The 144,179-nt window shown below is 36.7% G+C and overlaps 1 protein-coding gene and 1 pseudogene across 5 annotated transcripts; one reads left to right on the forward strand and one right to left on the reverse strand.

Moving 5' to 3' along the window:
* Positions 1 to 9,392: 9,392 nt before the first annotated feature.
* On the forward strand, positions 9,393 to 104,650 carry TANK (TRAF family member associated NFKB activator). 5 transcript variants are annotated; one of them, XM_025912452.2, is made up of 8 exons: positions 9,393 to 9,629; positions 44,741 to 44,888; positions 70,595 to 70,703; positions 71,802 to 71,920; positions 94,156 to 94,232; positions 94,673 to 94,788; positions 100,343 to 100,923; positions 104,369 to 104,650. In XM_025912452.2, the coding sequence occupies exons 2-8, from the start codon at positions 44,790 to 44,792 to the stop codon at positions 104,546 to 104,548; spliced, it is 1,281 nt and encodes a 426-aa protein (XP_025768237.1). In that variant the 5' UTR covers positions 9,393 to 9,629; positions 44,741 to 44,789; the 3' UTR covers positions 104,549 to 104,650. The 5 variants fall into 5 exon arrangements, with proteins under 5 accessions (XP_025768237.1, XP_025768236.1, XP_025768235.1 ...); XM_025912451.2 differs by lacking the exon at positions 9,393 to 9,629 and adding an exon at positions 24,763 to 24,917; XM_025912450.2 differs by lacking the exon at positions 9,393 to 9,629 and adding an exon at positions 24,937 to 25,282.
* Positions 83,302 to 83,589, reverse strand: LOC112872271 (large ribosomal subunit protein eL43 pseudogene; annotated as a pseudogene).
* Positions 104,651 to 144,179: the final 39,529 nt, after the last annotated feature.

Raw genomic sequence — 144,179 nt, forward strand, 5'->3', positions numbered from 1 at the left:
CTATTTGTGAGGGTACAAAATACACACAAGTCGTGGCCTCTGCTCTCAAAATACATAGGACAGTTATAACAATGAAGGAATGTATAAAATAAGCTAACCTATATGCCTCAGAATCTCAGTGCTAGAAAAGTTCAGAAGAGAAAGGAAAGTTTTCTGACTAATGGTAGGGGAAAGTTTCACCTTGGGGCAAAAAGGACAGCTAATTCAATTAAATAGAACGTCCCAAATGAATGTGCCATCAAACACTAAATACACTGTATTTGTTTCTGGATAGCTTCATTTTTTTCTTCTTAAAAACCCTACCTCCTCCTTGCATACTGCAAGAATGCAAGGAACCCTCTCTGTGCAGCCATCCTGAACACAGCCATCCTTCTTCACATTCTTCCTTCTCACGCCCTCACCCTCACTCTACCTGCTTTTCTTCTCTATTATCTCCCGTGTCCTATCCCCGAATAAACAAGCTCTGTGTAAGAAACTCAATCCTGCCAGGGGATAGAATCAGGAAGTATTGGTATGTTAGAGTTGATTGACACTTGAGGCACTGGAGAGTTACTCTTCCCTTCATTCACTGTATGCAGCCAAGGACTTTCCATCTTCTGGTATCATTCAGTCATTTATTCTTTCATTTAAGAGGATACAAGCCACCCTATCATATACAAAGTTCCCAGTAACTGTATTTCTGCCAAATTTCCCTTATTCTTAAAAATCATATCCTCTGCCTCATTTCCATGTAATCAGTTTAGACAAAATCGAGAAATGGGTAAAACTGTCTTTTGTACTCATAGACTCCTCATTCTTCGCCATGTTCCTCTTCAGTGACCACCTCCAACCTAGTTTCTCAAATATTTCTCATTGTCCTTACCAATAGCTAGCATTAGAGTCTCAGCCACCTTGAGGTTTAATGGCCCACAACAGTATAATGGTTCTCCTTAATGGATAGATTTAATTGGGTTCAAAGTCTTGTATTGTAAATAAAGGTCAAACCTATTTCAGACATCAGTCAAGGACGATTTGGTGAGCCCCAAGATTTTGGTGGGGACCACGCCTGAAGAGACATTTTGTAGTTAACATTGTTTTACCTACCTTCAAGTAATATAGATAATATGCTTAGTAAAAGCTACTGTTAAATATTGACATAACAGAATATAATGAAAACACATCCCTTACATTCAAAAGTGTGCCAGCTAAAAATATTTTGTCTCCCAGTTCCAAAGCCACGCTTTATTGTCTACTCTGAAAAAATGGAGATAAAATATTGAAACAATTCTCCTTTTCAGTGAAGATGATGGTAACCTTTGTCAGTACAGAGATCTGGAGAGACATTATGAGAGAAATAGGGCTTCACTTTCTGAGTCTGGTGTTTCCTATTTGCTTCTTCTGGTTCCCATCTCACTGCTTCCAGCTTTACGTTTGGGGTTCACCCAGTGGCACACACCCCCACTGAGTTTCAGTGGCAAACATATGGATGGCTTCCCATCAAGTTTCAGTAACATCTCTATTGACAGTTTCCCAATGAGTCTCATTTGTGTCAGAAGTCAGCATCCCAGTCTTGGCCCACCTACATTTAGGAGGAGTGTTTCAACCTCTTTCCTCAGCATCTGTGGATCAGTTCTGGCCGGGCAACCAAGCAAAATTCTCTGTAATCCAGTGATGTGAAGCCACATCCTTTCCAATGTGGCCAGAATTTCAGCCTTGGAGAGGAAGGCTCTTTTCCACGTTGTTCCTTCCTTAGGTACTCTGAGTCCTAGGGTTTTGTTTTGGTTTTAGTTGTCTTTACCTCTTTATAGATCATCAGCTGCTATAGTTAATAATTCTTTATATTAAACTTTTCCTATTCAAACTACTGTATGTTTTCTGTTTCCTGATTGGACCTTAATTGATATAAGAGGGAGGATAAGAGATGTTTGTCCCTAAAAAATAACGGTTCAAAGAATTTGTTTAAGGGTCACCTGGATGGCTCAGTCAACTGAACATCTGACTCTTGTTTTCAGCTCAGATCATGATCTCATGGTTCGGGGGTTTCAAGCCCTTTGTCAGGCTCTGTACCAGTACTGCACTACTGGTGTTTGGGATTCTCTCTCTCTCTCTCCCTCTCTATCTGCCCCACCTCTGCTCACCTGCACTCTCTCTCAAAATAAATAAATAAACAAACAAACATTTTTAAAAATTTATCTATGGGAATAGGGAAGAGGGACCCTGGCCAATTAGGTTTCTAAATTGAGGTATAATTGACATATAACATTATACTAGATTCAGGTGTACAACATAATGATTCAAGATTTGTATATATTGCAAAATGACCACCACAATAAGTTTAGTTAATACCCATCACCATATATAGTTACAGTTTTTTTCAATGATGAGAATTTTTAGGAGCTACTCTCTTAGCAACTTTCAAGTATGCAATACAGTATTAACTATAGTCACCATGTTGTACATTACATCTCCGTGACTGATTGATTTTATAACTAGAAGTTTTTACTTTTTGACTCTATTCACCCACTTCACCCACCCTTGACCCCCCACTTCTGGCAGCCACCAATCTGTTCTCTATATCAATAAGCTCAGTTTTTGTTTGTTTCTTTGTTTGTTTGTTTTTAGGTTCCACATATAAGTGAGATCAGACAGTATTTGCTTTTTTCTGTCTGGCTTATTTTACTTAGCGTAATGCCCTTGAAGTCAATCAATCCATGTTGTTGCAGATGGCAAAATTTCATTCTTTTTGATGGCTCAACTATATTCTGTTGTATATATACACCACATCTTCTTTACCCATTTATCTATTGATGACTACTTAGATCATTTCTATATCTTGGCTATTGTAAATAATGCTGCAATGGATATGGAGGTGCAGGTATCTTTTTGAGTTAGTGCTTTCTCTTTTATCTATAAACACCCAAAAATTGAATTGTTGATCACATGGTAGTTTAACTTTTAACTTTTGGGGGGAAATTTTTTCACCAGTTTAAATCCCCACTAGTTACACAAGGGTTCCCTTTTCCCCACATCCTCACCAACACTTGTTATTTATTGTCTTTTGATAATAGCTTTTCTAACAGGTATGAAGTGATTTTTATTTGCATTTCCCTGATAATTAGTAATGTTGAGCCTCTTTTCATGTGTGTATTGGCCATCTGTATGTTTTCTTTGGAAAAATGACTATTCAGATACTCTGCCCACTTCTTTAATCAGAGTTTTTTGTTTTTTGTTTTGTTTTGTTTTTGTCACTGAATTTTATGAGTGTTTTATATATTTTGGATATTAACCTCTTCCCAGATATATAATGTACAAATATTTCTTCTATTCAGCAAGTTGTCTTTTCATTTTATTGATGGTTTCCTTTGCTGTGCAGAAGCTTTTTAGTATAATGTAGTTCCACTTGTTTATTTTTGCTTTTGTTGCCTTTGCTTTTGGTGTCAAATCTAAAAAATCATCAAGACCTATATCGAGGAACTTGTCACCTATGTTTTCTTCTGGGAGTTTTGTGATTTAATTGGAATTTATACATCTGTTTCTGCAAAAATATTAGCACAAAATACGCCACAAACACGCCATGTTGGAAATATAAGAACTGCAGTCATAATATTTTGCACATGGTATTCAGACTTCCAAACTTTGAGAGACAGAGAAAGAGAATACCTGTCTCAGGGAGTTGTAAAGATCAGTACCTAGGACAGTGCTTGCCAAGTAGCAAATTCTCCAAAAGGCTATTTTTGTGTGTGTGTGGTTATTGCTGTTATTCATGACTTCTTTCTTACTATATGAGTATTATGTCAAGATTTCAATTATGAGTAACAGAAAATCCAACTCAAACTACCTTAAACAATAGAAAAAGACTTTGGGGATTACATAATAACAAAGTCAGGAACTTCAAAGTTGATTGATTCAAAGACTCAGAGATACCATTAAAGATTCATTTTTGTCTATCACTCTTTCTGGACACCCAGTGGTGGCTTATCCTAAGGCTGAAGCTTTTTGTACAGTTAGGATGGCTGTCAGACATAACAAGCTTTGTGCATCCTTGTTTACTCTCAGTGAGAAAGTGACCTCTGTATTCCAAACAAGAGTACTGGGATTCACCAAGATCATTGCTTACCCATGTATCAGGAATGGAATTAGCTTCCCAAACAGTACATAGGCTATAAGGGGGAATAAGAAAAGTCAGTATGGATGCTGCATAGATGAACCAAAATATATTGCTAAATAATTTAATTTCCTCTGTCAGGTTTTCCTGCAGTCCTTGTACATATTCACATTATGATTTTTACAGAGACAGTAAATAAAAATATGACAAGGAATAAAGAACATAACAAAAAACCTTTTATATAGTCTTGCCATGTGCTCAGTGTTTTAAATGTTTTGCATATACTCACCAATTTGATCCTCAAAAGTACCATAAGATTTAGACAAGAAGCTATTCAAGAATGGAATCAGGATCTGGAATATAGGCAATATGGCTCAGGTATCTATGCGCTTAATGCTTCTGCTATAATGCCTCTTAACAAAGAGGTGATTTTCAATTCCTCTGATGTGTTAAACAAAAAGCTTGGTTCTATGGTACCCTCTCCCCAGAGGTGATCAGCATAGAGCAACTGGTGAATGAAGGACTAATGAATAAATGAATGGCATGGAAAAGCAGTGCTTCTAGGATTTTTTTCCCCATCCAAACAATATTTTAAAACTTGAAACCCAATGACAAGAGGCAAAACACAACACCAATAGGGTAATTAGAAAAAGTTCTCTAATCACATCCCACTCAGCTTTCAAACCTTTATAGCATCCTCAAATTATAAAGTCAGAGATGATCAAGTACTTTGGAACTAGGTTGTCTAATGCCAGTGGAAATCTGTCAACACCATCAATCAGCTGCTTGATATTGACAAAATCAACCTCTTGGAGTCTGTTTCTCCTTCTTTGAAGTGAAGGGATTCAACCAGGTTATATGAAAAACATGCACACACACACACACACACACACACACACACACGCACACACACGCATGCACACATACACAATTACTCTTACACTTCCAGCACTACTTCAATCTTTCCTCCTCAAACAATAGCTTGTGATTTTACTTAGAACCATGTTTATTGACTCTTTCATCAAGGCTCTGGCATCCCTCCAAATATGAACAAATTCAAAGGCAACTGGTAAACCAAAGAACAAATAACACACAAAGAGCCCTGAAATCTTTCTGCGAGCTTCAACTAGTTAAGCCTTCCAGTGTCCCCCCCGGAATCAAGCTAAACAGTTTCCAAAGGGCAGATGTCTTTGAAAGTTTGACTTATTTTATTAAAGCCGTAAAAAAACCCAGAGTTTATGGATTATCCTTTTTGTCTCTCCCTCTTTTCTCTTCTCTCTGATTTCTATCTCATTGTCATTGCGTCTTAGAGGTTACAGATGGGTTAACATGGGTTTTTTTTTAATCTCCTCATTTGTAGAAAATTAAAAGTATGAACTATTAATCCTGCTAATATTAGAAACTATATCAGGACTAAATTACCGTACTGTATGTGTTTGCATAGAAAATTATTGACGACCTTAATGACCTTAAGCATCTCGCAGGAATTTCAATTTCATGAATTCATAAATCCAAAAGAAATATGTTTCCAGTAATGCAAATTTGTTTTCTACCATTTATAAATTCTGGATCTCTGTGAAGGAACCAAGTAATTTTTATTTTCTTTGTTCCAATATCTAAACCATTTTTCTGGGTTTCTCAGTTTAGAAAGAAAATGCCTGTGAGACTCATTCTTCTGGTCGGTGGTTCTCATTAACCTTGGACAGGAGAAATCCCAGTATATAGATCAAAATAAAAAGGCTATTTGGCAATAAACTAAATGTATCACTACCTTGGCCACTAAAAGAGAAAGCAGGATGCATAACATCAGACGCAGACATTTCAATAGTGAGGTGCATTTATTCCTTGGTGAAATTTTGTCAACTTATAAGATTTTTAATGGAAAGTTAGATAGTTCACGTTGTACCCTGAAGAAAGTACCATGGGTTTTGCTTTTGTGTGTGACTTACTAAATTATACATAACAGATTAGAAAGGAAAAAATTGAAGGAAAATTAAATCTTCACAATCAAAAGGTGCACTGTCATTTTCCTTAACTAATGACATTGAATCTGCTCCCAGTCTGCCCTATTTTCCTAAATTCATATTTTAGAAAAGGCATGAAGTCTAATTCACTCTTCCACTCTCAGAAAAAAACCCCTTCTTCATCACCCTCCTTTTCCTTTCCCATCTTCTTGTTGTCTCTGATTACACCATTCTTACATGCCCATCCTAAAGCCAAACTAGTGCATATCGAGCAGGGATTGGAGGTGATATACTCTCTGTTCATTAACTTCTTGTCAGTCTGGCAGCTTTCAAAATTAGGCATAAGAAGAAATAAAAATTGGTAGGGAAAACATCTGAACTTCTTTTCACCTCCTCTAAAATTCCATGGTATCAGTGAATGAGAAGATCTGTATTAAATAATGTGCCCTATAATGGACGTCAGCCTGCCAGCAAGTGGAGGCTAGAAAATTCTACTGCTTCTACAAATACCATGCCTGGAACAAGGATCCACCCTGAAGTTTCCCATGTGATCCATCATCTGAACCGTTGCTCAATCAGACACCTATCCCATGCAGCCCAGCTGTTTAACTAGCTTCTTGGCCAGAGTTGCAGGTACTTGGTGTCCCCTCATGGAGGAGAGAACCTATCCCTGAATCCCAGTCAGCAATGAAGGGCACTGGCCTTCCTGCCCTCCACTTTTCCCAGGGAAGACTCTTGCTTTCCTAGAATTCTTCTTAGGAAGACCTTTCACCCAGATCTGCCCTGAGAACCCTGCCACCCCAAGGTGGCATTATTTGTTCATTATATGTTCATTATTTGATTAGAAACTCCTTGGCCACTCTCCTCTGCCTGAATGGTAACCTGACTTTTGCCTCTCATTCTTTAATTTGAGCTTGGAGCACCCTCCCATCTCCTCCTGCCCGGGTCATCGTACCCTAACCTTTGCCATATTGGCTTGGTGCCATTTTGCTCCTTCCTCCCCTGCAGTAATCTCCACATTTCTATCAGCCTGGTCACGGGGTTTATGACTCTGAGAGGAAAAAAGGAGGGGGAGGGAATAGGAAAAGGAACTGATAAAGACAACAGAGTTAAGAACTTACATCTGCCTCACATGTTCTGCCTAGAGCCAAAACCAGTCGGTGGCACAGGTTTTAAATACCATGCACTCAAAAAGATTTTCAAAAATCTCTAACTACAGCTTCTCTGTCTTGCCTCAAGACCCTCTTGCAGCCAGTGCCCCTCCAGGTTGAGGCCAAGTACTCAGGACTAGCCTGCTCTGCAGGCGCTTGTACATCAGCCAAGCTCACATGCCAAAGTAAATAGAAAAGGGAAAGGGCACAGAATAGAGAGATCAAAAGGGCATTTCCCAGTTAAGACATCAGCACCACTTTTTTTTTAAGGTGTATTTTTAAAATTCTGCTTATGGGAAAATATAAATTTTTGAGAAGAAAATTCTCCTTCCACTGTTTTATTTTGTGGTACTTACAGTATTAGATAGGTTTTATTTTTCCGTTGTATACAAGAGAGTTTAATGTTTGATATCAGTAAGATAATTTGTAAAACACAAAGTGCTGAAAGAAATTAATATTTCACTGTATGTTAGATGAGTAAACGGAATGTTTTTCATTACAAGCTAACTCATCATTTTAGACATTTTAAAAAGTATTTCCTTTTCAGGGGCACCTGGATGGCTCAGTCAGTTAAGTGTCCGACTTCAGCTCAGGTCCTGTCTCCCAGTTGGTGGATTTGAGCACTGGGTCGGAGCCATCAGGCTCTGTGTTGACAGCTCAGAGCCTGTAGCCTGTTTCAGATTCTGTGCCTCCCTCTCTCCCTGCCCCTCCCCCCACTCACACTCTCTGTATCTCTCTCTCTCAAAAATAAATAAACGCTTTTAAAATTTTTTAAGTATTTCCTTTTCATAGAATAATGTCATCATGGGTAGATATATCTCAGACTTATTTAACATCTAATTTAAGAGAAGGCACTGTTTTAAAGTAGAAAAGAAACTAGGGGCGCCTGGGTGGCTCAATCAGTTAAGCATCCGACTTTGGTTCAGGTCATAATCTCACAGATTGTGAGTTCAAGCCCCACTTGGGACTTCACGTTGACAGTGCAGAGCCTGCATGGGATTCTCTCTCTCTCTCTCTCTCTCTCTCTTTCTCTCTCCTCTCTCTCCTCATAGGATTCTCTCTCGCCCTCTCTCTCTGTCCCTCGCGCACTCGCACCTTCTCTCTCAAAAAGTAAATAAAATAAAATAATTTAAAAAATAAAAGTCCTTAAAAAAAAGAGAGAGAAGAAAAGAAACTAGACTGACAATCAGGAGTTCTAAATTCTAGTCATTCTTCTGACCGTGGAACTTCTGGTAAAGTCTCAAATTCCTCATCTGCAAAATGCAGAAATTGAACAAAGAGACTCTCCACCTTTTGTTGTTGTTGTGATTATGGTCATTTTCCTGCTCAATAACTTGCTGTGCTGAGAGCATAGTACAGTAAAAAAAAAAAAAAAAAAGTGCACTTGGAGTCAAAGCCTCAGATGCCTCTAACTTTCTTTGTGACTTTGAGGATTTACCCTCTCCTGTTTCCTCATCTGTAATAAAAAGGAAATGGAACATATGGTGTCTCAGGACATTTCCAGCTCTAAAATTTTATAACAAAGAAAAATGTCTGTGGTGCCTATGCTGCCTTCCATTTGCATGTAAAACTCGATGTTTTGCTCCAAGTGGCCTGAGAAGAATACACGCATTTGTGGAGCATTTCCCCAGTGTGCTAGAACATGCCCTCATCCATATGAACAGGGCACCTCAGCTCCCAAGGAGAAAGCTATCTTAAGAGCCTTTTTTGCTTCACCTTTTTCATTAGTCCCTGAGATGATGCTCTGGCATCCAGCATAAACTTTATTATTACCAGGCTTCATCCATGTGACCTCTGTAGGCCTTGAAGCAAAGACAACCACCCTCAAGTCTAGTCATTACCTGCTGTTTATAAATATGCCGCTTAGGTTGAAAAATGCCTTCTTAAAAGCCAAAAAAAAAAAAAAAAAAAAGCGCCATTTATCAAATGAACTTTAAAATTCTCTTGCATGAAAATGTGTTTCATACAAAATATTTTTGTGTTTACAATTTCCGGATTTTTGTTAAAATGCCCTAACTATTCAAGAAAAAGTATCTTTGATTCAGAAGGAAGTCAGGGCTATAGTCATGGGTGGTTTACAGAACATTTTCTGGTAGTCTTTACTTCATTTCAATATCTTGCCACGATTGGCTGTTGAGAGCTACAAATAAGGAAGTCTTCAATTTAGGGGATTTCTCAGTGGAAGTTCCCAGTTCAACACAAGGGAGAGCTCAGGACAGTTTGGGCGGCATTGCTAGAGTCTGCAGATAAAGTTTCCAGACTCTGTAACTGCCTACGTCTTTCAAGAGCACTACTCTGTGAAGGAAGACTTCTAACTTGGAAAAGAGATAAGCCAAACTTGGGTTGTTCCTACCAATTCTCAACTAGCAAGGTGGACTGGATGTCTTAGACTGAAGCGTTGCAGATTTGTTCCGTTCTTGCTTCTGCAAAGTGAGTAATTTATGACATGATTCGATAATGCCTTGTATTCATTGTCATAACTGGAAATTTGGCCTTTAAAAAATAGGGCCCCTAGCCAAGACCAAAGAAAATTTTTGAAAATACTGTGCTCTTTTTACATTCCTCTCAACTTTTAAGAGCAAATGTATGTCTCTACTTGAAATAAATTTTTTAAGTTTATATCTGGAATATAGATCTTCTCCAATGAGTGGTTTTTATAACATAATGTAAGACTTGAAAGATATGTATTTGGCATATGTTAAGGTATAATTAGCTTACTAGATTTAAAAGTAAAATAATACTGTATATATTTGTACTTCTGGGGAGCTAAATTCTTTTTTTTTTTTTTAATTTTTCTTTTCAACATTTATTTATTTTTGGGACAGAGAGAGACAGAGCATGAATGGGGGAGGGGCAGAGAGAGAGGGAGACACAGAATCGGAAACAGGCTCCAGGCTCGAGCCATCAGCCCAGAGCCTGACGCGGGGCTCGAACTCACAGACCGCGAGATCGTGACCTGGATGAAGTCGGACACTTAACCAACTGCGCCACCCAGGCGCCCCATAAATTCTTAAAGATCACTTCTGGCCTGATCCAGTGTGTCCATTCAAAAATTAACTCAAGTTTAGTATTTTTTCATCTCCTAAGAAACATATGTTAATGAATATTTTTTTACAGTAAAATATTAACCTTATAGACAACTTTGCATTTCCTATCTTAAAACATTTAAGAGTTCACCATTATGGTAATCCAGGCTTATTTGATTACCAATTGGCTGTTATATTCACTATCAAAAATGAATATTTAAGGATTGTGTACTATTTCTCTAAGTTTTTTCTTAAGGATAGTCCTAGGAAAAGTTGATAGTTTGGACAGATTAAACATCAGAAATCATTATTAGCATCAATAGCTGCCATTTATTGAATGTCTGCTAGAGAAAAAGTTACAGGATCTTCCAGCTAGTAAGTGGCAGACCCAGGGCTCAAACCTGAGCCCTGAGGTTTAGGGCTGAACCTGACTGAGGTTCCTGCAAGCAGCTAGTAGGGCCCTACGGCCAACATCCAGTTATTTCCTTAAACACTTGTGACAGCAAAAGACATGGCCAAGTGGAAATTTTTAAATATATTCGTTAAATTCTGCCAAGAGAAAACAGTTCTAGCTGGAATTTCACGAAACTTAGGCACTAATTGAAGGAAAAGATCATCCTTAAAATACAGAACCTTCCTGTCTGCACACATTATTTTTCTTTCTGTATATTAAGGCCTTGGGAAACATATAGGTTCTTTGTTTATTATCAAATGTATTCCAATATATTTTATCTTTTTTGTGTGTAGAGTTAGGGACGCTATTGGAGAGGGATGTTCTTTCCTCTGTATTTTCTAACTAATTACTGCTATCATTTAGGAGAGTTCTTTATTTCGTATTTTTATCTTGTATCCAGCTATTATATTGTTCTTCTATTTGTTCTAAATTAGTTAGGTAATTCATATGTGATGCCTGTTTAGGAAAAATATAATTTTTTCTCCTCTTTTTTTTTTTTTTTTTTTTACTTCTCTCCAAAACTTCTAGAACAGTGTTTAATAACAGAGGAGACAGCAGCTAACCATGTCTTGTTCTGATCTCAGTGGGAATTTCCCTAGTGGTTAACATTAAGAATGACGATGGGTGTTGGTTTGAGATAAATACATTTATCATGAAAACCAAGTAACTACCAAATCTACTTCTCATTCTATTTTAGTAAAGGTGTATCAGTACTTCATGTTAAACAAATTCAGTGTAATTTTGGTATTATTATGGACAACTCTATGGTTTGTCTACTTTAAAGTATATAGTGCTCTGCTGTTACACAATACGGTAATTGCATTATTTAAAATTTCTATGTTATCAGAGCACCTGGGTGGCTCAGTCAGTCAAGCTTCTGATTCTTGATTTCAGCTCAGGTTGTGATCTCATGGTTCGTGAGTTCAAGCCCCACATCAGGCTCTGTGCTGACAGTGTGAATCCCTGCTTGAGATTCTCTCTCTCTCTCTCTCTCTCTCCCTCTCTCCCTGCCCCTCCCCTGCTTGCACTCTGTCTCTCAAAATGAATAAATAAACTTAAAAAAAACATGTTATAAAAAATCATGCCTCCATCATAAAGGTAGATTTATAATATAAAGCATATTTAGTTATTGCTTTAGTTAAAATAATAAATTAGTTGATCAAAATGAACCAAGCCAAACCTACACATTTCCTCATTTTCTCTTTATCCACATGCTTAGATGCCTCTCCTCTATTATTTTGGCTTCACAATTTAGTTCGCAGCTCAAATTAACAGAAAAGAATGAAAACAATGTAGCATAGCCAAGGAACCCTATCCAGGCAGAGTAACCAGATACTCAAACAAAGCAGCTGTTCCTACAGTTTTGTGCAAAAAAGCTTTCTCCTTATTATGACTGTGCTAGTTGTAAGCCACAACTCTGTTATAACCAACAGTGGTGTGCAAAGTATGTGTCCAAATTAATTAATTTTATGACTGCTTTGGATTCTGTGTCTCCCTCTCTCTCTGTTTCTCCCCCACTCATGCTCTGTCTCTGTTTGTCAAAATAAATAAATGTTAAAAAAAATCAAACTAATTTTATGCCAATTTATATTAAGAAAATGTATGCCAAAAGAGAATTATCTGGGGGTGCCTGGGTGGCTCAGGTGGTTAAGTGTCTGCTTTGGCTTAGGTCACGATCTCGTGGTTCATGGGCTCGAGCCCCACATAGGGCTCTGTGCTAACAGCTCAGAGCTTGGAGACTGCTTTGAATTCTGTGTCTCCCTCTCTCTGCCCTTCCCCAACTCGTGCTCTGTTTCTCTCTCTTAAAAAATAAGCATAAAAAAATTTTTTAATAGAAATTAAAAAAAAAGAAATATCTGTAATTTACTGAGAACTTTTGCTTTCATTTTCACAAGTGAAATGAATCTGTATTTTTATTTTCTGAAAAAAATACCAAAGTTTTCTATGTTCTAAAAAGGTTTAATGAGAGTTTTCTGTTCCTTGAAATATTTAAAGAGCAAATCTTCACACTGTTTATCTTTGGCACCCACTTTTGGATGTAGTTCTTTAAAAGCTTTCTGATATTTCCTATGGTTATTGATATTGTTGGATTTTATGCTGTTTTTTTTTTCCACACAGTTTAGGTTGCTTATAAATGATCCTTGTCATCAAATTTTTCAAAGGTATTACCATACACAGTATTCTCGTACTTTTTCATAATCTCCACAATCATGTAGACAACCCTTTTTCATTACCAATTTTGTTTATTTATGATTTCAAAGGTTTTTTTTTTTTAATGTTTATTTAAGAGAGAGAATACATGGGCATGAGTGGGAGAGGGACAGAGAGAGAGAGGGAGACAGAGGATCCAAAACAGGCTCCGAGCTGACAGCAGAGAGCCTGATGCATGGCTCAAACTCGTAAACTGTGAGATCATTACTTAAGCCGAAGTCAGATGCTTAAATGACTGAGCCACCCAGGCCCCTCATTATTTTAAGTTTTCAAAATAAGTTTGCAGTTTTGTGTCCTCTTTGATCCAAGAATTATTTAGGACAACGAAGTCTTTTTTTAGTTAATAGATTTTGTTTGTTTAGAACAGTTTTCGATTTAGAGAAATGTTGAGCAAACACAACAGTTTCCATACACCACCCCATCACCCAGTGTCCCCGGTTATTAACATCTTACATTAGTATGGTACATTAAGGAACCAGTATTCGTACATTTTTCTTAACTCAATGCATAGTTTATTCAGATTTTCTTATTTTCTCCCTTTTTGAAAAATTGAGGTAAAAGCCACATAACATAAAATTAAACTTTACAAAGTGAAAAATTAAGTGGCATTGACTACATTCACAAAGTTGTGCAACCAACCACTTCTATCCAGTGTTAAAACATTTTTATTACCCCAAAAGAAAACTCTGTTGTCCATTAAGCAGTGCTCTGCTTTTCTTGCTCCTCTCAACCTCTGGCAATCCATGTTCTGTCTCTATGGATGGACCTGTTCTGGATATTTCGTGTGAGTGAAATCATGTAACATGTGACTTTTTCTGACTGGCTTCTTTCATTTAGCATAATGTTTTCAAGATTCATCCATGCTGTAGCATGTGTCAGTACTTCATTCCTTTTATGGCCAAGCAATATTCTATCATATGTATATACCTCAATTTGTTTATCCATTCGTCTATTGTTGAGTAGGATAGTAGGGCTACTTTCACTTTATGGCTATTGTAAATAGTGCTGCTATGACTATGCATTTACATGTATATGTTTGAGTACCTGTTTTCAATTCTTCCTGGGTATATACCAAGCAGTGAAATTGTGCAGTCATATGGTAATTCTCTTTAACTTTTTAAGGAGCAACCAAACTCACTTATTAGCTCTAGTAGCTTTCTTGTGGATTCCTCAGGATATTTTCTGTATATAAAATAATGCCATCTGTAAATATAAATATTTTTACTTCTTTCTAATTTACATGCCTTTTATTTCTTTTTCTCATTTAATCCCTCTAGCTGAAACTTTCAGGACAATGTTGAATAGTAGTGGTGAAAGAAAACATCTTTGTCTTTTCCTGATCTCAGGGGGAAAACTTCTGGTCTTTCATCATTGAGTATGATGTTAGCTATGGGTTTTCATAAATTCTCTTTTTTGTGTTGTAGAAGTTCCCTTCTATTCCTAGTTTTCTAAGTCTTTTTTTTTACTCATGAAAGGATGTTAGTTTTGTTAAATGCCTTTTCTGCATCAGTAGAGAGCATCATGTAGGGTGTTTTTCCTTTATTTGATAATGTAGTGTATTTCATTGATTTTTTTTTCTTTAACCATCTTTGCATTCCAGGGAAAAATCACATTTTGTCATGATGCATAATCTATTTAATATGCTATAGAATTCAGTTTACTAGCATTTTGTGGAATCTTAAATCTTTATTCATAAATCATGTTGGTTTTTAGTTTTCTCTTTTTCTGGTGTTTTTGTCTGACTTTGATATCACAGTAATGCTGGCTTCATAAAATGAGTTGGGAAGCATTCACTCCTCTTATATTTTTTTAAAGCATTTAAGAAGGATAGATGCTAATTCTTTTTAAAGTGTTTGATAGACTTCTCCAGTGAAGCCATCTGGTTCTGGACTTTTCTTTGTTGGGAAGTTTTTGATTACTGATTCAATCTCTTTGCTATAGGTCTGTTCAGGTTTTCTGTTTCTTGTAGATTTAGTTTTCATTGTTTGTGTGTTTCTAGGAATTTCTACATTTCAGCTAGATCATCTTATTTGTTAACAGATAGTTGTTTATAGTATTGTCTTATAATCCTTGTTATTTCTATTTGGTTGGTAACAACGTCTCCACTTTCATATCTGACTTTAGTTACTTATTATTCTCTGAAAAAGTTTTGTCAATTTTGCGGTCTTTTCAAAGAACTGACTTAGCCTTCATTGATTCTTTTGTTTTTCTATTCTCTATTTCATTTATCTCTGCTCTAATCTTTATTCTTTCCTCCCTTCTGCTAGCTTTGGGTTTAGTTTGCTTCTTTTTCTAGTTCCTTGAAGTGTGAAGTTAGGTTATTGATTACAGATCTTTCTTCTCTTCTATTGTAGATGTTTACTACTATTAATTTCTCTCTGAGCACTGCTTTCACTCATTCCATAAGTTTTGGTATAGTACAATTTTGTTTTCATTAATCTCTAAGTAAATCTCATTTCCCTAGTGATTTCCTCTTTTGATTGGTTGTTTAAGAATGTGCTGCTTACTTTGCACATATTTGAAAATTCCAGTTTTCCTTCTGTTAATTGGCATCTAGCTTCATTTCATTCTGGTTAGAAAAGATACTTTGTATGGCTTCAATCTTTTTAAATATATTGAGGCTTTTGTGTGTGTGTGTGTGGCCTACCATTTGATTTATCCTGAAGAAGTTTCCATTGAGAGTAATGTGTCTTTTGTTGTTGTCCGGTGGAGTGATCTATATATGTCTGTTAAGTCTAGTTGATTAATACTATTTATCAAGTTCTCTCTTTTTTCATCTTCTGTTTTCTACCCATTATTGAAAGTGGTAAAGTAAAAAAAAGCGGTAAGTAGTAAAGTCTCCAACTGTTATTGAGTACTGTCTGTTTCTCCCTTCAATTCTATCAATATTTGCTTCATACATTTGGGGGATATATTGTTTGGTGTGTATATGTGCATAATTGCTGTATCTTTTTGATTAATGGCCCTTTTGTCAGTGTATAATGTCCTTCTTTGTCTCTTGTAACAGTTTTTGATTTGAAAGCTATTTTGTCTGATGTTAATATAACCACCCCCATCTTTCTTTTGGTTACTGTTTGCATGGAAAATCTTTTTTCCATCATTTTACTTTCAACTTATGTCTTTGGATCTAAAGTAAGTCTCTGGTAGGAACCATATCATTTGATCATGTTACATTATCCATTCTGCTAAGTTTTGCCTTTGGATTATAAAGGTTAATTCATTCATATTTAAAGAAATCACTGATAAGGAAGAACTTATTTCTGCCATTTTCCTATTTGATTCCTATATGCTTTATACCATTTTTCTGTTCCTCACTTCTTACATTAATGTCTTCTTTTGTGTTTAATTGGTTCTTGGCTTTGTACCACCTTATTCCTTCTCATTTTATTTTATGTATTTTTTTCAATGTTGTCTTAGCACTTACCATAAGGATTACAATTAGCAACTTAATTTGTAACTATCCAATTTGAATTAATACCAACTTAACTTCAATAATATACAAAACCTTTACTCCTATACAGCTTAGCTTCTCTCTTCTGTTGTTGTAATAACAGATTTTTATCTTTATACACTATGTACACATTAATATAGATTTATGATTTTTAAAAGCATTCATCTTTTTTAAATCATGTAGGAAATAAAAAGAGGAGTTATAATCATGCTGGCTTTCATATTCACCAATGTAATTGCCTCTGTCAAAGTTTATTTTTTGTAATGCTTTGAATTATTGTCTAGTAGCCTTTTATCTGAGCCTTCAAGACTCCCTTTATCTACTAACACTGAACTCCTTCAGTCTACTAGCACTGAACTCCTTCAGAAGAATAGTTTTTCTAGATAGAGAATTCTTGGTTGACATCTATTTTTTTTTTTTAGCACTTTAAATATGTCATCCCACTGCCTTCTGAATTCCATGATTTCAAAGTGAAATTGGTTGTTAATCTTACTGAGGCTCCCTTGTGCATAATGAGTCACTTCTGTCTTACTATTTTCAAGATTCTTTCATCTGTGGCTCTCCATGGTTTGCTTATAATATGCTTTGGTATAGATCTCTTTGAGTTTATCCTTCTGGAGTTCACTGAGTATAACATTCAGAGTTTGACAAGAGAGAAAGGGAGGCGAACCATTAGGAGGCTAGTATGATACATTAGAATTGATGGTGTCTTGAACAAAGAGTGGCAATAGAGACAGAAAATGGCTATGAAGACAGTGTTTAACAATGAGGACAGAAAGTATATGCATGCAAGAAATGTTGCAGAGGAGTACTCATATGAGTTACCTTATTGGGGGACTGATTAAATGTCAGGAAGTAAGAGTTTTATAGCTTTGTTATATGGGCAATGTTTGCTTTTCATTCTTCCTCTCTTAATGTGAAAAAATAACCATAAAAATTTGAATTCTACTTATAGCTACTTACCTTCACATTAAAAAAGAATCTAAAACAATATATGTTCAATTATTATTGTTAAAAGGACATCCTATTTATTATTTCTTATTCCTACATGTAGAAGATAAGAAAATTAGTAAATTAGAACATTTTACTTCCTGCCACTTCTCTTCCACCCACTTGAGTTTTTGTTTCTATAAACAAGAATTTTAGAATACATTCTTATTAAGCTATTTATTTATACTTCCACCTTATGTCTTCAAAGTTACTTTTAATAGCCTCATTATATTTGCTACAGATTTTTACTTAATCCAATAATTAAATTATTTCCAATATTTAGAAATATTTCTTTTACCTCAGAATTTTACCTTTCCTTCTTTTTAAAAGTTTGATTCCCTTCTTGACCAACACAAGTGTATCTTCAACTATTTCAAGAAATGGGTGGTATATTTGTGAGCCTTGAAGTATCAAAGAATATCTTTGTTTTCATTTCCTATGTGAATGACAACTTGGGTGGGTATAGACTTTAAAAGTTAAACCTTTCCCATGCAATTATAGGTGTTATTCTGTTCAGCTTCTGAAGCTTAATGTTGAAGATAGTCTATTTTTTTCTATTTTTCTTTCTTTGCAAGTAATTTATTTTTTTTCTCTCTGTATTCTTGTTGAATTTTTGCCATACTTTAGATATAAGAAAACTTCCCTCATCTCTCAAGCCTGAACTCAAGCCTCTCCAGTGTGTTTTCAAAGTACCCTATACTTAACCCGTATTGTAATATTGTAATACCACATTGTGGAGCAATTGCCTGCTTCTTCTATGTGTGTTACCCACAACAGACAGGAAGTTCTTTTAAAGTAGGACTGTGTCTTAGTCATCTTTGTAGCCCCAACTTTTAGCACATAGCAAGCACTCACAAAATATTTGCTGAATAAATAAATTGATAGATCATTTAATATCAAAATTTTATCAGGATATGTCCAAGTGTTTGTCTCATTCCATTAATTATGTTTCAAAACTTAGAGTCCTTTTCATCTCCAATTGCTTTGGATACATCTTCTGATGTATCTATAGTTGGTATTTCTGTTCCATTTACTCTGATCTTTTCTCCAGGAAGAAGGTAGAGAACTATCTTTCCACTATTCCATTTCATGGTTTTCTTCTGTTTGACCTTTCCATTGACATTTGAGAGAGTTTTTCAAGCTTTTACTCTAATCATTGATTAATATTCTGTAGTATTGATTCCATCCTTGATTATGTTCAAATAATATCTGAATTTTGCCATTGCATGTTTCTATAATCTTAACTTATCCAACTTTGTTGTTATTTCTCCCTGCCTCTTAGCTAGGTCCTTCCTTTTCTTCGTCTAATATCCTGTCTAATATGACATCTCTTTTTTCATAGAAAATGCAAAGCAGATTTTTTCCATTTACTTATGCTTCTGGTAAACCATTTTCCAAAGTGTTCATTTTCTTTGCATTTTGAGAACTCTATTTTCTTCCTTTATACAGCATAATCTTTCAAAATGGATGCTTTGTCTTGTATTTTCTCATTCCCAGCATTCTATAGCCCTTACTAACCAGATGTATGGATTTTTCTTGGTTCTTCTCATTATCTGCTCGATTTCTATTAGTTCCTCAGCACAGATATAGAGATGAGAGACAAGTAGACATGCACAGGTCACAGCTACACTTTTGCCTGAAGCTGACATTTATCAATTTTGTCACTATAGGTATTTACCTAAGCCCAAATCCCTTACCCTTATTGCCTAGTTATTTCACTATGAAGAGGAGAATTCCTGGTTAATCAGCAGCAATCACTGGTCTTTTCCTTGATAGGAACCATAGATTAAAAATCGAAGTCTCAGAGAGAGCCCAACACACAGCTCTGTCTGCTCATCCCTTTTCATTATTGGCTTCACATACCCTTAAATATGGAACATTTGTCCACTCTCATTGGGATCATGTTGGTATGTGGTCCAAACCACAGCTCCAAAATGGACAACAGAGAGAAGTATTATTGGCTGATATTTGGGCAAAGAATTGTCAAATACTATGTGCAGGTCCCACATAGTAGTGGGGTTATTGTTTAATTGACTAGTAGGTGTCATGAGGCAGATAGTTTATTACTATTCTTCAGGCCAATTATAACCATTACTATTCTTTATCTTCAAGCAACAAAGGTTATGTCCATTTCAATCCCACGGGTCTTGCAAATGATTGGAAATCCTGTCACATTTTGTTACTAGGATGCTTGTCAACAGGGTTACAGTTTCTCTTTTGACATCTTTTTCTGACTTAGAAAAAGGCACCCCTTTGGGGTATACTCAAGCCCAAGGGGGCAAGGTTTGGAAAGTGACCACCTCTGTCAGCTGGGTGCTCTGTACAGGGGAGAGCCTGCTCAGCCATCCATACATGCTGGATCTGGCCACCAGTTCTTCCTTTCAAAACTATTATGAGTTTTCGTATTTCTCTAATTTTTCTTTAGTAATTTAATTTAGAGTCTAAGGCACAAACAGCTAGTCCAGATGTCATCCTAAATCAGAAGTCAACCAGATTCTATTAATAGTGATATTTCACATCAAAGATTTGGCTGAGATCATTGATGCATACCTGGCATTCCAAGTTGTAGTAGGTGTTTATACTGGCAGCTTTCCTTTTCCCTAGATTTATATTCAGAACTCTCAATAAAATATTAAGCAGTTTGAAAATAGAACCTAAAATATATTCAATGAGTATGCAGTTCTCATTTTCCTTTTTTTTTTAAATTTTATTTACTTATTTTTGATAGAGAGAGAGAGAGAGAGAGAGAGCAGGAGAGGGGCAGAGAGAGAGGGAGACAGAGGGCACAGAGTGGGACTCAAACTCATGAACCATGACATCATGACCTGAGCTGATATCAAGAGTCAGGTCCTTACCCTGCTGAGCCACCCAGGTGCCCCCCTTTTTTCAGTTCTCATTTTCATCCCACTCCACCTCAAAGTCCTGCTTGCTAACCTAAGGTATATAAACATAATATGAATAAAGGAAAATTGTAGGGAAATTACGTCAACCTTTTAAAGGATTAATCCTCAAATAAATGTCTCAACTCAAGTCTTAACCTCAGTAAAACATACTGTATGTCAATTCTAAAAAATTAATCATCATTATAGAAAAAGGAAAATGTTTGAAACTGTTTTAGCTTGAAATTCCTCTATCTATCCCAGCATGCATGCATGTTTCACACACTGGAGAAATATGTAGCCATTTCTCTTTATGACTACAATATCATGGAATTGAAAAGAGAGGAAAAAGTATATTTAAGAAATGTGTATGTTTAATTTTTTCTTCCTTATTCAAATTTCTTAGCATCTCCATGTTCAAAATGCTTATGCATTCTAGGTGTATTATTACACTCCACCATTTCAATTAGAAGTCACCAAGCAGCTCTTTCAATTTACTAAAAAGTTGGATGAGTTGGACTTCATTAAAATTAAAAATTTCTGCTCTGCAAAAGATAATGTGAAGAGAATAAAAACACAAGCCACAGACTGGGAGAAAATGCTTGCAAAAGATACATCTGATAAAAGACTGTTAGACAAAATACACAAAGAACTCTAAGTTCAACAACAAGAAAACTAAAAACCCAAATTTTATATTATTTTATTTTATTTTATTTTATTTTATTTTTATTTTTTCAATATATGAAATTTATTGTCAAATTGGTTTCCATACAACACCCAGTGCTCATCCCAAAAGGTGCCCTCCTCAATACCCATCACCCACCCTCCCCGCTCTCCCACCCCCCATCAACCCTCAGTTTGTTCTCAGTTTTTAAGAGTCTCTTATGCTTTGGCTCTCTCCCACTCTAACCTCTTTTTTTTTTCCTTCCCCTCCCCCATGGGTTTCTGTTAAGTTTCTCAGGATCCATATAAGAGTGAAACCATATGGTATCTTTCTCTGTATGGCTTATAAAAACCCAAATTTTAAATGGGTCAAAGACCCTAACAGATATCTCACCAGAGAAGATGTATGTATGGATGGCAAATAAGCATATGAAAAGATGCTCCACATCATATGTCATCAAGGAAGTGAAAATTAAAACACAGTGAGATATACTACATGCTTGTTAGAATGGCTGAAATCCAGAACGCTGACAACACGAAATGTTGACAGGGATGTGGAGCAACAGGAACTCTCATTCATTGCTGGTGGGCATACATTGCTGGTGGTCCAGTCACTTTGGAACATAGTTTGATAGCTTCCAACAAAACTAAACATATTAAGGGTGCCTGGGTGGCTCAGTTGGTCAAGCGTCCTACTCTTGGTTTCAGCTGAGGTCATGATCTCATGGTTCTTGAGACCGAGCCACTGGTTGGGCTCTGTGCTGACAGCATGGAGCCTGCTTGGGATTCTCTCTCTCCCTCTCTCTCTCTGCCCCCCCCCATAAGTAAGTAAACATTTTAAAAAAACATACTAAAAATATATATGATCCAGCAATTCCACTCCTTTGTATTTACCTAAAGGCGTTGAAAACTTATGTCCACACAAAAACCTGCATACTATGTTATAGCAGCTTTATTTGTAATCACCAAAAATTGAAAGCAACCAAGATGTCCTTCAGTAGGTTATTGGATAAATAAACTGGCACGCCCAAGCAATGTAATACTATTCAGTGCTAAAAAGAAATAAACTGCCAAGCCATGAAAAGACATGGAAGAAACTGAAATGTTTATTACTAAATGAAAGGAGTCCATCTGAAAAGGCTACATACCTTTTTATTCCAACCATATGACATTATAGAAAAGGCAAAACTATGGAGACAGTAAAAAGATTAGTGGTTGCCTGGGACTGGGGGTGGAATGGATGAATAGGTGGAGCACAGAGGATTTTTAGGGCAGTGAAACTACTCTACTATAGTATGATACTATAATGATGGATACATGTCATTATCTATCTGTCCAAACTCATAGAATGTACAACATGAAGACTGACCCCTAAAATAAACTATGGACTTTGGATGATAATATTACGTTGATGTAGACTCATCAGTTGTGACAAATGTACCACTTGGTGGGAGATGTTGATAATGGAAGAGGCTTATGCATATATTGTACTTTCCACTCAATTTTGCTATAAACCCAAAACTGCCATAAAAAATAAATTCTTTTAAAAAAGTGTTTTACTGTCATGTTTAACTCAATTACTACTTACTACAGAAACTTTTCAACTGATCACAATGTTATATACAAGATGTTTCTGTTTGTTTAAATGTTTTTTGCAATATATTTTGGCTTTAACTTTTAAAAGTAAGCTCAATATTTAAAAATGCACTGCAACTTGGCAGGCTTTTAAAAGGCTTAAGGAAAGTAATGCAAATAACCATGGCTCAGAAGTGTAAGAAGAAAGTGAGGCAACCAGAACCTGATCCTCCTGCTCTAACAAAGAAAAACTACAATCCCAGGGAGCAAGATGCTGAGTTCCCATGAGAAGATACCACCTTCTAAGTTATATGGGACCATGTGACCAGAAAAAAGGGAGCTCAAGAATTCCAGGGCTGGGCTTGAATCTTCAGAATGAAGAAAGAATCACTGACTGAAGACCTGTTCAGGCATGGCTTGGCCAAGATCCCTAGGACAAGAAAATTCTCAATTGCAGAAGATTTTGCCAAGTCTATGGATAGAGAACCTATGTTCTAGAGCAGGCTGTACCTGATAACAGCCTATAGTATTCACAGTCATTTTATTTATTTATTTATTTGTTTTTAATTTTTATTTATTTATTTTGAGAGAGAGAGAAAGAGTGTGAGCAGGGGAGGGGAGTAGAGAGAGAGAGAGAGAGAATCTCAAGCAGGCTTGACATTGTCAGCACAGAGCCCAAGGCAGGGCCCTATCCCATGACCCTGGGATCATGACCTGAGCTGAAATCTAGAGTAAGATGCTCATCCCACTGAGCCACAACTGCTCATTTTAATCCTATCAAACTGTTACTTCAATGTCCTTAGTATGCTTGTGCTTGGTGATGACATCTTTTTCAAACAGCATCAACCCATGTAAGATATGTACAAAAGCAGTGAGAGTTCTAAAAATATTTTTAGGGGCACCTGGATGGCTCAATCGATTAAGCACCCAACTTTGGCTCAGGTCATGATCTTTCAGTTCGTGGGTTCGAGCCCTGTGTCGGGCTGTGTGCTGATAGGAGCCTGGAGCCTGCTTCAGATTCTGTTGTCTCCCTCTCTCTCTGCCCCTCCCCCGCTCATGCTCTGCCTCTCTCTCTCTCTCTCTCTCTCTCAAAAATAAATATTTATATAATAAAAATATTTTTTAAATTAAATAAATAAATAGGTAATTAATATGGAAGCTTCTGAGAGTGCTATATGCATTCAGTCAGATGCAATTATGCTCCAGTCAATGTGGAAAGTCCTAGACTTCAATGCTGTCAGGAAGCTTCCACATGTGCAGTAGTTTCATGCAAAGAATCCCAGGGAAAACCTTGATGGTGGCAAGAAGCCAGCCTGACATGAGGCTGTCAGGACAATATCTTTCATTTGCAGAACATTCTAAAATTTACCATGTGCTTTTGCTTACATTATTGGATTGACCATCCAGCGAAGGAGGTTATCACTGTCTCCATTTGTCAGATAAGATATTAAGGTTCATTAGGTTAAGCAACTTGCCTGAACCAGTAGGTATCAGAGCTAAAACTGGGAGTTCCAACATTTCTAGATGTAATGTCTAAAATTTCTATCTTGGGGGGCGCCTGGGTGGCGCAGTCAGTTAAGCGTCCGACTTCAGCCAGGTCACGATCTCGGTCCGTGAGTTCGAGCCCCGCGTCGGGCTCTGGGCTGATGGCTCGGAGCCTGGAGCCTGTTTCCGATTCTGTGTCTCCCTCTCTCTCTGCCCCTCCCCCGTTCATGCTCTGTCTCTCTCTGTCCCAAAAATAAATAAAAAACGTTGAAAAAAAAATTTTTTTAAATTTCTATCTTGGAGAATATTCAGGCATGCCGAGGAAATGGAATAATGGGGAAGTCTTAATTCATGAGAATTTTCTATGAAGTTCTGCTTGTATTTACCAACTATCCAACTTTAACAAGTATATTTAGTGAAAGGTGTTACAGTTAGGAAAAAGCCAAATGGGTGTGTGTGTGTGTGTAGTGCTTCTCAGTGTGGACCCTAACCACCTTAATCACATTCACATGAGGATTCGATAAAAATGCAAGTTCCAGGCTTCCGCCCACAACCCAGTTTGCTCTGAACTTTAAGATCTCTAGGGGTGAATTGGTAAATCTACGTCTTTAACAAGTCTGTCAGATGATCACGTGTATGCTAACCCACTTACAGGGTGATGTTAAACCTGGTTATTTTCTCTTTAGGAAAAATTCTAACCAAGGCCGGCAGGTGACCTTTAACCTTGACATTGATGGTTTTTGGATGCCGTCCTTTTTCCTTTCCCCGAGAGACGGGACGGGGCGGGGCTTGGACGGGCGGGGCTTGGACGGGCGGGGCGAGTGTGGGTGGGGCGAGAGGGGTCTGGTTCGGCCTGGCAGGGTGGAGGGTGAAGGGTTAAAAGCTCCGCGCGCAGGCGCTGCCCTCTGAACAGGAACGGAAAGCAACTTCCGGTCGGTTCACTCGGCCGGGCGCCGCGGATCCCGGGCGCGGAATCCCTGAACTGTGAGTAAGAAACTTCGCGAGCGAGTTCGTCTTTCGGAACCCGTCGAACACAATGGCGGGGAACTTGTGTGTGTGAGCGAGGGCGGTGCGCTGGTAGTACTGGTGCCGCAGGGAAAGAAGCCGAAGAGCTGCGGAGACAACCAGCTCTCAAGAGTGGAGAGGGACGTTGTGCGAGAGAAACCACCCGGGTGTACGTCCCAGAGCGGACCCGGGAGGGGTTTTCCGGGCCCGCGACGTCAGCACTGCAACGCTGTCCCCGCCGTGACGCTCCGTGGGGAGGGATCCTGCCCAGCTCCGCGTCCAGCGCTCGCGCCGACTTGACCTATTCGCCGGGAGACAGGGGAGGCAGGGCTTGCGATGTCTGGGTGAGCAGTGGGTCCCGGCACGAGTGTCCCAGACTCCCTTCGGGGCAAGGGTTGTCTTCCGGAAGCTAGTATTATCGTGGTTATTCTTTCGAAAACTTTTAAATAGGTCTTTCTGTTCTTCCCAAGGTTGTTGCATAATTCCGCTCTCTGCTTTCCTGTGGGGTGTCATCATAGCCGTGTCAATGAGAAGTGGGGTAACTTCCCCGAGGGTGACGGAGAGAATGGGTGGGCGAGGCGGAAAAAGCAAAAGCATACCCTACCCGCAGTGGGAACCAGGCGTTACTTAGGGTCTCCACTCTCGTGTGAACAGAAACAACGAGTTACAGGTGTAAACAGCTGTGCTTGTCAAGCGAAGAACGTAGGGAGAAGATACTCAAACCAAGGAGTGGGTGTGTCCCTTGTTACACTGTAACAAGCAAAAGTAGAGCAGCCTTGCTATGTAAAGTGTCATTTATCTCACCGATGCTTTTGACAAGTTATCCTAAGGGAAAAAGGGTAGTAACAGAAGTGAAGTGATATGAAAATGTAGGAAAATAAAATGATCTTCCTGCTTACCATGGTTGGAATACACATTTCAAATGTAGCAGAGAAGCAAGTACTGTATTCTGTTGAAAAATTATTTTCTCATCATTTGGAAGGGGTGGAAAACCCCAAAATGATACAACCATGTATAAAGCCATCAATTTCTAAAGAAAATGAAACGTTCTCAGGTCTTTCTCCAGTCGTAGGTACTCCAAGACCGTCTACATCTCTCTTACATGCACAAAACATGTTATTTCGTTCTCTTGTGAAAGTGAGATTGTATATACATACTATTCTGTTTTCTGAGTTTTCAGACCAAAAACTATATGGTGCAAGTCTTGCCATGCATAGCTCTATTTTATCTTAATGTCAGCATGGTATTCCTCTAAGAGCATATACCATAACATAGTTAACCATCTCTTAATGTGGCTTGTCCCTATATTTTGCCCATTATTATTCAAAATTATTTATCTGTATTTGATTAGAGTACAGATATATTAATCCTTAATGAAATATATGGCAGATATTTTCAAGAACTGTCAGTCTTTTGGTTTAAAATGCCCAGGTTTTGTTTTTGTTTTTTATCACTTAAGGCAGTTCCTACTCAAAAATTATTAAAATATTTTCCTATATTGCCTGTTAATTATTTTATAGTTTTTTATGCTCTACTCTTTAAAACATCTGAAAATTATTTTTGTACATTATATAAGATAGGGATTTAGCCTTTTTTTTCTGAACTCATTTGTTAAGATCAATTTTTCCTGACTAGAAATACTACCTTAGTATAATAAATTTACATGGGTCTTTTATTATTATTATTATTATTATTATTATTATTCTGTTGCTTTGTTCTATTTGTCTCTCCCTATGCAAATACCAATCTCTTTGATTCTGGCATTTTTTAAGTAATTCCTACAGCAAGTCCTTCTTCATTTATCTTTTTCAAATTTTCTTGAATATTATTGCACTCATTTTGACATAAAATTTAAAGTAAACTGTTTATGTTTCATTAAAATAATCCTTTGGTCTGTTTTAGCTAAAATATTCACTAATACTTTGTGGCTGGTATGTAGGTGAGTGATTATACATCTGGCCGATTTTCTAAATTTATTAGTTTTAATAAATTGTCCCCCTTGAATTTTCTAGGAAAACAATCATTTAAACATAGTCTTATCTTTCTTTATACTTTTTTTCTTTCTTTGGTTTAATGAATTGCTAGTTTCTTCAGCCTAGTGCTATGTAATCCAGCCTAGTTATATGTAATAACAGTGATTCTGGCCGTCCTTTTCTTATTTCTTAGTTTTTGGATACTTTTACCATGTCATCATTAAATATGGCATTTACTATTAATTTCCAATAAGTTCTGTTTATCAAGGAAGTGTCTTTATATTTCTAGCTTACTAGGATTTTTCGAAAGAGTGGATTTTGGATCAAGGTGTGTGTGTGTGTGTGTGTGTGTGTGTGTGTGTGTGTGTGTGTGTTTACATTGGCTAGCATATTGCGAGCAATTTTGAATAATGTTGAGTGTTCATTTGGTCTGTATATTTCTTGTTGTTAAGATGATGTCTTCTCATTACTACTTAACTAAACATTTTTATGAAGAGTGAAAGTTGAGTTTTGTCATATGGCTTTTAGGCATCTGTCGTGACCTATTGTGTGCTTTTCTTTGACCTATTAGGATGATGGGTTATTTTAGTTGATTTCCAGTTTGTGAACCAACCTTACAGTTGATCATGGTGTAATATTTAAGCATATAGGTTCCTTTTTGGTAACATTTTTACTTAAAATCAGTAATTGGGTGTCATCTATAGTCCTCTTCTTCTGTATTATCTTTGCTAGAGTTTGATATCAGGGTTATGATGGTTTCCTAAAAAGAACTGAGAAGAGTTCCTTCTTTCTCTGCTCTGAAGTAGTTTAAAGAGCATAAGAGCTCTCTATTCTTTGAAGGTTCCTTTTTGGTAACATTTTTACTTAAAATCAGTAATTGGGTGTCATCTATAGTCCTCTTCTTCTGTATTATCTTTGCTAGAGTTTGATATCAGGGTTATGATGGTTTCCTAAAAAGAACTGAGAAGAGTTCCTTCTTTCTCTGCTCTGAAGTAGTTTAAAGAGCATAAGAGCTCTCTATTCTTTGAAGATCTGAAAGAATTAACTCATGAAACCATCTTGGCCTGAAAGTACTATTGTTCTTAAAATAGCAACATCCACAGAAAAAGGCTCAGAACTTTAAAAAGCTAACAATCAGAAACTCCTCAGAGTAAATCCAAATAAATGAAAGAGTCTAAAATACCCGTATGTTGAGAACAAAGAAGAATTCTGTGTTTATCCTAGTCCTTTCTCTCCCCCACCTCTTTTTTTTTTTTTTTTCATGGTCAGAGAAAATGCTATAGGTAGGCTGAGGCTGATAATAAAAGGTATTGCTGTCCTTTCCTCTATTTCAGTTATACTATAAAGAAAGTAAAGGGTGTTGCTTCTACATGGGCAAGTTCTTCTATGCCTTGAAGGAAACCAGGAATGACACTCAACTGGGAAAGCATCAGTTTCACTTTGTTGTCATTAGCTTCCCAATTTTGTTGGGAAATTTCTTTCTTTAGAGGTAATAACCAAGCTTACATGCTACTGTAGCCAAATCCCATAAGAGGGTTTCAAAATGAGTTGGTGAAAAAAACATACAAGCTCAGCATGCCTGTACTTATTTAATATGAAGTGAAAATTATTAACACAGTCCAGATATGTGTGTGACACGTGCACACACATAGAACAGGGATGGCTTTTAACAAGTACAAACCACCAAAGGCCACCTTTTTTCTAGACTAATAGTTTACTGTTTATATGTGGATAATAGTGTATTTTGTACTCTTTGGTAGAGTTATTACCTTTTTTTTTTTTTTAAATAGGCTTCACGCCCAGTGCAGAATCCAACGCGAGGCTTGAACTCCTGCCCCTACAATTAAGACCTGAGCTCAGATCAAGAGTCTGACACTCAACCGACTGAGCCACCAGGTGCCCCGAGTTATTACCTTTTATAAATGATTGCTCCAGACACTTTTTGATCACTGTCAAGAATATGACCTTAGGCGGGTAATGTCATATAACAGTATACATCTGTAAACTATGGAGGACTTTAAGACACTCGTAAGTGCTGTTTACAGAGAGATGCAGTCATTATCTGAATGCTTGCATATTTGAGTATTTTAACTGACTTTGTATCAATCTAGAAAAAAATAATTATTGACATGATTTGGGAGTGTGCCTTATAACAACGAAAGACTTTGCATGCTTTTTAAAATTGTGCTCATTATCTAAAAGTAAATGGTAAATAAAAATAGATAGCCTGTGATATAAAACTTCACTATTCTAACTGTTCTGATGTGATGCATTAACTGATTAGCTGTTAACTACTGTTTGGTTTTTTGTTTTCTAACACCTTATAAACATCTGTATTACTGTTTAATTTCACCTAGTTTGTGTTTCATTATATCAAGACAAGTTTGGGTTTCTGGTTCCTGTAGGATTTATGTTGTGGCTGCCATTCCCTTTTACTTGTGTCCCCACCCCCCCCACCCCCCAATCTTCTATGCTTGCTGCTGTGGTTTTCAGTCATGGGTAGAGGGAAAGAGGAGGCTATTATCTAGAATAGGTAACAAAAATCTCTTTATAGTCTGGGACCAAGATTCTGAGTCGTCTTCAAAAAAGGCTAGCAGAGAATATAAAATGAACTGCCTTGTGGGTGGATGGCTAATTAGTGTACAGTCTTTTGAACTAGGTGCAATATTTGACACTGTTCAAAAAAATTGAGAAGGACTGGAACTAGGTTCTTTGAAACTGAAAACAAGCCTTTGAGACCTGTATAATACATATGTCATAGTTTTTCAATCCCCAGTCTATAAAAACATTTTTTTAAATTATGGCAAGATACATATTACATGAAATTACCATCATAACTATTTCTAAGTACAGTTTGGTAGGGTTTAATGCATTTGCATTGTTGTGCAACCAAGAAAAACATTTAAGGGACTTACTCTTTTAAGAAAAAGAGTCTGGGAAGTAAATAATGATAATCATTTATCTCACAAGGGAGATGTCCTGTATAGTAACTTGATAGTAACCTGAGTTTTCTTTCTTTTACGCAGGGATACTCTCTTTGATAGTAATTATCAATACTAAATTATGAGAATAAACTGAGCAGTGGTAATCTGAAGTTGCTTTCACTTACTACCAACAGTTTTGCTTTGCAAAGAAAAAAAAAGTGTTGAAAGTAGATTGTGAACACAAGGTCTATCTTTTCAAGTCATTTCAGTAAGGCACTAACTGGGAATTGAGTGGACTAAGAAAAATAATGTAAGTTCCATTTTGATTGTTACTCAAGAAGTTGAAGTTATAAGAATCTTTGAAACATTTGCGTAGAATGAGTTATAGAAAATTATTCTCTGGAACAGCAGAACAAACACAACTAGGTAATTTGCTAGGGAGAGTGACTTGTTAAAAGGACAGAAATCAGGGACTCAGATCTGTTTAAGAAAATATTTCAGATTGCTTGAATAAAATGAACTATTGTGGGATATTTAAATGCATTTACTGTTCATGGCCATTTGTTATGTAGCATTTACTATAATATAATTTCATGATTTCATATATTTGCTGTCTCTAAACTAGAAATATCTTTCCATTGATATTGATGTTTCTTGGTTTTTTAGAATCCTTATCTCCTTTTTGATTAACGTTTAAATCTCACAGATCCTAGGACATTTCATATTTGCTCCTCTTTCCCACACAGTCTTCTTTCTCTTGTAGTTCCCCCATCCAAGAATATTCTGCAGAGCACTGCTTTATATGACTTAAGAAAACAGATTTTTAATATTAAACAGTCATTTTAAACTGCATAAACCTCACCCCCACCCACCATTTCCAGATTTTAACATGGCCCTAATGCAGGAGAGGATACCCCTTAGGAAGCTGAGCAAGCTAACTGAGCAGTGCCATGTTTCTGTTCACATCGGGGTGGAATACCACATGTCATGTCCCGTTTTCTTTTGGTGTTACACTGATTGTACACTTCAACTCACAAAATTTGATAAACAGCCTGAGAGAAAGAAGTACTACTGGAGAAAAAAAGGAAGTAAAGCAAAGCTGAAATACATGGGTGTGGTCTTTGGCTGTGAAATCTTTCAACTCTTAAAAGATAGCACAAAAAGTTTCACGAAGTTTTAACATCCAGCAAAATGGAAACCTGGTCTGGGGAGCTTTTGGTTTGATGAGTAGGGAGTTGTCTTACCTTGTTTATCGTGATGCATTTAGCTAACTACCAGCTTATGGAAAAAATACAAAATCTAACTTCTAACACTGCTGGCTCAATGATATTTAAGTTTCTATTATTTCAGCTGCCTGACTGTAACACACTAACACTTGAGGTACAGCGTGCTATGGGTATATTGGAAAGTGAGACTACAAATGCAAACTGTCATTTTGGGAAATTGGCTGCTTATGTTAGGGAACTCTTAAAAGTGGGAAATGATTATAACTAAATGTTAGGAGTGACAGTTCTTATCCATTTCCCTTCTTCAAGTAGGGAAAACACACATACTTTTGCGTGTCTTTAAAATTTTACCCTAACTATGTAAGACAGAGGATGTCCTTTTGTTTAAGGGTACGTACTCCCGTTATTGACTCGTACTTTTGTTTCTGATACTAATTGTGGGTAAGGAGGCTAATACAGAACTAAAATACAGAAAAGACAGGGTGTATCTCTCACGAATTTATTTATCTCTTTTGCTAAGGTGGCAACTTTTCTGAAATAGAATGTGAATGCTTATTACTATTCGTACCTCAGAGGGTTGGAAAAGCAGGCGACTTTCTTTTCTAGGACAGAGTGGAAGAGGTAACTCAAGGTGATTTCCTCCCCCTGTCCCGAAACTGCAATGGATTTGAAGTGCCTTCTTACCACAAGTGTGAACCCTGGCAGAACACTTACATAGAAGTAGAATAGTCTCAGCAGTGGGGGAAACCCAGCAGAGGGGCCTTTCCCACCTTCCAAATCACCCATATTGTCTCTACTACTCCACAAAAAATAGACCTTATTAAAGCATTATAAATCATTCTGGGTGGAGGCGGTGGGAATCTGATACCTATAAGCCGGTGATTCTTTTCAAACTTGAAATCCCAAAATATATAACTAATCAAAGTTAAGTTATTCTGGTTGAGCTGGGCAGTTGGTGGTGGAATGTTGTTTGGTTCACATACGCCCAGCCTCAGTAGAGCTCTGGAAGCACTACCACTTTGATTACTATTTTATTTTCTTCAGGATTGGTTAACTGTCACTTAGAGAATAATATTGGTTACCAAAGACAGCAAGCTTAAGATATTTTATCTATGAAGTAAGAGAAGTTCATTTAAAAAGAAGGTGGGTGGGAGGAATTAGAGTAACACTTAAGAAGAATCAACATCCTGATAGAGGAGTCCCACAAGGGAATACAGAAAGAATGAAATTGGCCAAAAAATATTTTAAGAAAATTTCCCAGAACTGAAGGATGAACTTCCAGGTGAGTTAAGTATAAGATCAGGAATCAAAATGGCTCTAGACTTCAACAAAAACAAATCGAAGCTAGAAGAGAGCATAGCAAAGCTTTCAAAATTCTGTGGAAAAATTGCTTCCAACTTAGAATTTTTAACCTGGCAAACTATCAGTTAAATCTGAGGGTAGAGTAAAGGTAATTTCAGTGATGCAAGGTCTCAAAAAATTTTCTTTGCAAACACTTTCTCAGGAAGCTGTTGGAGGGTTTAGTCCACCAAATGGGATGAGTAAAACAAGAAAGATGAAAATTTGGGATACTGAAAATGAGGGATTCAGCTAGAGAGAGAGAGATGAACAAAGGGAATCCTCAAAATCAAGGTGAAAGAAGGTCTTGAGATGAAGGTTTACCTTCAGGCATAGAGATCAACAAATCTAGACTGAAGTCACAAAATTCACGGGGAGTTCCTCTAAGAAGATGAAAATGGTAGGGTAACTGAAGTGTCTGAATGGATTGTATTAGTATGATGGGAAATAAAGCAAATAAAGTTTTTTCAGGGAAAGGTGTTTCAGGGAAGGGAAAGGAGTCATAGTATGGCTTACCAGTGAATAACATTGCATAGTTATAAGAAAGTAAAGCTGAATGTTTATCTAACTATCCTCTTTTTAGAAGATATAACTATTTTGGGAGAATGGGGGGAGTATAAAGTTGCAGGTCAGGGCCAGGGAGTGGGGGGTTAAAAAGAGCTGAATCCTTACTTTGCATAGTGGGAAGAAAAGTAAAACTGAAAAATCAATAGTAGCAACATTAGCATGTTTGGAGATACAGAGATAAATACCAAAAAGAACCAAAAGAACTGAAAATTGTTGCCAAGGTGAAGCAGGAAATGGGGAGGGGAAAGAAGAGAGCAAGGGACTTAATGTTTTTCTTAAGCCTTGTGAAGCTCTTTGACTCATTAAAATATAGATATGTATCTCTGTGGTTAAAAATAAAGACTAAATTAGAATAAAATGAGCTAGAGATTGGACTTTCATATTGGAGAGACCTGGAGTTATCTGGGTCTTCCATTTTCTAATTCTTTGACCTTAGTCAACTTACATAAATTTGAGGCTCAGTATCCTTATGTAGAAAGGGAAGGCAATTTGTGATCCTGCAATAGAAAAATTAAAATAAGGTACTTTATATAAAGCACCTTATATAAATTTAATTAAATTAAATTTAAATTAAATTTAAATTAAAATAAGGTACTTTATATAAAGCACTTTATATAAAGCAAGTAATATTACCTCAGTAGGTATCGATCCTTACCCCCATCCCTGATGTTCTCTGTGAGGAAATACCTCCTTCATTGTTGGAATTGTTGTCATTCAAACAGAAATCTAAAATTGTCTTTTTGGTCCATGGCTGTGTGCCTTTTTGGAATGAAGTCATGTCATTGAGATCTATGTCCTTTCTCAACTATCTGTAGATAGTTTGAGAATTTAGATAGAATTGAAATGATTAGGGTATTGGTAGGGGGAGCATCGAGTGGAAAGGGCCATTGCTGCTTGGTGGGAGAAGACTTGGTCCCACTCAAATTTCTCTCTCAACATGAACCTCAGTGCAAATGCTATCAATGGAGTCTCTTCCATTAATAGTGTTTCCAAGAGGAAACACTTGTCATATAAACTGATGAGTTGTGGAATTTTCACAGAACCAAGATTATCATTAGAGTGCTATTGCTGTGGGCCATCTGCCAAAGTATCAAAATACCTTTTTTCTTTCTTTCTTTCTTTTTCTTTCTTTTAAAGAACATCTTCTACCTTAGCAACTGCTATTTTTGTTTCCAAATTCTATATGCTTCTTCTGAAACAGTTCAAAAAGCAGATCATTGTGGAACACAAAGACACTTTATCAATAGTCTGTTTCCCTGCCATGGTGCGTATTTGTACAGTGTTATACAGAATACAGGGCTTTCCTAGTTATGAATTGACCCCCTGTGGCAGTGATCCTAAATTTGTCTTACATCCGCTTTTCCCCCTCTCCCCCGCCCCCCAAATTATCCAAGAGGTCTTGGACAGTGTTTACTGGTCTGTTTTGTTTTGTTTTTTTAATCACCCTGGATGATTCTGTTAACCCATGTCCTACAGTATGTTCTACCCCAGACATCCTAAACTGGGGCAGATGAGGGAACTGAGGTCCACAGAAAGGTTAAATGACTTATTTACTCTTACCTGTCAACAAGTTTGTACTCTGTACTCCTAAATCTGATTTTATCTGTGGTTGACTAGGCTTTTTAATTTTGATCTATAATGTTCAAATTGTCTCAATAAAGAAATTAATATATTTTACACAAGATGTTGTCTCAGTTAAAAATTAACTTTGGAATCTGCATTTTATAGCATCTTTTTTTTTCCAGATACAAAAAGAAGTGAAAGTGAAAAAAGTGAAAATTTTTTTTTTTAATTTTTTTTTTCAACGTTTTTATTTGTGGGACAGAGAGAGACAGAGCATGAACGGGGGAGGGGCAGAGAGAGAGGGAGACACAGAATCGGAAACAGGCTCCAGGCTCTGAGCCATCAGCCCAGAGCCTGACGCGGGGCTCGAACCCACGGACCGCGAGATCGTGCCCTGGATGAAGTCGGACGCTTAACCGACTGCGCCACCCAGGCGCCCCAAAAGTGAAAATTTTTAATAAGCTCTTGTTTCCTCACAGTAGGATAGCACAGCAAGTGTTACTTGGTCTGAATATTCACTTGAGAAAAACTGGCCTTGAGGAGAGTGGAGACTTGGGTAATTTGGGCACAAATGCCGGTTTGAGAGGTTGGTTTGTCAGGATATCCAGGGATTTGGGGGTTTTGTCTTCAGGAGTATCCAACAGTTGGAGTGAGAGAGTGTGTTGCATGGTATTGTATCTGATTTTAAACTTTTATCATATTATACATTTAAAGTCACACCCTAAACGTCTTGGGAATGACTGGAAATAGAGATCTGGAAATCTCTGAAACCTTATTTATTTTCCCATTGGAGTTCTCACAATTACTTCTAATAAAACAAGTTGTGACTTGCAAACATTTGCCCAGCAGCCTTTAGGTGTTCCTCAGGGAAATTAAAAACAAGGTTATGAAGAGCTGAGCAGTCCTGTGCCCGTGGTTAAGAGCACAGAGTACAGCTTTATAATTATGTAAGCTTTTGCCTTTTTCCATTTATCATTGGTAATATTCTCAACACTAAATGACTGCTCAGCAATTTAAACTGTGATTTAAGAGAAAACAGGCCTTTTTGTGAAAAGGTCCCCTGTCTCCTGAAGTTTCACTATCTTCATAGAAGAGCTCTTTCCTTTCATAGTGGTTTTATTTTGTTCTGATACAGTAAATGACTCAGAGATGCTGGAGGGGTCCCTAATCTGTTAACTCATGAGATTTTAGCTACTTCTTTTTCAAAAACAACTTTGCCTTTTATGAATCTTGTGCAGCCTGTGACATCTCTTATATTATTGTGGTCTGTGTAGGGGGACTTTTTTAAGATTACTGAAAATATTTTTTTTCCCCGACTCTTCTAGTTAGCACCAGAAGATAGGTACAAACCATCCTACTCTTGTGAAAGATCATTAGTAATGTTACTTTATTGTCACAGATTTGGCAGAGTAGAAGGGAGGAGACTTAAAAAAAGATCACACAATCAGACAGAATTATTTTTCCTGTTACTCAGCAGCATGTAAGGGTTAACAGACCCTTTGGATAACATTCCTACCTATTTGCCTTTGTATAAGATAACAGACTTCTGCTAAAATGCCTTACTATTTTATGCATTCCCTAGTTTATTTACCTTCTGACATGACCTTGTCCAGATTATAAGTGGTCCTATCTTTTTTGCTTTATATTTGGAAGGAAAAGAGTGTGCATTTTGTGACATGAAATGATACGATAATGGGTATTGCTTCTTTCTCTTTCCATTATTTTCTTTACAAAAATGTAGGGTTTTGTTTGTTGGTTTGTTTGTTTTTGGTAAAAAGATTTGGGCTTGGTTGCCTGTCAAAGGACTTACCAGTATCAGAGGACTTTCAAAAGTCCTGGTGTTTTGAGAAATATCGCTGGTGAACCATCTTCAACAAAGTCACCTGGGTTGCTTTGCTTATCAAAATGCATATTCCCATCCCAGGCCAGCTGATTTAGAATTGCAGGGACCTGAATGCTGCATTCCTGTGTATTGTGGACATCCATTTGGCCAACAAATCCTGTTGATTGTGACTTTGAAATGTCTCTTGAATCCATTCATCTTTCATTTCCCCTGCTCTAGTTCAAGCCCATCTTTCACCCAGAATACGCAGTAGCTTCCTATAGATATCCTCACTTTGTCTCCAGGTTTGTATTCCACGGTGTATCCAGTTTACCTTTCTAAAATGTGTTCGTCTCCTGCTTGAAAATCCTCCATTACTTCTTTTTTTTATAAAATTTTTTTCTAATGTTTATTTATTTTTGAGAGAGAGAGCATGACCAGGGGAAGGGCAGAGAGAGAGGGAGACAGAGAATCCACAGCAGGCTCCGTGCTGTCAGTAGAGAGCTGAATGCAGGGCTTGAACTCATGAACTGTGAGATCATGACCGGAGTCAAAGTTGGACACTCGATCAACTGAGCCACCCAGGCACTCTAGTCCTCCATTACTTCTTAATGTCAGCAGGTTAAAACCTAAATTTCTTATAGTAACATTCAGGGTCCACTGCAATCCGGCCATAACTGAGTCTGCTGCATATAGTTAATGCAGTTAGCACACTCTATAACTCTAGGGGGTTCCAATTATGGTCTGCATGAATCCCCTAGGGCTTTTACAGTGCAGCACAATCATACCTGGTAGCCTTGACTTCTGTCTTAACACCCTCACCTCTCCTTCCTCTCTGTACACATCCTAGACTTCATAAATAAAATACCTACAGTCCCTAAATGCACTGTACTAGTGGCTTCTCAATTCCTCTGCTCTTTCAGAGTGAATATTCTTTCCTCCCTCTCAATTCTCCACTAGTTGAAATCCTCATGTGTCAGATCCTGTGTGAAGCTTTCCACAATCCCTCTCATTTTAATTGTTCTTCCTGTTGAGCTGTTATCCTGCTTACACCTTTTATTTAGCAGTTCTTTTTTCTTCTTTTGAGGTAAAACTTACATGCAATAAATCTTCAGTGAACTGTTGGGTGAATTCCCACAAATGTTTCCACCTGTGCTTCCCAGACCCCTATCAAGATACGATATGATCATACCTTTTTACACATTTATAATTGGCCTGCTAGTGTGGTTAATCATTTTCATGCATGCCTGCCTTACTAAATTACAAGCTCTAATTAGAGAAAAAGGCAAAGACGATGACTTTGTCTCTTTCCCATGGAAAAAAGGAACATCTACGATGCATTCAGCACTGAACTAGTGTTGACTGTTGTACCAGTTAACATACAGCTCACCTCCTCTCTTAAGGGACCCTCAAAGACAGTGGCTTAAATAAGACAGAAATTTTATTTCTTCCACATACTACAATTTAAAGTATAAGATGTCCAGGGCTGATCTGGCAGCTCCACGGTATCAAGGACATAGACATCTTCATTCTTGTTGTTCCAGCCTTATGAAGTGTTGTCCTCACCATGGTGTTCTAGGTGACTAACCACAACATCCTGTCCAGTTGGGGAAGGGAAAAAAAAGTGAGGAGAAGAGCTCCTTTTGGAAGTTGCACTTACTTGCCAATGACCATAACATAGTCACATGACCATACCAGCTATAAGTCAGGAATACTAGAGAAGAGAACAGATGTTGAGGAACAGATAATATACATACTTCATATTTAATCTGCACAATAACACTACAAACTGTGTATCATAAAACTAATACACAAAGAAGCTAAGTAAATGGCTAGAAAATTGCAGATCTGGGATCTGAATCCAGAACCTTTACTTTTCTTCCTTCTATCCGGTACAATGTTAGGAGGGCATACTTAAATGTTATTAAGTAAATAAAAGTAGTCTTTACAGTGTTATTTCACATTTTTTATATCACATACTTTCACAGTATCATATCATTTCTTTACTTCCAGGACACCCTATGTAACTTGACTCCATGCTTCTTGCCATCCTAAAATTAAATGCCATATCAGCTGGTTTGTAACCAAGGCCTAGTTTATAATAAAAATTAAAACAAAATGAATACTTCTTTTAAATCTATATCATATGAGGAAAAATATATCACTGTACTTGCCAAGCAATCGCTTCTGTACTCTTTTTGCTTGGAAATGCTATATAATCATAAAGTTGAAGGAGATTAAATCGTTTAGCTCCTTCATTTTAAAAGCAAGGAAAATTGAGGTCCAGTGAAAGTACAAGACTTGCCTTTTATTTCGTTCCCACTGTTACTTCTTTTCAAGTATCATGGGAAGAGCACTAGCCTAATCAACCCTTTCTGTAAGTAACCATCATTGTTATACTGAAGAATTATCTCAGGTTTGCAGAGTTGTATGATCAGAAAAATCAAGCTGAACAATGCACAAAGAAATGCTTGTTATCCTAGCCTTTTTTAGTGAAGAATAAATATTACCTAACACTAAAAACCTCTTTATAGCCCTTGGGAACCCACTTTAGAAAGGATGACTGCTGTTTGATAATCAAATAAAAGGAATGGGTGAGGTCATTCCTATCCATAATTCAAAACCCTGTGCGAATGTTACCTACCTCTCAAAGCCTTTCCTAAACCTCAAAAATAGATGTGACCACTTTCCTCTCCAAATTTTGTGGCCTTTAGATACCTCAGGGAGTGTGTGTGTGTGCACGCGTGCATCCGTGTGCACACGCACTTTAAGCTACAGCTAATGATGTCGTCGTGAGGATAGGTTTTGTGTATGTTTTGTTCTCACTGTGTCAGTGGTGCCCAGTACAGGCTTTGCTCCTCCTTGGCAATGTTTATCAAATGAACATATCCACCATGGCACCCTGGGAGAATACTTTGCAGTTGCCTTTAATAAACAGTTCTTGAACTAAGAGTTTCAAATCTTTATTCCCAGTTCGCACACTTACAGCTTTGTAGCTCTAGGCAAGTCATTTAATGTCTCTGAGCTCTTAATCAGTCAAATGGCAATGTGAATAATAAGAAATAAAGAATTGGTGGAAAAACTTTGTAAAAGGAGCACAACTCTAATGTGGTACTCTCTGAAGCCCCTTGCTAATAAGTAAACTTTTTTTTTAATTGAATTGAATAGTAATGGGATATATTTTATTAAAATCTAAGTTTGACCCTAGCAGTTGGCAAACTTTTGTTGGAGCTTGGAAACTTTTCCAAGGAAAGATAAAATTATCTCCCTTACGTAGGCTACCTCTTTATTATTGAACAGTTTCATTATTGAACCAAGGGATTCATGAAAGAGGAAGCAGCCTGCTGCCCAGGGATTTTCTTGGTGCCTCCTCCTAGTGGGCACACAATGGACCCAGGAGGCAGAACAGGAACTTGCTGTCCTTCATTTTCCTTCTCACACGAACCACCCAGGGGAAAAAAGGAACTACTGCCAGAGGGGCAGATGTGGGTGGGTAGGGACTATCCTAGCTTCAGGGGATTGCCCTGAGTGAGTAGGGGTGCTTTGCCTTCTCCTTGCCCAGATGCATTCTAGGGCATCAGTGACTTAATCTTTTCCTCATAGAATGGAGGGGAGCCAGCAAACCAGACCATGGATGGCTTTCCTAAAAATACACTTAAGAGAGAAAAACCAGGGGCGCCTGGATGGCTCAGTTGGTTGAGCGTCCGACTTCAGCTCAGGTCATGATCTCATGGTTTGTGAGTACGAGCCCCGCATCGGACTCTGTGCTGACAGCTCGGAGCCTGGAGCCTGCTTCGGCTTCTGTGTCTCCTCCTCTCTCTGCCCCTCCCCCACTTGTGCTCTGTCTCTCTCTGTCTCTCAAAAATAAATAAATGTAAAAAAAAATTAAAAAAAAAAAAAAGAGAGAAAAACCATAACTGTAAGAATGTTTCCAAGGTAGAGGTTGCTCTAGCTTGGATCTCCTGGGTTTAGGTGATGAGATTTGCGTTTGAGCATGTTTACTATAAATAAAACCATTTCCCTGGAGCCCGGCAAGTTTTGCAGAAGGCATACCAAAATGTAATTGAAATGTGACTGCCTCTTAAATTGTGAAATTAATTTTACACTTAACAAATGCTTTAAAAAAATTGAGGAACAAGTGGCTTTAAAGTTCAGGGTGTTAATATTTGAAATCTGTCCAATTTAATTAGTTGGGTCCCGGCGACTTTTTCTGTGGTCAGTGTCACTGATCTAACACCCAATTCTCTTCTTGGTTGTGAGATAGAAATTAAATGTATCATTTATTTAGTTGTATTGACCTGAATTGTATCTCTCCACCACACATTCTTATTTCAGGAAATAGGATGCATCCATGTGGAATTTACTCAGTAACTCTTCTTAGTGACATTTGTGTGATCTAATTCAAGGACCTGAAGTAAAGCCTCCACACTATTTACTTGCATATGATGCAGCTATTTCTAGTACTGCATTTACATTTTTAAAAACAAGAATGCACCTTCTTGATGGAGCAGACCTGCATTTTTAGACTCACAGACTCAAGAACTGTAGAACAAATAAGTTTCTTAGACATCAAGTCCAAACATCTTTTTTTGTATTGGAGAGAAATAAACTTGGGTTGAGAAAGATTTAAGGGCTCCTGGGTGGCTCAGTCGGTTAAGCAACCAACTCTTGATTTCAGCTCAGGTCATGATCTCGCTCACAGTTTGTGAGTTCAAGCCCTATAAATTTTAGAGCTATGTGCTGACAGCATAGGACCTGCTTAAGATTCTCTCCCTCTCTCTGCCCCTCCTCCATTTGTGTGCATGCTCTCTCTCTCTCTCTCACTCTCTCTCGCTCTCAAAATAAATAAAACCTAAAAAAAAATAAAAGATTTAGTTGCCCTGAACTCAGGTCACAGACTTATTCAATGATAGAACAAAATAAGAAACTAGATGGATTCCCAATTCAAGGCTCCTGTTTGTCTCAGATTTTAAAATATAAATGTGTTGTATGTTGACAATTTGTTATGATATGCAAATTTTTAAGACAGTGATAGGTAACTTAGTCACTTAGTTACTTAAAACCTCTAATTTCTGCATTAGCATATTACAGTATATTATAGTCTCTATAGCTGCCTATCCTTGTTTTCTTTTGCTTCTTGTATACTTATTTTTATCTTGCTTGTATTTTTATAAGCTGCCTTAAATCCTTCTTTGAATGATATGGTGTCCAAAGTACTCAAAGTGATACTTTGTGTGTTAATATTATTTATTTTTCTGTAGTGTCTATGGCATGTCAGAGATCCTGGCAGTGTTAGTTATCCTAACGGTATTTTGTCCTTTATATCTATCAGAGGTGGCAGTAGAAACAAACTTCCTGAGTGGAATGCCAAAAAAAATTACCATTCTTTTATTTATTCAGAAAACAGTAACATTCTGATTCCCATAACAAAACCCTCAAAATTGTTTTTATTAAACCTGAAAATGACTTAGTGTATTTAGTATCTTAAAATGAAAAGACTGTCTGATAGGATTGAAATATTACCTAGGTATTTAAAAAAGCATTGTGATTTACGGTCAACTAATTTTGATAAGAATGCCAAGGCCATTCATTAGGAAAAGGCGGGGCAGCTGGATAGCCACATGCCAAAGAAAGAGTTTGGACCCCTACCTCATGCCATATACAGATAAACTCTGTGTGGATCAAAGATCCAAATATAAGGCTAAAAGTATAAAATTCTTGTAGGGAAACATAGATGAAAATCTGCATGGCCTTGTATTAGGCAACAGTTTTTTAGATATGACATGAAAAAAAGCAAGCAACAAAATGAAAAATAGATAAATCAGACATCATCAAAATTAAAATCAAGGAGTAGAAAGACAATCTACAGAATGGGAGAACAATTTGTAAATTACATATATCTGATAAATCTCTAGTTTCCAGAATATATAAAGAATGCTTACAACTCAGCAATGTGAAGGGCCACCCGGGTGACTCAGTCATTTTGAGCATCTGACTCTTGATTTCGGCTTGGGTCTTGGACCTGGGGTCATGGGATCAAGCCCTATGTTGGGCTCCGTGCTGAGTGTGGAGCCTGCTGGAGATTCTCTCCCTTCTCCCTCATCCCCTTCCCCCCACTTGCACGCTCTCAACAATATGAAGACAAATAACCGAATTAAAAAGTGGACAAAGGATTTGATAGATAGGCATTTCTCTAAAGAAGATACACAAATGACCAGTATGCACTGGAAAGATGTTCAACATCATCAGGGAAATGCAAATCAAAATTGTTGAGGTACCACTTCACACCCACTAGGATGGGTGTCCATTTAAAAAATGAACAATAAACGTTGGTGAAGATGTAGAGAAATTAGGGCTCTTATATATTACTAGTAGAAATAGAAATTTGTACACATTCTGTGGAAACAGCTTTGGCAGTTCCTTAAAAAGTTAAAGAGGATTATCATCTAACCTAGCAATTCTGCTCCTAGGTATGTAACCAAGAGAATTGAAAACATATATTCACACAAGTATGCATTCACAAATAGTAACTTCCTTCAGGATAATCAAGAAATGGAAAGAACTCAAATGTCCATTAACCGAGGAACATATAAACAAATGTGGTAAATTCATACAACGGAATATTAGACATCAAAAGCAGTGAAGTACTATTACGTGCTACAACATGGGTAAACCTCAGAAATTGTATGCCATGTGAAAAAAGCCAGACACAAAAGGCATATATTGCATGTTTCCATTTATATGAAATGTCCAAAATAGGCAAATCCATAGAGTCAGAAAGAAGATTAGTGATTGCTAGGGGATTGATGGGAGGGGGGAGTTGGGATTAACTGCTAACATTACCTTCTTTGTGTAGTGATAAAAATATTCTGCAACTAGGGGCTCCTGAGTGGCTCAGGTCGTCTAGTGTCTGACTTCAGCTCTGGTCGTGATCTTGTGGTTCGTGAGTTCGAGCCCTGCATCATGCTCACTGCTGTCAGCGTGAAGCCTGCTTCAGATCCTCTGTCCCCCTCTCTCTGCCCCTTCCCCGCTTGCACGCTTTCTCTCTCTCTCAAAAATAAACATTGTAAAAAAATGTTCTGGAATTAGGTAATGGTGATGATTGTACAACAAAAAGCCACAGAAGTGTATGCTTTAATGTGGTGGATTTTATGTTATATAAATTGTATTTTTAATTTAATTTTTTTATGTTTATTTATTGAGAGAGAAAGAGCGGGCAGGCATGAGCAGGGGGGTGGGCTGCAGAGAGAGAGGAAGAGAGAGAATCCCAAGCAGGCTCCACACTGTCAGCACCAAGCTCGAAACAAGATTTGATCCCCCAAACCATGAGATCATGAACTGAGCCGAAATCAAGAGTCGGAATCTTAACTGACTGAGCCACCCAGACTCCCCTATGTGATTGTGTTTTAATGTAAAATACTGAAAAAAAAAATTTTTTTTAAGCATTGTGTACCCAAAATAAAATGAAAGATGTTATGAAAGCTTAAAGTGTAAGATTAAGAAGGATTTCCAATCATTAAGAAGTGAAATAATTTAATACCCTCAAGCCCCCTAGGACTGATAGAGAATTTTATCTATTCTCTGGCTTTCAGAGGATTAAGAGAAAAGTCCTGTGGTGTTGTTTTTTACAGCTGGACAGGAGGAATCAGAAGCATTATATGGTCCTCTGCTCAGAGCCAAGGAATGTGGTTAGAGATGTTATGCAAATTGAGATGATAAAACCAAATTATCTCCACTCAGTAGATCACCTGTAGTTCAAAAACAGCAGGGAGTTTGGAAAACTAATAGAGAGTGTGGGTAGGACTGAAGGGATGTGATTTTTTCTTTTTTAATGTACAATCCAACAGCAACTCTCCCTAGATTTTGTGCTAAAATAAGAGCATTTTCACACATTTTAATTGCTCTGCGATAACAGCAGTGTGAACTCCATCCACAAACATTTATTATCTATTTAACTTTGCTCTAATTTCAGTGTAGCAAGAATTCACCTTGTAAGTGGGAATAACTGTCCGTTTAGTAAAAAGAAATCCCTTCCCACGTTGTTAATCCTGTTGTGCATTTCTATGATAAAGTATTAATAACAAATGGCCTTTTATATTTCTCCATTTTAAGGTTGCATTTATAGATTACTGTTTTCAAAGTAGCATCTTTGTGAATGGGAACCCCACTTGCTCCTTGAACATTAGTAAAGAATATTAAAAATTGTAGAAGTTAAGGTTTCTTAACATTTCTAATCAGGATTTTAGATGAGACCCATATGCCTTTATAAACCTTTATAGTACTTGGTGCTATAATGTTCATGATAAACTGTATGGAACTGTTTTTAAGATGTGTGTTAAAAATGAGATTTGTGTAACTTCATAGCTATCTAAATTGTTTTATTTTCCAGACCTGTCATTTACTCCATCCTTTATAGTGATGCTACAGAACAGAAAGGAATGGATAAAAATATTGGCGAGCAACTCAATAAAGCTTATGAAGCCTTTCGACAGGCATGTATGGATAGAGATTCTGCAGTAAAAGAGCTACAGCAAAAGGTATATGGTTTTGGTTTTGAAAGTTATTTCTTCTGGTAAATGGAATTTGAGAGTCTTTTGCAACTAAAAAATATTGTACTGTTTGAAACTTTCTTGAAGAACTATAAATAACTAAAACACGGAGATTTATATTAATGGATGGAATTTAAGATTGTTATTGTTTTTTTTAAAAAAAACATTGTGACCAGAGGGAAGAATTCACAAAGAGTATTATCTTCCATGAATAATTTTTAATTTTCAGTTGCAAAAGAGGGTAAGTTGGAGGATAAATTTACCTTAGTAGTTCCTAGGCACATGTCTGCTATTGGCCCATAATTAGGTCTTCACTGATCTGTAGCAAAATGAGAAAAATAAGAATGTAATGAACTTCTTGTAATGCTAAATTTATCCAATTCAAAAGTCTGTCCTTTATTCTTATATTATGTTTCCATGTTTCCACACTATCAGAGTATAGGGCAGAATTGTATTAACACACACTTTTGTGGGGCACCTGGATGGTTCAGTCGGTTGAGCATCCATCTCTTGACTTCAGCTCAGGTCATGATCCCTTCCCAGAAGATCAAGCCCTGCATTGGGCTCCATGCTGAGGATGGAGCCTCCTTAAGATTCTCTCTCTTTCCCTCTGCCACTCCCCCCTGCTTGTGGGTTCTCTTCTCTTTTTCTATCTAAAAAAAAACAAACAAACCAAAAACAACAAAAAAATCCGCCCCCCACTTTTGTGAGATGATAATGATAGAGTTTTTGTTTATTTATTTAATATCACTATTTAGTAGTGTCTTGGGGGTCCCCAATAGCATATATACATTCTGTGTTTCTAAAGGGACTCACAGGACTACTTAGCATACAGTAATGCTCACAGCCAAGATTTATTACAGTGTCATGATAAAGATACACAGCCAGATCATTAATATAAAAAAACCATCAGGCAGATTCTAGAAGGATCCACATGCAGGCCTCCTATGCTCTTTCCCACCTGTGAGGAGTCACACAGAGTGCACCCTGCCTCCAGTCAAAAATTTAGTCACACATGTGCAGTGCTTCTACATAGGGAACTCCACTTGAGACGCAAGAGTTAAGGGTTTTTATTAAGAACTAGTCCCATAGAACATCTACAAAGGCAAGGTAATTAAAAGCAAAAATGAACTATTGGGACCTCATGAAGATAAAAAGCTTCTGCACTGCAAAGGAAACAGTCAACAAAACTAAAAGGCAACCAATGGAATGGGAAAAGATATTTGCAAATGACATATCGGACAAAGGGCTAGTATTCAAAATCTGTAAAGAGCTCACCAAACTGCCCACCTGAAAAACAAATAATCCAGTGAACAAATGGGCAGAAAACATGAATAGACACTTCTCTAAAGAAGACATCCAGATGGTCAAGAGGCACATGAAAAGATGCTCCACGTCACTCCTCATCAGGGAAATACTAATCAAAACCACACTGAGATACCACCTCATGCTAGTCAGAGTGGCTAAAATGAACAAATCAGGAGACTATAGATGCTGGAGAGGATGTGGAGAAACGAGAACCCTCTTGCACTGTTGGTGGGAATGCAAACTGGTGCAGCCACTCTGGAAAACTGTGGAGGTTCCTCAAAAAATTATAAATAGATCTACCCTATGACCCAGCAATAGCACTGCTAGGAATTTACCCAAGGGATACAGGAGTACTGATGCATAGGGGCACTTGTACCCCAATGTTTATAGCAGCACTCTCAACAATAGCCAAATTATGGAAAGAGCCTAAATGTCCACCAACTGATGAATGGATAAAGAAATTGTGGTTTATATACACAATGGAATACTACTTGGCAATGACAAAGAATGAAATATGGCCTTTTGTAGCAACGTGGATGGAACTGGAGAGTGTGATGCTAAGTGAAAGAAGTCATACAGAGAAAGACAGATAAACCATATGTTTTCACTCTTATGCGGATCCTGAGAACTTTAACAGAAGACCGTGGGGGAGGGGAAGGGACAAAAAAAAGTTAGAGTGGGAGGGAGCCAAAACATAAGAGACTCTTAAAAACTGAGAACAAACTGAGGGTTGATGGGGGGTGCGAGGGAGGGGAAGGTGGGTGATGGGCATTGAGGAGGGCACCTGTTGAGATGAGCACTGGGTGTTGTATGGAAACCAATTTGACAATAAGTTTCATATTAAAAAAATAATAAAGGTAAAGACAAAAAAAAAAAAAAGAACTAGTCCCATAGATACCCTATGTCAACCAAAATTTCAGACTCTCAGAAGGAAAGTAGGTCTTCATCATAAATCTCATAGTCTCTTGGTATAGTCTAAGTAAGCTGTCATAGCAGTCAACTTTATCACTTAGGAAATGTTCCCAAAGTTAGGCTCCCAGATGCCAGACAAGGGCTAACCTTCATTAGTTTCAACAGGCAGTTGAAAGTGGGAGATCTAGGGGCGCCTGGGTGGCGCAGTCGGTTAAGCGTCCGACTTCAGCCAGGTCACGATCTCGCGGTCCAGGAGTTCGAGCCCCGCGTCAGGCTCTGGGCTGATGGCTCAGAGCCTGGAGCCTGTTTCCGATTCTGTGTCTCCCTCTCTCTCTGCCCCTCCCTCGTTCATGCTCTGTCTCTCTCTGTCCCAAAAATAAATAAACGTTGAAAAAAAAAAGAAAGTGGGAGATCTTACATTGGTTTCCTCATTTAAGAAAAAAAATATATTAGCCTTGAAATTCTGAAGTCTAAGAAATATGCTAGCCATGCAGTTCTTAGTTTCTTCCATAACTTTAGGAACTACACAATTCTCTTCATCCTACTTTAAACATCTATAAAACTAGCTGTTTTACATATTTCCCTGCATTCCTCAGAAATCATTTGTGATTCTCCTGTTGGTTTATAAAAGAATACTTCCATTTGTATAGGCAGACTTATGGACTAAGTTCTTCCTTGGGGTGCGCAGAGGAGAAACAGACACATAACAATGACAGGGAGTTTTCTAAAATTATTGAAGTTTAGAATTTGGATTTTTCCTTTCTAGTTCAGGTATAAGGCATAATCACTTTTTAAAAAACAAAACAGAAAAAAGAAAAACAAAACCAAAATTCCCAACTTTTATTCTTCTTATTTTCCTATTAGGTTCATTAAGAAATTTCAACAATCCTATACTTGTTCTAGGAAAGTTAGGAAACACAGAATTAGGGAAGAGCAGTATTGACATATTCTTAGGTTAAGGCAGAGACAGAAATTTCTCTAACTGCTCCTCTGCCTGCACTAGCCAATGGTAAGCAACTCTTATATTTACTCTTGTAATGGTAAGAAACTCTTGTAATTTAACCTTTTAACTGTCATGGAAGAAGCCTTTGTTCACGTCAGCAATTATTTCAAGGAGGGTAAAGGGAATTTTTTTTTTTAATATTTGTCAAGTATTCAAGAATAAAAGAAAACATGTATACTATATATTCTTATGTACTAAACTCAAAATATCCTGATCTATTTTAAAATATTATTGTATGCCTGCCATATACTAGGCTCTTGATGAGGTTCTGAGAATGCTGAAACAAAACATAGTTTATACCTTTAAGGAACTTTCCAATTAGAAGCTAAAAAGGAAGAGTAATAGTTCTTATCATAGGATGCTAAGTGCTAAAGTGGAAATCTGTGGAGGATAACATAGGAGCACAGAGAAGAGGCACCTCAATCAGTCTGGGAGGATCAGGTGATAAGCCAGCTCTCACACCCCTCACTTAGGCTAAGATTAGGAGTTGGGTAAATTAAGGAAGAAGAGTCCTACAAGCAGGGGGAGCAGTGTATGTAATAAAAACACAAAAGGAAGGGAATATATGGTACGTTCCACATACAATAAGGTGATTCTATGGCTCCAACAAGAACAATAGAGCAGTACAGGAAAAGAAGCTGTGAAGGTAGATTAGGGGCCTATCATGAGGAATAGGACTAAGTAGTTCATACTACATTCTTAATCAAAATGTACTGAAGGATTAATATACATGCTTCAGAAAAGGCTTCCTGATATTAGGATATAGGATAGAGGACAATGTAGAATTCAGCTCAACAAACATATTGATGATAAACAGTGTTCTAAGAGCTAGGAATATAAAAATAAGTGGTAATCATCAAGGCACTTTATCAACTTTAATATATATATATATGCATATATGTTTCATGTATTATGTGTATGTAAAGGCATACATATATAAATGGTATGATTATATATAAGTATCCATTAATATGCATATGTTTTATATATATACAGTTGACCTTGAATAACGCAGGGGGTTAGGGGTGCTGACCACCATCCCCGCCTGCCCCGCCCCCCCCCCCCCCCCCCGCGCTGTCAGAAATCTGCATGTAACTTTTGATTCTCCAAAAACATAACTACTGTTAGTCTACTGTTGACTGGAAACCTTACCAATAACATAAAACAATCGATTAACACATATTTTGTATGTTATATGTATTATATACTGTATTCTTTCAATAAAGTGAGCTAGAGAAAAAATGTTATTAAGAAAATTATAAGGAAGAGAAAATACATTTATATATAGTACTGTACTGTATTTATTGGGGGGAAAAATCCACATATAAGTGGACCTGTGCTGTTCAGGGGTCAACTGTGCATATATTATACTTCAATGTAAAAAAGAAAAAATGAATCATTTTAAGCAGTCAACATGCAGACTTAAGCATTAGGGATGAATTAGGGAAGCAGTCTAATGTTTATTTAGAAAACAGAATGGAAAGTAGGTGGCACCTGAATGCAGGCCACTTCTGAGTGTGATAACATAGATTCTAGATGATAACTAAGTATCTGGAATAGAAGACTGGATTGATGGTGGTACTGATGACTGAAAGGAACAGTAGAGAAGATGCAGATTTACAGATGGGGAAATAAGATGCGTAATTAGGTTTTAGCTATCGAGTTTAGTTACCTGTGGGACATGCAGGTGAAATTGTATAATGGATGGTTACAAATATGGATTTAGAAGCCTAGGTAGAATGTGAAGAAGAGATTATAGTTATAGATTATAGAATAACAAATTTTATTATAGCGTTGTATAAAATAGCATTTCCAAATTAGAGTGTATAGAGCAAAGGAGTATTTGAAGGATAAGAGGGTGAGAGGATGGAAATAAGACCAACCAGTTGGTCATTGGAGATTTAAAACTAAAGAATTGACTATGAAACAGGAGAAACACCTATTCCTCAGAACTGGAAGGGATGAGAAAAAAAAAAAAAAACAGGTTCACACGAAGATAAGTTTGCAGATAGGAGTTGGTGGTGGCAGGAAGTTAGCAGGGTTATCATGTATCACTTATATGTGGAATCTAAAAAAGTCAAACCTATTGAAAACAGTAAAATGGTGGTTACCAGGGATTAGGAGGTGGACATAATATTGATGGTGTTTAAGGGTTTAAACTTGTAATGAGGTAATGATTAGTGAATAAGCCAAAGAGATCTAATGCACAGTATAATGAATATAGAAAATAATATCATACTATAATTATATAATGTGTAAATACTGCTACAGGGGCAGTCATATTACAATATATAAATGTATCAAAGTAACACACTGTACACCTCAAACTTACACAATGTTACATGTCAAATTTATTCAATAAAAGAAAAATAGGGTTATAATGTAAGAGTCTATTTTTTTCTGTGAAATACATGGTGAGGTCATCTGAGTGAAGTGATTTTAGGATATTCTGAGAGTGGTAGTAAAGAATTGAAATAGCTTCAGTTAAAAAATGGGAGAAGAAATATGTTGCATCCAGCATTTACCATGAATTTTTGGTGGTATCAATCCATGTTTGTTGGTCATTTTTTTCAGCAGCTTTCTTCGTATAGAAGTGGAATGAGCAGATGGCCAAATCCAGGATTAGGAGATTGCAGAGTTAAGAGTAGAAGAATGTGGATAGTGGTGGCCAGAAAGTGGGTACAAAAGCAATTGAAATTGTGTGCTTTGAGATACAAACTAACATCAAGAAGAAGTTAATCTAGCAGTCTAATAGACTAAAACAAAAAAAGAGGGTTTATGTCCGAAGTTTCCATGAAGTGAAAGAACAGATCCAGAAGGAGTAAAAGAATGTGAGAGGTGAAAGGATTGACTGTTCGCAATGAGTTTGAATTGATGTTTAGGATTTTCTGTTTTCATAATGAGTCATGAAAGTGGGTAGCCGGAGTGGGATTGAGAAATTTTAAGAAACTCAGATTAGAGCACTTCTCCTTAAAGTGGTGACAAGATTAGGAGCATTTAGAAAGACTGTGTGAGAGGAAGAGCTGAAATTCTTGAATGTGAGAGAATGACTAGTATGTTGTAAGATAAACAGTTTTGAGGAGAGACTGGTATTAATTGCATGCCTTGTGGATGGCCTTTTGCTTAAGTTTAAAGGAATATGGCTCAAAAGTGGCAATGATGAGGCGAGATAGTGTTTATCTTCTTGTTCTCCCGCTTCCTATTTCATTGCCCAACCCCTGTGGTTTGATAGGACATTAGACAGCTTCATATGAGGGGACTGCAGAGGTATTTGTATCCTCCAGAGACAACATAATAATTCCCATTTTAAAGTGAGGTGTGCCTAGGTTACTCAGTCGGTTAAGTGTCCAACTTTGACTCAGGTCATGATCTTTCAAGTTCATGAGTTTGAGCCCCACATCGGGCTCTGTGCTGACAGCCCAGAGCCTGGAGCCTGCTTCAGATTCTGTGTCTCCCTCTCTGTCTCTCTACCCCTCCCCTGCTCACACTCTGTCTCTCTCTGCTCAAAAAAAATAAATAAATAAACTTCAAAAAAAATAAATAAATAAATAATTAAGTGAGATACAGTCTTTTTGAAATTCAATTGTTTTTAGCCATTACACTTCCCTGTAGTATAACGAAATAGTTCTGACATTAGGTTTTATGCTTCAATCTCATTTGTTATGCTTTTTTAAGTTAACAATTTTCTAAAATATTTTTGTGGGAAGACCTGTATACTTCTCTTGACATTTCTTGGGATTTTATTTTATGGAATATTTATTGTTTTTTGAATTACAGACTCAAACATACCAAGTGTAAATCACTAATTTGTTCTCATCTAACTACTCCCAGAAGTGAAATTGAACTTTGAAGTAAAACCAGCTAAATATTCCTCATTTAGAATCTTTAGTAATAAGATGATACATACAAGTTCTCAAACTTATAGTATGAAGATAAGAGCAAAGGTTCTGAATGCTGATTTTAGTAAAGGAAATTATTACTTGATTTGATCTGGATATTTTGAGTTCAAGTGTTAGAAGATTAGGCGAAGATGATCAGCAGGCAATTGAAGTGTGCATCTTTGAAGTAAAGCATCAGTTGAAAACACACATTTGGAAATCATCTTCACAGAGATATTTGGAGCAATAGGAGAAGGAGCTACAAATGGGGAAGAGAATCAGGTGAGAGAAGAGAAGCAAGAGGACAGCCTTGCAGAAGTTGCCTGGCATCCTGATGTCAGAAGGGCCGCAAGGGATGTGCTGTCAGTAAGCCTAGCGCCCTTCCTAACACTGTGCTTGAAGAATTGGTCTATTGAGTGACATCAGCAAGATGGCAAACTAGGAAGTTCCAGGCCTTGTTCTTCCATGAAAACGTCAAATAAACAACTACAGATTGATTGAAATAATTTTATAGGAGTTCTGGAAATCAGTGATTATCAGCAACCAAGCAAACGCCTAGTCAAGGAAAAGCCATATTCAAAACTGTAGGAAATTTCATGGCATTTCTACTTGCCCTTGACCCACTACCTGCCCAGTGTGGTATGGTGCATTTGGGAGGAAATAGCCCAATTCCTGGTTCCCTTCCTCAGGAAGGAAGGAGAAGAGTGAAACTTGTTTGAAACATCCTGACCTGTCTGTGGACTATCCAAGGGAGTGTGTTCTGTCTCATCTGACTTGGAGCTCAGAGTTGGGAATGGTAGCATAAGTTTGGGTCTCAGGCTAAAAGTCATGGAAGGCAGTGGTGGGCAATTTAGCCTGTGGAAACTGCAGGGGGACTGCAATGGACAGCTGAGTGCAAGAGATTGAAGGAAGAAGACTATAATAGAACATCTAAGATCCTAAGAAGCTGGGGTAAGACCTTTTGAGAAGCTAAGATACTTCCAGCCAGCCAGGGAAAATCAGAAACAAACAGAAACCTACACCCACTGGCCCAAACAGGATACACACTCGGCAAATACCGAGGAAGACCTTAAGGCTTTACCCTGAGCCAGTCTCAAGGCTAAGGGGCCTGCTAATTAGTTTTTGTTAGTTTTCTTTTCTTTTCCTCTGACTTCTTCTTTATTATTATTACTAAATATAATTTACTGTCAAATTGGTTTCCATATAACACCCAGTGCTCATCCCAACAGGTGCCCTCCTCAATGCCCATCACCCACTGTCCCCTCTCCTCCAACCCCCATCAGCCCTCAGTTTGTTCTCAGTATTTAAGAGTCTCTTATGGTTTGCCTCCTTCCCTCTCTGTAACTTATTCCCCCCCTCCCTCCCCCACAGTCTTCTGTTAAGTTTCACAGGATCCACATATGAATGAAAACATATGGTATCTGTCTTTCTCTGCCTGATTTATTTCACTTAGCATAATACTCTCCAGTTCCATCCACATTGCTACAAATGGCCAGATTTCATTCTTTCTCATTAGGGGCCTGCTAATTAGTGAAGATCTTCCACACCAGGCTTTAGAGACTGGAAGAGTTTATTCACATGCCCCAGTTTTCAATAAATTACAAGGTCTATGAAGAAACAGGGAAATGTGGCCCTTTCAAAGAATAAAATAAATTTCCAGAAACAGTTGCTGATAAACATGCATCAGACTTACTAGACAAGGACTTTATTTTTTTTTTTTTAATTTTTTTTTCAACGTTTATTTATTTTTGGGACAGAGAGAGACAGAGCATGAATGGGGGAGGGGCAGAGAGAGAGGGAGACACAGAATCGGAAACAGGCTCCAGGCTCTGAGCCATCAGCCCAGAGCCCGACGCGGGGCTCGAACTCATGGACCGCGAGATCGTGACCTGGCTGAAGTCGGACGCTTAACCGACTGCGCCACCCAGGCGCCCCATAGACAAGGACTTTAAAACACTGTCATAAGTATGCTCAGAGAGCATACAAAATAAACAAAGGAGGGATGCCTGTGTGACTCAGTTGTTAAATGTCTGACTTCAGCTCAGGTCATGATCTCATGGTTCGTGAGCTCAGGCCCTGCATCAGGCTCTTTGCTGACAGTTTGGAAACTGCTTGGGATTCTCTCTCTCCCCATCTCTCTGCCCCTCCCCCACTCGTGCTCTGTCTCACTCTGTCTCTAAAAAATAAATAAATGTTTAAAAAAAAAAAATCAGTGAACTCCAAGACAGGCCATTTGAAATAATGGAGTCTGAAGAGCAAAAAGAAAAAAGTAAGAAAAGTGAGCAGAGCCTAAGAGACTTAGGGGACACTATCAAGTGGGGCAATATACACATTATAGAAGAAGGTGAAGAGAGACAAATTATTTTTTAAAAATAGAAAAAAAGAAATAGGTGATTTAAAGAAATATTAAATGATGACTTCCCAAATTTGGGGAACAACATAGATATACATATCCAAGAAGCTCAACAAATTCTATGTAGGATAAATTCAGAGAGTCCCATGTCAAACTCCATTATAACCAACTGTCAACAAAAACAATCTAGAAAGCAGCAAGAGAAAAGGAACTAACTCATTATATTCAAGGGAGTCCAAATAAGACTGTCAGTGGATTTCTCAGCAGAAGTCTTACAGGCTAGAAGGCAAGGGAGTCCAAATAAGACTGTCAGTGGATTTCTCAGCAGAAGTCTTACAGGCTAGAAGGCAATGGGATGACATATTTAAAGTGCTGTAAGGGGCGCCTGGGTGGCTCAGTTGGTTGAGCATCCGACTTCAGCTCAGGTCATGATCTCACGGTTTGTGAGTTCGAGCCCTGCATCGGGCTCTGTGCTGACGGCTTAGAGCCTGGAGCCTGCTTTGGATTCTGTGTCTCCTCCTGTCTCTGCCTTTCACCTGCTCATGCTCTGTCTCTCTCTGTCTCTCAATAATAAATAAACGTTAAAAAAAAATAAAAAAAAAAAAATAAAGTGCTGTAAGAAGAAAACCTGTTAACAAGAATTCTGTATATCTGGTAAAACTACCTGACCTAGAAGACCTGACCACTAGACCTGACATAGAAGAAATGCTGAAGAATTGAAATGCCTTCAAGTTGAAATGAAAGGATGCTGCATAGTAAATTGAAGCCATATGAAAATGGGTTTTCTGTAAAAGTAAATATACAAATATAAAAGCTAGCATTATTGTAATTTTAGATTGTAACTCCCCTTTTTATTTTCTACAGGATTTAAAAGACAAATGTATAAAAATTACTTTAAATCTTTATTAATGGGTGAACAATATATAAAGATGTAATTTGTGATATCAGTAACAAAGTAGGGAGGTGGAGCTATAGTGTTGGAGGGTTTGTTGTATGCAGTTGAAGTTAGTTTGGTATCAACTTAAGATACTGTCATAACTTCAGGATGTTGTATGTAGTCTCAGTGGTAACCACAAAGAAGATATCTACAGAATATGCACAAATGGAAAGGAGAAGACATCAAAATGTGTCACTACAAAAAACCAGCTAAACACAGAATAATGGAGCAAATGAAGAACAGAAAGCTGTAACATATACAGAAAACAAATAACAAAATGGCAAAAGTAAGTACTTCCCTATTGGTAATTACTTTAAGTGTAAATGAATAAAACACCCTAATCAAAAAACATCGATTTCCAAAAACCATAAAATACCTAGGAATAAACATAACCAAAGAGGTGAAAAATCTCTACACTGAAAACTATAGAAAGCTTACGAAAGAAATTGAAGAAGATGCACAAAAATGGAAAAATATTCCATGCTCCTGGAAGAACAAACATTGTTAAAATGTTGATACTACCCAAAGCAATCTGCATATTCAATACAACCCCTATCAAAATAACACCAGCATTCTTCACAGAACTAGAACAAACAATCCTATAATTTGTATGGAACCAGAAAAGACCCCGAATAGCTAAAGCCATCGTGAAAAAGAAAACTGAAGCTGGAGGCATCACACTCCCGGACTTCAAGACATATTACAAAGCTGTAATCATCAAGACAGTATGGTACTGGCACAAGAACAGACACTCAGATCAGTGGAACAGAGTAGAGAACATAAATGGACCCATAAAGGTATGGCCAACTAATCTTTGACAAAGCAGGAAAGAGTATCCAATGGAATAAAGACAGTCTCTTCAGCAAATGGTGCTGGGAAAACCGGACAGCAACATGCAGAAGAATGAACCTGGACCACTTTCTTGCACCATACACCAAAAAACCCCCTCAAAATGGAAGAAGGACTTAAATGTAAGACAGGAAGCCATCAAACTCCTCAAGGAGAAAGCAGTTAAAAACCTCTTTGACCTCAGCTGCAGCAGCTTCTTACTCAACACCTCTCCAGAGGCAAGGGAAACAAAAGCAAAAATGAACTATTGAGACCTCATCAGGGTAAAAAGCTTCTGCACCGCAAAGGAAACAATCAGCAAAACTAAAAGGCAACCAACAGAATGGGACAAGATATTTGCTAAATGACATAGATAAAGGGTTAGTATCCAAAATCTATAAAGAACTTATCAAACTCAGCACCCCAAAAAAACAATCCAGTGAAGAAATGGGCAAAAGACATGAATAGACACTTCTCCAAAGAAGACATCCAGATGGCAAACAGACTCATGAAGAGATGCTCAACATCACTCATCATCAGGGAAATACAAATCAAAACTATAAGGAGGTACCATCTCACACCTGTCAGAATGGCTAACATTGACAACTCAGGCAGCAACAGATGTTGGCAAGGATGCAGAGAAAGAAGATCTCTTTTGCACTGCTGGTGGGAATGCAAACTGGTATAGCCCCTCTGGAAAACAGTATGGAGGTTCCTCAAAAAATTAAAAATAGAACTACCCTGCAACCCAGCAATTGTACTACTAGGTATTTATCCAAGGGACACAGGTATGCTGTTTCGAAGGGGCACATGCACCCCAATGTTTATAGCAGTGCTATCGACAATAACCAAAGTATGGAAAGAGCCCAAATGTCCATTGATGGATGAATGGATAAAGAAGATGCGGTATATGTGTACACACACACACACACACACACACACACACAATGGAGTATTATGCCGCAGTCAAAAAGAATGAAATCTTGCCATTTGCAACTATATGGTTGGAACTGGAGGGTATTATGCTAAGTGAAATTAGTCAGAGAAAGACAAATATATGACCTTATATGAGGAATTTAAGATACAAAACAGATGAACATAAGGGAAGGGAAGCAAAAATAATACAAAAACAGGGAGGGGGACAAAACATAAAAGATTCTTAAATATAGAGAACAAACAGGGTTGCTGGAGGGGATGTGGGAGGGGGGATGGTCTAAATGGGTAAGGGGCATTAAGGAATCTACTCCTAATATCATTGTTGCACCATATGCTAACTAACTTGGATGTAAATTAAATAATACATGAATTTTTTTAAAAATGGGTTAGCAGAATGGATTAAGAAATGGAATCCCACTGTGTTATCCTACACAGATAACACTGTGTGTTATCTACAAGCCTCACTTTAGATTTAAGTACATACATAATAGGTTGAAAATGAAAGGATGAGAGAAGATTCTATGCAAGTAGTTACCAAAATAGAACAAGGGTGTCTGTATTGACATCAGACAAAACAGACTTTACATCAGAGATTTTTATAGAAGATAAAGAGGGGCATTTCATAATGGCAAAGTTATTAATTTGTCAAGAAAATACAGTAATTATGCACTAATCATCAGAGCTCTAAAACATATGATACAAACATTGACAGTATTAAAAGAAGAAATTATAGCTCTACAGCAGCCATCAGAGACTTTAGTACTCTATTTTCAACACTTTCAGTAATGGATAGAACAACCAGATTAGAAGATTAATAAGGAAAATGAGGTCTTGAACAGCATTGTAGGCCAGTTGGAACATACACAGAATACCCTACTCAACAATAGTAGAATTCGTATTTTTTCTCAAGTTCATATGGAACAGTATCCAGGATAGCCCATATGTTGGGCCATTAAAAAAGACTCAATAAATACTAAAAGATTGGAATCATACAAAGCATCTTTTCTAATCACAATAGAATGAAACTAGAAGTCAACGACAGAAGGAAAACTGGGAAACTAAAAATATGTAGAAATTAAATAGCACAGTCTTAAACAGCTAGTGGGTCAAAGAAGAAATCACAAGGGAAATTAGAAAATATCTTGAGACCAATGAAAATGAAAACAAAATACCAAAATTTATGGGATGCAGTGAAAGCTCTGCCAAGAGGAAGGTTTTTAACTGTAAATACTTACCTTAGAAGAGAGATCTCAAATCAATAACCTAACTTTACACCATAGGAAACTAGACAAGAAAGCACAAACTAAATCAAAAGCTAGCAGAAAGAAGTGATTAATAGTAGTGATTAATAGTAATTAAAAAGCTCCCAAGAATGCCTAGTACCCAGTGGCTTCATAGTGAATTCCGCCAAACATTCAAAGAGGAATTAACACCAGTCCTTCTCATATTCTTCCAAAAATTGAACAGGATGGAACATTTCCTGATGCACTCTATGAGGCCAGCATTACCCTCATACCAAAGCTATATACACAGACACTGCAAGAAGACTGCAGACAAATTTTCTTAAGAACATTGATATAAAAATCCTCAACAAAATACTAGGAAACCAACTTCAACAGCATTATTAAAATGATTTTACACCTTGACCAAGTGAGATTTATTCTTGCAATGCAAGAAAGGTGCAGCATACAAAATCAGCATAGTACATCACTTTAACAGAATGAAGGGGGGTTACCACATGATCATTTCAATTGATGCAGAAGAAGCAGTTGACAAAATTCAGCATCCTTTTATGATAAAAACACTCAATAAACCAAGAATAGAAGGAAGTATTTCAACATAATAAAGGCTATTTATGAAAATCCCACAACTAACATAATAATCCATAGTAAAAGACTGAAGGCTTTTAAGATCAGGAATAAGACAAGGATATCCACTTTTGCCACTTTTGTTCAACATAGTACTGTTTCCAGTACTACCCAGAGCTATTAGACAAGAAAAACAATATCCAAATTGGAAAGGAAGAAGTAAAATTATTTGTTTGCAGACAACTTAATCTTATATGTAGAAAACTCTAAAGATTTCACCAAAACTGTTAGAACTAATGAATTCAGCAAAATTGTAGGATACAAAATCACACAAAAATTAATAACATTTCTATACATTGACATTAAACAGTGTGAAAAAAATTAAGAAAGCTTCATTTGCAATATCATCAAAGTAAATAATATACTTTGGAATAAACTTAACCAAGTAGGTGACGGACTTTTACAAAACATTACTGGGAAAAATAAGACATCAGCATATGGTGGAAAATTCCATGCTCATGGATTGGATTTACCTTTACCATATACAAAAATGATCTCAAACCAGGACCTAAGTGCAAGAGCTAATACTATAAAACTCTTAGAAGAAATCATAGGGGGAAAGCTTCATAACATTGAATTTGGCAGTGATTTCTTAGATATGACCCCAAAAGATCAGGCAACAGAAGGAAATTAGGTAACTTGAACTTCATCAAAATTGAAACTTTTGTGTATCAAAGGATACTATCAACAGAGTGAAAAGGCAACCCAAGGAAGGTGAGAGAACAGGCGTGCTTGGATGGCTCAGTCAGTTAAGCATCCAACTTTGGCTCTGGTCAAGATCCCACAGTTCATGGGTTCAGGCCCTGCATCAGGCTGTGTGCTGACAGCACAGAGCCTGGAGCCTGCTTCAGATTCTGTGTCTCCCTCGCTCTCTGCGCCTCCCCCACTAGCACTTGCTCGCTCGCTCTCAAAAAAAAAAAAAAAAAAATGAATAAACATTAAAAAAATAAAGTATTTGCAAATTGTATATCTGATAAGGAGTCGATATCTAGAATATATAAAGAACTCCTACAACTGAACAACAACAATAACAAAATAATCTGAATAAAAAGTAAGCAAGGATATGAATAGACATTCTCCAAAGAAATTATAAAATGACCTATAAGCACATGAAGTGATCCTCAACATCATTAGCAGTTAGGGAAATGCAAATCAAAACCACAATGAGATACAACTTCATACCCAACTTCCTTCAAAGATGTGGAGAAGTTAGAATTCTTATACATTGCTGATGGGAATGTAAAATGGTGTAACCACTGTGGGAAATGTATAGTATTTCCTCAAAAAAATAAACATAGGATTACCATATGACCTAGTAGTTCCACTTCTGGCTATGTACCCCAAAGAATTGAAAACAGGGACTCAAAGGGATATTTGTACATCCTAAGATCCATGTTCATAGCAATCTTTGTAAGCCAGAAGGTGGAAGCAACCCAGATGTCCATGGATGGATGAATGGATAAACAAAATGCAGTATATACATATAATGGAATTTATTCAGCCTTTAAAAAGAAGGAAATTCTGACACATAGTATAACATGAGTTAACCTTGAAGATATGCTAAGTGAAATAAGCTAGTCACAAAAGGACATGTTTATGTATGATTCTACTTACATGAGTTACCTAGTCAGATTATAGAGATAGAAAGTAGTAGGGTGGTTCCTAGAAGCTGAGGGAAGGGAATGGGGAATTAGTGTTTAAAAGGTACAGAGTTTCAGTTGAGGAAGATGAAAAAGTTCTGGAAATAGTTTGTGGTGATGATTACACCACATTGTGAGTGTTACTTAATGTCACAGAACTGTACACTGAAAAATAGTTAAAATGGCAAATTGTACATATATATTTTACCACAACTTTAAAAAATCTGTTGCAAAAAAAGAAAAGAATTGGTGTGGCCTAGATTCTCTTACTAGATATGTTTTATTGCTATGCTATTCATCTATACAAACTCACCAGCCTTTTACCACTTAGTTGTCCATACTCCAAGCCAGTTTTTCTCATAGTGTTTCTGTGAAGAAGTACACTTTAGGGCTCTTCTCGGGGCCTAGGTGGCTCCATTGGTTGAGCATCTGACTCTTGAGTTTGGCCCAGATCATGATCGCAAAGTCGTGGGATCAAACCCCACATCAGGCTCCATGCTGAGTGTGGACCCTGCTTAAGATTCTCTCTCTCCCTCTCCCCTGCTCATGCATGTGCGCTCTCTCTCCCTCTCTGTCTCTTACATTAAAAAATAATAAAATTTTAAAGACTCCTCTTTAAGAAGTCAGTGTGCTACATCCATTTAAGAGCATTCGGTCAAAAAAAAAAAAAAGTATTCGGTCAAGCAAAGACATCCAACTATTACAAATTAATGAAGGAAACAAAGACAAATAAGGGCAAGTCAGTGATTTTTAAAATATTGCTGGCTGAAATTACAAAAGCAGCACATGCTTATTGAAAAAAATGCAAGTAATTCAGGATATACAGAACGTAAAGTGATTGTCTTTTCCCTTACTCTCCAAGGGTAAGCATTGTTAGTAATGTGATATATATTCTTCCAGAACATGTGAATCATATTTTTTTAAATGGAATGGTGCTGATCTGAAAAAGGTTAAAATTTTTCAAAAATGTCTTTATCTTCACCATCATCATCACTAAGATTTATCAAAGCTATGTTTACCAGAGTGCTTTATACAGTCATCTAATTTAATCATTATACAAATCTGGTGAGGAAGTATTATTTTCATTTTTTCAGATGAGGAAAAGAAAGTGCAGAGAGGTGAAGTAGCTTGCCCACAACCACACATCTAATGAGTAATAAAGGTGGTAGAACTGTGATTTGACCATAAATTTTACAAGTATCAAATAACTTTGTATGTAAATCCCCCTAGCTCTGCAAAATTAAGCATTGTTAGCCCATTTTCAAATGAAGAAATTGAGACTCAGAAATAAGTTAATTTTTTTATGCAAAGTGGCAGAATGTGTACTGAAACTAGGTTTATCTGAATCCAGAGGCCACATTTATTTTACTAACCTAGCAAATCACAGCCCATTCCAGGTACTCAAAGTGTTCTTCCCATTACTGTGAATAATCTAATTTGGCTTCCTATTTTCTTGGATAAATCCTTACTTTGTGTTTTATACATCTCTTACGAAAAGAAGCTGGGGAGTATAAGGCTTACTGTTCGTATTTCTTTCATTCATTCTACAATTTATGATGTGTCAGGTACATAATAAATGCTAGGGATTACAAGATAAGTAAAACAGATCATACACTTAAAGGGTTCACAATCTGATATTGCTTCTTCTGTTTGTTGCCTGTATAAGCATTCATATGTACCCATGCTAAGAGGTCTTCTGATTTTTTCCAAAGTAGAGTGATGTTTTAATCATAGTAGCCCCTAACATGGGCAACTTTTAATATGCTTACAGAATAAGAGAAGAAACTATTAAATAGAACAGTGGTAGAGTTGGCTTGGTCCTTGAATCAGTTACTGTACAGGGTAACTAATTCAAGAGACCAGGAAGTACTGTGTTTAAATAAGATAAAAGTTTGTCCTCTCGTGCAACAGTCCAGCGTAGCCAGGGATAGTGGGGCAGCTCTACCATCCTTAAAATACGGTTTCCCCCTCTGGAATCACAGCGGCCATTCTACTTGTTAACATTTCCCTGCCAGTGAGAACAGAAAGAAGCAGTGAAAAGCAGACAGCTGTCTTTTAATAATGTGGTCCAAAATTTGTACAGGTCACTTCTGTTCACATCCTGTTAGCCAGAACTTAGTCATATGGTCATATGGCTAGTAAATGTATTCTCTAGCTGGATGACCATGTGCACAGGTAAAAGTCTATATTACTAAAAGAAAAACCGAGAATGTATATGGGGGAATAACTAGCAGTCTTTGCCACACATTTTGACTAACTAGGCAAGGTTTCAAATATCACAAGAGTCTATAATGTGGACTTAAATATTTAATCAGCTGTATTACTTATACCAAGTTGCTTCTGATCCATTTCTGCCACTGTTCTGTGGAAGAAACCAAATATATTTAATAAAGACTTAAGTACCCTCTATTGCTTATTTGACCATCTTTCCAAGAGAAGTATCAGTAATAAGTAATTTAAAAATCTGAAAATTTTAAAACTGATTGCCATTTAAAAATCAGATTACAGTATTCATAAATGATTAAGTTTCAGAAAACTTCCTAGAGCAGGTCTCCTGCTTTTCCCAAGATCTTTGCATTATGTAAAAAGAAAATATAAATCTCCTTTGTTGAAAGAGAAATGTGGAAAAAAATGTATTTGTCTTTTCTTGCAAGTTCTTGGTTAAAAGTGAAAAATCAACAATGTCTTATGTGGGAAGGTAAAAATCTCCTTAATTATAAGATAGTTCAGGTGCTTACAAACAAAATTTCCTTTCTTTGTACTGCTAAGAAAGGTGAAGGTTACAGAATACTCAAAACCATACTGTTTGCTAAGTAAAGATCCTCACTAACTAACCAGTGAGTCTATGATGAAGACCTCAAATAAGACTAAATATGACTTTTTGTCATAAATTATAGAGCCAAACATTTTTCCAACAATGTTAAACCATTAAGGACTGTGTTGTCAGATTGCTTTATTCTAGAGCTAGTCTTGACCCATCTGAAATGTAAAGTGTCAGACTTATGTTACCTGTAAAAGCTGGTAGACTATGTTTACTAAAGCATAATGTGCCTTTATTATAGGTAGTACTTTATTTAAAAATCCTTTATTTTCACTTAAGATGTGAATGGCCTCATTGTTTACCACCCTTCTTTTTTTCCTTTCTTTGTTCCCCAAAATCTCTGTGTAAAGTGTCAGTGGAAATGGAGCAATTTACTCTTCTTTCTTTCTACAGAAGCTACTGGTATTAGAATAAAGGTGCTTCTGCTGTTTCTGACTGAAGTTTTATTTCTTCTATTGTACATCGTCAGTACGTTGCCATAGACTCATTTTCTACCTATCAAAATTTAAAATATTTGTATCCTTTGTTCCAGGTTTTTATTTCCAGAAATACGTTCTGTCAAAACTTCTAGACAGGCATGCTAAGGTAGAAGTTCAAGAAGTTATGTTAATAATTAGGAATGTTTAAATTATGATATCCATTCAAAGATACTGTGAGCACCTACTCAGTATATTGTGTCAGGAACTGTTCTAAGTACTGGGCCCACCATGATAAGCATACATGCTGTCTGCTTCGTGGAATGGTGGCACATCTAGTAAAGAATAGACTAGTCAAATAATCTCATAAATGTGAATTTTCGTGGTGCCTGGGTGGCTCAGTTGGCTAAGCAGCCGACTTCAGTCAGGTCATAATACTGCAGTTTGTGGGTTCGAGCCCTGCCTCGGGGTCTGTGCCAACAGCTCAGAGCCTGGAGCCTGCATCACATTCTGTGTCTCCCTCTCTCTCTCTCTGCCCTCCCCCTTCTCTCTCTCTCTCTCTCTCTCTCTCTCTCTCTCTCTCTCAAAAATAACTAAACATTTTAAAAATTATTTTTAAATAAATGTGAAATTTCAAACTCTGGTAAGTATTAGGAAGAAAAGTAAACTGTTGAAAGAACATCTGTTAGGGAGTTGACCTAATCTAGGAGATCAGAGAAGATAATATTTATGAAGTGATTTTTGAAAGGACAGGTTTGAGGTACTTTCCAAGTAAACAAACTGTGTTACAATGACTCATTGGCCTGAAGAATTGAAAGTATAAGAGAAAAGTGCAATAAGAATCAGGGGCAAAACTATGTAGGCTCTTTAGAGGCCATGTTGAGGATTTTTGATTCTTTATTTTGAAAACAGTAGGAAACCATTTAAGACATTTATGAGGGAAGGGTGAGAGAACCCAGTGGGTGTTATGATTATATTTGCATTTTGCAAAATACATAATGGCTACAGTTTAGACAGTGGATTGGCTGCTACACTTAGGGAGAGCAGTAAGTCTATTGCAGTAGTCTATTAAAGATGTGATGGCTTGAATGGTGATGGCTACATTGAAGATAAAAAAGTGGACAAATTTGAGAGATATTCAGTATTAAAATTGACACTTGGTAATGGATTGGCTATAGAACAAGTAGATGTCAAGGATGGTTATAGCTTTCCAGATGGATAGTGGTGCCCTGTACTGAAAGAAGGAATGCAAAGGACCTGATTTTCGCAGGGGCTGGGGTGGTAGGAGGGAGAAGGAGATGTTGGAGGGAAAAGATCGTCAGTTTTGAATATGTAAAATTTAAAATGCTTTCCCGGCAGCACTTGGCCACATAGATCTAGAAGAGAGACCTAGAAGTCCCAGAGAAGTCTGGGCTAGAAGGAGATATTTGAGAGTCTGGAGTATAACCTGCCACTTGGAATGATATTGCTTAAGGGGAGCCTATATAGCAAAAAGAGGACCTTGCTAGAATATACTAGCACAATATACTAGAATATACCTTGCTAAATATACTCACGTGATCTGCCATGGTGGTTATTTAGGGTCTTGGGCTTTGGTGGTCAGGCAAAACAAAACCTGGATTAAAATCCCAGCTCCACTGCCTACTAAGAAACTTTGGCCAGGTTTTTTTGTACCTCTTTGTGCTTCAGTTTTCTCACCTGTAAAATGTAGGAAATAACTGCCTCAGAAGATTAGTCAGTTTAACAGCTAAAATGAAATAAAGGTCTCTGATTTTGGTGCATAGTAAGTATTCGGTGAAATGATCATATGATGATCGTGTATTGTTGAAAATTTTGATTGCGGAACAGTTCACAGTTTTTAAGAAGTAGAATACATATACATGTGCACAGAAGTTCCCAAAGGATATAGACCAAAGTATCAGTAGTTACCTCTGAGGAGGAATGAAAGGCATAGTAAAGGGAAAGACTTACTCTTTACCTTGTACATGTGGGGTTTTGTGGTGGTAGTGATAGTAGACATTTTGTTGTTTTGTGCATTTTCTCAACAAATGTGCCACTTTTGTAATTTTTACAGCCATTAATGGTTCCGTAATCATTTTTGACTATTTTTTCTCTTTGTAAACTTTGAACAACCAGGGCTCTTAGTTTTTTTGCTTGACAGAATGTTTTTGATTCAATGGAGGTACCATACTGCTTTCTCAAAAAGAAACTTCTGAATCCTGGGTTACAATGAACTAGAAGAAAGACTGAGAAAACTGGCTTAGAGCATGGGGAAGTTGTGTGGTAAGTCTGGTGACAAATTGTCCATGTTCAGGGGTAATAGAGCTACATGCTATGGTAACAGGTATTATGTAGATACCTTGCTCATTATTAAAAGAAAGAACTAACATTTGCAAAGAGCTTAGTATGTACCACATAATTTATACATGTCATTTTCTTCAGTCCTTCAAGTAAATACCATTTTCATTTCAGGAAGAGAGAAACCAAACCTCAAAAAGGCTAATAAGTAATCAGAACCAAAACACAAGATTGCAAAATAAAAATAGCTTGTCATAGTTTACCATTTGGCATGCTGAGAAATTGGTGGCAGCACTGAGTAGTAGATAATTCACATTGATAATTTGGTCTGTCAGATTGCAGGTCTAGGTAAGACTTGATGCCAGGAGGATGGGGGAGGGCAGGGTTTATAACCTAGTTATAATAAGAAAATATAGCAGAGAATGGTTGAAGAATAGGCTGTATAAATAGGATCTCTGAGTTGCTAATCTTATACAATCTTTTTTTTTTTTTAACTTGAAGTTGATGTTTAGTTTACCAGAGTTTCAAGATAGAACAGTTTGTGATCAAAGTGCTGTGTATTGAGACAGTTATTATTTAATTGTCTTCCTTCAAGAACTGTGGAGCTTCCGTATTGAGAACATTTGTGGTAGCGTTCTACAAAGCTTTTGTTCTCTCTGTTAATCTTGGAACAGTCTGAAAGATTTTTACATTGAGATTCTTTTTCTTTTTTAATCCATTCAATTTATTAAATTCCTATTCTTCTTATACCTGGAGGAAAACAGTGGTATTTTTCAGAATATTGAGATTAGTTTTTAAGGATGAAAAGAGATAATGTTTGACCCTTAGCAAGTATCATCAATGACGTAAGGGTACTTGAACTTTTTTTCCCTCATCTAGGAAATAAGTGCTTTGAAAGATATTTAAAAAATGAGAATTTTCAGTGTCAGCAATAGGGAAAAAAACAATTTATAGAACTCTTTTAATATTTATAAAACACATGAAAACTTGAGCAGCTGTATATCCAAAATTATAGAGAATATGCTGCCTTAGCTTTAAAGGTGGATTGAAATTTCCCGGGATAAAGGGACAGTTCTAAAGATAATCTTTTTGCTTTGTTTATGATAATCAAGGAAGGCATGTATGGACAACCATTTTTAATAAATTTAAAATGTATACCATACTTGATCAGCATTGTTTTCAGCTTTGCTTTTGAACACTAAGAAAGAATACAAGTGCATTATGGCACAAATACCTAAGTACCTGTTTACCTCTTTCAGATACTGGTAGACCACTTGTTTTGCTAGTCTTTGGAATTGGAAGGAGTGTCAAATACACAGAAGCCAGAGTCATCTTGGCCAGATGGTGTTTGATACAGATGGATGGTTAGTTGTCATGCAGATCTCCTAGTTGGTAACTTGTTGCTGCCATCTGACTCAAAGAATCATTCACACACACTGGCTGTCAAAAGCATCTTCTCTTCTGTCTGTTTTAGCTGTCATGTCTGTGCTCTGTACAGACGTGTTGACAAGACATTGCTGTTGTACATTTTCAATGTGGTTGTTAGTGATTTTTCTGTTTTGTGGGATCTTTGATTGGGCTGGAATGTACTTGGTTTGTAATTGTGTTGTTTTTTAAAAAATACTGTGACAGTGCAACAATTATCTGACCTTTTAAAAGGACTTTTCAGGTTATAAGTTTATTCAGATCTGTTCAGTGAACAAAAAGCATTTAATAAAAAGGAAAGAAACCTTCTTGTTTCAGTTTCCAAATATAACAAATAAACTGAATTCTACTGGTTATTTCTGAATTTGAATCAATATCTTCTTGTGGACTCTCCATCTTATAGCCTTGTGGTCAAAATCTTTATACTATTTTCTGAGTATGTATTTTCTTTTCTTGAAATGGTACCTTTTTTTCTGACGGTAAAAGCTTCCCTTTTTCTTCCCCCCGCCCCCCCCCCCCCAAAAAAAGAGAAAGAAAAGATCTTCAGACATTGCCTATCTTTTGCACCCATTTTCTCAAACTTAATTTCCTTTTCTCTTACTCACCTAGTGACCTGTCTCCTATTTTTCCTGTTTCCCTTATAAAATATAAGCAAAGCCTTTCTCCATTCTTTCAGGTAGCTTCTTAAGTTATTTCTGAAGTCTATTTCTCTGATAATTAACAACTTAATTAACAACTTAAAGTCTATTTATTCAACTAATACTTAGCATCTCAAAATGTGCCACTCTGCTATACTCTAGAGATACCAGAAGAAAATAGTCTCTGCTCTTGAAGAGATCATAGTCTAAAGTGAAATCAGAAGTATAGATAATGAGACTAGAATACTACAATTGCTTTAAGTATGTGGAAAAAGCAGTAAGAGAACAAGGGCCATTGCTCTTCTTTTCCCCCGCTGTATTTCCAGAATATCAGTTTTTAATTTATTACAGAATTTGCTTGAGTTTACAAAGTACTTTATTAAGTGGTTTAAGAAATAGTTCAAAACTTTAACTTGAAAGAGTTGTTGATTTTTCCCATCCAGTGACTACATTTTCAGCATTATTCGTTTATTATAATATTTTATATGCAGGTATGCTAAAGTATGTTTTTAAGCCAGAGATAAAAGATGAATATTACCTGGCAGAACCTTCTGACTTGGTTCCAAAAGAAAATACGAGTCCTTTGGTTTTCCATGCAGGTGGGGAAAAAATATATAGTAGAAAAAGAATAGGCTGAAGTTTGAATCACTTACACACTCATTCTGGGCCTATCTCTAACTTGCTAAGTTTTTTATACTGGTTACTTAGTGTCTGGATAATAGAATATTTTTACCTATCAAAACATAGTGATGAAAGAATGGGCAATTATTGGTTAGTATTTATGAAGAGATTTGAGTTCTTTGGAAAAAGCCGTAAATACACAGAAGTAGATAGTGAGGAAGTAACATCAGCATGTTTGCTGATTCCTCATCCTGGTAGCTCTGTGCAGCCCAGGTAAATTTAGGTATTACAGAATTTGCTATAGACATTTAAATCCTCCTTTCAGTCAGCCAACTCACTCTTTCTAGGGACTTGGGTATAAATTTATCTAGGAAAGAGATGTCTTGTCCTGAGAGGCATGGCCCTAGACTGGATTTTGGTATTTAAGGTTTAGTTCTGAGACTCATAATCGTAGGATATGTGACCCATATGGATTAACAAGATACGTTCTTCTATTTGCAATAATAAAGTTTGGATTCCTTTTTTTTTTTAACTTGGATTCTTTATTTCCATTATTTTTTTTTCAACAAGCATGTACTAAATATCTCCTATGTAAAAGTTACTTTGCAAAGTTTAATGGGAGTATCAAGTCCTGTAACACTACCCTCAGGCAACATGCAAAGAAAATGAACCACTTAAGTTACTTATCAGCTCTGTCAGTTACTCTTCTTTGAAGTGTATTACTTATAGAATTTCACCTTTTGTTTGGCAAAATGTGGTATTTTGCTGTAATTTCCTAAGCTAATGTATTTTGGGAATCTAGGAACCGCTATATAATTTATAAAGAACTTTAAGCTTACTGGTCTCTGAAAAGAATAATTTCATTAATTTTGAACTCTGAATTAAAAAAAAATTCCAAATCAAATACTTAGTATGTACTGAAGGACATTCCAAGATTATTAGGACCTTCTTTTATATTCAGCGAATTTACAATTTAGTCATTTATTGTTGCACCAGTGATAAAAATTGATAAAGAATTCTCTGTTATTTGTTGGTGATATTTTTTAAGACTTTGTACTAATTTGGTAATTGTAGCATTTTCAAATTTGCTTGAAGGTTTGTTAACATCTGTATTCTCTAATGCAAACTGCTGTCTTTTTTCATTGCGTAATTTTCACAGCCACTGCAATAAAATAGCAAGATGAATGGATTAAAAATATAAGGGAGATTATGATATTTAAGATATCCAGTAAGGATTAAGCACATATTCTCTTGACTTCTTAAAACTTAATCTGAGAAAATAAGTTTTTGGTCAGTATAATTTTGTAATTTGTACTCATCCCTTTAATTTTCATAGAGTTTTAGTCAGAGCTACTTTCTTTGTGATTTTATACCCTAAGTATAAATTCAAAAGTGTTTTTACTTAAGAGACGTGACATGTTAACATTTTTTAAGTTACAGGTATTTTTATACAGTAGCATAGAATGATAGAATGAATCCATTTTGTCATTCATGCTTTTTTTGTTGCTGCCATTAAGAACTGAATTCTAAATTACAATTTTTATCCTAACTGAAAGACCAAGAGTTTAACTATTAACTGAAATTTCTCTAATTAAAGTGACTTTTTAAATTTTACAGTGTTTTATGTCAGTGATGTTTATAATGATTATTACTGTATTGTTGGATCTGGTTTTTGGCTCACAAATAACGTGCTCACTACCTGAGAAATGGCAATAGGGCAAACCATATCTATATGTAATTCTTAATGGACAGTAGATGTATGTACACACATCTGTCAGTAAATATAAGGCTGAATGGTTTTTATGTCCACAGACTGAAAACTATGAGCAGAGAATACGTGAGCAACAGGAACAGCTGTCACTTCAACAAACTATTATTGACAAGCTGAAATCACAGTTACTTCTTATGAATTCCAGTCAAGGTATCTTCATATTTATTTTTTACGCATTTCTTAAACCTCTTGAAGAACAGAAAGATGGAAATCAAGTTTTTCTATTTTATTTCTCCATTGTTTCTCAGTAGTTCTGATATTTTAATGATTGCGGTGCAGTTACATGTTTTCATTTACGAAATGAGTACTTGCCAGGGTGTGGGAAAATGAACATTCTTGTAGAACTCTGTGTTGATAAAACTTCTTAGAGGGCAATTTGCCACTAAGTAGTGAAAGCTTTCTTAAATGTCTGTGCCTTTTAAACAAAAAATTCAAGTCCTAACCATATGCCATAAGAAAATGTTTATTCAAATACTCAAAGATACGTATGTAAGGATGCTTATCACAGTATAACTTCTAATAATGAAAAATCAGATACAATGAAATGTTCAACAGTTAAATTATAGTCTTTCATATAATCATCAGCTGTGTAGAAAAAGCGATGATAATAGATGTTAACTTACTAACATGAGACATGTTCATTATATATAGGAAAGAACAAAACAAGATTTTATATATATATATATATATATATACACACATATATATATATAATTTTATTTTTTGTGTGCAACAAAAAAGATTCTTGTATGAATTTATATGTATTGGAAAAGAAAAACTGTGATAAAATATAAACTAAAATTTTGACAGGAATAATTCACAGGTCATAAAGGTTGTGAGCAGCTTTTATTTATTTATTTATTTTTGGTATGTCTGCATTTTCTAATTTTCCTATAATAAGTATGGAGTAGTTATGCAAATGATTGTCTTAAACAAGAAGTGCACACCTGAAAATACTGCTTATTACAAGTTTCACTGCTATTGTTGATGGTAGGCCTCAAAGAGCTTCTAGTTTTCTAAATTCTACATAGTTTTTATACCACTGATTTGGGGAGTGTAGTTTTGTGGGAATGGAAAAAAATCTAAATGGGCAAATTTAAGTTGTCAAGGTAAGTTTTATCTTAAGAATTTCTGAAACTCATAGTTTAAAATTTCTTTAAAATTAGGTTTCTGATTTGTTTTTATTTTTTCAGCTGGTACCAAAAACAGGGATATCCTACTTATATCCAAGAGGTTTTTGTCTTGCAGATAACAGTTTTGGCTATGTTCCTCTGCTTGAAGACAGTGAAGCAAGAAAGAATAATTTGCCTCTTGATCAGCCACATGATAAAGTAAAATCAGGAATACCAAGAGAAAAAGAGTTAAAGGTAGACTGCACTGCTGGTTTATTCCCTAAAGGAAATAAGAAGTGATGGGATGCCTGGGTGGCTCAGTCTGTTGAGCGCCCAACTTTTGCGCGGGTCATGATCTCGCGGTTCGTGGGTTCAGACCCCGCATCGGGCTCTGTGCTGACAGCTCAGAGCTGGGAGCCTGCTTTCATTATTAGATTTTATGTCTCCTTCTCTCTCTGCCCCTCTCCCACTTGTGCTTGGTCTCTCTCTTTCTCTCTCTCTCTGTCAAAAATAAACATTGAAAAAAAAATTTTTTTAAGAAAATAAGAGATGAGAAATTGGGTTCCACAGACTTACTGAATTATTCAGTCAGTATTCTATCGAATTTGGGTGGGCGAGAGCAAGGGAGAAGGTGGAGGAGATTTTTTTCACTCCTACCATTGCTTCAAAAAGCAACATTCAAATGCTGACACATAACACATGTGCTTCTTTGTTTTGTTCTCCTGCGGTAGATCCACCACTGGAATTCTAAACAAATTGTAGATGTACACAAACAAATGACTTACATATTTCAAATAGAAGCACTATTTCCAGGTAAAATAAAGGCTTAGGGTTCATGTTTCCTAGTATTTTTTTTTTTTTTTTTTAATTTTTTTTTTTCAACGTTTATTTATTTTTGGGACAGAGAGAGACAGAGCATGAACGGGGGAGGGGCAGAGAGAGAGGGAGACACAGAATCGGAAACAGGCTCCAGGCTCCGAGCCATCAGCCCAGAGCCTGACGCGGGGCTCGAACTCACGGACCGCGAGATCGTGACCTGGCTGAAGTCGGACGCTTAACCGACTGCGCCACCCAGGTGCCCCCATGTTTCCTAGTATTCTCTTTTCTATATCACAAAGAAATAAAACATTTAACTAAGGTAGGTAGTAAGGCACAGATGATTCTGGATTAGAAAATAACATTCTAGTTTGTTCTTAAATTTCCTGTGCTTAATTTTTTTAAAAATCCACCTAACCAGTTCGGCAAAAGTCTTCACTGAAACAATATAAGAAGGAATGTTCCATATCTCTGCAAGGAGACATGTATAAGGATGTTGGTTAGAAACAAATTAAACATCCATCAGTGGCAGAACAGTACACCTTTACAGGAAACACTTTAGAAAAATTAAAATTAACCAAACATTTATATATTAGTATGCCTAGATTTCAGAAACAGTATTGAACAAAAAGTGGAAATTACAAAATGATAAAATGGGAATGACTTATGTAAATTTTTTCAGATATAAAATATTATGTTTCTAAACACACAAGTATGTAGTAAAAGTATAAAAACATGGACAAGAACGTTCCACAACTTTCTTAGAAAAATGATCACCTCCATAGGTGGGGAGAGAAGAGTCTCTGATTCTGGGAAGGGAATAAAATAAAAGATCAGTTGTATCTATAACTTTTCTTTTTTTAAAGAAAACTACTGAAGTGAAATGTTAACACTTGTTAAATCAGGGTACTAGATACATAGATGTATATTATTTTCCATGTTTTTATGAATCCTTGAAATGTGTGTTTAAAAAGGAATTTTTTAATGAGTTAGGTTTTAGAAGGATGAAATAGCTTTTCAATAAAATAAGATTTCCTAACTAATGAGGACTCTTAACATCCACAAGACCAATTAAGTCAAGAATGCTATATTTATTTCTTTTCTTCTAAATATGGTAGAAGATTTTAGCTTTGTGTGCCAAGGTTATTCATTTATCGATCCCATAACTAAGACTGTTGTAATTTGTTTTTATTTAACATGAAATATGAGAAACCCAGTTTAAATACTTTCCTATATATAAAATTATATAAAATATATATATATAAATATATATAAAAAATAGAATGAGAAGTTCTCTAATGTATCTCCCCTTTCATTTTTTAAAAATCAATCTTGTTTTTTTATTTGAATCATTCAGCTCTCTTCACCCTCACTCCAATTTCCATTTATCTAAAAATGCTGATAGGGGCGCCTGGGTGGCGCAGTCGGTTGGGCGTCCGACTTCAGCCAGGTCACGATCTCGCGGTCCGTGAGTTCGAGCCCCGCGTCAGGCTCTGGGCTGATGGCTCAGAGCCTGGAGCCTGTTTCCGATTCTGTGTCTCCCTCTCTCTCTGCCTCTCCCCCGTTCATGCTCTGTCTCTCTCTGTCCCAAAAATAAATAAAAACGTTGAAAAAAAAAAAATTAAAAATGCTGATAAACACAAGACACTCTTGCACTGGAATATGTTTCAGTTTATTTTGCAAAAGACAAAATTCAGAAACAGTGATTCTGACTTCTGAAATAGAATTTTATGATTGGGTCTATTATAGTGCATTATAAAATAATTGAATTACTGTGAAATGGCAGCACATAAACTTAGTGCTGAAGTAAACAATATTTACATTCCATTTTCATGTTTTGGGGACTTCTTTTTTTTACTTAAAAATTTTTTTTTTAGTATTTATTTTTGAGAGAGATACAGTGTGAGCAGGGAAGGGGCAGAGAGAAAGGGAGACACAGCATCTAAAGCAGGCTCCGGGCTCTGAGCTGCCAGCACAGAGCCTGGTGCAGGGCTTGAACTCAGGAACTACAAGATCATGACCTGAGCCAAAGTTGGTTGCTTAACCAACTGAGCCACCCAGGTGCCCCTTGTTTTGAAGACTTTGAAATGTGATTATTTACCATCAATTTTTAATCAAAATTCCTACATATATTCCAGTTATAACATTTCTTTGAAGGTAATAAAATATCTCTAGTTCAAAATATACAGAAGGCATTTTTGAAAATATTAATCTTGGTTAGAACAAACAGGATGGTGTAAAAGGCTCTTAGATATGTTAGTAATTTAATTTATTTTATATTTGGGTAATTTGTCATTGTTTATGGAAGGTTTAGGGTTTATTTTTCAGTCAGTAAGTGTTCAGTGGGAACCTTCCTCTGAATTATTTTTTAAATTACATTCGTTTTATTTTTATAAGATGTCTTTTGTCTATAAAATATATACTATCTGGATATCTGGCTTACATTAAGTGTAAGTAATAGAAATTATGTCAGAGATGGCTTATTTCCAAAGAATTAATAATGTTGCACAATTGTAACTTTATTTGTAAACAGACAATAGAGGAAAAAATAAAGTGAGAAATATAAATCTAGTGAGTTCTCTTAATGATCTTTACTAATAGGGGAAACATTTATGTGACAGCCACATATTTAATACTTGGAATAGCTCATCAACTCAGTCTTCTTATACTGTAACTATTTAATAAAAATAAAATTAACTCTTATATTTCCAGTTTCTCATCTTTATCTAGAGTCAAAGTGCTAATGCGCACTAAATATGCAACAGATTAAAAGGAAGAACTATATTCCAAAAGAAGGAAGGAATTGGATTTATTGAATATTTGAGAGCTGGCTGTATATTGTAAAAAAATAGGCCTCATTTAGAAAAATACTGGCCAATTAAGCAGTTGGAACTCAATTCAGTTTTAGTTAATACAAGTGAAATCCTTTCCTAAAGAATTTTGTTTGATTTTGGATGTATCAGGGTTTTTCCAAAATGAAAAATTGCATATTGGTTGTCAGTTGCAGCTTTGTAAAAGTGTGCATGTACGTGTAGAAACTGAAAGGCAGCATGTACAAATGGCTAAGAGAATGGTACAGTTCACTTTTTTTCTGTTTCCAATATAATTTTATGTAATTAGTCTTTTTAAAAACTAAACAATTTCTAGAAATCACGTTCCCAATCAGTTGGCCTAGCCTCTGTAAAGAATAAGTTAATAGAAATGCTTTGAACCAATAACACAAGGAAGCTACTGCTAACCGCTCACAGTCCTTTCCTCCTTCTGTTTGGTGAGTTGTTTGAGGATTTGTTTTCTTTTGACTATTTATTTTGTTCAGGATTTGGTTAGGATATTTGACAGCAACAAATGACATTATGGCATTATGGCAAATGATGTGGCTTTCTTGTTGCTCTCTTCTCTTGGATCTCTTACTTTCTTACTTTGAGGAAATAATGCCATAATGCCAGGCTGCCCTGGAAAATGAGACAAAAAGCAGAGGAAAAGGGTATTTGAGGGGAAAAAAGCCCTTTTAGAAAATTTTATTTGAGAAACATGAAATTTGTAGATCGGCCTCTGTTCATGGTACTCCTCCACAAAGAACATGCAAGAATTCTTCGACTTCTAAAAGGACTTTCTATAAGGAAGTCACGACAGCAGAGCTTGTATAATTGGGTGGCCCTTAATACTCTGCTTTAGTTTAGAGACATTAGAGAAAAAGTACTCAGTTTAGTGGAAAACCTGAATTTCACTTCTCATATACCACCATAGTTTGCACAGTCTTTCTTGAGGAGATACGGTTTTGGCAAAGGGGTCATTGCGTTATCTATCATACAACAAAGTACCCCGAATTTTATGCCCAAACTTAACAACTTAAAACAACAAATATTTATTATTTCAGTTTCTGTGGGTCAGAAATTTGGAAGTGACTTAGCTGGGTAGTTCTGGTTCAAGATCTCATTTGACTGAAGTTAGGATGTGGGCAAGGGCTTCAGTCATCTGAAGGCTTGGCATGGTTGGAGGATCCACGTCCAAGATGGCTCACTCAAATGACTGTTGGCAGGCGACATCTCCATGGCCTTTTCTCACAACCTGGCCAATAATTTCCTCAAAGTAAGAGAGTAAGAGATCCAAGAGAAGAGAGCAACAAGAAAGCCACAGTGCTTTACATGACCTAGTTTCTAAAAATCACATACCTTTACTTCCACTTTATTCTGCTCATTAGAAATAAGTCACAAAGTGCTTCAGAGGCAAGGAAATACGCTCCCCTTCTTGAAAGGAGGAGTACCAGAGATTTTGTACATGTATTTTAAAAGCATCACAGGATGGTAGATTGTGGCATACAGAGAGGGTACCATAGATCAGGGTGTGGTGTGTAGTATTTGATTTATATGATAAATACTAATGAAAAGTCAAGGACCTTGGCAGAATTTAATAGTAAATTCAGCTTCCTGAATCCTATCAGTGTTAATCTCAGAAGAAACAAATATCATAGCTTCTCATCTTAACAATTTGAAAAATTCTGGGGCGCCTGAGTGGCTCAGTTGGTTAAGCATCCGACTTTGGCTCAGGTCATGATCTCGCGGTTTGTGGATTTGAGCCCCACGTCGGGCTCTGTGCTGACAGCTCAGAGCCTGGAGCCTGCTTCAGATTCAGTGTCTCATCCTCTCTCTGCCCCTCCCATGCCCGTGCTCTGTCTCTCTTTGTCTCTCAATAATAAATAAATGTTAAAAAAAAATTAAAAAAAAAAACAATTTCAAAAATTCTGACGTGAATGTAGACTTTCCAGAGAACAGCTGAACAGTGTTTTAGAGAACCAAGAAACTATTGCCTGTTGTTACGTTTTCTTTTTTTATAACCAGTTTTGAAAATTGAAAATATTTATATGTAGAAAATCAACAAAAAAATGCACACACTTATTCTTGACAAAACTATCTCTTGTTTATAGAACACCATTGTCAGACACAGTAGCATATGTCATGAGAGCAGTTATTTAAATAACAAATTGTGTTTCTTAATGTAGATATAAATTGGCATTGTTTAATTCACTTTTTTAAAAACTAGGATTGTAATATACTGGATCATTTTTAAGATCTTGGAAATAAGAGATTTTTATAATACTGCTTCTGAGAGGCACTTCAGTTGCCAAACTGAATACTATTCTAGGTGTCCAGGGTTTGACAAAAATTGTTTGCCCTCATCTTTCTATCCTACAGTATTTTTTTTGGAAGTTACACAAGAGTCTAGATAGAATGTTGGGATGCAAGAAAATGTATAGGGAGTGATGATATTGAATACATAGAAGAATTTGGTGATACTGGTAAATTTTCTTCGCTCACTCGTCCAGTGACTGAACTGCTATGTACCTGACACTGCCAGCCACTGGAAGAACAAAGAAATATTGTCGATGCTGGCTTAAAGTTTTGATTTAATAACCAAAATCAACGTTACTGAATATTGTAAGGTCATTTCAGAGTCTAGGATCTAGGATACAAAGTGTAATATGAGTTTATTTGAACTTCTGTTTTTTAACATAGAGATCATGTGTCCAAAGAGCTGATTTTCTGCTTTGTTTCTGATTTTATGTATGTATTTCTCATTTGTTCTTTATACATGTCTTTTTTCATCTGAGTTACATGCTTTAAGCAAAAGTGTAAAAATACAAAGAATGCAGTTATTACGGAAAGATGCCAGTTAGACAGTTGGCCCATCCCTCATGTCGCCATTCTTGTGATTAGATCGGTAGATAGACCGTAGCATAAAGGAGCAGCAAAGATTTTGTGGGTTTTGAAGAGTAAAACAATGATGTAGCCGTGGAGCTGCCATCAGTGCTAACATTAAGGAAATAAGATGTGCTGTACCTGGTAATTCTAGTGAATATAAAGGCTCTGACATGTTTGAAGAGAGCTGATGTCTAAAAATTCACTTGTCAATCACTTAGACAAGAAGTATTTGTTGAACTCCTTCTATTTGCCTAGTCTTGCTAATCATTGACAGGAGTACAAAAAAAGAATGAGACATGATCCGTCTCTAACTTTAAGGAGCCATGTAGTCTGATTGGAGAAACAAAGATTTGGACCCCAAAGCAATTAGCAAACATTGTAAGTCAATGTGAAGTCTTAATTATATGATAAAATGAAATGCTAATTATAATTTTATGGTACAGATAAAACATATAGGACCTTAATTTAAAAATAAAATTCCCAGTGAGCTAAAAGGTAGGCTTGAGCAGGGGATCAACATTTAGTTCAAGGAGAGAAAAGAAAACATATTCTTATGTGCCTATGTTTTGGTACTGTGTGCATAGAATATGAAAACCTAATTTTCTGCAAGATTTTAATGGGAAAAGAATAATTTCTAGATACGAGCTCAGATTATTCAAGACCACTTTGGAGAACATTATGTAAACTGAATCTGGGTGCCTGGGTGGCTTAGTCAGTAAAGTGTGTAACTTTTGATCTTAGGGTCATGAGTTCATGCCCCACACTGGGTGCAGGATTACATACATACATACATAATACATACATAACTGAAAGGTAAAACTGATGATTTTGAAAGATCAATTTCATTTACTATAAGCTTTTTTTTTTAAGTTTATTTATTTATTTTGAGAGAGAGCACACACAAAGAGAGGAGGGACAGAGAGACAGGGAGACAGAGAATCCCAAGCAGGTCCCATGCTGTCAGCGCAGAGTCCAACACGGGGCTCGAATTCACAAACTGTGAGATCATGACCTGAGCCCAAATCAAGAGTCAGACACTTACCTGACTATAGTAGGTGCCCCTACTATAACCTTTTTAAAATGACATAATCATGGCTTCAGAAGACAGAATGCTCCCTACTATTTTGTTACCTTATTCTATAGATGGTCCTTGAGAGGCATTGGTGTGTTCCTCCAGTTGTTATGCATGACAGTTTCAACAGACAGTGTATGAACTTTAATGCTGCTTTACTTTCTGAACTTTTGTAACTTATAAAACTGGCCTCACAAGTCTAGGTCTTAGATGATATCCCCATCCTTGCAGTGTTCATTTGTCATATACTATGGATTTCAGATGCAGCTCCCACTTAGGGATCTGTATCTGAGTTTAGGCCCCCTATAGTTTCTCCCTTTTTTTTTTAATGTTTATTTATTTTGAGAGAGAGTGCACACACAAGCTTGCACAAGTGCGGGGGAGGGACAAAAGAGGGAGAGAATCCCAAGCAGGCTCCATGCTGTCAGCGCAGAGATGCAAGGCTTGATCTCACAAACCCGTGAGATCATGACCTGAGCTGAGATCAGGAGTCAGATGCTGAATCAACTGAGCCACCCAGGTGCCCCAGCTTCTCCTTTTTTCTATTGCAGGTCTTTTCAACTAAGTTTGTTGGCCAACTTGCCATATATTGTCCAAGTACCTGGTTTTATAAGCATTATAAAAGCTTTATAATAGACTGTCATATTATGAATAATACCTTGCCACACGTTTCTTTCAATGCATATAGCAGTTTTTGTGAAAGTGTAGCTGATAAAGCCTCTCATCTATAATTTTGAATACTGCTCTAACAACAAAACCATAATATGAAACCAGTTAAGTTTTGCACGAAGAGCTCTTACAATAGAACTTGCATACTGTTTCCCCCTTCCTTTAGCAGTTTACTATCTTCAGCCATTAATAATTTGTGTTTTTTTAATCCAGAAGGTATATAGGAACCTTTTCAGCTTTTTCTTCTCTTATTTGCTCATGTGGATGTAGTTCTATTCAAATACCTTATTTTACCTTACAGATATTTGTTACATAAGCAGACACTACTATATTTAGAAATGTTTATTTTAGTCCATTAAAAACTGTAAAACCAATCTGTATCATGTACCAAACTGATTTAAAATATACATATTTATTGGAAAAAAATAGACTGTGATATACAGGTATATGATAAATATTTTTTCATCATTTGAATGAAAGTTAGAAATTAGACCATTTGTCAAGCTATGTAACCATCAAGTGATTTCTGTGGGAAAAGTCAAATTTGGTTACATTGTCTAAACACTACCTTTTCTAAGAGAGGAACTTGAAATAAATTCACTTAATGTTCATTACTCAACTTTGTTAAAAAAATGACTATATTTTAATGCTCAAGCTTCTCTTTTTATCATCTTTTATTAGATAAAAATAGGGATGTACCCTCTATACAATGGCACGTGCCAGCCTAAGCTGAGGCTTATGTAGTATTGGAGAAATGTATGTGAGCACCCTGTCTTCTCAGTCACAGCAAATGTCCTATTCCCTCTAAGTTGTTTCTAGAGACTGGATTGAATATACCTTCTTTCAAAGTATTACATTTCTGTATTACTCCTCTTTGGAGACCAGCTTTTGTTTACAGATTATCTGGTAGAATAATAATTAGAAGGCAGAAAAATCCTCTTGAGTCAGCTCATTCATCAAAGTTCAGAGTTTTTTCCCAAAGTGTTATAATAAATGTATCACAGATTTTAAGAAACAAAAAAATATATATTAATATCCAAAACATTTCAATATTTTGAATATTTCAATATATTGAAACTTCTGTTGCAGTTTTGATTGTTTCCAAATCTGAGTTATTAATCCATCCTAACCCTTTCCTGTTCTGGGTCTCTTTTTTAATTCAATACATCATTTTAGAGTTTTTGTTTTTATAATACTGGAAATAATTTTTAAGGGGAGAAAAAAATGAGAAGTGGCATATCACTTCTTAAATTCTCTTCCCAGGCTTCTAAGCAGATTTGATTATTTCTGGTATGGTTTTTCTCCCCTCATTTCCCCCTATTAAGCTCTTCCTCGCATTTCCCATTTTTCTTTTCTCTACTCTTCTCCAGAGGCCACAAACCAAGAGTTAGTATATTCTGTTCAGCCCTGATTTCTCTTGACCCAAGCATGAAAGTCTATTCTCTCAGCCTCAGTAGGTTAGGACTAGCCCCCCAAAACAATCTAGTTTCTCTCATATTATTATCTGTCATCCTAATTTCAAAATCTGTTTTGAAGACATTTGTTTTTCAACATTATAAAATGCTTCTGCATTGGACCTGGTGTGATTTGTTGTGTTTTTTTATTGTTTTGGTTTTTTTGGTTGAATTATCTGAAGAAAATCTTGTTTCATATAGTAGTTCACGTAGTTAGGAAAGAGAATAATATTTTAATAACCTTTTTAGAAATTGTGGCTGTTCTCCTTTGATACTATACCAAAATTCAGTAAGTAGTAGTTTGTCAATTGCAATATAAAAGCTGAAACCAATGAACTTTTCTACTGCATTAAAAGCCAGAGGTCTATCTTGTCTATCTTTAGATCTATCTTTTACCTATATGATTTTGTAGCATTATAAATCGGTCATTTGAAAAATACTGGTTCACTGTGCTATTGCAGATCTTGCAAATGTTGACTTATGATATTTAAAAATCACATTTAACATCATCACTGATCTCATCATAAAAGTCTTTTTAAGTATTGGGCAATTGTCAAGCTTACTATAAGGGGTACACAGTTCCCAAGATTTTAATTTTCACTTTCTAAAATTTTTTTCATGGACAACAAATCTTGTCAGTTTTCTATAAAGTGAGAGGCTAACTTCATTTGCTTTTGAGAATGTCTGAATAACCATAGCATGCATGTCAGTCATTCTTTCAAGTGAAAATGGTGTTCCATTAAAAAAGTGACTAGTTCAGCTTGCAACTCTCAAACAGTTGAACCAGTGCTTTTCCCCAAGACAACCCTTGTAGTTTGGTATGAGATAGAAGTCCTTTGTGTGTATTTCCTATTTTGTCTCACACAGTATTTAAAAACTATTAACTTGGGATCAAAATTTAATAAAATTAATAATTTTTACTATCTCATCAAGGAGACATTTCAGGACCCCAAGGATTTTTTTTTTTTTTTTTTTTTTTTTACTGAGTATGTGGCATTAAAGAGAACGGTAACTCCAGTTTTGTGTCATGGCCTTGATATGTTCAGGCACTAGCAGTTTTACTCACCATTGCTTTTGCATCATCAATATAAATATCAAAAGAGTAAAAAAAACAAATAACATCTAATAGTATGGTGATAATAGTTGACGCCATATATGTCAGGGTCAGGGATTTGATTTTACACTACCCACGAGCTAGTAAGTTAGCCAGTTACTGCCTCAGAGATGCTGTAATAAGACACAAGGCTCTTGAATCAGAAAAAAATCTTTGTTATACACAGCACATAAGCAGCAAGAGCATCATTATTTGTGTTGGTCCCTCCAGGGAAGAGGGAAGGGTAACGTGGTAAGACCCAGATGGATGCCTACGTATGTAATGGGTTGCATTAAAAGTGAGGAACACTGAGCTTGGGAGATGGGTCATTTTACAGCAAGCAGTAAGTAGCATGCTCATTGTCCAAGAGAGACATTAGCTTTCATGTTTGCCCTCTGCAAACACAGTCCTCAGAAATATCCCAGGTAAAGAACAATCAGAGCCTTATATTCTTGGCATACACAGCAAAAATGTAGGGACACTCAGGGCCCAGGCAGATTTCTTTCCCAAAGGTAGATCCCTTGAAAGAATCTCAGGACTTCCAGGGATCCTAGACCTTATTTTGAGAACCACTGTTTTACTAGATTATAATTTTCTGTTAGAAAAATATTGCCTTTTTCTCAGTAAGTTACTTACTTTTCCTTCTATTGAAAAAACGTCATACTTTAAGAATACTCTTAACATCCCCTCAGGAACCCTTATTTATGTATGGAAGTCATACTGCTTGTTCATCATTTTCACATTTATTAGATAACTAATTGTTTTACATCTTTATACTTTATTTTGTTGTTGTTGTTACATACATTACCCATTTATTATAGGCTAACAATGTTTCAAATGGTGGAGCTTCTACCGGTCTTCCAACTCCGTAGTCTTTTGATGGCTGACTTTCCTGTAATGGCAGAAGTGATGTTGGTCCAAACACCACCAGCTACTGTTTTTATGTAAGAACCACAATGCCAGATCCCCACAGCTCATCTTTTCATCTTGGTTTTGCCACAGAAGGAGCACGTGTATTTGGCATGCTGGTTTATTTCAGTCTTCTTCACCATTTTCCCAAGGGAGGCACCATAATGGGTCCCATATTTACCGGTGATTCCGACCTTGGTGTGTTTAGCCATGTCACTGCAAACTAGGTCTGAGCCCAGAGAGCTACATCTTTATACACTAAGTCATGATATCTGTAAACTGCTCCCAGTTACTTAGCTATACCTAATATATTAAGTCTGGAGCAAACTGAATTTTGACTCTCATCTGTTAAAAGATAGTGTGGTACCTGATACATTTCCTGAAGTGTTCCACAGAACCCCAGACCTGTAAAGTGCTGCATACTGTGTACTCTTTCTGATGAATTTTAAAGGCATAAGAATGTATTAAAGGATCTGAAATCAGCAGTAAGAAAACCACTTCGCTTCATTTAACCGCAGAATCTCTAGCTAGCATTTTCCCCAATATTGTATTTTAACAACTTCTTACCAGATTTGTAGTCCCCTTTAAGATATTTCTAGGGGCGCCTGGGTGGCGCAGTCGGTTAAGCGTCCGACTTCAGCCAGGTCACGATCTCGCGGTCCGTGAGTTCGAGCCCCGCGTCGGGCTCTGGGCTGATGGCTCAGAGCCTGGAGCCTGTTTCCGATTCTGTGTCTCCCTCTCTCTCTGCCCCTCCCCCGTTCATGCTCTGTCTCTCTCTGTCCCAAAAATAAATAAACGTTGAAAAAAAAAAAAAAATTAAAAAAAAAAAAAAAAAAAAAAGATATTTCTAGAATTTGGTGGGGGAGAGGCAGGGAAGGCTCACCCAATTTTTCATTTGTACCTAATATGTTATACTCTCTGAACTCTGCTGCTTACTTGCTATGTTATGAAACCTGACGTTTTCTCTGAAAAATTTTTCTATCAAAGATGGGTGTCTTTTATTTTCTCTCTCCCATTTTGTCAGCAGTGGTGTGATTTTTGTATTCCAACTCAGTTTTCCTCTGAGTAATTCCATAACGGCCATATTGGATGGGTTTACTCAGTACTTCTATCCCTAATTGCTCTTCACTATTTAACATTAAGGACAGTGTGTTTCCCTATACGTTGCATCCACATAATGTTGCTCACTGACTTGTCCATATTCCCCAGAAGTGTCATTTGAAATTAATTTATGCTGGATGGCCAAATAGCCATGATAACTCTTGCTTTCCTTCTTGCTGTAGCTGTTTAAACATTCTCTCCTCTCTTTTTCCATGCTGCAGCCTTGGAGTCCCAAGTCCTACCCCTAGCTCTTGCTTCGCCTCTTGTCCTAAGGACAAAGTGGTAATAACTTTTTTTCTAAAGCTGAATCTAAAACTCTCTCCTTCCTACTTTTTTGATAAATGTCTATTCTTTTTTGACATAAGAAAGATAATAGATCTTGGCATTTTATTGCTCTTTGTCAGACCTACAGTTTTGTTTTGGATTTTGCTATGTCAGGAAAGCCTTACCTCACTTTCTTTAAGATTTTATCTTGCCCTAAGATTTTTGATGCTAAGGAGAACAGCCTTATATTAAAAAAAAAAGGGGGGGGGAATGAAGATTAGAAATAGGAACTATATTTGAGGAAAAGGTAATTAGGTTAGGTTTTAAAACTCGGTCTACAGTAGATAACAGAACAAGTGAAAATCCATTGGCTCAAAAGAGATGAGAGTGGTTATCAAGAGAGAGGATAGGCCTGAAAATACAGACTGTAGGAAATGAATACTCAATAGAATTGACATGAGAATGAATGATAAGAAAAGTATATAATGAGAGAAGAACAGTGTACCCATGTCTGAACCTTAGAGAATGTCCACATTTATGGCCTAGGAAGAGAAGCCAATGAAAATATCAAACTTTAAGTAGAAAACCTAAATAGCATGTTATACTGGTAGCCAAAAAATGTTTCAAGGAGGAGGATATGGTCAGTAGTGTGAAATACTGTCAAATGAGCAGTGAACAAAATGAGAGTTTTAAGAGAAGCCTTTGGATTAGTGATGAAGACATCTCTGGAAAACCATGGTAAATCTCAGAAGAATGAAGGGATTAAAAAAAAACAAACCCTGAGTTTGCTAGTTGGAGCTTCTGTTACAGAAGAATGAGTACTTAACCATCCCTCTACAAATAACAGTATTAACTCTAGCAACATATACAAGAACAACTCCCTGAGAAACTGGACACTGAACTTTGCATATTTTAGAGAGGAGTCAAAATGTGGAGCAAGTAATCAGTTCAGAGTAAATTCCCAGTTTTCTATAGTTTTGTCCTGAGAATGGCCATAGTTGCAGTGGCTGAAATTCCAATAGAAAGCCCACCATCCTTCAGGCTGGAAGAATCAGGAAAGAGAATGAGTTCAGAAGAAGCATAGCCACCAGGGAGAGGGAAGGACCCCCAAAGAGGAGAGAGCCAGAGAAGGAAGGAGAACCATAAGCTCTGTGTTTAGATTCAGCTCAAGTTTCTGGCTGTTCCCAGAGCCCATGGATGTGCTGAGCAAATAAAGCAGTTTGCAGCTAAAGCTTAAAAAGGACTGATCTGAAATCTGAACTACCCTTCTTGAAAGGAGTGACAGTTTGGAATCTAAGCCTAACCAAGTGCCTGCAAAAACAAAATCATCACCACTTTTGGCACCATGTAGCATAACGTCTCCACAACGTATTCAGTGTTCAGGGTACAGTCCAAAATTACTCAACATGTGGAGAGTCAGTAAAACGTGACCCACTTTCTTTTTTTTTTAAATTTTTTTTTTTCAACGTTTATTTATTTTTGGGACAGAGAGAGACAGAGCATGAACAGGGGAGGGGCAGAGAGAGGGAGACATAGAATCGGAAACAGGCTCCAGGCTCTGAGCCATCAGCCCAGAGCCTGACGCGGGGCTCGAACTCACGGAGCGCGAGATCGTGACCTGGCTGAAGCCGGACGCTTAACCGACTGCGCCACCCAGGCGCCCCACGTGACCCACTTTCAAGGGAACACACCAACTCTGAGTAGATCTAGATAGTGAAATTATCAGGCAAGGGTTTTAAATCAGCTACTAAAACTATGCCTAGTCCTCTACTGGGAGATGAGAAGTCAGGAAGAGAGTTCAGGTTTTGAGAGGATAGAATTAACAAGAAGATACCTCATTGTCATTCTTTGTCAAATGGCTAACTTCTAATAGTAAGTTTGAGAAATATTTGAACTGTGAAGTTTTGGTTAAGAAAAACTATTGCCAGATTACTTCTGTCAGCAAGTGAACTGGTTTGACAGAATTTGGGTAAATCTATCTGGGTTATTTTTAAATGTAAATTTCTACTTGGACATTCTTGAGCGCACACACACACACACACACACACACAGCCATACCAAAGGTTTTTTCCCAGGCAAAATTTAAACATCAAAACTTGGCTTATCACTAGTCAGTGAAAAATGTATTTGTTGTATGACAAGTTTTAGAAGCTTAAAATTAGTTTGCATTGGTACAGTGTGTAAATGTCACCATTCTATATCTACCTCACCATGCTAGATACCCACTACTGAACTTCTCTGGCAGCCAAGCCCTCTCTCAACTGGAGAAGTTAAGATCATACAGTGATAAGGGTTCCAACTGCAGCTACCCCACGTACCGAACTGTAGGCAAATCATTTACCTCTCCAAAGCCTTATTTGCTACAGCAAACTTTAAAATTAAAGTACCTAATTTACAAGATTATGTGGATTAAGTTAAATAATTAATATATACAAGTTGCTTAAGTAACAGCTACTTTCATGAAGGTATTTTCTGTTTACCATGACAATGCTGTAACATTAAATTTGTGGCTAATGAAGAGGGTTTTCCCACATCAGTTTGTTTTAAATGTAGTGTTTGGAGAAGGGGTGAGGGGAATGGGTTATCTTATTTTTTTTTTAAGTGGTCGTTTAAGGTATTCATTTTCTATTTTTCATAAAAAGGCATCCCCACAATTCAATATTTCTTCCTGTTAAGAAAATAAATTCAGGGGTGCCTGGGTGACTCAGTTAGTTAAACATCTGACTCTTGATTTCAGCTCAGGTCGAGATCTCACAGTTCGTGGGATCGAGCCCTGCGTCGGGCTCTCCAAGAAATTCAGAAAGATGTGTGCAGAAGGAACCTAATACACAGTGAAGACTCCAAAGGCAGATGATAGGAAAGTATTAATCTCACTCTGCTTCAAATTAACATAATAGAATTGAAACCATAGTCGTTGTGTTACTACTAGTAAAGGATTTTAACTTTTTTAAAAGAATACTGTAGAATTGATAGTGATTTGGGGGTATTTATATTAAACCAGAATCCTGTAAAGATCTTGGAAGTAATTGGGGTATTTAACTTCATGCTTATATTGTTTATTTTATTGCTGCTTCCTTCAGAACTCTGGAATGGATCCCATTTTGCCTTGAAATTGTTCCTGCACTGGCAGTGGGTTTACCTGGCATACTCTGCCATGCCAAGCAGATGAGACTCATAGGATTTGTGTTCCTCTTGCTTTGCTAGATTTTCAATAATATTAATGAGGGTGAGAGAACCATAGATTTCACACGGCCGCAAATACTCATAAATACAATTTTCTTGTATTTTTTGTTTACCTTTTACTATGCTTTTGTACTTTCATCAGATCTCTTTTTTTGTAATTTTTTGTTCGCGTTTCCACCTTAATCTCTTTTGTCATAGCCCTATTCTCACTTTCTCCCTATTTAGATCATATTCAGTGCTTGACTTTACCATATCTTTGTCTAAATATATCTAAAACTGGTAAGAAAATACTCAACCTTAGTTTCTCCTTTCATTTCATTCTTACTTTCAGTAACCTAAGTGATAAGTAAATTATTTTCAGTTTCTTTTTACGCTGCTCATTTATTTCTCCTTTTTCTGTAGAAAACTTTATCAAGCTAGTATTTATAACTATTCCACAGTTTATATTTCCTTTACTAATCCATCCTATCTCACCTTGGCTCATTTCTTGAATTATATTGTTCCAAGTAAGAGCGTAGTTCTCTTTTCTGTTTTAAAAGCATAATTCTATTGGGGCACCTGGGTGGCTCAGTAGGTTAAGCATCCGACTTCAGCTCAGGTCATGATCTCACAGTTCGTGATTTCGAGCCTGGCGTGGGGCTCTGTGCTGAGAGCTTGGAGCCTGCTTTAAATTTTGTGTCTCCCTCTCTTTGCCACCCCCCTGCTCACACTCTGTCTCTCCCTCTCAAAAAAAAAAAAAAAAAAGTGTGTGTGTGTATGTATATATATCTATAACATTTTTAAGTTAAAAAAATAAAGTAAAATAAAAGAATAATTCTATTAGGCCTCATCCAGAAACAAAATCCAATAGTGGCTACATACAGTTGCTTGAGCCACCTAAAAATAAATATTCCTTCTGCATCTTAACTAAATTTTAGAGGACATCTTTGATAGGAACACTGGAATAGAATGATAGTCATTGCTGTAGTTCAAATATGTATCATTGCAAACTTACCACCTTTATTCAATATTAGCCTTTTAAAGTTTAAATTTCATATGAGAAAGTATACATTGTATTAATGAATTTAGTATTATCTTTAAAAGTTGCATAACAATTTAATTCTGCTGACTTCAGTTGCTTAAAATTTTTAAGAAAAAAAAATGATTTTGAGTCTAAATTTTATTGCATTTCCCCCCCAGCTTTATAGAGGTATAATTGACAAATAAAAGTTGCATAGGGGCGCCTGGGTGGCTCAGTCAGTTAAGCATGCAATTTCAGTTCAGGTCATGATCTCACAGTTCATGGGTCCGAGCCCACATCGGACTCTGTGCTGACAGCTTGGAGCCTAGAGCCTGGTTCAGATTCTGTGTCTACCTCTCTCTCTGCCCCTCCCTCGCTCACACTCTATCTCTCTCTCTGTCTCTCTCTCTCTCAAAAATAAGTAAACATTTAAAAAATTTTCATTGTATATGTTTTTAGTATATATGGTGCTTTGATACATATATACATTATGAAATGATTACCATAGTCAAGCCAACATATCCATCATTTTACGTGGTTATCTTTTTTTCCATTGTGATGAATACATATAAGATTTATTTTATTAGCAAGTTTCAAGTGTACAGTGTAATAGTATTAACTATAATCATCATGCTCTATATTAGATCTTCAGAACTTATCCTGCATAACTGAAACTTTCTACTCTTTGACCAACATCCCCCCCCATTTCCCCCACCCCGAAACCCTGGCAACCACCATTCTACTCCCCACTTCCATGATTTTGGCTTCTTTGGATTCCATATATAAGTGAGATCATGCAAATTTGTCTTTCTGTGCCTGCCTTATGTCATGCAGCATGATGTCCTCCAGGTTCATCCATGTTTTCTCAAATGACCTGATTTCCTTCCTTTTTTAAGGTTGATCTATTTATTATGTATGTGTGTGGATATAGATATATATAGATATATAGTTAGGGACACTGACTCCCCACATAGTTGAAAATCCACATCTAACTTTTGGCTTCCCCAAATCATAGCTACTAATAGCCTACTATTGACCAGAAGCCTTACTGTTATCAGTTGACTAACACATATTTTGCATATGTATTATATATTGTATTCTTATAATAAAATAAGCTAGACAAAAGAAAATATTAAGAAAATCGTAAGGAAAATACATTTACAGTACTGCCCTGTATTTGTTGAAAAAATCTGCATAGAAGTGGGCCTGCACAGTTCAAACTGATATGGTTCAAGACTCAACTGTACTATATATATATGTATGTATACACACACACTACATTTTCTTTAGCATTCATCCATTTACAGACACTTAAGTTAAATCCATATTTTGGTTATTGTGAGTCATTTCTTTATTTTTCAAATCAGTTTATAAAAGGAATAAAATACTTTCACTTTTGTGCTAAATATTTTATAAAGGCAAGAATTAGGGAAAGTGTACATTTCTTTCTTTAAGATGCTGATATCTGCCAGATCCCAGACCAACACAAAAATGTTTTCCATTATCTGTGCATTAAGAATAAACCTGGTTTTCGACTAACAAAAATATTAGCCGCTTTTTCTTTTTCCTTCTTAAGTATCATTGCATATTCAGCTGGCCCTGGAGCATATATTTTTAATATGATACCCATCTATGAGAAACTTAAATTGATTTACACTAAAACAAAATTCTCCCAATTCACATAAGAGGCAATTTAAGGAATCATTTCACAACATCTTTCAACTGTTTCAAATGGGTTTATCGTAATGATTTAGTTGAATGACTTCTCCAGCGCCATAGTGGAAGTGTAAATGAAAAGTACGACGTGTAAAGCTCTTATTTCAGTATTCATTCCACAACTTCGGCATTTCCAAACTAGTACTTGGAACAGTTTATAATGTTAAGTATTTTAAGTTTTAGTACCTCAAAATAAACTCATTTGTTGAATGATTTAACGTTTAAAATCTCCTAAAATATAATGTTCAAAGTTCCCTTGCTTTCTTATTTGAAGTCGCAGTAACTTCAGCTTCCTGCAGTGCAGGGTCCGCCTGGATAATATTTGAGAATAGAACGAAAACTACAAGTTACCTCCTTTAATGTTTATTTACTCTCTGGGATGTTCAACAAACTGCATAGTCTTTATTAAGTAAATTAACTTGGCATTGAAAAGCAAGTCTTGAGTTTCTGGGAGAAATGTTGGAGCTGCCATTGACTACACTAATTCTACATCCTTTGAGGTATAAATGATTGTTTTCAGAAAGTTGTGTCAGATAGCTACAATGGAAAATAGCATTGACATGCTACACCCATTCTAGATAAAACCCTGCTTCACAGTGTCGGAGAACTGTTTGCCAATTTTGTTGTTTGTTTGCAGAGCTAACATGTTAAAAGGCCCCTTTTAAAATTTTTTCTTAGGATGCTGGAAACCTAAAATTTTCATTTGAACTATATCAAGAGATGTATTTGGTGTGAATGATAGAAGATGCAGTGTATTGTGTAGTACAATCGTAGTATTTTTCTTCAATAACAGTAACAAAGATAACAGTAAGCAGGGCTGTATTCCTAATCCCAAAGAAGCTGAAGACCTTAAATTTACATACTTTGTGGAAATTTCTTAATAAGAGAGTCCTCCCTTTACCCCCTACCAATACACCTGAGGAGTCTTTTCTGGATAAATTAATTCACCCACACCAGTTATCAAATCTAAACGACAAACAAGTAGGTTGTCACAGGTTATTTACCAAACCATACACAAGTTTATCATTCTTTTCCTGTCTTTTCCTTCACCTTCTTCTCATCGCCACCCCCACCCCCTCAATTTTTAAGGTTTCTTTTTAACATAAGAAGCAATCATTCCAAGTACTGATTCCAAAATCAGTACTTTGGAACTGGAATAGTCTTCACTACTTTATGTAAATATCTTCATTTTTAGGTTTAAAATTAGAGTACAGTTAATCCTTGAACAACACAAGTTTGAACTGATTGGGTCCACTTATATGTGGATTTTTCCCCATAAACACACTACACTACTGTAAATGTAATTTTCTCTTCTTCGTGATTCTTGTAATAACATTTTCTTTTCTCTAGCTAACTTTATTGTAAGAATACAGTATGTAATATATATAACATACAAAATATGTGTTAACTATTTATGTTATTGTAAGGCTTCTGGTCAATAGTAGGCTATTAGTAATTAAGTTTTGGGGGAGTCAGAAGTTATACATGGGTTTTATACATGGGGGTTGGCACTTCTAACCCCATAGTTCAAGGGTCAACTGTGCTTCTTTTTGGTTCTTTCTGGCTTGTGATAAAATAATTTTGTTTCATATTCAGGATTTCTAGTAGTAAATTTTAAAAGAAGATTAGTCATTTTATTTAATCACATATTATGATTTGTTTAACATTAAATTGCCAAGTGTTTCTATTCTCTTAATATTACCTCTTCTCTGATTTTGTTGATACAGATTTAATATAATATCTTTTATTTTATTTATTTTTTTTTTTATTTTTTTTTCAACATTTTTATTTATTTTTTTTGGGACAGAGAGAGACAGAGCATGAACGGGGGAGGGGCAGAGAGAGAGGGAGACACAGAATCGGAAACAGGCTCCAGGCTCCGAGCCATCAGCCCAGAGCCTGACGCGGGGCTCGAACTCACGGACTGCGAGATCGTGACCTGGCTGAAGTCGGACGCTTAACCGACTGCGCCACCCAGGCACCCCTTATTTTATTTTTTTTAAGTAAACTCTACACCCAACATGGGGCTTGAACTCATGATCCCCACGATCAAGAGTCTACATGCTCTACTGACTGAGCCAGCCAGGCACCCCTTAATATAGTATCTTTTCAAAGTTTGCTTTCCTACTTATAGCATCCTGAATGATTGGCTATCTTTAAAATGTCGCCTCTCTTCCTAGTACACACTAAAATCCACTGAGTGTTTTTTAATTGCACATAACACTAAAGAAAAACCTTGTCTACTGCTTTTAAAAACAAACTGTGAATGTGAAAATGTCTTCTGATGTGACTGCTTTGTAAGCTCAGTAAAACACTTTTCATCCAGAAGAAGACCTGGCCTAAGTGTTTGCCAGACAAAAAGTATGCAGCAGCAAATGATCTTTTTGTTACCTCAGTCTGACAACATAATATATAAAATCACAAATTGTTTGGGTTGCTGAGATTTCATTTTACTAATTAAAGGAATACTCTATTTTAGAAATGTTAAGCCAACACTGGTATTTAGAAAAAGCTGGAGAAGTAGAGCAATAAACTGAAATAAATTGGAGAAGATACTAATTTAAAAAAACAAACTGGAATCAAGTCTTTTTCTTAAAGAACAAATGAGACTCCTAAGAAACTGAAGGAACTTTTCGAAAAGCAAGATTAAAAGAGTTATACTCAGATGACAAGAAACAATGAAGTAAAATCATCCACTTTAATAATGGCTACAATGATCTTAAATCTTAAAAAGTCACTAAATATAAATGACCACTGGTTTCATTTGAACTTAAACAAGACCTATGCAGGTTTGGTAGAATTATAATTTATGATTGTATAATATTAAGACTTCTTCAAATCTTTGTATTTGTCAATTTGTGACTTTAGAACATACACAGAGTTTTCTAAGTATGATTAAAGATTTTTTAAAAATCTAAACCATACAGTGGATGTATTACATGTTTTTTAATGTTGACTTTTAAATGTCAGAATGAATGTAATACCAGAATAAGCCACAGGGTGGGAGTGAAAGGCAAGAACTTAGCTTCAGAAAGTAGCTTAAATACATCATGGCACTATCTGTAAAATGCTTGTTAAATGCTAAGGTGCTGTAGCCTGGTTTTCTTTCTTCCTCTCTACATAGCTGCATTCCTCAGCAAAGAATCTATAACAAAATACAAAGACATTAATTTAAACCTATAGACCAATAATGGAAAAGAAGTAAATACACACACATACACAGATTTTTTTTTTCCTGGTTTCTGGTCATGTCAGGTGCTTCTTAAATTGTCAGTACTGGAAATAGTAATTACAGAAGTTGCCTGAAATACTTCTTGTCTCCATCCTATTTTTCTGCCTCAGTTTTCCTTTTTCCCTGATGATTCTTATTTAAAGAAAAGAAAGATATGTATCTGTAAGCTACCTACATATATGTTTCAATGACGGAGGTGAATTTTCCATTGTATTTTCTGTTAACCTATTCTCATTTGAGTTTAGAAGCAATTTAAATTGGTGATTATTTTGTATCTTTAAGGTAAGAAGACAAGAGGTTTCTTCTCCTAGAAAAGAAACTTCACCAAGGAGTCTTGGCATTCCTTTATTCCATGAAAGGTATTAATATTTCAATAGACCAAGTGTTATGGCCATATTATGTTATATGGACAGATCTTAACGTAAACATTATCGAAATGAGGAACATTTCATTTTCTTCTATTTAAGATGTTTACTGAGAACAAAAATCCATGTATTAAAATTTCTAATGTGAGAATGAGACAGCCAGCAAAAGTGTGATTTATAAATAAGTAGATATGCTAGTCTGTGCTACATCTATGTATTAGAACTTTTAACTTACTGCTTACTTTGTGCCTTTGTGCCTGGCTCTCCAAACATTAGAGTAGTTCTCTGGGACATTTTCTAGGATTTTAAAATAATTTTTTGACTTTAACCTTTCAGTAATTATTTTGTGGTACATAAAATGGTGCTATGTAAATTTAATGACAATAGAAAATATTTAAACATAAAGCTTCATATTTTAAAATATTCATTTCTAGGGCTTATATAGAGAAGACTTTCCAGGATCTAAAAGAAGAATTTCACAGAATATGCATGCTAGCAAAAGCACAAAAAGACCACTTAAGCAAACTTAATGTACCAGCCACTGCAACTGGTAAGGTTTGATTTAACACACAGTACTATTAACTTGATTGATTTAAATGTATTTCTTTTTGATCGTAAAAATATTTCGAAATGCTTGTTAAGTGCTAAGGATCTGCAATTTGCGCCTCCTACCACTTATAATGGGTAAGTGCTGTTAAAGTTCTGTACTGTATTACATTATCTAATGATTGGCTTTTTTCTCTCTTTATTGTGTGTGGGGCTATGTAGAGTGACTTGAGTGATGTAATTACTAATCATCTTAATGAGAAGTCCCACCTTGCAAAGGGTACAAAATAAATATGGGAAATATGTCTCAAAGTTTTCAGTTGCTATGTGGGGGGGTTAATTAAACATTAACTCATGTATTAGTAAGCAGCCTTGAAGCTGCACTACCATATATATATAAGCTAAGTAAAATTAGAACATCAGGTTTGTTTTTAACTTCTGCTTGAAAGTTCGTTGGACACTATGGATTTTTATAATTTGGTTCAAGAAATAAACATTTCACATTTCGTGAGGCTAGCCTGTTGGAGATACAAAGTACAAATTTAGTATAAAATATAACTTAAAAGGAACATCTGTTTTTACACATGTGTTGCCGTGTGTTTTTTAAAGCCTATACCCTTTCCTAAAACCCCAGACCAGGGTTTGCTTCAGCCGTGCCATATGAATAGCAAAACACCAGAGATTGAATCTGGCTACCAAGCACTTCCATAACAAAAGGAAGGTAAACTGATCATTTAAAATGATAAATTCTCCTTTACCCTTGTGATTTGAGATATTCTGCATATGGTTCCCTAGAGATGTGATTTACAGTTTTCACTCTGAAAGATGTTGCGGCAGTGCTAATGCCCCTTTAATTAAAGATCACTTTCCATCTCTTCCATCTCTTATATCTAGACTATTTAAAAATCATTTTATAGTGTAAATTCACTTTTTGCATACTACTCCTGTTTTATCTTCAGAAAAGGTACACAATATGGTGGGGAAACAAAACAGTCTTTGTAGACAGACATAATTTATTTCTTCCCCTTTTCCCCCTCCAGCTACCCAGAAAGAATGCTGATTCTTTCACCTGAATTTTTGTCTTTTTCATGAGAAATTGATCTTTTGTGTAGGCTAAAGACACTAAGTACCTCTGGAGTAAAAGAATTATTTTTATTTAAAATCTACTAGCTAAAGAGATGTAGTACATAGAACTCATAAACATGATTTTTTTTAACATCAGCATCTTATCAAAACATTGTAATGGTGATATATTCATCGTTATACAGAGAACCTACCCCATTATCAGTGGCTTAATACTTTGACCGTTTTTAAATTGTGCAGGTCTAAATCTGAGTATGTATCTGTCAACTAGGACACTGAGTGTTTAGCTTCATTTTCTTCCCCACTAAAACCGCTTCCTAATGTTATTCTTATGTTTTATAGTAAATGTGTCACAAATAATAAGTACAGCATATTCTTGAAATGTTTTAGATCTGTTGTGCCATAGACTGCAGTGAAGTTTTGCTGGGTCTAGACAAAACTCAAAATATTAAATATTATTCTGGTAGTAGTAGATCAAAAAGGGAAAGAAAGAAAAATGTTTTGGGAAAAGATGCCTATTCAGGCCTTTTAAGGATGAACATTACATTGAATAAAAATATAAGGAAAATATTTTAAATGTGGTTTGCATAATACATCTGGAAAGAACGTATTTAGCAGTATTGTCCCCATGTTATTTTTTTTGTTAAAATTTGACTTTTACCTTTAGATAAACATATAATTCATGAAAAATTGCTGAGTTAGTAGAATTGTACATTTCCTTTTTCTTTTTTCTTCTCATCCACTTATGGCAGTAGCCTTGAGAAGGGATAAAGATAAAATGTATGTTTAAGCAAATGTGGCTTCATAAAAAGTGCCATTTGGTCCATAAAGGAGAGTCCTATTTCAGGGAAGATGAAGAGAGTAGAATATAGGATCGCAACTTACAAACAACCATCAGATCTTTTTCTTTTGTCAATATACGAGGTAATTAGACTAAGAAGTAATCTAAATGGACAGCCTGTACTTAAAATTTAGAAACCTAAAAATGTTTCTCATTGTGTTTTTTGTGTCCTTGCGAAAAGAAGTGTTCTGAAAATAAACAAAATAGAAAGGCAATTTGCTCCACCTGATCATGTTTCTCAGTATAGTGTCAGGATCACAAGTGCTTTTATGCACCTCATTTAAATTTTTTTTTTTTAATGTTTATTTATTTGTGGGAGACAGACAGGGTTGGGGGAGGGGCAGAGAGAAAGGGAGACACAGAATCTGAAGCAGGCTCCAGGCTCTGAGCTGTCCGCACAGAGCCTGATGCAGGGCTCAAACCCACGAAGCACAGGATCATGACCTGGGCTGAAGTTGGACGCTCAATTGATTGAGTCACCCAGGCACCCCAAATCTTTTTTTTTTTATACTAACTCATCGCTTGAACAGATTAATTCCAAAAATTATTTTAATGTGGCTGAGGTATGCCTGCTAGCTATAAAAAAGAAAATATCTGCTTTATTATAGGTGTTTTGAGTTTCCCAGGTTTTGTTCACAAGGGAGATAGGTCATCTATTGGAAAAGAAAATCATTTCAGGGACTCTGTGTGTGTGTGTGTGTGTGTGTACATGTGTGTACATACATATACACACACATACAGTATGTTTGTCTTCTGTGTCTTCTACGTGTATGTGTGTATATGTACAGCATACAGTATGTTTGATTTAACATAATGGTTCAGAGCACAGGATCTAGATTAGGTTGCCTGGGTTCCAATGCCAGATGTACCACTCATTCATTAGCTGTGTAGCCTTGGAAGTAACTGCTCCATGTCTCAGTTTCTTCGCATGTAAAGTGGGGATAATCTAATGCCTACCACATGATTATTTTGAGTATGAAATGAATTAAGACACATAAAATGATTATAGTAGTGCATGACACATAGAAGTGCTATTGATGTTAATAGTTGTCATTAGCAGCAGCAGCAGCAGCAGATTCTTCATCGTTCTCCCTGTTCTCCTTGTGAAGATCATTTTGATAAGCATTTCCTCCTCAGGTGTTACAAAATGTAGTTACCTCAGCAGTTGATTTTCCTGATTTGTTACCTGCAGTTAGCAAATGTAATCTGCAAAGAAAGTACCGTTGCCTAGAATTCCTGCTACTGTTAAGTCTACTATCAGGAAAAACGACTACTTGAGAGTTAAAGGACTTTGAGAAACCTGCAAGGACAAAGAAATCCTACCAGACAATTGAGCTCGGTCTTTGTTACTGTACTACTTCTAGTCACAGACAGATTATCTAGTGAATGTAGATTATTACACTGGGCTGTCTTGGGAACAGAATACAAATGCATTCAGAATACATTTATTGAGGGCATACTATGTGTCAGGCACTGGGCAGGGTACTGGGGTTAAGTGGGAAACAAAGCATGGTTTAAGACCTTAAAAAATGTACTTCAGTGGGAGAAAGAACAAATACAGTACAACGTGTGTAAGCCTCGGGACACCTGTGAGTCATGCCTAACCCGGTCTTGGGGAGCTAGAGAGAACTATCCAGAGAAATTAAGTCTACATTAAGGAATGAAGGACAAGTAAGACTTTGGTAAAGAGTACTTGGAGAGGACATTCAGGCAGCCTGCACAGCTTGTGCAAAGGCCCAAAGACAGGAGAGCCTGGCTGTTTTGGAGAACTGTGCAAAGTCCATTATAGCTGGAATAAGAAGTGCAACAGTTGGGAAAGATGAGAGTATGGACAGGTAACCAGGGACCAGTCATGAACAGTTTTATATGACTTTTCTGAGGGATGAGGCTTTGGAGAGCCACGAAAAGGTTCTATGAGGAAGGTAACATGATCAGATTTGTGCTTTAGAAAAGAAATAAGGAGCAATGTAGAGAATGGATTGGCTATGAGCTAAGTTTAAAGGGCAGAGCAGCAGTTCAAAGGCTATTGTAGTAATCCAACAAGATAAGGTGGTGTGTACTAAAGAGAGGCAGTAGATATGTAAGAAGGTAAACTTGAGGATTTGGTTGCAATATACTGCAGTTGTGTCCAAACAGAAAATACCTTGTGTTGGAATGTGCTGTGGCAAAAGATAGGAAGGTGTCATGAGACTACAAGGACCAGAAGGAAAGGAACTGACGTTTGTTAAGTGCTTACTAACTTTGACAGACACTACACAAGGTGTTCTGTGTACCCCGTCTGCTTAAATCGGCCTCCTTGGGCAAGTCTCCTTTTGTGAAGATAAAACTTCTCTGATGACTACCTTTTTAAAGTGCTGATTTCTTTTTTAATCTCTACCTTCTGTCCGCTTAATGAAAATCACACATTACCAATCTCCAAACTACTGTCTTCTTAGGTAAGATTGTGGAGCACAATTTAGTGTTTTCTAATGTCTCAGGATTATCAGCATAGAGAATGCTTTGATCATTGTGTTTTTGCATTGAGAAATGTAGCCCTTATTGGCCCTACACCAGACTGTAGTGTTTTGTGAGTTCTTATATCTGCTATTTTGTTTTTCTCGTCTCCTCTCATGCTTTCAGCTCTTGTTGATATCTATATCTGTCTTCAGCAACTCCTATCCCTACCTTTTAATTTGCTGCTTCTAACCAGCTCTGAGCTAAGGGAAATATCATCAAGCTTGTTAGAATAAATCTAAAATGAGAGTAAGAGCAAAATACATATATCTGTGGGCCTTTTGGCTCTAATTCTGACTCCTCAGAAGCTCTGTTTACTTACTTTCTAGCTTTTGCCTGTGTCCTAGAGAGCTGAATTTGTTCTGGAGCTGAATTTGTTGGATGAGCAGCTTCCAGATAAATGAGCTGCAGGGGCCATGGTATCTACCTGATATCCACCTGCTATCTTCATAGGCCTTTTATATATAGATATATGTGTGTGTGTCTGTGTGTGTGTGTGTGTGTGTGTGTGTGTGTGTGTGTGTGTGTAACGGGAGAATTATATATTCATATACAGTTTTCTGTATATGCATCCCAAAATTTCATCCTTCTTTTGCCTTTACTGTCTTCTTTCTCTCCAACCCCCACCACTACCACTCCCTCACATGAATTATTGAGAATACCCAAGGGCTAGACTGATTGCTGATGTATTTTGTGACACAGTGATATTAGGGCTAATAAATGGCCGAATTCATGTCGATTCTTAACCTGTATAGTGTTATATATGCCTAGTAAGGAATTTTCTTTTTAACAACTTATTTGTCTAAGCAAGCTCACAGTTGTAGCTTCCATTACTGACAAAATGTTTAAGTGTATACACTACAAGCAAATGTTTTTTAAGCATAGAGCAGTATAACTGTGAACAAGATGCAAAGCTTACAGCAAAAGACCTAGGAAAAGACAAAGTACTTTCACTGCAACTAATAAGCTACGTTCCAGTTCACCCACTGGAGACTGCTAATAGTCCGTGGAAGGTGGTAGCAAAGGTAAAAAGTACCAGTTGTCTTCAGTTGCTATAAAAAGGAATTGTAAAAATAATATTCATCATTTTTAAGAATGATTGGAATGCAACCATTTTCCTTTTGTGTTCTTTTCCCTGCAGAAACACAGTGCTCTCTTCCTGTACAGTGTACGGATACAACAGATAAACAAGAAGAGCTGTTTAAGCCTCAGGCTAAAGATGATATAAATAGAGGTGCACCATGCATCACATCTGTCACACCGAGAGGACTGGCCCGAGATGAGGAAGATACCTCTTTCGAATCACTTTCTAAATTCAATGTCAAGTTTCCACCTATGGACAATGACTCTACTTTCTTACATAGCACTCCAGAAAGACCCAACATCCTTGGTCCTGCCACATCTGAGGCAGTGTGCCAGGATAAATTTAATATGGAGTTCAGAGACAACCCGGGAAACTTTGTTAAAACAGAAGAAACTTTATTTGAAATTCAGGGAATTGACCCCATAGCATCAGCTATACAAAACCTTAAAACAACTGACAAAACAAAACCCTCCAATCTTGTAAACACTTGTATCAGGACAACTCTGGATAGAGCTACGTGTTTGCCACCTGGAAACCATAACACATTATATGTAAATACATTACCACTTCAGGACCCACCCGATGCACCTTTTCCTTCACTTGATTCCCCAGGAAAAGCTATCCGAGGACCACAGCAGGTAACTGTTTTGCATTAAAAATATATTATGCATGAACATATATTTTACCATACATGCACAGACATGCATCTTTTTTAGGTTATCAGATATTCCTTTTGAACTAATGACTGGTTAAAGTTAAGACTTAAAAAAAAAATCCAAGTCCTATAATAAATGACATGAAATTATAGAAGATACTCGTCTTCTATAGTACAGCTCTATTATAAAGTACCTTAAAATTTAGGGAACATTTTTAAAAAATACATGTCAGCCTAATCCATAGCTAGTATGTGTCACTTTCTTAGTCCCTTATTCAAAGCTTTTTACTCAGCACCAGTGTTACAATAGGATTCTTTGTTAAATTTCATACTGGGAAACAAATGGCATTTTTTAAATTAAAAAGTTTGTGTATATCATACTCATCTTTAAAAGAATGCTTTTCATAAGTAAATAATTGCATTGCATATTTTTATATATGAAAATAAGTGAACTGTCTTTCGTCTAATACTCTGTTACATTGTCAGTTATACAGTACGCAGATCTGTAGGGTTTGGTTTCTAATCTGGCAATGAATATGCAGCCTAATACATTTTTTAAATGGCCTCTGCATATGTATGATTTTAATCAAACACTTCGATGTTTTTAAAGCTTGCAGCCCCCCAGTCCACTACTACCCTCCCATTTATTCAGGTTCTATCAGACAATGGTGCTTTTATTTAAAAAAAATAATAATAATAATGCCTGAAGGCAAATGAAAAATATATCATTGTTACAATAAGCAAAAGCCTGTGAAAATACTGACTGGTGTAAATATCTATATAATTTGCAAACATTTGTTTAATTTCTTTTTGCCTTGAGATACTTATTTTAAAAAAATCCAACACCTTGATGGATACCTTTTGGCTTTATAAGTGCTGTATAGGTTACAGACTTACATCAGCATACAAAGGAGGCAGTAGTCAAGCTGTGGCATATTTTAGTAGTGGGGAAAAACTAGGCATCTCTGACAATCAGCTTTAATTATAAACTCACTTATGTTCTACATTGTGCCTTATTTCACATCATAGTCTCAGTTATAGTTACTACTAAATGAAACAAATTAAACAATTTCATTTATTACAAGTAGAATTCCTGTGGAGCTGTGAAGTGCATCAGTTCTAATGCTTGTTACTTTTTTCTCCATTATATCTCCTGCTTGTTCTTTTACTAGTTAGTCTGTGTGCATTCATGTTTCAGTAGATGGCACCCTGCATTGTGCATTTGCTTTCTATGCTACAGCAAGGGAAACAGCTGGTATGTGATTACAACTTGATGGAAAAGTATTCAGCTTAAAAAATGCAGGAGAATTGGTGTTGAGCTGTCACAAGACATGGGGCATAAGGTTAGATAATTGATATTTTGGCAGAAAAGGCAAAGAAATTAGTTTGTTTGAAGGCCATGTTGCAGTTTAGGATTGAAAGAATATTTCTTAATTTTTAAAAACATTTTGCTGTTTGATTTGTATCAATAAAGCTAGTATGATAAACACAAAATTCTTGAATTGTTGGTAATGACAAAGAGAAGTGAAAATTTGGGGTTTCATGTTTCCGATTTTTATGCTATATCGATTACCACTACTTAACACCTTTTTAAACATTCAGCTATCATAACAAAGCCTAAAATTAAAATATACCTGCTTATTTTTGCTCTGTGTGATTTTATTTTCTTCATAGTTTTGCTGAGTCAGTGAGTGGGGTCCCAACTGAATTCTCTGAAAAGATCCAATCTGAACTAATAACTCCTAATAGAGAAGGATAAGGATGGACTTTGAAGATAAACTGGCAGTGGAAGATTGGCTCACCAAACTTAGAAGCTAAATTGCTTCTAAATCTATTTCTTACTGTTTTATAGATCTTAATAAGAATCATCTTTATTTATAAATAATCTTTTATTTATATCCATATCAGTTTCCCATTAAAGAGATGCATATTAATCGCTTGTACTTTTTGTTTAAACTGCAAACAGTAAAATTTAGATCTGGCTGACTCTAACTTATTTTGGCTTATATACTCACATTTATTACCACTGCTTTTTAATCATACCTTTTCTGAAGAAAATTATCTTACCCCAGATTTTAAAATACACATGTTAAATATTACTATTTTTTGTGATAAAATTGTCACTTCTCTAAAAAGCAATTGAGTCAATGTTATCATAAACCCTCTGTTCTGATATTTGAACGTATCTCGGTCTAGACAGACTTTGTATATTTACACCAACTGTACGCAGCTGTCCAGTAAAATGTTTGTAAGACAGTGATGTCGTGAAACTTAAATGCTTCAATTAGTAATACACTGTTTATTGTAAATGATTGGTTAACTAGAATGAAAGAGATTGGTTAAGGGAATGAAAACTTAACACTGTTATCAGGTGTTGGACTAATAAAAACATATTAGTAATAAGAGCCCAAAAGGTCTCTTTAAATTGACTTTTTAAGTGATTTTCCTCAAAGTATCAGAAATTAACTGTGTCAAGGTAATTTACCTATGTCAAGGTATACCAGAAAGCAAATTTTAAAAATAATTTGGTATGCAGTTCAGGAAAATAAGATATTCCAATCAAAAAATATTTATTGAGCACCTACTATTGAACTAAATGCTTTTTCTGCCCTGTTAGATATTTTTTTAGAAAGAATAAATGCAGTATTTTCACGTATTTATGTGCTGCTTATAATGGAGGTAGTTCTGTTGAATTGTGATTTTCCATAATTATTTAATTGGGCAACTGTTGACACTATTCAGTCACAAGAAAGGGGAAAGAAGGCAAAACTATGCGCTATATAGCAGGAGCAAAATAAGCCAAAAGAATGCATCCCATGTTAGATTTTGTTGAATGATTAAATATTTGAGGTTTCAAAGAAACAACTGATCAGTGGAATTTGTTTAGTACTTAAAAAATTTCGTTTCGAAAACCAAAACAACTTATTCCTATGTGTTTTATTCATTGTATATTTCCTTATAAATAGTGAAATTTAAATTGCTCTTGATCAAACTGCATGTGTACACACATCATGTCTAGTGCACTTTGTATTAATCAGAGCCCTATAACTTAAGGTTTCTGTTGTAAGACAGAAAAGATAGAATTCGATTTTTAAAAAGTCTTAATGATTGACTGTTGTGCCAAAACTACTGCTGTTATGATAACGAGTATTAAAATTTGCTGGTGGTAAAACTGGAAAAATTTTAAATATGTGAAGATAAAGTGCATGTATGTATTTTAAGTGACTTAATCAAAGTTTAGCTGGGCCCTTAATGAAAGGAAAATTGAGTTAGGTCTTCATGCTAACTCTGTAGAAAGGTAATTTGCTTTCATAGAAAGGAGTTTTGTACTTATGCACAAAACCCACTCAAAAAATTTGAATTTGAAATTTATTCTAAGTTGATTTTACCTACAAATAACAGAAGATATTTTTGTTTGTTTCCCATAGCCCGTTTGGAAGCCCTTTCCTAATCAAGACAGTGATATATCATCGGTACTAAGTGGCACAGGCTCAGAACTGCATATACCTCGAGTATGTGAATTCTGTCAAGCAGTTTTCCCACCATCCATTACATCCAGGGGGGATTTCCTCCGGCATCTTAATTCACACTTTAATGGGGAGACTTAAGATGCATTTGAAAACAGCTCCGTGTAATGATTCTATGTGATCATCAGGTTCTATGTGATGATCTTGGGTTTGTAATACTATAAATACTTGATTGAAAACTTAGTTCAAGATCGTTCATTGAAAAATAGCTATGTCACAGCTATTTGAATTTTTTCCTAAACTTATATTGTAACTTTCTTTTATTAACTTTTATGGATCATTCTGTATAAAACTGTAATTCATTGCATTCATGTTTACAGTGTTTATTACCTTAATTTATGTTTGTTTCAAATGTCTAAGCTTATTGCTTGGATTTCTAGTTAAATTTATTAAATTTGGTGATGTCAAATGTTTATAGGGTGTTTCACTTAAAAACTAGATTATTTATGCTATCGGTGATTTTTTTTTTTTAATAAACCTGTAATACAGAACAGCAGACAACATAAATGTCTAAGTAAATACCAAAACCTAAGATTTGTTACCCAGTGATAAAATCACTGGTAGGATTATTCAAACACTTCGGATTGTTTTTTCTTTTAATAATATACATGGTTTTAAATTTTACTATGTGTATAGCTACATGATGAAATGAGTTAAATATTTAAAAAGTTACTTATGTCATGATCATTAAATATGTTCTCTGTTCCTGAGTTAAAAAAAAAAAAGGAATAAATCACATTTGGGGGAAGTTTAAAACATTCATGTTTTCTAATGATAGAAGGGTGATATCAGATCTGGTGACATTTAATTACAAGTAGTCGATCACTTTGAATTTAAAAATTATTTTCAAAGTAAACTTGCTAAAGAAACGTATTTGTATTTATTGGGAGCAAACCTAAAACCCTGTAGGAACTATCCACATTTATTGATTTGTATTAGAAATGTTTACATTGTTGTTGAGAAATTTGTTATTCATTGTCAACAGCCTGACTGATGGCCACTGGAAGACATTTGCGAGAAAGGCTACCAAATAAGAATGCTGCAAAATTTTGTTTAAAATGAAACTTCCCTTTCATTTTTCTTCCCTATGCTGCTTGTTTTTTAGGTTTCCCTTTGCCCTCCAATTTTTAAAATGAGGCATGGCTTCCGTTTTATAAAGTGAACACTGATTTGCAACTCTCAAAACAGAAATTTAAGCCTTCTTTGGAGGAAGTGTTTTTAAAAATTGGAAGGTTTTAGGATGGGGGAATTTGAGAGGCCTCTGTGCTGCAGTGAGGAGCCTTAACTGGTGGAAGCATGAGAATGGTGCCTCGACTGCTCAGGGTGCCAAGCACGTCAGGTTGACATCTTCCTCACCAAGGTGACATAGCGATTATTAGGTATTCACTGTGAAGGTTTCTAAGACGTGTACATCTTTCCTCCACTGCCACTGGGGCTGAATGGAAATACCTAGACAATTACCCATGTCTCCTCCCTACCTCCCACCCACCCAGCCTCCCCTCTCACTCACTTCTCTCTCTCTCTCTCTCTCTCTCTCTCTCTCCCTCTCTCTCTCTCTCTCTCTCTCTCTCTCACACACACACACACACACACACGCACACACACAATTAAAAATAAAAACTTCTCAGCCTGTACCAGCCAGAATATACCACTGTACCTATCTCGTAAACGGGGTTTTTTTTTCCTTCTCCTTTTCTAGAAGAGAAAGAGCCCCTCTCACACAGTTGACATCTACTAGCCTGCTGACAGCCAAAGGAAATTATAGCCCACAAAGTGACTCGAATTAAAGTGTTATCACAGACTCTTCCCCAGTCCTCCCTTTTCCCACCTCCACCACCGTTAGTAAGAGCGGGAAACTCTCCTTTGCTTTTGGGTTCCAGGGCTCCAACTTCCGAGGGACAAAGGCCCTCTTGGGCCACAGGAAATGCAGCCTGGGGAGCAAGCTCCAGCCCCGCGCCGCAGGGGTGGCGCTGACTGCAGCTTTCAAGGTGGAATGGGCACCCGCCAGGTCTCTCCCTCTGTCTCTTATTACGGAGTCGTGCAGGGGCCGCATCTTGGCATCTGCTAAGCGTGGCCGGGTAAGAACAGCTCCCAGGTAAAAAAGCTGCACACGCGAAACGCTGAGTCTGAAAAAACCACCCCCGCCGAGACGAGGCAGTTGTGAGCGGGATGCCTGAGAAGTGGGAGGTGAATGTCCTCGGGAGGGCCCCCCCGGTGCAGCTTTCCCCGGAGGCTGAGGCTGCTGCCAGCGGGGACATCTGCTTTCTTACACTCCAGCCTGGCTCACCCCGCCCCCTCAGCCCGGGTTGCGTGGTTATTTTACCAACACGGAGGGAGGGAGAGCTCGAGGAGGTAGAAAAGGGGTGGATGGGAGCTCAGGAGATGTTCTTCCCACTCCCCCACGTCCCCTCCTTTTTTTTCACATCTTTTAACCTTCAAGGTAAAGACTTTATAAATATGAAACGGATAAACGCGTCCGCTGGCTCCCAGGCCCGCCTTCTGCTCGCGGGGCTCTCGGGTGCGGGGCCTTGTCCTCTCCATCCGGCATCCTCCCCGGAGCCGGGCCGGTTTGGGCGGTTGGGCCGGGCGCAGGGGCCGGCCTGGTGCGCTCCGCCTGTGGCGCCTTCTCTCCCGGGCTGCTGCCTCGACAGCTGCTTGTAGCTACAGTAATTAGACTGTCAGTGCTTGTTAGAGGAGAGCGGGGAGAACACGCTTCTGACAGCAGATTCCGAGACTCCCCAGTTTGTTAATTTCTGAGAGATCTTTAAAGCATTAATTGAGGTCTCCCCAAGTCTCCCCTCCGGTCCCTCTCCCCAACTCCTCCCTTCCCCAAAATATCTTCAGGAGAAGAGAATTCTCTCCCCGTGGAAGCAGTGATTCCCGCAAAGCTGCAGGGCCGCCCGCGACACTCGCACAGACACCCTGTTTTACATATACGCATATATGCGCACACGTATACGCGTGAGGTGAACTCCACGGGGGCCGGGTCCAAATAGGAACCAGGATTGCATTTAAAATAATAATAAATAAATAAATAAATAAATAAATAAATAAATAAATAAATGGGGGTGGGGAGGGAAGCAGAAGTCGGGAAGAAAAGAGAAAAGCAGCAGGCTGATTACGAGGTGTCAAAACTGCCAGGAGCAAGAAGGTGATAGCAATCAGGGGTGAGAAGAGTGCGGCATTCGTGCGGGGCAACTAATTATCCGTCTCATTTGAGAAGAGCAGCATTTGAGGCAGCAGCGTTCGCCTGCTGAACGGTGACAGATTGGCGCGGAGGAGAGGGGAGGTGTTAAAACAATGGAGCCGGGCGCGCGAGCGCTGCTGCATGCTAATCAGCCCTCCCTCCGCCTGCCTGCCGCGCTCCCTCCTTCCTCCCAGCCTCCCTCCTCCGCGCTCCCTCCTCCCGCCTGCGGCGCTCCCTCCTTTCCAGCGGGCCCGCCGCCGCCGCCGCCGCCGCCACCCGCTTCCTGCTCCCTCGCTTTCCCGCGCGTCCTTCCCGCCGCTGGCAAGTGGAACTCAGCCACAGCTATCGCGTCCCTCGCGGGCCGGGAGCCCCCTCGCAGCCCGCCGCGGGCATCCTCCGCTGGGCCCGGCCGCAAGCTCGCCGAGGGCCAGAGCCACCCGGCGCCAGAGAGCCCAGGACCGGCCCGCGCCCAGCGCCCACCCCTGGGCGCCTCCTGGGGGTGGGGCAAGCGCCCGCGCTCTCGCACCCACCTCTTGGAGAAGAGGCCGAGGAGCCTGCACTCTCCTGCCCGCCTTGCTTTCGGCTGGTGGACTGAACGCGTTGGGCAGCGAGTGGGAACCCAAGCGAATTCATGAAGGGCAAGGGCCAGGAGGGGCAGACAGGAGTGGGAAGAGAGTTGAGATCAGAAAGGCAAAGACGGCCCCGGGACAACCTGCAGATCTGATAACCGGCCCTAGGGCAGCCGCCACCCCCAAAGGCCTCCGGCGGCCCGCAGCCTGCCCCGGGGCAGCCGCGCAGCGAGCGAGGTCACACCCTAGCGAAGGCTCCCTCATTGTGCCCCGCAGACCGCCCTCCCCCCCCCCTCCCCAGCACCTTCCACACCCCACCAAGCCAGAGCAGCGCTCACGACTTAATAATCAGAGTGAGAAGGACAAATAAAGGACCTTGGCATTAGTTGCGTTTCCAAGGCCTGACCTCCTGACCCCAAGGCTAGACCGGATCCCCAGAGACACACCATTACACTGTTGCTGGTGAGAGAAAGCCATTAAAAAAACGGCCACCCCACCCTCTGCCGCATAGCCTGGGAGGCAAGAGGGGGCCGGGCATTTCCGGAAGGACAGGTCTCTGCTTGGTTGCTCCTCTCAGTACTCTGACCTGAGTGAATTTGGTCTTTCGACAGAGAATCCACCAGAACCAGAGTCCGCTGGAAAAGGTCTATACCTGTTGAGGCAGGCAGGCCTGGGACCTGGGGTTTTGCATCAATTTCCTCCTACTTTTTGAGTTTAAAAGCTGATTGTTGAGCTTGAAGCTTTTGCTTAAAATACACTTTTACCCATACCCAACACTTTTATATTTGCATATGTATTAAAACATTGAAACACTGACTGACGTACTTGTACCTTGAGAGGGTTAACCGAAACATAGCTTCAGAGAACTGGTAGGAATTTGGACTGAATGAAAATGCAATTCCTTCCAACGAGTTCCGTGCTATTTAGCTAAGCAGGTGTCTAAATTAACATCATAAAACTTCCTTCCCCCAAAACATAGATGGAAAAGGAAAGCCCCTGAAAGATAATCCAGCCATTATAATTTTTTTTCTGCTGACCTTTACCATTGCATTAATTTACACACACAACTGTTCATTTAAAAAAGATCAATTTAAAACGTGAAGGCTTGATAAAGCTGTCATTTATACATAAGAGTTTCATTTATATTAACCTCTCTACCTTTATCTGTTTGTAATGTTTCATAACAAAAGTACAATATGAAAAAATAAAATAAAAATGACTTGAGTAAATTTTGTGATTTTATACCATCATTGATCTAGTCATATGAAAACCTACACAAACACAGAGTGAATCATTTTTCCTTTTAGAAGATGCCCAGGCATACCAATACAATAGGTGAGTGCAAAATTGTTGGGATCTACTAAAATAATAGAGAATGTTTAAAAGTTTTAAAATTGAGAATTTTTTAAAGGCGTTACATCAATAATTTTGTATATAAATAATGGGGTTTTTTGTTGTTTTTTGTTTGGTTTGGGGGTTTTGGGGTTTTTTGTTTTTTGGTTTGGTTGTGTGTGTGTGTGTGTGTGTGTGTGTGTGTGTGTGGTTTCTACTCCTTGGAAAACCACTAAGCAGCACTCTCTGCACTTAATGCGACACAGACTTTTCAGTGCTAAAGTACTATCTGGTATTTGGAAACTCCCTAGCATCTGAATCTAGTAAAATATCTCATAGAAAAAAAATTAACCTTACGTTTATTAATGTAAATTTGGAGGTTTAGATGCTTCATCAGCATCAAAATTAATCAATTCATTATCTATTCATCAGTCTTTTCTTCATTAACCAATTCTATAGAACCAAAACCTCTCTCCCTGAAGTGGTAAACCAATAGAGTTCAAACATACTTTTAGTTCAGTTCCGTGTTGCATTATTTATTTCTAGTATCTAATATCTAATCAAATTCTTTACCTTCCAATATCTTCGTTGGGATGACTTTAATGCAATTTCTTCTCAGTCTACAGACTTCACAAATTTGCATGGTTGTTCTAATGGTGTATTTACAGATAAGTTTTTATTTGCACATAAGGACAAAAAGGTGAAGTGAAATTTGGTCCCAACGGAAACCTGTTAGGTTCCCTGAACATATGGCTCATTGGGCTGTTACTTCCTTTTTGAGATCATTTCCAAGATTTTTTAATATATACATCAATTTGACACCAGTTATAAAGAAAATATATTGGCTTTGGAGATGCCTCCACCTGGGGCATATCTCTCCTTAACAAACCATCTAGTCAAGTGGGCCTCTGAATGTACAGGTTTCCAGTGTCCAAGAACAGGGTACAATTTGAAACCAGTCAGAACTGATAGTTAATTTACACTGTCTTTGAAATTAGGTAGTTCTTTGGATTCTTAGAATGCCACAATGATTTGATTAATACAGTTTAGGGGAGACTGCTTAAAACCCTTTTTACAGAGGCTGCGCATTTGGAATCTACAGTATCACAATGATTCCTCTCAGTAGATACAAGTGATGTAAGTCTCATTTATTGAAAGTGTGTGGTGCCAGCTTAAGACTTAAGGGGAAAATCACAGCACTTTGAAAAAGATGTAAATGTTCAATTGGTAAAAAAAAAAAAAAAAAAAAAAAGGGTGGGGGGGGACCGTGCTAAAACATGTGCCTATTTCCATTATGCTTAATTTACTATTCAAAACAAGTTTTTCCTAATAAGCTCTATTGTTTCTTTCTGTTTTGTAAAATTTAATATGTGTGAGACAAAAACCAGATTCAGAATGTGAATGAAGTCTGTTTAGCGAAAGCGTGTTGGAGCTTACGGTACCAGGAGGGCCTCAAATTAAAAGACCTATCACTTTATAACCCTGATACGATGTAAGGAGGTGAGTTCCTTGGGTCTTTTCAAGAATCAGTTACAACTAGATTGCTAACTTCCTCCAGCCTCAGAGCTCTTCATGGGTGAAGAGCACTTCATACTTAAAATGCAGCAAGTGCTAGAATATTCACGATAGTGATACCATGTATATTTAGTAAATAATTTTAGCTTTCTCTTTACTGCAGTCTTCTTTTTGAGGTCTCAATCCCCAAATAGGACTCAACCATAAGTTCTAGAACATGTTATACCCTTGTCCTGGGTATATAGGGTTAAGTGGCTCACACGTCTCCAGACTTTTTGCACCTGTTTCTGGTATATCTTGATGTTGAACTGGTCTCCCTTGTTTGAAGATCCCCTGGGAATCTGGAATGCCTGGATAACCTGAAGTGTGCCCATGCTTCCTTTGTTGTTTAGAGCTATAGCATGAATAAATTCTTTAAATATCTTACTTATATCTTTTGGAAGCAGTGTACCAAAGATAAGTTACCACTTACTAATTAATTCAAGGAATAATTGTTTTCGAAATAACAAAATCTTAAAGATTGCCTAATCCAACTTTCTTTTTGTTTGGATGAAAAACAAAAATAAAAAACAAACCAAAAAGAAAAATGCAGCTAAAGAGAATGAATGAGTTCTTCAAACCCACTCAAATAGTTAGAACCTAACTCAAGCTCTCCTGTCTTTCAATCCACTATTTTTTCCATTATAATCCTTTACCTCAAAACAGGTATACTTTTTCACTGGCTTTGTACTTGGCTTCGTAGAAAGCTTTAATCATTCTATCAGAAGTCTTTTATACACAGAGACTAACCATTATATTAAACCACAGGGACAATGGGGAGCCTGACATTAACCTGACCAGGGGTGGGATGTATTATTTAGGGATTATCCATTAATCACCCCCCTAACACAGGCCTCAAAACATTTCTACTGGGAGGAAGAAGCACCTCCATGCACTGAGTGTCAAGAATTTCTCTTGCCTTGCTCCAGGCAGCAAGTGTTGGGATGTATTTTTATAGCTTGAGACACAAACTAAGGTAGGAGAAAAGGTTAAAAAGATTTGTACCTCTAAAGCTTAGAGTTAAACCTCACTGTAACACCCACACCACTACACTACCTTTAATCATCTAAATTCTAAACCAAAGGCTATAGTTTGTATGGTAAAGGGAAAAAAGTGAACCAGAGGCACCTGGGTAGTTCAGTGGGTTAAGTGTCTGACTTCGGCTCAGGTCATGATCTCATGGTTTATGGGTTCAAGCCCTGCATCAGGTTCTGCACCGACAGTGCAGAGCCTGTCTGAGATTCTCTCTCTCTCCCTCTCTCTGCCCCTTCCTGACTTGCATGCCTGCTCTCTCTCTCTCTTTCTCTCTCTCAAAATAAATAAACTTAAAAAAAAAAGTAAACCAGTATGAACTGGAAGTGAGCATATATATTTTCTAAAACTATCAAACTGGAACTAAAACATTCTCTAAACCAAACAAATGTTCCATTGGTTCAAGAGTTTGCCTTCACTTGTCTCAAGATGGCCCTGAGGCTCGTGAGGAGGTCTTGGCATTATATTCTTCCCTTACATGTTGGTGAATCAGCTCTGAAAACAGCTCTCATTAGACAAATAGTTTCTCCCTTCGCAGTTGTTAAAGGGGCATCCTGTGTGGGTGTATTCAGACAACTTCAAGCAATTGGCTTAAAAGGAAGGCACGCTCCCTGGGAATCCAAAGTATCAGTGAGGGTGATAAAGCTCCCTTGAAAAAGCTCTCACTAACCAGAACTGATGGAGAAACTCAACCAGCAGGCTTCTACCGTTCAGCTTTTGGTTTCTCTCTGTCTCTCTCTCTCAGACACACACACACACACACAGACACACACAGACACACACACACACACACACACACACACACACACACACACACACTCCAATATGCAAAGACTCACTGTTTAGTTTCTCCTGAGGTTTTACCACTGGCATTCTGAAAGTCTTTTCTTTCAGCATCTGTATGGCCTGGATGAGATCTGTTTTATTGGTTTAGACCACTTGATAAATTTCAAAGCAGATTTTGCTCTTCCCTTCCACCTTTAACGTTTTCAAGTCCCAACTTTGTCTCTTTCAAAGTAAAATAAATATCAAAGAGTAGTGTGGCTCTATAGTAAGAGATTAGAAAACGTATATAATCCTGACATGGGAACACCACTGTAACTGACACTCTACCTTCAGACATGCTATGGTTACCCTGTACTGGCCTGGAAAGGACCCAATCTCAGTGAAGGAACCCTGGCCCATTTTCTGTTCAAGTCAATGACACTGCCACTTCCTCTAAAATATAAGAACATTTCCAAGTGTTTTCATCATTTCTTCTTCCTCCACCCTACAATGTGCTTGGAAAAGTATCCTGTGAAAGTAACTCATTTCCTCTGAAAGGCAAAGTCCTATTGAAAAGTCTGAAATATTCTGATTAATATATACATCAGAGAATGAGCCTTGCTTCTTGTATGGTTTCTTCCAAAAAAAGGTGGGGGGGGGGGTTCAGTTAGTATTGCCAGACTTGGCAAACAAAAATACAGGATGCCCAATTAAATTTCAGATAAACAACAAATAATTTTTTACTGTAAGTATGCCCTATGCAATATCTGGGAATCCTATTTTTAATATTTCATTGAATATAAAAATGTGAAATCGGGTCTTAACAGATTTTCCTCTTGGTTTTTTTTTTGTTGTTGTTGTTTTTTTGGTTTTGGTTTGTTTTGGTTTGGTTTTTTTTTTTTTTTGCTTTTTGCGGATTTGGAGGTGGGTGATTAGGTTTGAGGCAATTACCCCTTTTTTGTGATTGGAAAGGTCTTCCTTTCTCCCTCCTCAAGGAAAATCTCAGTGCCTCTTAAATCTCTCTCAGCATTTGTTGTACATACTGCTCCCCTCGTTTTCGATTATACAGTGTTTTGTGTTGTGTTTAAATGTGTTTATAAAGCCTCCCCCATGATACTGTGAGCTTCTCCAAGAGAGAGAATCCGTGTCAGGTAGCTTCCTCCCTCCCAGAGGCCGCAGGCGCCTTTCTAGCCTCTCCCTCCAGGTGGGTCAGGTGGGTCCGGAGGCACAGTGGAGGGCTCCACTTTCGCCGCCGACCCAGAGCCGGAAGCTCTAGGCCAGGGCCCTCGTCGGAGCGGACCGAAAGGGAAAGGAGAGAGCCAGGAGGGCTTTTCGATCCCTGCAGCCCAGCACTGCGAAGGGTGGAGGGCCTAGGCAGGCCCTTCCCCGAGGCCTGCACTGGAGGCCTGCATAGCCGCGAGGGCCCGCGAGGCCTGGAGGCCCGTCGCTGGGCCCGGGGTCAGGGAGGCCGGGGAGCGGCGCGGGGGGCCGGCCGCTGCGGGCCCGGGGTCGGGGCGGCCGGGGAGCCCGGCTCCGGGGCGGGACGCGCCCAGGCCCTTCCCCGCCCGGCCGCGCCGCTCGGCTCCTCGCTCCAGCCGGGCGGTTCTTCCCCTCATTTGTTGCATTGTTTGCATTAATATGAATATCTTGTTCTGTTTGTTTTGTCTCCTGGGAGCCAATAAAGCTGTGAGTTTTTTCTTTACACCAAATGCAGCTCTACGGGCGATCAATCAATGGGTAGTCTTCGGATAATCTGTGAGAGTGAGAAATCTAATAAAGCTAGCGACTAAAAAAGGAAAACAATCTATTTTCCTCTTAGGTGAACTACGTCAGGATGGGTGTGTTCCACTTCTGCTGCTTGAGGTGGGTTTACCTCTTGTTCTTGTTTTGTTTTGTTGCTGTTTTTTAAGCAAATGGATAAAAATGTCAAGGCGGGAGGGGAGCGTGTGGAGAAGAGGGGTGTTTAGGGGCCTCATAACGTTTTTCTCATGATTGGTGGGTTCTTGCAAGAAGAGGAAGGAAGGGACTTTCTAATGTCCCAGAAAAGCTGCGAGAGGTGTAGGATTCTATGAAGACGCACTTTGGCGACGAGGGCCTTCCTCAGTGTTCCAAGCAGACAGGAAGTGTAAATCAATAACGAAGTAAACCAAGGACTCATAATAAAACAAGGCATGATTAGTGGCCCTCGCCCCCGTCACGTGTTCCCTCCTGCTAGACCCGAAGCTTCCCAAATGCATTTTGGGAAGTGCCCTCAGCCGTCCTGCGCACCGCAGTAAAGACGAGGAAGATCTTCTGCCTCGGCGGCTGCAGTTCGCCTCCCAGCACAATGCAACCTAAATCATTTATAAACAGATCAAAATAACAATCTGAATTATCTAACATTAACAGCTAAACTGAAGAGCCCAAGATTACGTGATGAATTGTTAAATTGCAGTAGCATTGTTTTGGATTGCTAATTAAAAAAAATAAGCAAACCCCATGACTCTAGATATGACAACTGAAAATACCCACAAATTATTTAATAAATGAAGCGTCTAACAACTTTAACACTTCCTGGTCGCCTTGTTAATAAATGTAATTTGAGGTAGATTTTAAAAATCTTCAATCTAAACAGTGAATTCATTACGCGCCATTCAGATCTCTGGATGCCTATGGACTTCTTGGAATTAGGTGTTAAATAGACAAAAGTGAACCAAACTGCCTTTAAAAGCACAGCATGACCATGTAATTCTTTTTCCAGTTTGTGGTAAAAAATGATGAAACTTCTTTCCAAGTAGCTATCACCCAGATTTAGTGTGAAAAGTAGTGTAATTGTAATTCACGCCATCAGGGTCTATGGCTGATAGACGATCAGCTGTTCTGTAGTGGGGAGAGGCTTTCTTTTCAAATAGGAAAGCTGCCAAGTGCTCTGCGATACCTCCAGCAAGCTTATCGGATTGAGTTCAGAGCCAAAACAGCAGCTGCACACATATGCAAATTGGCAATTAATAGTATAACATTCTGTAAAAAAAAAAAAAAATGTTTAAAAAAATTTTAAAGAAAATAGAAAGAAGCTACCTGAACATTAACCTCCACTGTAACTGGGACTTCTAGGATGAATGACTAAGGATTAATTACCCTCTGGAGAGGACTTGCTCTTTATTACCTTCTCTCCTGCAGATCAAGTCTTTGTTGTCTTGCTGAGTTTTGTCTGTTTCATGGAACACAGCAATGGACTCTACAGGAAGAAGTTTAAAAATAACTAAAAAGCCCTTATAGTTTGATTCCAGAAAAGGGAGAAAATTAAGTCCTCTCCATTGATCATTCTTTCTTATACACAGAGATCACAAAGCAAGAGCTCTAGCATGCTCGGGGCAAAAACACATTTTGTTCTGGATGTCATCATCTCCTTCCACTACAGCCTGCAGTAGGAACAAGCTTCACATCCTGGGGGTGCTGCCTGTCTCTGTCTTGATTTCTGTTTGTCTCTTCCTCCCATTGACAGGAATGCCGTTTGTAGGCTTCAAGCAGCAGTAGCAGAAATCTAGCAAGATTTATGATTTACGTTGCCCAGCGTGTATAAACACAACGCGCTCAAATGATGAAAGAAAAAAAATCATATGAATTTGTTAAATGTCTTGACATCCTGGCCCCACCCCAGTTCTCACACACACGAGTACACTGTTTTCTCTGATAAGGTCATGTAATAGCTATGGCTGGACTTAGGTGGACAACCTGAGGCCCTAAGAAGGGCCTGGCATTTTCACAGCAGGCCTTCACCAATGCTTGGAGTCTTCCTCTCCCTCTAGCCTAGGGGGGTGGGGTGATTAGCAAATGTTTCAGATAATCTGTGAATTCTTAATAGTCATATCTCCATGGTTGAAGAGCTGCCTACTTCTGGGATGTGGCAGGTTTCAGAAACCTTGGTGTTGGGGTTTTTACAGATATTTCCAAATTCCAGGAGTTTGAAATTTGGGTGAGGATCCTGATTGCCTTCAATGTGTGAAAGTGAAAGAGGTTTTATTTTGCTTTATTTTTCTGGATGTTTTGGGGTGAGATTGTATTGGTCCTGGCTGTAACATAGACCATCGATACAGAGTTGTGACCGTTACCTCTGCCTTTTTCTCCTTTTATCACCAACACTTCTGACGTTATTACTTTCAGTTTTATTGCAAATCAAGTGTGCCTTTATTTTAAAAATATTCGTTTTCCTACACCCATAGGGAAACCGCTGTTATAATCTGAGATAAATTTGGGATTAACATCCCACTTGAAAGCAGTACTTTCATTGCCAACATGGGCTTTGAAGCTTGAAGATCAAAATTTTAATAGAAAATTCACCCACATACAATTTAAATGTATTTGTTCATATTTCTTGGAAAAGAAAATTTTTGATAGCTATCTATTAAGCATCCAATCCCATGTTAAATTCAAAAAATTTTGAGCTCCTAATAAGGACAAAATTTTTTTCCATTAGTGATTGACTCTGGACCAGTAGGTTGTATTTTCTAAATATTTATGATTAACTGAACTTTTTTTTGTCTGATTCCAGTAGGGGTATCCTATGTGTTGAAGATTTGAGGTACAGGAGAAAAACTGTCAAGCCTGTATTCTGTTCATAAGCAAGGTATTATTTTTCTTGACTTGTGATCCAATTTGAATGCATTGTTAGGCTTTTCTGTTTTCTTATGACTGAATGAAAAGTGATTTAAAATGACATAGTGAGTCAACTGAAAAGTTGCTTTTGAATAAAACAGAAAAATGGGAACGCCAACTTTCCTTCTCTATAACTTCATTAACATGGTTGTATAGACATTTGCATGCAAAATGTAGTTAACAAAAATTACACAGAAGTAAATTTAGTCCTTTAGTGCCTACCTCTATGGTAAAATCAGACCATTTGGCATAGTTTGAAGTCTTCCAAGAAGCCTGGTTTCCACCTGGAAAATAAATTACTAAATTTGAATGTGTTACTTATACTATGGTGAGTTGTCTATCTGTTAACATTTTATTTTAGTGCATATACTAGAAGTTCTATTTAGGTTTTTTTCTAAAATTGTCATCTGTCAAGGTAGAGAATTATAATAATATAATTATATCCAAGGAAGGTGTTCTGACTTTAGATTATTTTGATGCTGTTATAAATATGATGCATTTTTCAAAATTCAGAAAGTCACAAGTTTATATGTTTCATTGTCAGATTTTGAGATTAACTTAGATTAGCTATAACACTTATAACATAGTTTATTTTCTTGGCATTTATTGATGCATAGATAATGTTTACATAGGGGTTCATTGTAACATATATACACTATTGGAATATTTAGCTGTACTTACTTTGCTCCATCTTTAAATGGAAGTTCATTTAAAAAATTCGTCTCAAAAATTTCTAATATAGCATATTTATCAAATCATTGTTTTAGTCTCAATTCAGGATATCCTACTGTTTTAAGTCATAAACAGTTTGTGGTGTTATAAGAACCGTTTTGATTCATTAAAGATTCTGTGTCATATGACACAAAGTATCATAATGAGGTGATTGGTGAGATGTCATGGACAGTGAAGACAACACTGGATTAATATATCTAGAGAGAAACTATGTTTTGGAATGCTGTCGGCTTCCACAGTGGGAGCAGGTGAAGATGTGGGACCATGGCTCAGTAAAAACTCATTACCACAGATAGCGATCAGGGGAAACAATGTGTCTTATTAAAATGTGTTTGTAGGGTTTTCTTCATCTGAAAGGGGAGCACATTAATCTCCTAAAGGAGGCAATATTTCTTTCTGAAGTGTATATTTTCTGAGTTGAGTAAATAGCCAGAACACGGGTATACTCTCAAGACCAAAGACTTCACGATTCAGGCCAGTGTAACCAACTATGTCTAAATCCTCTACCACTTTCATCATAATTATAATTCTTATGTTTGTCAATTTTAAAATTCTGAAGTTCTTTGTGAATCCAGGTGAAAATATAATAGATACCATCTTCTGTGGGATTGAAACGAAGAAAAACTTTATTCATATAAAGATGCTATATTTGAGCCGTATGACATTAATATATTTTATCTTAGCGCAGGGCATTTGTTTTGGAGAAGTTTTTGGGAGGACTCAGGACAGCTTCTATATATTAAACTGAATGAGGGGACTTTACTTAAAATGGTACAAGAGTAATAATTTTAGAAAATCATGCCTCTAGGACATTTACTTGCCCATTGGTTTAATAGTCTAAGCAGTGATGGTGATTGTGACGGTCATTATTAACTTTATCCACTGATGAGGAAAATGAGGCTAAGTTTAAGTCACAGAGCTGGTAACGGATGAGCCCCTAGGGCTGTGGGACTCTAGCCCTTGCTCTTATGCAAGGTACTAACATTCTGGTGTCTGAAGGATAGACACATGGGAGGTTAGGATACCACCTCTCTCCTCTTAAAATTCCATTTTTGCTTTTCTAAATCCAAAAGACTCAATGAAGTAGTCCAAAAATTTAGCAGTGTAATTGAGGTCCATTTGATTAGGAAGACTCTATATGACTAGAAACAGGATTGCTTTGGCACAGGCATAAAGACTCAGGCGATCTACACATCCATCTTCAAATTTAGCAATTCGAAGCAGTTAGCTACACGGACAGTTTTGTATGCATTGCTAAATGCAGACACAAAAACTGCATTTGCAAAAAGAGGAAACCCAGTTAAACTAGGTTGCAAATTTGGCCCTAATTTAGCGTAGCATTTGTGATACATATAGGTTAGAGTGACATTTATATAATGGTGTGAAATATGAGAAACTTCCAATGCTAGACACAAAGACTTTTTAAAATTGCTTTTGCCTACTTTGGTTAGTTTAAGAAACAGGAGGAAGAATTTGGTTTTTCAAGTGATGGGAAGCCTTTAAGGATGTTGGAACACTGTTCAGTCCCCTGGGGTTCTGCCTGCTGTACAATTTTAAATGTCTTTTAGCTAAAAAATTGGCCAACAAGGGAAACATAGAGATGAAATCTCTTTTTCCTTATCTGGGAAGTGAGAAGCATAGGTGGCTAACATAATCCAATTGTGACTGTCAAATGAATGGTCAGCTTTGGGGGTCAGACAGCCATAATCATTCCCCCTATCTAATAGGACTATTTAACTGGAGTTGCTACTTGTAAACTAGAATTTACTTCAGAGGTTTTGTCCTTATGCTCAGTTGTAGACATGGGCTTCAGCTTAAGAAATATAGCCAGAAATGAGACTAGATATATACACAATGTTTTATAGAAGTGCTGCAGTCATGGTACCTGAAACTATTTCCATTTCTCCAGGGAAGACCACTGGAGGGCAGTATTTTCTCCTTTGGGAATAGCACCTGGTTTCAGATGGAAACTGCACAGATAAATTAAAAAGGCATCTGGCTCATGGAAAAAGAGTTGCACTTCTCATTCAGGCTGTGCTTGGAGCTTACCCCTCTATGCCATTCAGGTTGCTGCTTATCATACTGCTGGCTGAATTAGTCAGACCTAAAATCAGATCCTAAAATAATACTATGTGTAATATTTGCTACTTGGGAGTCTTTTAAAGGTTTGTATTAATTAACCATTTGAGGAATGTGCAAAGTGTGTTCTATGAATTTAAATAGCAAATGAAAGGATACATGAGCAAGAATGGGTAGTTTTAACTAGCTGCTTTGTGCTTCACAATTTTAATATTAAGTTTACATTAATTTTTTTTCTTTTCAAATGTTATTTTTGAGAGAGAGAGTGTGGATGCACGCAGGGGAGGGGCAGAGAGAATGGAAGACAGAGAACCCCAAGCCTGCTCTGTGCTCTGAGCACAGAACCCCAGCGCAGAGCTCAGTGCAGGGCTCCAACTCATAAACCATGAGATCATGACTTGAGGTGAAATCCAGCAGGGCCCCTAATTTTATTTTTAATACAATATGTATACATATATTTATCACCAAATCAACAAATTAGCATATTCCAGAAAGAAGAAATGAAGAATTTTCCCTAGAGTTTATTTTGCCATATTCTGTGGTATGATTTGTTCCCTAGGGAAAGTATATGGAAAAATATTTACAAATTTTTTATTAAAAAAATGATCTGGGGGCCCCTGGGTGGCTCCGTCGGTTAAGGCTTTGACTTTGGCTCAGGTCATGATCTCATGGTTTGTGAGTTTAAGCCCTGCTTGGGGCTCTGTGCTGACAGCTCAGAGCCTACAGCCTGCTTCAGATTCTGTGTCTCCCTCTCTCTCTCTCTCTCTCTCTCTCTCTCTCTGCCCCTCCCCCACTTGTGCACATGCTCTCTCTCTCTCTCTGTCTCTCAAAAATAAATTTTTAAAAAATGTAAAAAAAAAATCTGTTGCTGAGTATCAAATTTTAAAATTATGCTTTTTTGTGTTCCCATTAATTAAAAAATGAGGTTAGATTACATAACAAAATTTAGGGAGAAGCCATTTAATCTTTATTTAAAGGCATATAATGCTAATTGAATTCTTTTAATTATGATAGTTGTTTGTTTCACTTAAAAATAAAAATATAACGTATATAAACTGTGATTTTGTCTAACAAAGATCACGATTTTTTGCAAAATCAACCTCTAATGTTATTCTCATGATTTACTTGATATATTTTTTCAATAAAATGCCAACAAGCTGACCTGGGCTTATGCTTAAACAAAGTGACCCAAAGCAACAAGTCACTTGAGAAAAAACATAAATTTCAATGTCTGCATCATAAACATTTGTTTAAAGTATTTTATTTTTATAACATTATTGCTGATTATAAAGCTAATAAATGTTCTTTAAAATTATGGAAATAATATATAATAATATATTATATATATTATATATAATACATAATAATTAAATAAATAATAATATAATAAACATCACCCATAGTCCAACCAGTTAGAGATAGTCACTGTTAATATTTTTTTTGTATTTTTTTTTAATATTTATTTATTTTCAGAGGGAGAGAGCACGTGCAGGGGAGTAGCAGAAGGAGAGGGAGAGAGAAAACCCCAAGCAGTCTCTGTGCTATTAGCACAGATCCCCACATGGGGCTGGATTCCACAACCATGAGATCATGACCTGAGTTGAAATCAAGAGTTGGGCACTTAACCAACTGAGCCACCCAGGCACCCAGTCACTGTTAATGTTTTAATGTATATTGTTACAGCACATTTTTCTGTGTACTAATACATATTAAAAATAATTAGAAGGGTGCCTGGGTGGGTCAGTTGGTTGAGCATCTGACTTCAGCTCAGTCATGATCTCACAGTTTGTGAGTTCGAGCCCCACATAGGGCTCTTTGCTGTCGGTTCGGAACCCTCTTTGGATCCTTGGTCTCCCTCTCTCTGCCCCTCCCCTGCTCACACTCTCTCTCTCTCTCTCAAAAATAAAAAAACACTTAAAAAATAATTAGAATACATGGCATCTTATTTGTGAGCTACCCTTTTCATTTAGAATATATCACAAATATTTCCTCATGTCATTAAATGTTTGTCATCAACATTATTTTGGATGACTATATAGTACACCATAGTTTAACAAATCCTTTAACACTATCTGGTGGTTTCTAATTTTCCTACATTATAAACAACACTAAGATGAACATCTCTGTAGACAAAATTTGCATACATCTATAATGATATCCTCCATACAAATTCCCAAAAGGGGAATTTCAGCTCAGAAAATTTCTTTATGAGCTTTAATACATAAGGACAAAGTGTCTTTCAAAATGGAAGGATATGAAGGTGTTCATTTGTCCATTCTACACCAACACTAAATGTTGCCAGGTTTTAATCTACTCTGATGTTTAAAAAACAATTCTGTTCTTCTAGTTGTTATTTTGGCTTAAAATTTTTAATGTATTTCATATGTTTATTTGCCACTTATGTTGTTTCAGAGTGGCTTCCTTTTTTCTCTACATCATCCATTTTTTCTATTGAGATGTTTTTATTTTTTAATTAATTTATGACATTTTTTATATAATAGTGATAGTAACACTGTGCCATACATTATAGAGTATTTTTCCAAGGTAATATGATATTTTATCTTGACTTTCTCATTTTTAAAAATTTTTTTAAGTGAACTCTACACGTAACATGGGGCTCAAACTCATGACCCAGAGATCGAGAGTCACATGCTCCACCGACTGAGCCAGCCAGGCACGCCAACATTTTCATTTTTAAATGACCAGTTTCTCAAATGTTTTCATTAAAACTTCTACCCCTGCTTATACATTTAAAAAATACTTTTTATGAAGATCAGATATTCACTTATATTTCCTCCTACATATTTGACAACTTTGGTTTATTTTTATTTTTTGTTTTCATTTCATGCATTTAATGTTTTAAGCAATCTGCAGTTTATTTCAGCTTATCATGTGAGGCGAGGATTTGATCTTTTCTTTCCAGTTGTTCAGCAATTGTCCCTGAATATTTATTGAATGCTATACTTCTTTCCTATTGATGTAAAAAGACTTTTGAATCAAGCCAAAAGACTTTACATTCCAGAGTTCACTCCTGTGATTAACTTCTGCCCCTCTGATTTCTCTATTCTTCCACCTTAATCACGATATATTAATTATACATTCTTACATCCGATGTTGCAAATCTCTCTTTAGTAGTTTTTTCCCCCCAAGGTCATCTTTGTCATTCTTGAGTACTTATTCTTTGTATGTTTCAGAATTACTTTATCAAGTTAAAAAATTCACTTGAGAACATATGTTTTGCTATGGAAAAATGCCCAAGATATATTAAGTGGAAAAATCAAGTCGTAGAACAGTAAGTATGATATTATCTCTCCTATAATTAAAAAAGTCAGAAAAAAAGCTAGAAATGTGTGTGCATGCCCCTGTATATGTGAGCATGTGCCTTATAGATACATGAAAACTTACTGAAGGAATAAAGAGGAAAAATTGTTAACAACGGTTACCTTTGGAGAGTGGGAATGGACATTGTGGGGAAGAGGGACTTCTCCTTTTTACTATAAAGTAGCCTTTTAGGCAGATTGGATTTAAAAACTCACCTGAAATTCTAAACAGAATTGGATTCAATTTATAAATGAATTGGGACACCTTTTTATAATACTGTAATTTTCCCGTATGGGAACAGTTTATAAAAATTTTTGTGTTCCTAATAAAGATTTTTAATTGTTCTCAGATGGGTCTTACACAAGCTGTGCAGTTTTTTATACCTAGATTTTAACTATCTATAAATATGTGAATTATATATCTATATCTATATATGGATATACAGAAATATAAAGACATACAACATCATAAATATATATATTGTATAACTGCTATTGTTTGTAAAGTTAATTTGTCTCATTGAAGACTATTTCCTAGTTGTTTTTTTTTCCTTTAAAAAATTGATTTTTTAGTTTTCTTGACTTTAACTTCAACAATAATCCTAAAATAATTGGTCAGCTCAAGTTGGTCAATTTAAGTTCAGGCTAAAATTATTGGCTTATGTAGAAAAATACTCTAATTTTACCCAATGTAATTGTTTTTATTTATATGCTTCTTTTTGGAATCATGTAAATATGCCTTAAGAAAGTAGCAATTATGAGGAATATTCTGAAATATAAATGACTGTAGAAGACAATACCTGTCATTTTTTGAAAAGAAATGCAAAGGAGTAATGAACAAAAATAATTATTAGTATAGACAGGATTTCCATGAATAATTTATGAGGACCTAGACAAGGAAGAAATAATAGATATGACCTATTTTGAATCCTGTGGACTTGTTTCCATATTTGTAGTAGAAGATACTGCTATTTTAAATGTTCTTTTCAAAAAGGAAAGTGTTTTATTGCTCTTATTCCTGACTATAAATATGTAATATTCTCATTGTAAAAAGCATTCAAATATTATAGAAAAAAAGGACTTCCTTATATGAGGTTCAACCACAACCCTATCATTCAGAAAAAAAAAAATACTGTTAATAGTATCTTGCCTATTCTTCAAGAATTAATTCTTTTGTTATTTATTTATTTATTTATTTATTTATTTATTTATTTATTTTATTTATTTTGAGAGAGAGTATGAGCAGGGGAGAGGTAGAGAGAGGGGGAGGGACAGAATCTCAAGGAGGCCCAATGCGGGGCTTGATCTCATAACTGTGAGATGATGACGTGAGCCGAAATCCAACTGAACTACCCAAATGCCTCTGTATTTCACATATTTATAAAATGAGACCATACTATGCATACTGTTTAATGGCTTTCTTTTTCTTTTAGTGGGTAATCGGTACTGTCTTTTAATTTTCATAAATGCAGATCTTCATACTTCTTAATGGCTACCATTAAAATGTTTATTTTTATGATGTTTCACAATTTGATCAGTCTTCCAAGTTCTTTTAGGTACTTTCCAGTATTTTACAATGAATATTCTAAAACATCTTTTCACATTTGACACATACTTTCCTTAAGAAATGCAAATGCTGGAGCAACAAATTTGAATAATTTTAAGACTTTGTATACATACAACCAAACTGGCCCCCCAAAACTCCATAGTGACTTTTCTCTCAAACCTTTCCAGTATTGAGCATTGACATTATTTCTTAAATCTGTAATCTGACAGGTGACAAATGGTATTTCACTGTTTTTTTAATTTCCAGAACTTGATTACCAAGGTTTTTTGTGTTTTTGCATGTTTATGGTCTATTGTTATTTCCATATTTGTGAGTTAGCTATTCTAGCCTTTCCAGTTTTTCTTCTAGATTATATATCTTGTTGTTATTGACCTGAAAATGGCTCTTTAAGGATTAAGAATGTTAATCCTTTGTTTGTTATATCCATATATTGCAGTGTATCTTTGGTCTTCTTACCTTGTTTGTGTCATTTACCATACAAATTTTTATGTGATCAGATTTGCAAATTATCACTTAATTTAATATCTTTGGCATCATTCTTAGACATTCTCTATGACAAGATTACTAAGAAAAGATCCTCATATGTTTTATGCTAACTATATTTATGTTTTCTTATTTTGCATTTATATCTTTAACTTATCTAGATTTTCTTTTCTAACACAAAATAGAGATCTAACCATATTTCTTCCACACCATTAATGTTACCACACCATTTTTTTTTTAATTTTTTTTTCAACGTTTTTATTTATTTTGGGGACAGAGAGAGACAGAGCATGAACGGGGAAGGGGCAGAGAGAGAGGGAGACACAGAATCGGAAACAGGCTCCAGGCTCTGAGCCATCAGCCCAGAGCCTGACGCGGGGCTCGAACTCACGGACCGCGAGATCGTGACCTGGCTGAAGTCGGACGCTTAACCGACTGCGCCACCCAGGCGCCCCACCACACCATTTTTGAGCAATCCATAATTTTACCTAAGTTCTTAGATATGTTGTAATCTAGTTCCAGACTTTATTTTTATCTTCTATTTCATTTATCCGTATTAGCATGATCTGTATTAGTGAGATTCTGAGAATATTGTTCAGGGTTTACAGCAATAGTGCTGTGTAACAAAGACTCCCCCAAATCTCAATGGATTACAGCAACAAACCTTTTTTATTCTTTTTCTTTCTCATGGGTTTCTGGGTCAACTGTGACATTGCTGGGTTCTGCTAGATATAAATGGACTTAACTCCAGGCTCCAGGTCAGGCTTATGAATGTTCCACGGGCCTCTTTTGTTTTCAGTAACAATAGCTCCTTAAAACATACTCTTCTTACAATAAGTGGCAGGAATTCAAGAGGGCTGGCAACATTTTGGCCATACTTCCTAAATCTCAACTCAGCACATTCTCTTTTCCATCCACATTCCGTTGCTCTGGCCATGCCCTAGGTGAATGGCAAAGGAAAGTATATCGCCTTGCCAGGAAAAGCATGTTAAAACGATGAAAACTTATAAACAAATAATACGATCTACCTCACTGAACCAGTTATTTTTTTAAAGCCTCAGGTTTTTAATGATTAAATATAATTGTAAAGATTCAATAATATAAATAATAAATGTAAAACACCTGGCATCTAGTAATTCAATAAATGTGTATTTGCTTCCTTACCATATACGACAGATTTACAACCTACTTTAATATGTGAAAGGACAGATTAGCTCCTACCCCATCACTCTCTCTTCACATCATTTTTCTAACTATACTGTTTTTTTCCAGGTAAATAAACAAACTTTTGATTCCATCACATATGTTCATCTCATTAATAGCTGAAAAAAAAATCTTCTCAGTCATGCTACTTTTAGAATGATGAGCAAGTTGTTTCAAGGCCTTACCAAAAAGGGATTGAGGGATTACTTGTAAGACCCATAATAATCAATGTTTTTTTCTGTGTATTCAAAAAAGTCAAAACAATACTGCACTAGTTTTCAAATGATATTAAATCAACTGAGGTGCTTGGTATCTTGAAAAAAATAAACTATAATTCAATTTAGGATAATAATCATATTTTTTAAAACTATGCTCAAAAGAAATAAATACAAGGCACATTCATAATTATTCAGTGCAATATAGGATCATAATTAGTGTCAGGGCAAAAGGACAGAAGAAAAAGACTTTAAGATCTACAAAGTACAATCTACAAAGTACAAATAGTCAATGATATGGGGGAACACAAACATAATTTTTATGATTTCCTAAATATTCTTAAACAGACAAGGGACAATTTCTCCTCTGTATCATACATATGTTAATTTGCTTGAAAGTCACTCCCAGTTTAGGATCACATTTTTAAAGGATGTGAAGAAATTGATGCGAGTTCAAAGAACAGGAAAATAGCTAAAAAGATCTAATTTAGGTCCTCAATTGGGGGAAAGCTAAAGGAATTTGTATTATTTAGTTGTAAAAGGATAAAGTGTGACTTGACTAGTATTCAAATGTAGAATTTATTTTCAGAGAAAAGATACTGAGCAAGAGACCTCTTTGTCTAAATAAGAACAGAAATTTTCATTAAAACAGTTTGATGTGACTTTTTTTGTTTTTTTAAAGATTTTATTTCTAAGTAACCTCTAAACCCAACATGGGGCTTGAACTTGAGATCAAGAGTCTCATGCTCCACTGACTGAGCCAGCCAGGCACCCCTTATGTGACGTTTATAAGGAAGCATTGATTGTTAGGTCACGGAAACACTAGAGATAAGTAAATATAGAAATCAAATTTCTATATGTAGAAAGAGAATTTTTTTTTAACTAAGAGAATAGACAATTATCAGTTGGCTAAAACTGTCATTTGAAGGTCAGTGACAGACCAGATGAACCCTTCCAACAGTGTTAGCCTATGAGTTTGTCTCAAGATGTGTAACACATTAATCTGTATTATTCATTAATAAATTAACTCAAATATTTATTGTGTAGTTTAATCATAGAAATATATTGACATATTTATATGCATTTTGAACATGAAACAAAATAGCATAGTTGCCTAATTGACTCTTATTTCTTCCTAATAAATAGCAATAGATATGTTAGAAATGCATTTGGTTAGTTATGCTCTGTGGATCATTTTAGGCTATTATTCACATGCATCCAACAAAATGTTGCCAAAACTATACCCATTTATTCTTGATTATAACAGAAGTTCAGAGTTTAAACTGTATTTTTAAGTGCTACTTTAAGGCTTAATTTTAGAGTCGGATATTTCAGGTTGTCCTCCAAAGACCCAGGTTTTAGAACTAAAATGCCCTTTTAAATGTTATTTGTTAGTGCTGTAAACTGATTTCTCAAAGAGGGCATCTTTAATGCATTTAAAAAGGGGTCTGTAACATAAAAACCAAGAAATTCTCAGTAAAAGGGCAATTGGGAGGAGCTGAGACATCCTTTGCTTTCAGTCTTATGAGGCACTGGCTGTTTCTTTGTGTGTGTGTGTGTGTGTGTGTGTGTGTGTGTGTGTGTGTGTGTGTGTGTGTGAGATGAGAATTTTTAAGAAAGAGTAAATGTCAGCTTTCAAAAATATAATGCAAACCTGTCAATTAATTTAGATCTAGTCACAAGAAATGTGTTTTGGTAGAAAGCAAGAATGAGGTACGGTGATTTTGTTTTTATGTAATCACCTGCCAATGGTTCTGAGAAGTGTGTGTGTGTGTGTGTGTGTGTGTGTGTGTGTGTGTGTGGAAAACACATTAGTTTATTCCCAGATCTCAGCTCAGTGGAGGAAACTTTGTGTAAGAAAGCAGTGCATTTGCATATTATAAATAGGTCAGTTAATTCTGCCCAATTTTTTTATAAATATTCTTTTTGAACTGCTAATATGATTAGCCCTGATTGCCTTTTGAACCAAGTGAAGGCCTATTCTCACTTTTTGATGCCTTACTCATCATTATGTGGTTAAATAGCCTTTGTTGCTTGAAAGCTTCCCACGGGTTCCACTTTTTTAAATTGCATTATTCCAACTATTGATAATTTCATGTTTGTATTATTAATAGACTGTCAAAGCGTATTGATGTCTGCATTAGTTTTGAAAATCCTTTAATGTTTTCTTTGCATTGGGTCTAGAGAGATCAAACCATTTGGAGAAGAGTGTGATCAAAAGTGATAGCCCTGCTCTCTTGGTGATGGAATCACCAATGCATGCACATATATGCACAGGTTGCAAATTAAATAGATAGAATGTCTACTTCAGTTTCAAAAATCAATTTATTTTTATTTATTTTTATAACTTTTTAAATGTTTATTTATTTTTGAGAGAGAGAGAGTGAGCAGCGGAGGGGCAGAGAGAGAGGGAGACACAGAATCTGAAACAGGCTCCAAGCTCTGAGCTGTCAGCACAGAGCCCGACACGGGGCTTGAACTCACGAACCACGAGATCATGACCTGAGCTGAAGTCAGACACTTACCCGACTGAGCCACCCAGGTGCCCCTAAAATCAATTTAGTTTTATATTATTTTGTCTTTTATTCCTTTTTTTTGTAAAACAAAAGGAAAATTGCATCCTAAGACTCTGCTATCAGGACTATGCTCTTAAGGATGAGAATAGTGTTTATTCTGCCTTGTAGCTGACTGACTGTCCCACCACCAAACAACACCTGAGGCATGACCACACTCCATACTGTTTCTCAGTTTGGTGGTATCCAAACTGGCCCTTTGGTAGGTTCTTTGAACTTGGACACAACTTTGCTGTTTTTAAAGCTACAGTTTAAAAGTAGTTAGCTGGCATTTTCATTCTTTGTAGTTGGCAATTTGGTAGTGTTCATCAAAATTTAATACATACACATTTGGCCCAGTGATTCCAGTTTTTAAACCTATCCCATAAAGTACTCAAACATACAGAGGTTGGTATACAAAGCCACTCACTGCATTATTGCTTTCAACAGAAATATTTGAAAGTAATTAAATGCTCATCATTGGCAGATAGTTAAATAAATTGAGGTACATCAATACTATACAGCAGTTTTGACAGAAAGAGGTAGGTGTATGCATTAGTACATGGAAAGATCTCCAAGATGTATTGTTGAGAGTTAAAAAAAAAACTCTCCAAATAATTTATGTGATGTAAATGAATGAGAACATATTCTAAAATGATAGGCACAACACTTTCTTTTTATTTTTTTTTAATGTTCATTTTTTTAAATTTATTTTTGAGAGAGAGAGAGACAGAGCACAAGCACAGGAGGAGCAGAGAGAGAGGGAGACACAGAATCCGAAGCAGGCTCCAGGCTCTGAACTGTCAGCACAGAGCCTGACGCGGGGCTCGAACTCACAAACTGTGAGATCATGACTTGAGCCGAAGCCAGGAGCTCAACTGACTGAACCACCCAGGCGCCCCAGAACACTTTTAATATTATTTACCTTTAGAATACAGAGGTACACTGATAAAATCATGTGTTTGAAGGTTCTGACATGGGCTTTTATACTCTAATGTATTGGTATTGTGTTTTAATTTTTAACAACAGCATGCATTTATGAATGAGATAATTAAATAAACCTGTGAGTTTTTTAAACAATACTATTTTATGCAGAGAAACTTTTCCCTGGTAAATAATTGTTAAAGTATAAGTTTAAACATTTATAATTATTCTCCACATCTCCGTCTTTTCTGCCATTCCTCTCTTCACACACTCTACCCATTACAAAGCTACAAAAAGCCAAAACCTCTTTAAAAACAGAAAAAAGGAAATAAAGATATGCCTAGATAATGCCTCATTTAGATTATATCCATCTCTTTGTTCAGTGGCAAAAAACCAAATTTCTATTTAACCTGGTGAATACCATTCATACACATGGTATTAAGAGCACCAGAACCTGGCATGTTGGTCCCTCTTGGTAAATTTCCAGGGAGATTCAGCTGATCATTTCTACCAAAAGTTAAAGACAGAACAGTTCTTAAATGCTTTTGAATCAGTAGATATATCCTGTTAGCATTTTATCTGATTGTCTTATATTGAATAATATCAGACTGGTGTTAATGTTTTTCTTTAAGTACAGGTTACATTGCTTTAATCCTACTAGGTATTAATATTTATTAATGTATGTTCTGTTGTGATAATGTGTGTTCTATTGCCTAGTTGTCTACCTCACACATGACATTATTGATGGTTGAGACTAAGTCTTGTCTATGCCTTTGTAAACCAAAGAGGGGTGCCTGGCTGGCTCAGTCAGTAGAACATGTGACTTTTGATCTTGGGGTCCTGAGTTTGAGCCCCATGTTGGGGGTAGAGTTTAATTTAAAAAAAAGCTTTTTAGGGGTACTTGGGTGGCTCAGTCAGCTGAGTATCTGACTCTTTATTTGGCTCAGGTTATGATCCCAGGGTCATGGGATCGAGGACCAAGTCAAGGCCTGCATCTGGCTCCACACTCAGCAAGGAGCCCGCTTAAAATTCTTTCTTCCTTCTCTCTGTCTCTCTCTCTCCCTCTCCCTCTCCCTCATTCACACATGCTCTCGCTCTCTCAAATAGATAGATGGATAGATTAAAAAAATAAATTAAAAAAATAAAAATAAGTAGAAAAGCACTACTTAGCTCTTGTCACTTCTTACTCTCTACTTTTACATATACTTGTATACAATCTAACATGTGGTTATAAAATTATTTCCTGTTCTGTGTTATCATATGAGAAGTATTTTTATTTATCTATTTAGTGAGAGAGGGAGACAATCTTTTTTTTTCTTTAATTTTGTTTTTAACGTTTATTTTTTGGAGACAGAGAAAGAGCGTGAATGGGGGAGGGTCAGAGAGAGAGGGAGACCCAGAATCTGAAGCAGGCTCCAGGCTCCGAGCTCCGAGCTCCGAGCTGTCAGCACAGAGCTGTCAGCACAGAGCCCGACACTGGGCTTGAACTCACAAACCGTGAGATCATTACCTGAGTCGAGGTCAGACACTCAACCGAATGAGCCACCCAGGCGCCCTGAGAGAGAGAGACAATCTTAAGCAGACTCCACACTCAGCATGGAGCCAAACATAGGGTTCAATCTCCATCCTGAGATCATGACCTGAGATTGTGACCGGAGCTAAAAATCAAGAGTTGAACTTAACTGACTGAGGGACCTAAGTGCCTCAAGATATATTTTAAATAATGAATAGGGAGGAAAATGCTCATGTATGAGAAGTTGCTTTCAAAAAAAGGTAAATTTTTTAAATGTTACAAATGTTTAAACTTACTTTCTCTATGTAAACTCTCACTTAGATTTCCCTACAGGTTTTGATCTCCATTTTTCAAAACTGAATATCTAAACCATGTCTTTCATTATTTCCTCTGAAGCCTAACTTAATCTGAACAGATGTCATTCTTGAAGAGGAAAACAATTTTTTAAGTTTGTTTTGAGAGAGGGAGAGCACACATGTGAGTGAGTGGGGGAGGGGCCGAGAGAGAAAGAGACAGAGAATCCCAGGCGGTCTCCACGCTGTCAGCACAGAGCCCAACCTTGGTCTTGATCCCACAAACCATAAGAATGTGACCTGAGCTGAAATCGAGAATCAGATTCTTAACCTACTGAGCCACCCAGGTGCCCCCAAAAAGAGGAACATTTTTAAAGATTGAGGCCTGAGGTTGTCAATTGTCTCATTTAATGCCATTTTGAGCTAACTTATAACATAAGACGATTAAGAAGAAAATTTGGGCATCACCTGCCTCATTATCCTCCACAGAATCTGATCTGGTCAGTACAACTAATGACAAAATAATCCGTTCCTAAAACATATTGGTACTTTCTAAGTGAAAAAGCATTAATCTAATAAGATGAAACAAAATCTAATGACAGTCAACTCTTTCTGCTCTTTTCAAATCCAGAAGTAGCCACCATTTTCCCCAAGAAAGGAAGATTTGTAACTAAACAAGTAGAAAACAAAACTAGTTTCATATATTTTTCTATTATAGTGTTGCAAGGAAAAAAGAGGCAGGTAAAACTTTAAAGCAGAAAAATACAGCAAGAAATAATGGTTTTTGTTTGTTTTTAATCATTTATATTATTTTCTTTATTCTTTAAATATGCTTCCCTCTTCCTTCTAAAAGAGTTGTATTTCTAAAAAAAAAAAAAATGAGGTTAGAGAGGGAAGGAGCCAAAGCATAAGAGACTCTTAAAAACTGAGAACAAACTGAGGGTTGATGGGGGGTGGGAGGAAGGGGAGGGTGGGTGATGGGTATTGAGGAGGGCACCTTTTGGGATGAGCACTGGGTGTTGTATGGAAACCAACTTGACAATAAATTTCATATTTAAAAAAAATAATAAAAAAAATAAAAGAGTTGTATTTCTAAAGTCAATGGAAAATGAAGACATTGTTGCATACCAAGTAATAGAAGATGCATTAATGCTTGGTCAAAATGTAGAAAATTTTGAGGTCTTAACAGTTGTTCAGGATTTTGGCCTCTCCTTACATTCTATTTTTTCATCTTTCACCACCTCCATTTTTAATCAGTACTACCATCATTACTAAGACCAGCAGATCTTAGTAATGATGTAGTGGGAGCTACAACTTTCACTTAAATATAGTTCAATTTTTAAATAGCTGATGGTCTAGGAGGAGAGACGAGAAAAGCTTGAAATGAGCTCACTTAAAATTAGCTAATATGGGTATTCAGTTACTCATGTATTTGTAGGTTTGCTTATTATATAATATTTATATGCATTCATTGAATATATTATTGCCTGTGAATACAGTCACATGTAGGGGACAAAGTGGTTAATTGCTTATATTAATGAGAGAAGGCTTCTAAGAGAAGGGGACTCCACAAATCTCAACATATGGAGGGCTGATAATTCCACATTTGTAATCAGCTTTAAGATTATAATGGACAAGGGGCGCCTGGGTGGCGCAGTCGGTTAAGCGTCCGACTTCAGCCAGGTCACGATCTCGCGGTCCGTGAGTTCGAGCCCCGCGTCAGGCTCTGGGCTGATGGCTCAGAGCCTGGAGCCTGTTTCCGATTCTGTGTCTCCCTCTCTCTCTGCCCCTCCCCCGTTCATGCTCTGTCTCTCTCTGTCCCAAAAATAAATAAACATTGAAAAATTAAAAAAAAAAAAAAAAAAAAAAAGATTATAATGGACCAAAGGACTGCCTGAACTTTTTACTCTAGAAATTGCAGTCCTGTCACAGGAATAATTGCTGTCTGTGGGACAACTAAATATACATTTATATTTATATTATTATGCACAATTATTATTGGCCTCTCTGCCTGAAGATGAAAAACTTCGTGTCTGAGATTTGTTTCATACTGAGTACTGATGAATTGGAAATAACTGAATATATGAAGAAAATGTTCTTCCTGTTTTCCATTTTTGTACATAGAACAACAAACACACACAGTTTGATGAACAATTTTTATTTAGAACTATTTTCCACACAAATCTAAAGAATACACATTGAAAGAAATGTCTGTGTTGTCAGCAGGAATGGAAAATTTAAATTACTTTACTAGAAATATAAATAGTCCTCGTGTAACTTTCACTCAAAAGAGCCAAAAAGCAAGATAAGTGTATCCCATATACTGAAATCACCCATTTATTTTTCTAACATCGATAATTTTAGTAAGATTATATTTTTTAAAAGTTAACAGACTGAAAGTATTGTATTTACCAGTATCTGCATGAAGGTATAAATGAGACTATAAAACTAATTTTATCTATTTATTTGCTAGCCTATGTTTCAATAGGAATTGTGCTTTAATAAATCCACTTCTAATGATCTTTTTCTTGACCTTGTTGGCATGAGTTGAGATACCATTTCTGAGATTTTTTTGTACTGAGTGAGGATACTTCCATAAAACTTCAAAATCCAGATACTCTTGAAGATCTCATCTAGCACAACTTCCATTAAAGATATATTTCCTACCTGTAACTAAAGGGCAAATATCAATTGTTGTTCAACAGCAAAATGGGGAGAGTATTCTGAGTTACTTCTCAAACTTGGTCCATTTCTCTTTAGAGTGCACCGAACAATTAAATAATTTTCCCCCTATTTTCTTGGTTAAATGGACTTTTAATGGTAAAACAAGCCCCCTAAATGGTTTTCCTTTGAAATGAGAAGTCCTATAGAGACATTGGGTTATTTTACCCAACATTTTTTGACATTAACAACACATGGTTCTGTTCTGAACTAGACTGTTAACATGCCTTTCATGGTCTAACTTTGTAGGTTCTGAAGAACGAAACTTTCACTTCTTTCCCGGGAAGACAATTCTCCCGTGTAGTCCCTCTAATTATTTAAGGTAGGTCCTCATTTCTTTAAAATAGCTGAGTTATTCAAGTTTGAAAAGCAGCGACTGCGTCAGCAGCCTGACTTAAACTGACAAAAGCAAGGAAATTCTGGATCCATAATTCACCTTCCACCCCTCGACCTCACAAACCGCCATATTAGCGTGATCACACCAAAATACCAGCTTGTGTTTACAGTTTCAGTCCTCCTGATGGCGGACGGGCGCGTGTACACGAGCTCTCGCTCTGTGTGCACTGAATAGGATCACGATCCGGAGAGCTGAAAATGTAAACACAAGCTGGTATTATGGTGTGACTGGCGGTCTGTGGTTCTTTGTTTGAATACTTTAAAAATGGGCACCCTGGCAAGAACAAAAGAGGCAGAAAGCAGAACTGCTCTTAAATGGCTTCTCTCATCTTTGTCCCCCTTCAGGTAGACCCAGAATAACTCACCCACTTGATGGGCGTCCCTCGCAACAATTTGTTTTTGCTTAGTTGGCTACACTTCAACCCAACAGTTTTGTTTTCAAACGCAGGCCGTTAATACTTTGCCTTTGGTAAAATTAAATTATTTTCTGAGTGTTTACAAGTACTGTCCTTCTCTAGTTATTACTTGAATCAAAATCGTCCACGTGGCAAATTCATTGCAATGTTTGATGTGTTTAAGCGAGAACCTGAATGCCTCATGTGGCCTTGTTAGATTATTTGCCAATTACCAATAGTTCCTTTACCTCAAATGGGGTTGGCATCAATATAACCCTATTAGACAACATATCTACCTGCTATTCCTGCTTGTGCTATTTTAGTCATTGATTCTGAAATGTAGAGGTTGACCTCAAGAGAAATGTTAAAGGTAAAAAACCTAAAATTATAGGCTCTATGGTAGCATAACCTCTAGTTGCATAGTTGGATCTTTAGTTTTCTCTGAAGTCTTTTGTCATTTTTTCATCTTAACACTAAATACGTTCAGTTGTTGGCTCACCACTGTGAACTTTGCTTCCGAAATAGATTTACTTGTAGGATGAATACATGATTCTGTCATTTCAGGAAGAAAATTAAGACACATAAAGAAGGAAAGTTGAAAAAAAAATTATTTCCTAGAAAATGTCAGGCTACATAGCTCATGGTATGCTTGACTTCATGATAAAGTACATTGCCTTGTTTTTCAAAAACAGAATTTTCCCTTCAGAATTAGGTATATCATCACTACCAAAAGTCAGTAACTAAAGGAACAGTGGGGTAGTTGGCATATCCCTTTTCTTAAATAGAAATTACAAATTGATTTTACACCTACTGAGGCAGCCATTCGCCACCGTAAACTTACTTCTGACAACTGTTTCTCTTAGAATCCAATAAATAATTGAAAAACAAAAGTGGTTTTCTCAATACAATTGAAAAGCAGCTAATGTAAAGACATAAACACAAACAACTCATGGTTGTAGACAGTTTTGATGTAGACTGCAGTACTTAATAAAGGAATAGGAGGGGCCTTAGCTTGGGATTTTTAATGAAATGTCACTCAAATGGGAGCAAGTGATTTCAGAAGTGTTGTCAGTCACTTTAGACTGAAAAAAAATAACAAGAAACAGCTTTTAAGATATCAAATAATTTGCACTAAAATGCTGTACTGTAGCACCTCGCCTTTGAATAGGCCAATAATTTGCCTTGTTTGTTTAAAACATATCGGACTTGGTCACTTCACAAAACTGCGCAACTTGACTTACTTTTGCCGTCTTGTATCTCGATTATCTCTCTCCGTGTGAGATCCCTCACCAAGACAGCTTGCAAGCATTTCACAAATTGTAATAAAAGAACCACCTACATGTACGTCAATACCGACAGATCTGGATCATCTTATTTTCACCTGATATATGTTCAGGCTCAATTGAAAACTAAATTATGGAATGAATATTTACTGGAAGAGTGAGTTTGGCCTTATCTTACATACACATTTTGAGAACAAGTGAATGAAGCTATTTTGGAGATTGAATATCTATGGTAATATGTTCAGCGATACAAATAGTTAATGTACAAAGAATTGACATTATCACAGGTTTTATCCCCAATATCATATAAATTCAAATCTTGTGTGCCATATTTCATATTCTGGAGGGAAAGCTTCCATGCTGCAGTATTCCATAGCTTTAAACTTTAGCTTTTAGTTTTAAAGATTTTTTTTTAAACTCTTCATTTCAAATACATGATTGTAATTTTACAGAAAGTTCAAAACATCTTTGAGCTTGCAAACATCCTTATTACTTCTCATAATTCACTTCAACTCATCCACTTTCTAATGCCATCACTTCTTATCTCCCTTATCCTGTTAGTGTCTGTTGGCAGCAAATACAGATAAACAAATGTAGCCTTTTAGATGAGAAGGCCTATGGCAAATTTACCTTCTGGAAACCAGCTAAGAAAAGTCAAGTGGGACTCAGGAAGCTGCAACAATGGCCCAATCCTACATTTTTAACAACAAGGGTGAAAAAAACCCAAAACAGATGGCTAGAGGTGGATGGTAGTGGGGTGATTGCACAGTGTGAATGTCCTTAATCCCACTGAACTGTACACTTCAAATGGTTAAAATGGTAAATTTTATGTTACCTATTTGTTACCACAATAGAAACGCAGAGGTTAAGATGAACTTGAGTGAGAAATTAGGGACTGACTCTAAGAATGTACTTGGCCCACAAAAAAGCAATTCTATACAGAACGGATGCAGACACATCTGAGAGATGAAGCAGAAAAACTAAACTTTCTTCCCAGTTCATTGGAGCACACACTTCCGAATTCTTTGCTCTTGGAGTTTATGCAAACACAGATTATCATGTAAAGTGGCCAAAAGGGAATATTAAAGCAAGACAAAGTTTATTACATATCTTTTAGTCTCTCCTCTATATTTTCCCAACTGGCTATCTTTTTTTCTGGGTTGTTATTTTTTTTAAAGCCCAGGCACATGAGCATATAATTGTCTGCGTGACTATTTATAAAAATGAAAAGGAATAAAGTAAAAAGAAGTGAAAAATAACACTGCCTTAAATACTAATGAATTTTAAGTAGTTGGATTTTTTAAAAAGTAAACTCTAAGTCATACTGTAGGGCCTACTTTCCTACTTTTTAATAGCTTTCTAAAAAAACTCAAACCTTGAAGTGCATGCAATTAGAAACATGCAACAGTGAGGCTAGGCTTAGTCACAGTACTATTTCCATGCAAGCTGCTTCTATTTTTGGTGTCCTACAGAGAAATAGAATTAGAATGTTCTAACCTCTGCTCATTCTGTAGGTGAGAGTATAAAGCTGACTGCTTTAAAAATTGGGGAGGGAGAGTCCTTTCTAGCTAATTTTTTTCTCATGTTTTATGTATTAGGTGATTATTTTACTATGATGTGGACAATTAGGGACAAACAATTAATTTTGTATACATAATTAACTCCCAACTCTCTTGGACAGACTGCCATGAAGGTGGCCTATCTAGGAGCACTAGGACATGGTTTCTGCCTCATATTCATAGTATCCTGCTGGTTTTGTGCTTTAGCCGAATGGTTTTTAAGGCTTCTCCACAATCTAAAACAGAGCAGTGTTACATAAATTTATAGAATCTTAGGGTTGGATGAATTTTAACTTCATCAAGTTCAAGCACCTATCTGATGCTTTAATCTCTTCAAGTACTTACACAGATTTAGAGTTAATAATTCTAGTGATGGTAATGCTTACTTCTGCTGGAGCATATATAATTGAGAACAGGAGAACTAATAAACTAGGAATAAATTACTATTTATGCATCTGCACAATATCTAGAAGACTGAGGATTCAATGAAATAACCTATTTGGTCATGCCTAGCACAGTGTTAGAAATATAATACATACTAAACAATAGTCATATTTAAATTCATTTATATCACACTCATTACATCACCTAGTTTTTTGGTACCTGCTTGTCTGTTATTATGTGAAGGTTAGAATTGTTGGAATGTCATCAATTTAATATTATGAAATAGAACCAGTTCACAATTTTTTAACTTGGAAAAAATAAAGATACTTCTATTATGTTCCAGATTCTTATAGTCTTCGGGTTATGGCTAACATAATAGAGTTATATGTCATGATAGAGTTACATCAATATTTACCTGTTATTTAATTTACCTTTCCACTAACTCACTGTTGCTAAAATCTTGGTCACAAATGATAAAAATCACCAGAAATCATAGAATCTTATGATAGTCTCAGTAAATGTATGTCTTCACAGGTGCAAAGTTGCCTTTCTACTTCATTCAAACGTCTTGATTGACTAGATGTTGAGGAGTACACAAACCTACTAATTTCTACATCTAAAATACCCCACATGTCTACTTCTTAATTCTATATTCAGATATAACCCTCCCCCCCCCCCCCCACACACACAAAACTTCCCTTTGGTAAAATCACATTCAACTAGGTATTATAATCTTTAAGCTATTTTTTAAAACATTCTTAAGGATTTCTAGTTCTGTGATTATGATGATTATTAAGGCAATCTGAATGTAAGTAGTTTTGTTCAAGATACATTAATTCAGATTATGAGTATGTGACCCAAAATGTCTTAATGTAATTAGCAGCTCTGGTTTACCTGAAAACTGCAGTTATCAGGAGCGTGGGGTTTACTATCAGCACATCTCTAATATCGATGTTATTTAAAGCCATACATTAAGAGTCATAAGCATCTGTAGTGACAGAAGAAGCATGCAGCAAAGTACTGAAAAACTGGAATAGAATTAATTGGTTTTGGTCTACCCACTTCAAATTAGAAAATAGCAACAGAAAAAAAAAAAGATTAAACACTAAATGTATTCGTTAGGCAGGATCAGCAATCATGCTGCCCACACATGATCTGCAATTAATTTGTAAATAAGATTCATCACCTGGAGGATAATAAACTCTAGTTTTTATGGCCCAAAAGACTAGACAAGTAAAAACCACTAATGAATATACTGTATAAACACAGGGGCAAGAACATGCATTGGTTGAGCAAGTGAGGATAACAAGGAGACTACGTTTTGTTATTAAAGTAGACCAAAAGATACATGACACATATCTAGAGATTTTTCTGAAGTGTTAACACTGCTCAAAACAGGGTCACTTAAAAGGCGTGGAAAAGCGTTACTACAAGATAAGGAGGGCAAAAGTTGATTTTTAGAAAGAGCATTTTTTTTTAAAAAGTCAGGATCAGTATTTTAAAAACTGAGATAGTTATCTTAATTTTAATTAATTTCTTATAATTGCATATTAGAAAGTCTTAATAATAATCTGAAGTGGTTTTAGTTTACCGTCTTTGAATGTGACTTGGGTAATGATGAGATGTCCCAAAACATTATCGAGAAAGTAAGTATTAAGTGGGATTTTCAGTGTTGCCCTACTTTGGAAGCAGATTTGATACGAAAACTAATTTCCTTCATGTAAGTTATGATTGTATAACACATTTTAATTTTGTTTTTGTGTTTTTTTTTTTAAAGATTCTATTTTGAAGTAATGTTTATACCCAACATGGGGCTCGAACTTACAATCCCAAGCTCAAGAGTCATGTGTTCTACCGACTGAGCCAGACAGTGCCCCCTACTTTATTATTTTCTTTAAGATTTTCACCCCTTAATTTTGAATCCAAAATAAAACACTCAACTTTACATCCGTTCAAGTGAGATTTCCTACTATAGTGTTAGTTAAGAACTCTGAGAAGTACAGAGAGATAAAACAATCAATAGGGATATTTATTTAAAATACAGAGTCCTGGTCTCTACCTCATACCAATTGAAATACAGTCTCTGGAAGTGAGACCCTGGAATCTGTATGCAGTTGTAACAAAAATCTTTACTTGATTTTGAAACACGGTAAAGTTTCAGAATAGCTTTTTTTATTAATATCTGTTTATCACATATTTCTTCAAATATTTCCTTTTATAAACAAAATTATTTTTCAATAGACATATGAAAATACTTTTGCATAGTGTAAAAAATAGACCTGAAATTTTTTATAATAAATAAGTTCTCAGACCAGGAGTCATCTTAATGGGATCAATAATATTATTAATACTAAAATTAAAAGGAGAAGGAAGTCAAAAGGATATGGTGAATAGCACTCAAATTTTTGAATGCTCTAGCATTCAATTATTAATTATAAATTAATCAATAAATTAAAATAGGTCACTTATTAAGAAATAGAACTATCAGAGTGTCTCAGTACTCAAAACAGATGCCATAAAACATACTAAAGTCTATGTAATTCATCAATAGAATTTGTATTTGACCCAGTTCTAATAACTTTATTTATCTGGTTTATTTGATTATGGTACATTAGAGGTAGTTATATTTCAAAGCAAGGTTTGGGTAAAGAAAACATTTGCTGTTAGCAGTTACTTTTAAGAAGTAATATCTGGAAAAAAGAGAAAAAGTGTTTATTCAAAAACAAGCCCCCAAATACTAGACTATATACTAAAATACTGTAAAGCTTAATCTCAAAAAACATAGTATCTGGGGCCCCTTAATGGACAGTCAAACACTAGAATAATCTGTATATGCTTATGTAGTACTGTAATTGATGTTTATGATGATCATTATCAATCATCAGGAAACAGGCTTATATGCTCTAGTTTAAGAAGGAAATGTATAGCTCCATTTAGAAAAGTCTTAATCCAGATTGCTTAGAATTAACAATTACTTAAATCTTAAAGAGATAAATTGTGCCTATCATGAAAATTCACTAGTAGGATTTACCTCAAAGGAAGACCAGGCTTTTTCCAAATAGTTTAACTTAAAATAAATAAATAAATAAATAGGGAGCGTGTTACTTAGACATAGGCGCCATCTACTGGCAAAAAGCAATAGTTTCAGGGTAATTGTTTTATCAGTGAATTAGGACGACGAGGAACTGGCTATACCCAGAGGTTTTGTTAAAGTTTTAAAAATGCCAATTTTAAGTTGTACAGATTAAAACGAAAAATATTTATTAAATTTCAAAATAACTGAGACTAATGAACATCACAAAGTGAGGAAGAAGCTGGAAATGATGAAAGTCGTGTCAACAAATAGTGGAGATATGGGAAGTTTAAAAGGGAAAATCAATACAGATAGGGCTTAAGAAAAAAACGTTATTAAGCATTGATCATAGAGATATTATTAATTATATATATGGATTTCATAGGGAATTTTTTTTGTGGTTTTGCTTTTTGTTTTACATTCAGAGCCCTGTCTAAAACTATTAATGTGTGGTGGAATTCTCTCTTCTCTGATAAAGGTAGTTACAAGCAACATTATTATACATTCAAAAATTAGCCAGTTGTGAAGAAAACTGGGTTTTCTGATTAATTATAGTTAACCAACAAATATTTATGAAATAAGTACTCTTCATAACTCAACAAGTTCCAGGAAACGAATAAGATTGAAAAAACACATAGTTTCTGTTTATAATCTAACAAAATGCAGCTGATGTGACAACAGATTACCTACAACAGAAAATATTTGGTAGGGAAAATAATTTAAAAGTCATTCCAAACCTAAAACTACTGCCCAAAGCTCAAGAAAGACCATTCTGCTTATCCTGGTGCTTTGTGCCAGCCTAGGAGAAAACATCTTTCTTAAAAGTATATTGTGTGTGCTTCATAATTTGGTTTGACATATATTTCTATAATTTCTGACACTGCCACATTCAAATGTAAGTACAAAATCAACTTTTTCCAAAGCTAAATAAGAATTCTTTTTGAATCAGCCACCATTTTGGATTAGGAGGCAATAGGAGGCAGTCTTTGGATGGAGAGTAGATAGGGTTTGGAGATACATGGCTCTGGGGTCAAATCCCAGTTCTGTTCGTTTTTAATTTTGAGACTGTTTGCAAAGTATTCAAACTCTCAGAGCTACATCATGATCATCTATAAAGAATTAATAATGTCAATTATGTGAAACCATATGTGACATTGCCTGGCTATGGAAGGTATTTAGTTACTAACCCTTTGACCCTTTCATTAATATAGATAAGGAAGTCTCGTTGATAGTAAAAACTGAACAAGTACTGAAGGGAAATATTTTAAATGGGGCGTGATTAGACAAGGGAGGATTTAAGATATTTTGAGAAGATCTTGAACAGAGTGATAGGTATACAATGACAAAGAGGGAACAAAAAGGCATATAAACTAGGAGTATAAAAATGGAAATTAACATGCTGTATTGATATAGAGATCAATGTGAAAAGTAAAAAGAAAGACTAGAGTCATGCAGGGAATTATCTTTTATTTTTTTTTTCAACGTTTATTTATTTTTGGGACAGAGAGAGACAGAGCATGAACGGGGGAGGGGCAGAGAGAGAGGGAGACACAGAATCCGAAACTGGCTCCAGGCTCTGAGCCATCAGCCCAGAGCCCGACGCGGGGCTCGAACTCACGGGCCGCGAGATCGTGACCTGGCTGAAGTCGGACGCTTAACCGACTGCGCCACCCAGGCGCCCCGGGAATTATCTTTTAAAGATTTATGTGAAGCAATAGGGAACCATAATATTTTCTTGCAAAACAGTGAAATACATCATTTAAGGGGCAGATTTACCACTTTATTTTGCTATTAAATTGACTCGATCTAAATGCACAGCGATTTATTTGTGAGTCTTTCTAAGGAAGGAAAAAAAGTTAGAGGATCAGTTACTTCCATGTCTGCATGTGGTCAGAAACCTCGAAGGAAAATCTTTGTGAAAAATTTCCTAAAACAGGGGCCTCTGG

The sequence above is a fragment of the Puma concolor genome, chromosome C1 (genome assembly GCF_028749965.1).
Source record: "Puma concolor isolate L17-30 chromosome C1, mPumCon1.1.hap2, whole genome shotgun sequence".
Lineage (NCBI taxonomy): Eukaryota > Metazoa > Chordata > Mammalia > Carnivora > Felidae > Puma > Puma concolor.

What these genes read in the sequence shown, in the direction of transcription:
- TANK (XM_025912450.2), top strand. An exon ending in TCTTATGAATTCCAGTCAAG is followed by an intron (nt 70,704 to 71,801) that starts GTATCTTCATAT and finishes TTTGTCTTGCAG; the next exon opens with ATAACAGTTTTGGCTATGTT. An exon ending in CAAGAGAAAAAGAGTTAAAG is followed by an intron (nt 71,921 to 94,155) that starts GTAGACTGCACT and finishes TGTATCTTTAAG; the next exon opens with GTAAGAAGACAAGAGGTTTC.